The following is a 144,179-nucleotide window of genomic DNA, read 5'->3' as shown; positions in this document are numbered from 1 at the left end:
GCTTCCACTTCAGGGGGTATGGGTTCGATTCCTGGTCGGGGAACTAAGATCCCACATGCTGCACATGGCACGGCCAAAAAAATAAAAAGTATAATATAATTGGAAATAGGATTTCGGGAAATTGGTCTGGCTGTCACGGTATAGAAAATGGACAGGAGTGAATAGGGAGCTTACTGTTTAAAAACAGGTCCACACAAAAACAAAACAGCAACATAGATCAATCAGAAAGTATGCTATGAGAGGATGTAATGCTAAAAGGAATTTCCCAAAAGGAGTAACATTGCTGAACACCTACCATGTGGTAGTCTCTATCACTGAGTGTATTTCCAGTATTTCATCTAACCCTAACAATTGTTAACAAGTGTAATTAGGTATGGCAGCTCCCATTATACAGATGAAAAAAGTAGTTTGGTGAGATGATGTACCTTTCCCATTGTCATTCAGTTTCTGAGTAGTAAAATTGGGATTCAAATCCAGACCTGACTAATTCCAAGGCCATTGTTCTTTCCAAAATACCAAACTGTCATACTCTAAAAACTACAAAGTACTGTTGAAAGAAATTAAAGAATACCTAAACAAGTGGAAAGATATCCCATGTTCATTGATCAGAAAACTTAATATTGTTAAAAGGTCAATCCTACCCAAAGTGATCTATAGATTCAACATGTTTCCTATCAAAATCCCAGCTGGCTTTTTGGCAGAAATTGATAAGTTGATCTTTAAATTCATATAGAAATTCAAGGGACCTAGAATACACTCTTTTTTAAGTTCAACACTCACACTCCTCCCCTCCCCACTGGGGTCAAGGGAGTGACCCCCCACCCACTATATAGGCACATATCCAGGTCCAGACTGGATAACTGATTTTATAGTAATGCCCTTGGGCACAAGGGAATTTCAGATATTTGCTGGTTTTGACTGACACCTTCTCTGGTTGGATGGAGACATTCCCCACCCAAATCAAGACTGCCCTGGAGTTCTCTAAGGCCCTGCTCAAAGAAATAATCCTTCCGTTTGGGCTCCCTAAATCCATCCAGAGTCACAATGGGTCCACCTTTGTTTCCCAAATTACTAAAGGACTCTCTAGAGCCCTAGGGATTAAATGGGGTTTACGCTCTACTTGGAGACCACAGTCCTCAGGAAAAGTAAAACAAATCAAACTCTCAGAAGAAATTTAGCCAAACTATGTCAAGACACTCATCAACCCTGGATCGCCCTCCTCCCCATAGCACTTCTGAGAATGCGAATAGCCCTTAAAGGAAAGCTCAGGTTGAGTCCATGTGAGCTCGTGGGAGGCCCATTCCTGAAGGACCCAGCTCGAAGACCAACCTTAGGAATGTGGACCAACAGAAATATATCTTACAGAGAGGGGAAATAATCAAAGCTTTACACACCTACAGGGATCCGGAACTGCCTTCCCCTTCTGACATCACTTTACATCCTTCCTCCCCTGGGGATTGGGTTTATTTGAAAATCTGGAAGACTGGAAATCCACACGTCCAGTTAGACCCCAAGTGGACAGGCCACAACCTAGTAATCTTGACCACTCATTCTGCCTGAAAATTACAGGACTTAACTCCGTGGGCCACCATACCAGGGTGAAGGCGTGCCTGAGGAAGAAGTTACTGAGCCAGCCACTCCTTATACCTGTGAAGCTGTCATAGACCTTAAGTTACTTTTCAAAAGGACAAACTTACCAATAGATACGTGATGTGGTGGACAGGCTTAGTATTTGGCTTTGTCACTACTCTGGCCTCACCTGGCTTCTGCTGTTCTGCGAAAGCCCCTCCTTCTGGCAAGCATCTCTGTCCATGCTGGGTATGGGGGATATTAATACTGGAAGCACGATGAGTGGCCACTATTGTCTATTCTTTCTTGTCTTTTCTGCTCTCTTACAACCGTCCACATGGAATGGAAATTCAATGCAATAGTAAATTTCTCAAGCATTAGAGCCCGTGGACAAAATCTATCCCGGTGCTACATCTGTCACCCCCGCCCACAAAGTGGTACCTATGGATTAAACATATTACATTTTACCCCTAAGAGTGACAACCTCACTCTCACTTTGGCTAACAGGTCTGCTAAAGCTACCCCTCTTGAAGTTCACATCCCGTCCCTAACACAGCTCCCCTGCTTGGACCTCGCCCCTTGCATTAACATCTCTAATGAATACAAAGCACTCACTCTGAAGTGCTGTCTTGCTGCCACTGCCCCTGTCAACGACCCCTACGAAAGGGAGGAGGTTGTGATGCCGAAAGCTCAACCTCTCTGCCCCAGTGCCGAATCGAGAATCTCGGAGACAAGAGTTTTGGGTGAAGTAGAAAACGAGAGCTTTATTGCTTTGCCAGGCAAAGGGGGACACTGCAGCCTCCTGCCTTGAAAAACTATGTGTCCCTGGAATACAATATTGAAAAGGAAGGACATATTTAAAGGACTCACACTTTCCAATATCAAAACTTACCACAAAGCTACTGCAATCAAGACAGTCTGGCACTAGCAAAATGATAGACATATAAATCAAGGGAATACAACTGAGAGTCCAGAAATACACCTTTACATTCATGGTCAAATGATTTTCACCAAGAGTGCCAAGACAATTTAAAGTTGGACCCTTACCTAACACCATGTACAAAAATTAACTCAAAATGTATTATAGATCTAAATATAAGAGCTAAAACTACAAAGCTCTTAGAAGAAAATATAGGAGTAAATCTTTATGGCCTTGAGTTTAGGCAATGGTTTCTTAGGTATGACACCAACAGCACAAGTGACAAAAAAATAAATACATCTGACTTCATGAAAATTTAAAACTTCTGTGTTTTAAATAACACCATCTAGAAACTGAAAAGACAACCCACATAATAGGAGAAAACATGTGCAAATCATATATTTCAAAACGGCTTTCTATTCAGAACATATGCAATACAACTCAATAATAAAAGATAAATAACCCAATGTTTTGTGGTTTTTTTGGCTGCGCTACACACACTTGTGGGATCTCAGTTCCCAGGGATTGAACCCCAGGCCACAGGCACTGAAAGCCCGGAATCCTAATCAATAGGCCACCAGGAAACTTCCCAATCCAATCTTTTCAAATGGGCAAAAAATCGGAATAGACATTTTCCCAAACATTATTAATCATTAGGCAAATGTAAATCAAAAGCACAGTGAGGGCTTCCCTGGTGGCGCAGTGGTTAAAAATCCGCCTGCCAATGCAGGGGACACGGGTTCGAGCCCTGGTCCGGGAAGATCCCACATGCCGCGGAGCGACTAAGCCCGTGCGCCACAACTACTGAGCCTGCGCTCTAGAGCCTGCGAGCCACAACTACTGAAGCCCACGTGCCTAGAGCCCGTGCTCTGCGACAAGAGAAGCCACCGCAATGAGAAGCCCGCACACCACGAGAAAGCCCGCGCGCAGCAACGAAGACCAAATGCAGCTAAAAATAAATAAATAAAATAAAAAATTTTTAAAAAGCACAATGAGATACTGCTTTGCGCCTACCAGCTAGGATGGCTATAAACAAATAGATACTAACAACTGCTGGTGAGTATGGGCAGAACTGGGAACACTCCTACATTGCAGGTGGGAATATAAAATAGTGCAGTTGCTTTGGAAAACAGTCAGACAGTCCCTCAAAAGGTTAAACATAAAAGTTACCATAGGACCCAGCAATTCCAGCCTTAAGTTTATACCCAAGAGAAATCAAATCATATGTCCGTACAAAAGCTTATACACAAATGTTCACAGCAGCGTTATTCATAATAGCCAAAATGTGAAAACAACTCAAGTATACCAACCGATTAATGGATAAGTAACTTGTGGTGATCCCTAAAACAGAATATTATTTGGTCATGAAAAGGAGTGAAGTACTGATTCTTGCTATAACATCAATGAGTTTTGGAAACACTATACTATGTGAAAGAAAGCAGCCACAAAAGACCACATATTGGGCTCCCCGGTGGGACAGTGGTTAAGAATCCACCTGCCAATGCAGGGGACACAGGTTCAAACCCTGGTCTGGGAAGATCCCACATGCCACGGAGCAACTAAGCCCGTGCGCCGCAACTACTGAGCCTGTGCTCTAGGGCCTGCGAGCCACAACTACTGAGCCCGTGTGCCACAGCTACTGAAGGCTGTGCGCCTAGAGCCCATGCTCCGCAACAAGAGAAGCCACCGCAATGAGAAGCCCGCGCATCGCAACGAAGAGTAGTCCCCGCTCGCTGCAACTAGAGAAAGCCCATGGGCAGCAACCAAGACCCAACGCAGCCAAAGATAAATAAATAAATATATATATTTAAAATACTCATATTAGAATCGAGTAAATCAAGTGGTTGTGCTGACTTCTAATTTTTAACCAGTTTATAGATGACCAGTCAAGAAAATTAGAAAAATGTATCCAAATAGTTGGGGGGGCGGTGAAGGAGCCAACCTTCAAAGACAATCACTATTAATATTTTGGAGTGTTTTCTTCCAATAATTGTGCATCACAGTTGTTTCTTCACATAACACTGTATTATAAGCCTATCTCCACATCATCAGGCGGTTTGTTTGTTTGTTTTTGGACTCACCACGCAGCGGGTGGGATCTTAGTTCCCCGACCAGGGATTGAACCTGGCCCTCGGCAGTGACAGCGTGGAGTCCTAACCACTGGACCGCCAGGGAGTTCCCCAGAGAGTTTTTTGTAAACGTCATTTAATGCCCATGGAGGTGTCGTGATGTATTTAACCATTACCCTATCACTGACTGGCTCCTGTTTTCCCCTATCTTAATGGGGGGAAAAGGATTAATATCTTTATACAGAAAGCATTTTGGTATTTAGGATTATTTCCTTGGATAGATTCTGATTCCTAAGAAGTAGAGTTAATGAAACAAAGGACAGGACCATTTCATAGCATTTCCCCCCAAAGTTGTACCAGTTTATTTATACTGAGAAGTGATAAAGTTAATTTGTATATTGGGACCCACAGAATGGAGGCAGCCCCAGTGACCCTACACGTGTCACAAATCTAAACCTAAGTCAGCCTGCGCTTACCCCAAATGCCTCACTACCAAGGAAACCGAACAAACACCAATCACTGTGCTCCAAATCAGCTTCAGCCAGCTAATCTTACCCGAGAAAACAGGGCTTGTCAGCCTTACAAGGAAATTCCCAACCTCCAGGCCAGTCGTGCCCTGTTTCCGCTTGCCGTTTCTAAAGCTCTGTACAAATCTTGCCCAAAGTCCCTCCAGAAGAAGGCCCCACTGCTTGTGAAGCAGTGTCCTCCCCCAAGCAACGGGTTATTTTCCCTTGAATAAAGGATCTCAAACGTATAAGCAAATGGTCTTAGTTTGGTCATTTGACAGTGTGCTACAAAGTGTGATTTAAGACCTGGAATTTGCGTTACATCTTCACCTCTGAAGTATTTATTTACTGCTCATTGTCCCTATACTCCTGTTAGAATATAAGCTCCAAAAGGGCAGGAATCTTGGTTTACTGGTATACCTCAAGCATCTAAACAATGCCTGGCATACAGGAGACATTCAAATATTTGTTTCAAGAACAAATGAGATAGGAAGAAGTTTGTTTTTTAATCATGATTATGTAGTCCCAATGGCAAGATTTAATCGCAGGTTACAACAGAACTGTCAAGTGAATATGTCCCTATGCCCATCGCATTCTCTGGTATTATTTATCATGACACAATTTAAGCTTGAATCACTTATTGCATGTCTACTTCAGATATAAAAGTTGCATTCCTTAGTTCTTATGTGTAAGAGAAAGTGCTAATTACCAATCTGGTTTCAGGTTCTCTTGCTATCATGAAGAGCATATACTCGACTAGAAGACCACGTTTCTAATCTCCCTTGCAGACGGGTTGTGGTCAGATAATTATTAAGATATATACAGAAATTGTTGGAATTTCTTCTAGAAAAGATCTTTGAAATGGGAACAAATCACTGATGCGGTCCCTTGTTTTCCTTCTTCTGCTTCCTGCCTAGAATGCAGACATGATAGTTCCAACAGCCCTGCCGTATACAATGAGGTAAATTTAAGGATGGAATCGCAGGATGGAATCTCTGGGCTTCCCTGATGGCACAGTGGTTAAGAATCCGCGTGCCAAGGCAGGGGACACGGGTTCAAGCCCTGGTCGGGGAAGATCCCACATGCTGCGGACCAACTAAGCCCGTGCGCCACAACTACTGAGCCTGTGCTCTAGAGCCTGCAAGCCACAACTACTGAAGCCCGCGCGCCTAGAGCCCGTGCTCCACAACAAGAGAAGCCACCACGATGAGAAACCCATGCTCTGCAACGAAGAGTAGCCCCCGCTCTCCGCAACTAGAGAAAGCCCGCGCGCAACAAGGCAGACCCAATGCAGCCCAAAATAAATAATAAATAAATTTAAAAAAAAACAAAACACTTCCTCAGTTTTGCTGTTCAAGGTGATGCTGCTTTGGGAAAGATCCCCAGCGTTCTCCTTACTTGCTGTAAGTGATGATAAATGCTTCCTTCTCCCAACGTGCAGCTTGGTTGTGTCCACTGTCGCGACACCCACCGAGAGGAGAAACCAGTTTTGGGGTAACAGGACCATAGGTGGCAGTGCAATTATAAGAGTTTGGTAAGGCCGTGGGCAGTTCCCCAGCCAAATTCACCCCTCACTCCCTGTCTTGCAGGAATGCGCCTGTCTCAGTGTTCCCAGCGTGCTCAGCTGTGGGCTGGGCCCACTTTATAAGAAGCAAGGCCCCGGCTCCACAGCGGTGATGGGTGTCGGAGCAAAGTCACTGAGGGCATGGACCAATCATACCTTTGCAGTCCCAGTGAGAGGTCTGAGAGTCACATTCTCCTGTTCAGGATACCTGACGATCCTCTGAAAAGATGCCTGGAACAGTGTTACCTTCTGAGAAAAGGGATATAATAAGTGAAAAAACTCCAACAGAGTTTAACATACATTTTTGAATGAATGTCTTTAATAAATATAAAAATACGCTCAAAGCAATTGGGATTTTTCTGCCTTTCTAAATATGTTAAAGATGATATCACTTCAGTTAGAAGTGAAGAATCATTTATAGTGATAGGATTAGAGACCTCATTACTTTGTTTTGACTATTCATTGACTGATGTACTTCTGGTCTTTGACAGCGCTATGGACTGCAATGTGTCGCCTCACCCAGTTCCTATTTTGAATCCTAACCCCCCATGTGACTATATTTGGAGATAAGGTTTTCAAGAAGGTAACTAAGGTTAAATGAGGTCATAAGGGTAGGGCCCTAATCCAATAGGATAGGTGGCCTTATAAGAAGAGGAAGAGAGAGAGATTTCCCTTCCCCTCATGCTCATATATATGTATATCTATGTATGTGTGTATACATATATGTGTACACATGTGTATATAGCTTCACTTCAGACAGCTGAAGTTAGATGTTAACAAAGGAACTAGTGATGGGCTTCCCTGGTGGCGCAGTGGTTGAGAGTCCGCCTGCCGATGCAGGGGACATGGGTTCGTGCCCCAGTCTGGGAAGATCCCACATGCCACAGAGCGGCTGGGCCCGTGAGCCATGGCCGCTGAGCCTGCGCGCCCGGAGCCTGTGCTCCGCAACGGGAGAGGCCACGGCAGTGAGAGGCCCACGTACCGCAAAAAAAACCAAAAAAACAAACAAAAAAAAACAAAGGAACTAGTGAAACGGCTGGGCAAACAGCAGTGCTAAGCAGAAAGTCTCAACAGGAGAAAAACTACAACTTCTATGTTTCTTAGCTCCTTCTCCTCTATTTCTATTTTGAGGTTGCTCCAATCTTCAGAGAAAAAAGACTCACCTGGTTCTTTACGCCATTGTTCTTTCATCGGGCTCCCGCCTTCCAGCCTCGCTGACCACTGCCACTTGCTTTCCACCACCACGACCGACCCACAACCGTTCACATAAAGAGTGGCCTTCCCGTTGTCAGATCCAAAGGATCCACTCGCTGCCTTGACCTCCTGGGAGCATTCGTCACTGTTCTACCCTTGTAGAAACTTTCGGCTCCCTTACTTCGAAGATACCAGCCTCCCCCTGTTCTCCTTCTTTGATGAGGTTTCATGTCTTTTCCCCTTCCAGCCGTCCTTAAAGCTATGTGTTTCACAGGAATTTCATCCTTTAACACTTCGCTTCTCTCACTCAGAGACTTTTTGTGAGTGATCTCATTATCCATGGCTTCAACTAATGGACCCTCAAACATGTCTGGGCCTGACTCTGTTATGAGCGTCCAGTCCTTAGTTTTCTTTGCCCACAAAGTGACTCCACCTGGGTGTTCCACGGGCACGTCTCAATGATATGTTCCCATCTTAACTCTCAGGGAGTGTCCTCCCTAAGAGAGGCATCTCCACCTGTTTTCCTTATTTGGTACCATCATCCACTAGTCACCCAGGTCGTCCCTAGACGCTGTCCTCTCCTCCCTCACCCCCTGGATTTAATTTGTCCCTCAGCCCCGTAGTTTCTGTCTCCTTCACAGTTCTTAAACCCATCTCTTCTGCAGCACTGCCCCCAATTTATTTGTTTGGGAGGTAGTATTGAGGGAGCAACAGGAATGTGCATCAGGATCACCTGTGTGGCCTCTCCCGTTGCGGAGCACAGGCTCCGGACGCGCAGAGGCTCAGCGGCCATGGCTCACTGGCCCCGCCGCTCCGCAGTGTGTGGGATCTTCCCGGACCGGGGCACGAACCCGCGTCCCCTGCACCGGCAGGCGGATGGACCCTCAACCACTGCGCCACCAGGGAAGCCCTGGTTTTCTTTTTAAATAAGTGTGCCTGTCCTGCCCCTCCCCCAGAGATTCTGAACCAGCACGTCCTCTTCCTCACCACGCTATTCTTATTCTCCCCTGGTCTCCCATCCATCCTCCACACCACTGACAGATGATCTCTCCAAAAGGCAACCGTCAAAGTGCAACCTATCTGTCTTTTCAGAGGTTCCACAGAACCTTCAGGATAAAGTCCAAACTCCTCGGAAAACCTTTGACACTTTGGTTCTTGCCCACAGCTTCCACCTCATCTCCTGCCACTCCCTTACAGACACCCTGCACTCAAGCCTCATCGAAGTGTGCTACTTGCCGTTCCTGGAACATTCCTCCTTTCCTTCCCTTGCTGTCCTCAGTGGATCTCCTCCGTCAGCCCTTTCCACCTGGAAGTCATCTCGTTCAAAAACAAGACCTCTCCTGACTTCTCCAGGCAGTTAGATACTTCCTCTTCCGTGTTTCCACAGGACCTTGTTCATATAATGATTCTATATTTATTATTGGATGATTGTATTTGTGTTTATACAATGTCTCGCCCACTAAACTATGAGCACACTTTGTTCACTTCATTATTGTATGCCCTAATGTAGAGACCCACACATAATGTGTACTCAACAAATGCTCACTGAATGAACTTTTAAAGTGAATAAAATTTTAATTTACACTTTTCTGATTGATTAAGGTATACAGTATTTATTTTTCTTTTTCTTCTTTTTCGTTTTTTCTTTGGCCTCGCCAAGCGGCATGCTGGATCTTAGTTCCCTGACCAGGGACTGAACCCATGCCCCCTGCAATGGAAGCACAGAGTCTTAACCACTGGACTGCCAGGGAAGTCCCTGAGTCCCTTTTAATAATGACAGTTTATATTTGAAAGTACCTTTGATTTTTCAAAACACTTTTTTTTTTTTTAATAATCTCACCACATTTTTTTTTTTTTTGTGGCTGCGTTGGGTCTTTGTTCTGGTGTGCAGGCTTCTCACTGCGGTGGCTTCTCTTGTTGTGGAGCACAGGCTCTAGGCGCGCGGGCTTCATTAGTTGTGGCACATGGGCTCAGTAGTTGCGGCGCGCAGGCTCTAGGGCACAGGCTCACTAGTTGTGGCACACGGGCTTAGTTGCTCTGCAGCATGTGGGATCTTCCCCAACCAGGGATCGAACCTGTGTGCCCTACATTGTCGGGCCGATTCTTAACCACTGTGCCACCAGGCAAGTCCCTCAAAGCACTTTTCTTCCAACCCTTTATTATGAATATTTCCAAACACATGGGAAAGAAAAAGAATTGTAAGTGAACTCCCATAGACCCTAAACTCTAATTCAACATTTTGCTATATCTGCAAAACGCTTTTTTTTTTTTTTTTTTCTTTTTTGCGGTACGTGGGCTTCTCACTGTTGGGGGCCTCTCCAGCTGCGGAGGCTCCGGACGCGCAGGCTCAGCGGCCATGGCTCATGGGCCTAGCCGCTCCGCGGCATGTGGGATCTTCCCGGACCGGGGCACGAACCCGTGTCCCCTGCATCGGCAGGCGGACTCTCAACCACTGCACCACCAGGGAAGCCCCTGCAAAACGCTTTTTATTGGCTAGTTTTATCAGCACTTTTTATTTCACCTAGTGACTAAGGTATGATTCTGTCTGTCTTATAGACAAGGAAAGTGAGACTAAGAGATTTAGTGATTTGCCACGAAGCATATCTCCCAGGAGTTATGATCAACCTGTACCAGCTGATGGCAACCACACCTTCCGGGTGTCAGATATATAGCCCAGGCCTGAACATACATTGAATATCCTCGGTAATGAAAAGCTTCCAATTCCTCAAGACAGGAGAATCACCAGCACCATGGGAAATCCAGCAAGAAAACATTTCTAGGTCATAAATCATTCAGAGAGGAATCCAGTCTTGGGCCTCCCTCCACCTCACCCCACTTCCCTTCCTGGTTAGTCATCATTTCCTGCCCAAATCTAGCTGAGATATTTCTTCCATTCATTCTTTTCCAGTACTAGATGCAAGTCTAGAATAACTTTTTTACCAGCTGGCCTACTTCTCTCTCTTGCCTTTTCACATGCCCGAGATACATGACCTCAAGGAAACCACAGCCCTAAATCATATCCTTGCGTAGCTCACAAAACAGCTCACCGTTTCCTACCAAATTACGTCTAATATAACGTCTGCCTCCCGCAGTATAACCTATCCAAGCATGTCTTCTTACTCCTTAGCTTCCATCCTACAGAACTAAGAGTTGTTCTTGTAAATACACCCAGGGCTTTCTTTATTCCCCTTTTTCATGTGTAAATCACCATCACTCTCCCCCTGCTCCAAATTCTACAAGTGTAAAACCGAGACTTCCCAGTCTTTGCCCAACACAAATGCCAAGTCTTCTAATAAACCTTCTAGAAACCGCAGGCCTGTTATGACCTCTATCGCCAAACTTGCGAAAACTTGTGGCACTGATCTTAATCTACCTTGTAAAGCTTTAGGTCTGATTTCTCTTGCCACCTTCGGCCCCCTTTGCCTGAGGATAACATTCTTGAGGAAAGGGACGTTGTCTTCCTCAGCATCGCCCTCGCACACTGTGGGGGCTTTATCGCGCTTAATTTCGTTGAACGCAACATGTCCCGCCGACGGCGTCGGGGGCGGACACCCTTTGCCGGATTCACACGTCCACTCACACGCACACACGGATGCTGTCTTCCACTCGGACACCCACGTGTCTCCAGGGCCACAGCCCTGGAGCAGTCTTGGGTCTCCCAGCCTGTGGGCGTTTCCACTGCAGCCAGCGGAAGGGGAGGCTCATTCCTTTAAAACCGCCTCAAGGGATCCTTGTTACTTTGGACCTCCCACAGCCTCCCACCCTATAAATAACTTAAGATCCGCTTCCTCCCAAATCAGTATCACTCCGGTTCGAGGAGTCCCTACCTGGTAGCGCCGGGCTCCGGTCCTATGGATCCCCCCTCCCTGTCGCGCTTGGTAGCGCCCGCTTTGTCAGCGCTCTGCGCTCGCCGGTTACCCCCCAGCTCTCAGCGGCTGGCTGCAGCCAGCGCCTTGGCGTCGCAGCAGCAGCCGCAGCACCAGGCACTCAGTCTCGGGCTCGCCTGCCCAGCACCTTCCCCCGGGCCGCGGCGGGAAGAGAAGGAGCCCGGGAGCCTCCCCTCGGACGCCCCCGAGAGTCTGCTCGGCTCGCCCGCGTCGGCGAGGCCCGCGGGTGTGTCGGGCGCGCGAGGGGCCGCGGCGGCGGCGGCGGCGGCGGCGTCGGCGCCCGGCATGTATCAGAGCCCGCGGCGGCTCTGCTCCGCCCTGCTGCAGAGGGACGCGCCCGGCCTGCGCCGCCCGCCCGGCCCGCCGCCGCGCCGCCGCTCGCCGGCGCCCGCCGCCGCCCCCCGCCTCGCTTCCCCCCGGCTCCTGGCGGTGGCCTCGGCGGCCCGCGGCGTCGCGAGGTCTTGCTCCCGAACAGGTGAGTGCGCGGCGGTTCCGGGCGGAGAACGCGGCGGCGGCCAACGCGCGGCCGCCACCTGGAGACGGCGCGGAATGAATGGGAAGCCGGGGGCCGCCGGGCGGTGGGGTCGGACCGGGAAGCGGGTTCCCCTCTCCCTGAGCCGCTGTCTCCGCTCCCCTTTGCGGCTCTGTCCTCGCCTTCCCTTGCCTGGGGCTTGCACCGCGTCCGGTAAGAACCGGAACCCCGCGGGAGCTTCTAGTTTGATCCTTACCGTTCGATGCCGTGGTTTTTGTATTTCTCGCTCTTGACCTGTAAGTTTTCCCCTTCCGAGGCCGCAGATTATTTGTGTTTTGTTTCTAATCGCACTAATGATGGAACATTTTATGCAAACAAACAAACAAAAAATCTAAAGTTACACTTATCTGATCACGTGACTTGCATGTCTTTTAGGTTTCTGAATTTTGAAAAATGTCATGTGAACAGTGTGTTATAACACGCACTGACTCTTTGGACATACATTTGAAATCTTTCGGGAGCCTTCCCGTCTTAATATTTGCGTCATTCTGCGTCCTGTATACCTGGCTTAAGATCTTGCAAAGGTGATGCCGTCTTGGCCAAGAGCCAATTTTATACGTCACGTGCCCTGGATTTCCCCTTTTTGGCCACAGAGGTTTCTGCCTGAGGACCCATTACCGCGGCTACAATCTACATACAAAGTAGTCATACTTTTCAAAATGAGGAATAAAGCTTCTCTTTCGAAACTGGCAATCTTATCACACTAAAAAAGTGTATTTTGGTTGTGCTCAAGTTTATGGCTGTTTAAGACGTATGAGCATCTTAGATTGTAAATAACTACATTTTGCTCCAAAGGTCTGGATTAACGGTTTGGGGGTTTTTGGGGGGTTTTTTTTTGGCCCCGCTGCGTGGCTTGCGGGATTCCCAGACCAGGGATTGAACCCAGGGCCAGGGCAGTAAAAGCCCTGAGCCCTAACCACTGGACCGCCAAGGAATTCCCAAGTTTGGGATTTACTTAAGGGCAGATTGAGCAGTAAAAAGAATATGTTCAGTGTGGCTTTCTTTACTTAAAGTGATCACCCAAAATGTGACTAGGGCCTTAGCTGGCGGTCAAGTGGTTTAAGACTCGGCGCTTCCACCGCAGGGGACGCAGGTTCGATCCCTGGCGGGGGAACTAAGATCCCACATACCCTGCGGTGCGGCCAAAAATAAATGAATAAATAAAATAAAGTAAAATAAATTTAGGATGTTAAAGTGGTTACCGGAGACTCTAAATTCTTCAGTGTTCTTAAAAAGGGTGAATTTGGCAGTCACCGAGATCTTTCCAGTTCTATAGGAGTTTGGCACAATGAAATAACTGTTAGAATGGTTACCACCTAATATCTGATAGTGTTTTTTTATAAAGTATTTTTTAAATAAATAAATTTGTTTATTTATTTTTGGCTGCTTTGGGTCTTCGTTGCGGTGCGCGGGCTTCTCATTGCGGTGGCGGAGCACGGGCTCTAGGCGCGTGGGCTTCAGTAGTTGTGGCACGTGGGCTCAGTAGTTGTGGCGCACGGGCTTAGTTGCTCTGCGGCATGTGGGATCTTCCCGGACCAGGGCTCGAACCCGTGTCCCCTGCATTGGCGGGTGGATGCTTAACCACTGCTCCACCAGGGAAGGTCAGTGGTTTTTCTTGCTGGAAGTTTTCAGGAGGAACATTGTTAGGTTTGAGGTAGGAGAAGGGGTGAAAGAAAACCAATTGGGGTCTTCCTAGCCGTCTCTCCTATCTTAACCTTTCACCTTAAGTTTCCTCCAGGCCCCTCGGGGCAGTTAGTCAGTAGGCTCATCTTGGGAGTACAGATAGCTTGCGTAACACACATACAGAGAGCTGTGCTGTTGGCTGAGGAAGAAAGGCCAGAACATTTGGAATCTTAGGCTTTGGACCCAGAAAGGTGTTTAATGAACTTTCTGGAAGTCCCCCGAAGTTTTAGAAGGAAATTGAAGGATTTTATGGTAGTTAAACTATTGTAAACTATTATAGACAGTTACTACTACAAGATCTAGACAATTTTCCGGCTTCTGTGCAGTTTTCGCTTCAGCTGCTTGTTGGAAGACACTCATGGATGCATTCATCAGCTCATCGCTTGATCACTCATTCATTCAAAAACTTACAGTCTGTCTCACTCTGTAGGTGCTTTATTATAGGAGGTAAAGGAACGTGAGACTTAGCCTGCCTCTAAGGAGTTTAATGCCCAGTAAGAGAGGTGAGTTTTGCACAAAGACATGACTGTTTAATGAAATCAAACACCTTTTATTCTTAGCCTGTTACAGTTAAAGGTTTGCAAATGGCACAAGGATGCCAGAGAGTGCAAAGTCTCTTTTAGCCGTGGTGATCTTTTTCGGCTTCAAAACGTGGTTGGCATTTGAGCTGGGCCTTGAAGTGCAGTTTAGGATGGAAAGAGATTAGAACACTTTGCTTGGGAAAAGCCAGGAGCAAAGTGGAAGGCATGAGGCATGGATGTGTCAGGGTGAGAGAAGAGATACCTTGCAGAATGTTTCCCAAAGAGCCTCAGAACCAGCATTAGGTGCTTTTTAAATAAATGCAGATTCCTAGATCCTACTGTAGACTTACTAAACAGAATTGTTACCGGTGGGCCCCAGATTCCACATTACTTAACAAAATAGCAACAGTAATAACCAGATTATGCTTACAGGCCCCAAGGTTTAGACATCTGGCTAGAGAAACCTTCAGGGAACTGAAGCTACTCTTCCCTTCCGCACCTTTTTGCGGCGGGGAATGGGTAATAAAGCCCCACACTTGACCCCGTTTGATAATCAGTTCCTTCCTAACTTAACGCCCCTTGGCAATCAGAGGTCACTGGAAAGATGAGTGCAGCCTCTTGGCAGTCATCAAATGCTGGGTTATTAGAATTTAAAGGGGGACCTAGCAGTGTTTTGCTACCTTTTCTCATGGAAGGACAGCAGCCCCCATAAAGAAGTAGCAGTTGCCACGTTTACTGTGCCTGATGACTGTACTGGTCCGGTGTCATCTGGGTTTATAAATGCCTTCCTCCTCAGCTAATGAAGGGTTGGCTGAATTACTGTTCTCCATCACTGGAACATGTTGCTTTTTTTCTTGGTACAATTTTAAAAGCAAATACCGGCTCCTTGGAGGAGGCGGCTTTATTTAGTATGTCCCTTAATGGTGTGAGTAAGCTGCTTATGAGAGAGAAGAAGTGCAAAAGCTTGTAATTATCAAGCTTCTACAAAAATAAATTGCTTTCTTGGTAGGAGAACCAAGGTATTGTTTTCCTGTAGCATTTAATGGTAAGAGCTTAAATACAGTGAGTTATTGGGGGCTTTTGAATTAGTAATCGTGGCTCCAGACTCACACTCAACACACTTGTATGAACATTTGCAAATCATTTAACTTCGCTTGCTGGACTTTACCTAGGGGGAAAAATTAGTAAGATAAATTGGTATCAATTGATCCGCAGGTATTACTGAACATGGTACACTTAAAAGGCCAAATATTGTATTGCTTCTCATGACTAATTGCAGCAGAGATTGAGAAGAAAGACGTGAGTGTGGCTAGGTTTGTTGGATAAAAACTTTGCTTTGAATGCAAGAAAGGAGGGTGAGAGAAGACCATGTGCCAGAAGAAGGTGGCAGGTATGGGAACAGCGATGAACACCCTGGGAAAAGGGGTACTTGAGAATCATCTGGGCCTTTCACCTGTCTACTTGAATCAGTTTTTCCTGAGAATCCTGGCTGTGTTGTGTTTAACAAATGCCCCAGGTGATTCTCTGGAAAGCCTAGGGAGTCTTTTATAAGCTCCACTCCTAGAGGTACTTGTTCCTCCTGGAAAGTTTGGGAAACCCGGAGAGAATTCTGGACGAGTGTTAAAGAGTTGTGAGCTTGGGGCCTAAGACAATTCAGGAGACGCCTGAGCAAGAATGTATACCTGAGCAAAAGCGAGCTTCAAGGAAAGGAAAGAACTGGTGTATTTGTGAAAGTTCAGTGAGACAGAACTTGACACTGACATTGTAACGGGAGTGTACAACTTATAGGGTAGGTAGGTGGATAACTATATACTCTGTAGGTTCCTGTGATGGGATGTTTGCTAAAAGAGGTGAGGCAGGTATATTCAGGTCCTTGGAAGGAGGAGGGAGACTCAGCATATATGTTTATTGTTAGGAGTCACTCTAATTGGGATTCATAGGACCTTGATAACCACATGAATGGTCATCACACCTGATGGATACTTAGCAATTCAAGGTTGATGTGCATTTCTCTTTTGGGTGGTTCGTGCTGAATTTTATTTGGAAAATTTTCATGATCGTTTTTTTCTTTTTTTGAATTTTATTTATTTTTCTATACAGCAGGTTCTTCTTGGTTATACATATTAGTGTATACATGTCAATCCCAATCTCCCAGTTCATCCCACCACCACCAGCACCACCCCGCCACTTTCCCCCTTGATGTCCATATGTTTGTGCTCTACATCCGTGTCTCTATTTCTGCCCTGCACACCGGTTCATCTGGACCATTTTTCTAGGTTCCACATATATGCGTTAATATACGATATTTGTTTTCCTCTTTCTGACTTACTTCACTCTGTATGACAGTCTCTGGATCCATCCATGTCTCTACAAATGACCCAATTTCGTTTCTTTTTATGGCTGAGTAATGTTCCATTGTATATATGTACCACATCTTCTTTATCCATTTGTCTGTGGATAGGCATTTAGGTTGCTTCCATGACCTGGCTATTGTAAATAGCGCAGCAATGAACATTGGGGTGCATGTGTCGTGTTGAATTATGGTTTTCTGCAGGTATATGCCCAGTAGTGGGATTGCTGGCTCATATGGTAGCTCTATTTTTAGTTTTTTAAGGAACTTCCATACTGTTCTCCGTAGTGGCTGTATCAATTTGCATTCCCACCAACAGTGCAAGAGGGTTCCCTTTTCTACACCCTCTCCAGCATTTGTTGTTTGTAGATTTTCTGATGATGCCCAGTCTAACTGATGTGAGGTGATACCTCGTTGTAGTTTTGATTTGCATTTCTCTAATGATAAGTGATGTTGAGCAGCTTTTCATCATGATAGTTTTTTTAAATAATATTTTAAATTACACAAGTAACACATGCCCATTAATAAAAATATTTTCCCTCAGAGCTTAAATGTCTTTGTCAGTACTGGTTATCCCCAGAAGTTTAGGCTTGCTTGTCCTTGGTGTTCAAAAGTTCTGTCAGGATAAATGTCTCAGGTCAGGTGAGCCCATTCAGTCTAAGGACATCCCATGCTTTAGCACAGGAAGATTTTCTATTATTTCTTGGGTTATTTTATCATATTCATCACTGTATCATCCCCCCTTCTCATGTTATTGAAAAGTTCAACAATGTTGTCCATATGGATCCACCCTCTATGGCTCCTCTCATTTTTTCAAGTCTTTTATCTCTATTTCATGAGATTTTCTGAGCGTGTCTATTTTGCAGTCGTTTACAATTTCTGGGCATTTTCTAGTTCTCCACTCCTTCTTCTCACAGAAGCCTCGTCTTACATTGTGTCCTGTGTAGTTGTAAATATATGTAGCTATGTGTATTTTAGGATTTATAGACCAAATATCTGTTACAACTGTTCATCTCTGCTGCTGTAGTGTGGAAGCAGCCACAGACAATACATAACCCTTATTTATGGACATTGAAGTGTGAATTTCATATGATTTTCACATCATGAAATATTATTAGTTTTTTTTTTTAACCATTTAAAAATGTCAAAGATCACAGGTAGCACAAATACAGGGCACTGGCCAGATGTGGCTCACGGCCTGTGGTGTGTGGACCTCTGATCTAGAGGGAAAAATACCAGCAGAATAGTCCTCTTGGCTCCATACTCCATGTTTCCATTCGTAGCTGTAAACCTGGCCCGCTTCTCGAGTATCCCGGGAACGTCAGTGGTGGGCATCAGGTAGTAACACAGACCTGATGTCTTAGTGGAGAGCTGCTGTCCCACCAGGTTCTTTTCATTTCTGCCTTTTCAGTTTCACTTCAGAGCATTCTGCTAGAAAAGCCGGGCTTGTGGAAGTGTTTGGCCAGGCCACTAACAGTCGAGCACCAGTTTTAACAGGTTAACCTCAGCGTTCATCGTGGAGGGGTTTCTCTTTCCCTCAGCCGTATTTTCTAGATGAATCGGGCGTGACTGAAGGTACAGCTTAGCCTTGTCTGGAAGACACTTGGGCGTTCCTGTCTGTGACTGCTGCCCAGCAGAGGTCGTTGGGATTGTCACACTGTGTCTAGGATCTTGTATTTTTAGACACGCTAGGTTGAGAGCCGTGACCTTCACTTGATATCTCTAGTAACGCCGTGTGGGTCATTACACCGCTTTGTACACTTTGTGCTGTGCCAGCGTGCGCACCGTGACAGCGGTGACGTCCTCGTGACGTTCTCGCAGAGGAGGTGGAATTCGACCTCTTGACCCCGTGCGCACCCCTGGCGTGGCTCCATCCAGTTGTCCTGACTCTGGACCAGCGCTATCAGGGATGCTGCTGAGCAGCGGTCCAGGGTGCAGGCAGCCTTCCCCAGGCCCTGACCCTTTGCCAGTTGTGCAATCCTGAGAAAACCAGGTAATCGCTTAACCTCAGTCTCCGTGTTTATAAAAGTGGGCAGACACAATACCTACTTTGCTGGATTGTTGGAAAGAGTAATGAAAGTACATGCAAGGAGTATGGCACATGCTGGACTCTCAAATGTTAAAAGTAGCTTCTCTTTAAACCCAGAAAGTGCGCTTCACTAACAGTAACAAAATAGCTAACATTTAGCTCCCATTTCGAATGTGCTGGGTATGGCTAGTTTAATTCAGCGGCCAGTAACTCAGTGAAGAAAGTGAGCCACAGAGGTAAATACCTTGGTCAGGATCTGATTAGTAAAGGAGGAACCGGGATTTGAAATGCCGCACAGCCTAACCCGAGTCCACGTGTTTAAGACCATCTTGCCTCACTGAGAAAAGTGAAAGCTTTCGCCGTAAGGCTTTCCCATGCTTAGAACCCGGTCTCTAGGACCCAGGGAGTGTAATGTACTACAAGTCCACACTGCGTCACAGAACTTGAAGGCGGTTGTGTGCATTTACCAGGTGGACCTGCCGGGGACGTGTTGCACTGTTTTGAGTTTCGGGTGTTCTGGCTGATACGGGGACATAAACACAAAGAGAGGGCCCTGACTACAGTCTCACAAAATTCCAAAAATGTAGAGTGGCTCCGGACAAGTCACTTCTGAGCCTCATCTATAAAATAGCCAAGGGGTTCTTGAGAGGGTAACAGGTGTCTCAGCAAGTAAAAGTGCCTAGTGCACCATAAAGTGCTCTACCAACGTAAGGCGGTTCTTCTGCCGGTGTTTGACAGGGGTCCTTAATTAACACTTGGCTGTCACTTGCCATCCTTTCTTTTATCAACGTTCTTAAAGCGCTAGGCCGGGTACCGGGTACCAGGGGAAGTGGTAATCAAGGCAGATGTAGTCCCTATTCCTCATAGAACTAATGAGGGAAGGACAGGGATTGTAGTTCAAATGTCAAGGGTCATTTAAGTAAGAGAAGAAGGCCACGTGTAAGAAAAAGGGAGCCACTGAGGCTCGCTCCATGAAGCTCTGAGGTGGGGGGCTGTGAATCTTTGACTTCTTCAGTAAATACGAGCTATACCACATATCCAACACCCAGGCTGTTTTAGGTCGATGGTTATCTTGTGACTGTCTTGAAGGTGACCGCGTGTGTTCAGGAAGCTGCTCTAAGGAGGCCAGTGAAAGAAAGCTAGCTGCTGGGTTAGCCCGTCTAAACTTTCCGAGGTGGTTCAGCACGCGGCCAGTAGGTGGCAGCACAGGCTCGCTGTTCAGTGATGCCTTCCCGTGACGTCTGTGCTTTACACTTCTGGGTACTTTACGCTTGGAGGTTTCCGCGGGCCCAAGGCTGGTCAGCTCCAGCAGCTTCTCAGGCGTTGGACCCAGAGAATCCTGGCCTTGCTTCAGTTTTTGCTTTTTAACCAGTATTTTTGCCAAGCCATCGTTTCAGGAGACTGAGCTCAGGCTGGTTGTGAGAAATTATTAACAGACTGAATGGTTTGGGCAGACTCTAGAAGAAGCAGTTGCTGGGTAAGTAGAGAAATGTTACGTGGAGAGAGGTCTTTCTGCTGAGATTTCTGAGTGCTGTTAGGACTGCTTGGGGTGGTCAGCCCAGTCAGTTCAGGTCTCAACTGTTTGGGTTCTCATCCAGCCTTCTAGTTATTGATTGAAGGTGTTTTCATTAAACCCCTGATCATTTGCCTCTGATGGCTGGCACTCTTAGGAACTTACGTGGTGGTCTGCCTGTTGCTTTAGAGTTGCTTTAGTAATCAGTGGCTTAAAGAGTAAATGTATTCTGTATTTTAGTAATTAGCCCACTTTTGCTTTATTAGGAAAATAAAGGGATGACAAAGTGGGGGAAGTTGACATACCACTGCTGTATTTCTGGAACCTAAATAATCTGAATTCTCTGGCAGACCTTTAAAGGCTGTTACAAAGGTAAGAAGAGTTATTCCTATAGAGTGAAATAGCGACGTTATTTCTCCATCGCCATCACATCATCACGGATTGCAGGCATCCAGTTCTCGGTGTATATGAAAATATGCTTATAGGATTGGGAAACGGCAAGAGATGGGAGCGGTGCAGCTAAGTGAGAAATAGAGGCATGAGAGAGAAAGCTGTTATCACCTGCCTTTTGCCTGTATAAATTACATCATGTGCATTGCATTGAAGTGAGGGCTCATAACTTTCTCTAAGTAAAGTGGCTGGAAAAAAATGAATTTGGGGCAAAAACCGAATATAATCTGGGGTCAGATAAATAACACTCCAAACACATGTATGTAAAATTCGACCCAGAAGCTAGTATGAGTGCCAAATAAAAGTTCAGTAGAGGTTTTGTCAAGATTTCATGCCTTCCAGTATCTCAGCAACCACCTGGATGAATTGTATGGCTGCCTTGCCTCAGGAAAGTGGCTTTCCATGTTGCTGTTCTGAACCTGTGACAATCGTTTTCAAGCCCTGAATGGCAACCCCTATTAAGGTATAAAACCTCAGCATGGGCTTCCCTGGTGGCGCAGTGGTTGACAGTCCGCCTGCCGATGCAGGGGACACGGGTTCGTGCCCCGGTCCGGGAGGATCCCACATGCCGCGGAGCGGCTGGGCCCGTGAGCCATGGCCGCTGAGCCTGCGCGTCCGGAGCCTGTGCTCCGCAGCGGGAGGGGCCACAGCAGCGGGAGGCCCGCATACCGCAAAAAAAAAAAAAAACCTCAGCAGGAAGGCAAGCAATTTTGGAATTGGACTTGTATTTATGTGTGAAAAGATTTTTTAAACGGTCGATACTCTAAAAGAAAAAATGACTTTTTAAAAAACAGGTGAGAGAGTTGTTACTAAGTGAGCCCTCCTCGTAAAAGGGGCTTGATCAGAGCGGCTACCTCCAAGGAATGTGGTGAGAATTACCTAATTGGCGAGTGGTGCGTAGTTAAGCATCCAGCAGTCGTTAGCCGTCAGGGGCGTCGTCCTCAGGGTGGGGGAGGGGCAGAGGGTGGCGCGTGCTCTTCAGCGTTCCTTTGTTCTCAAATTTAAATAACTTGCCTTACCACCTAGCAGTTCCTGGGTGGCTCTGAGCCTTGCTACGACGGTGACGGTGTTATAAGTACAGAAATAGCATGTGAAGTCTCCATGGTGTCCCCTTTGAGTTATTAATTCCCTAGCACTTCCTTTGAATTGATGTCTCTATGTTACCAGAAAGTTTTAGGAAATAAAGCCTTGAAAAATAACTGAGTAAGCTCGTATGTTCTTAGGATGAAAGCCGAAAAGAATAACTGAAGACGGGAAGAAATGAATTGGGACTTCCCCAGATCCCTTCTCGTTTGATTCGGTACCCTGACTTTATGAGAAGAATATTTTTGAGTTATGGAAAATCTAGCTTAGAAATATAAGGACAGAGGTCAGGGAAGCTTGTCCGTGGTTTGGAGATAGTACTGGTCTCTGGAGTGCCGCGGAGACGGCCTAGCAGCAGTGACCTCTCCCACCTTTTGTGATCAGATGCTCTGTCAGTTTGAGAAAAATTCAGATACGTGCTCTGTGTGAATTACAGACATGTCTACTTTCTGTTATTTCATTTCACCTTTTTTAGTTCTCATTTTCTCCCCGGGGATTGCTTTGCTCGTATCCCCTGGAACGGGATGTCTACACTGAGGTGACGGTTGGTCTAGAAGAGACAGTCTCACCTTTTGTTCTCTGGACCCCTTCGCAATCTTAAAAAACACGGAGGGTCCCACAGAATTTTGTCTATGTGGGTTAATATATAACATAATTAATATGACCTAGGTTTATATATCATGTTAGAAAGTAAGACGAGAATTTTTAAATGTTTATCAAGTCATTTAATAGTAAAATCAGTGTTAACATAAGTAACACTTTTGAACTGTTTTCCAAGACAAAAAGAAAGTTAGTGAAAGAGTGGCACTGTTTGACATTTTTGGAAATCTCTTTAAAGTCTGGCTTAATAGGAGACAGCCGTATTCTCGTGTCTGCTTCTCCATTCAATATGTTGTAATATGGTTTGGTTAAAATATATGAAGAAAATTGAGTCTCTCGCAGATAATATAATTGGAAAAAAGTATTTTAATAGCCTTATAAGATAATCGTGGATAGTCTTTTTTTGTGGTAGTCTCTATGTTAATACGTAGTTATTTGTGACTTGGAATCTGATACCATATATATCAGTGAACTTTTGGTATTGGTTATTTGGAAAGTGTCGTTTCACTGGGTTATACAGATCTTCCAAGCGTTACACAGTATAGAAATAACTGTGGCTACTCTCGCCACCCATCTTGTCAGAAACTTTTTTTAAGTACTGGGGACTTGTCAGGCTCCTGATGGCAGATACGTTTTCCAGAAGTTTTCCTCGTGGGCAAAAACTCTGTCCGTTGTTTTCCTTCAAGTGACAGGCTGACTTCTCCTTACGTTTTTGTGGGTAAGTGTCTGCCTCGTGCCCATATGTGATGAACTATAGTTTGTCGGCTCTTCGAGGTGAAATGGTATCCCATGAAGACAGGGCCGAGTTCATTTTGCAGCTCAGACGCTCACCCGAGCGCTTCTCCTTAAGGCAGCGTATTTTGCGTGCAGCGTGTTTCCGTGGACGCTCCATTTTGTCACAGATTAAAGATAGGTCATCGAGGCTGCACATTTAACAGAGATACTTACTACTGCCTCACTAAGGGACATTTTAAAGTAAAACAGGCACTCTTAAACTAAAACCCTGAGTGATGGGGATGCGTACAGTGGCCACCAGTGGAGCCCGGGGCCGCTCAGTGCCGGGACGTGCCGACGGGGCGGCGGTTTCACCACGGCTGTGCGGAGAACAAGCACCAAGACAGAGAAAACGGCACGTGGGGGCTCGGCGTCGTGAACACCTTGGCCGTGCGTGGCTCCAAGCGTCTCAGACATCCCCAGTGGCCCATGAACCACGCCCGCAGCTGCTGCTGGAGCAGCGCCCCATCGGTGGGTCGGAAACCAAACGTAGTCGGGTCACGACCAGCATTTTTTAAAAAAAGAAATGGAATGCACCAGAAAATGGCCCAGATGTCATGCAGAAAAAAGCTGTTCTGTGAACCTCCTCTTAGATATCTATGTATGCCGTGTGTGCGCGCTGAGATGTGAGTGTAGAATGTGTCCGTTTCAATTTTTTTTTTTTTTTTTTTTTTTTTTTGGGTTACGCGGGCCTCTCAATGCTGTGGCCTCTCCCGCCGCGGAGCACAGGCTCCGGACGCGCAGGCCCAGCGGCCATGGCCCACGGGCCCAGCCGCCCCGCGGCACGCGGGATCCTCCCGGACCGGGGCACGAACCCGCGTCCCCTGCACCGGCAGGCGGACTCTCAACCACTGCGCCACCAGGGAAGCCCCGTTTCAATTTTTATACTTATTGGCTAGGTATAGCTTATGTTATACATGTAAATGTATAAATATTCATGTGTATTTATTATGTGTGTTTACGTAGCATCATGTAAAAATGACAGTTTTAACTGAAAGCGTTCATTGCTACAGAAGTACCTTATCTGCTGGGGCGTGACGAGGCATCAGGACCTCCTAGGGTCCCACAAAAAAATCAAACAAAATTCCTTAAGAAGTAATGTTATATCTTACCAAAATGTTTTAGATTTATGTTTCTATCCTCACAATAACCCCGGACATATAAAGATATAAAATAGACCTTTGTAGCATGGGAAAAAAGCAGGTGGATGGTTAGCATTAATTAAATAAATGATTAGCTCATGGCAGACAGCAAGTGGAAAAACACAGCCGTCCACATCGCTAATTATCTCTGTATCTACACATCTATATATGTATAGTAAGTGAAACATGAATTCAGGCTGATATCTCTGACTCCAGCTCAGTACCATGGGGTTCCTTTTCTCTTTTTTTTTTTAAATTTATTTATTTTTGGCTGCGTTCATAGCTGCACATGGGTTTTTCTCTAGTTGTGGCGAGCGGGGGTTACTCTTCGTTTCTTCGTTTTAGTGCGCGGGCCTCTCATTGCGGTGGCTTCCCTTGTTGCGGAGCATGGGCTCTAGGCGCGCGGGCTTCAGTAGTTGTGGCACGTGGGCTCAGTAGTTGTGGCACGTGGGCTCAGTAGTTGTGGCACACAGCCTTCGTTGCTCTGCATCGTGTGGGGTCTTCCACACGCTAAGGACCAGGGCTCGAACCTGTGTCCCCTGCATTGGCAGGCGGATTCTTAATCACTGTGCCACCAGGGAAGTCCCTGCATACATATTCCTGAATGAACTTAAGTTCACTTAGGTAAATACCTAGGGGCATGAATTCTACGTGTATTTTTAAAACTGCCAAACTGTCTTCCAGAGTGGCTATACGTGGGAAGCAGTACGTGGGAGTTTGTGAAGGCTTGCTACTTCTTATTTAAATGTTTGATAGACTCACCAGCGAAGCCATCAGGGCCTGGGCCTTGCTTTGGGGCAGGTTTTAACTTAATTTAGTACCTTGCCGCCCTAGTTGAATACTTCCATGGAGCTGAGGGGGAGGGGTGGCACCAGCCCTGGCAGGACCGGGCACAGGCTAGCACTGTCCTTAACTGAAGTTCAATAGCTTTCGTGAATAAAAGCTTCTCAGTTTGTTGTATGCCTTTGGTCTCCATCCAGAGCACTGAAATGGCTGGTTTTGAGACTCTCGTCCGGGTTGATAATCGTTTTGGGGGAGGACTTGTCGGCTTCCTCGTGTCGTCATGCCTGAACTCCCCTGCCTCGTGGGTTTCTCCCTCTGCTGTGTCACCCCCTTAGCAAACAAACATGATACAGCAGCTTCCCCAAATTCTCAAGCCTCCACCTCCAGCCACCATTCCACTTCTCTCCTTTTTGGGGGGGAGGGGGGCAAGATTTTCTCAAAATACATCTCTACTCTCTGTCCTGTTGTGCCAACACCTCCACCCAAAATCAAAAATCGCTGTCGTTAAATTCACCGACATTTCCCATGTCGCTGAATCCAGATCTGAGCTGTGCTGTCTTCATTTTCCTTGAACTATCAGTAGCCCTTGACACAGGACACAGCTCCCTCGTGGACGAAACTTTCTCTACTTTGCTCTCCCGATTGTCCTGCCCCTGGCCTGTGCCTTCTTTGCAGATTTTCACCACACCCTCCCCAGTCTGATCCAGAGCTGAGTCCTCGTCTGTGCCCGACGTCTCGCACGTGTTCATTTCCAGTTTGCACGTCTCTCCTGAGCATTAGTCATGTCTTACGGCAGATCCCACCCCATCTTCCTGACTTGTATTGGCAGCTTCACCCTTCTGGTTGCTCCGCCAGCCGCCTTGGAAACTTTTTTTTTTTTTTTTTTGCGATACCCGGGCCTCTCACTGCTGTGGCCTCTCCCGTTGCGGAGCACAGGCTCCGGACGCGCAGGCTCAGCGGCCATGGCTCACGGGCCCAGCCGCTCCGCGGTATGTGGGATCTTCCCGTACCGGGGCACGAACCCGTGTCTCCTGCATCGGCAGGCGGACTCTCAACCACTGCGCCACCAGGGAAGCCCCCTTCCTCGGGGCTTTTGCATTCACCATTCCCTCTGCCCAGAATGTTCTTGGATTTCTCTAAGACTGGTTTCCTTATGACAGATCTCTGTAACCTTTAGTGAGACTTCCTTGAGCGTCCTGCATAAATTAGCAACTTCCAGTCCCTAGCATTCCTTGTCTCCCTTTTCACCTTTTTATTTTGCTCCAAAGCACTTTTCAGCATATGACAAAATGTCTATCGCCTTGTTTGTCTCTCCCCCGTACAAAATAAGCCCCATAGCCAATAAGGAGAGAGATTTTAGTCTGTTCAGTGATGTATCCTGTGGACCAGAGTGGTGTCTGAGAGAGCAAGGCAGGGGCTTATGGTGGCCACCTACCAAGGAAGTGGTGGAGTCCGGAATGAGAGCTGAATATCTTGAGTCCTTTTTTGAAGTCCTTTTCTCATTACTCTTATCCATCCTGATGGGTTTAGCCCTTACTATACCCCAGCCCATTCCACACAGCATGCATTCACTTTTTCTCTTGTTAATTTACGTATATATTAATCTTTAACCAGACACTTCTTGAGAGAAAAGATCAGCTCATGTTTTTTAGGTATGGAGCGTTCATCCCAAAGTTCAGAGAACAAGAAATAAGAATGTAAAATCAGCATACTGCAGACACATGGTTCCTGAGGACTGCAGGGTTAGATTAGGTTGTGGAGATTAGTTTTGCCAGTGCCCACTGGCCGAGAGAGTAACCTGCAGGGCTGGGCAGAATGCGGAGTGCCCAGCAGGAGCGCAGAGCCTTGCTGTCTAGGAGGAGGGTGGAGCCATCTTCCAGGACCATGTATCTCTGTCCTGACACCTTGCTCTCTATGCGAGAAGCCGATTGGTTGATCAGCTTCCCAGGTACTTTGGTATCAGAAGGCATGTCCTAGGCTGGCTTCGTTATTAAACAGGGTATTCAGGCTTGCATCTGTCCATCAAGGGGACCCGTCTTAGGGTAAGATCTAAGGAGGAGAGACAGGACTATAGTAAATATGCCCTGAAATTGCCCTCTGCCCAGTCTCTTAGTTGAAATTTTGCCCGATTCTCTTTCTTGGGTAAATGAATCTAGTGAAACGAGCAAAGGGTCTATGTCAGTAAAATTTTTGAAAAGACAACCTTTAGTGCATTCCAGAGTACTTTTATTACACCCAACAGAAATTGTCCATTTGGGGACTCAAATTTGAGGGGAATAAAAGTCATTTTGAATAACATATGCAAGTTTTCTTAATAGAGGTGTGTGTGCCCTCTAGTAGAAATACTATTTTGAAATTGCTGCCTGTTCTAACCTAGATGCATTTTCCAAATAATCTTAAAGAAATTATGGTCACTTAACAAGCCTTGTCAGCAGCTCTGGAGAGTGGCACAGCTGAATGGTGGTAGAGCTGGGACTGGAACTGATGCTTTGATACCCACAATGCAGTACATCCTTCCTCTTTTTTGCTGCAAAGCTTTGTCCTTTGATGGTAAATTTAATTTTTGAAAACCACCAAAAGTCACAAATAAGGTGAATGACAAGATTTAATAATCCACTCTTGGTCCAAAATGAGCCAGCCGGCTTTAACAAGAGTGTTTTCCTTGAATGTTGTAGCTAATAGCCTATAAATACATTTCTAAGACCAAACCAAAAAAGGACAACAGGGAATGATGAAATTAGAATGTCCAATCTGCTTCATCTCACATCTACACAACAGTCTCAGAATAAGAATTCTAATGCTACCATTACTAATTATGATCACTGAAGACAATTTTTTTAAAGTTTTTTATTTTGATAAAGTCCAAATTATCAGTGTTTTGTGTTGTGGATTGTGTTTTTTGGAGTTTTTCTGTTTTGTTTTGTTTTGCCGCACCATGCACGGCTTACGGGAATCTTTAGTTCCCCGACCAGGGATCGAACCCATGCTCCCTGCAGTGGAAGGGCAGAGTCCTAACCACTGGACCGCCAGGGAATTCCCTAAAAACAGTTAAACAAATTTTAATTGAATATGCTTGCTTCTTTCTGGTCCCTGCTCCCCCCCCACCCGCATGCTTTTTTTGGGTGTACTAAACCTTCATTGGTTCATTATCAGATCACATAGCCATTGTATATTGTACTCTGTCTTTTAACCTCATTTAGACTTGATTTTCTAAGTAGCTATATGTTTAATATAGTACCACCAGTTCTTAAATCAGTGTCTCTGGTCATTTTGGTCTAAATCTTGTTCTCTAGTTCCAGGGGTGGCAAAGACCTTTCTGAAAAGGGCAGGATAGTAAACATTTAAGCTTTGAGGACCAAAAACAATCCTGTCACATATTTTGTGTGTGTGTGTGTGTAAGTAACATGTCTTTAAAACCATTCTTTGCTTAAGGACTGTACTAAAATACATCTGGCTGCAGTTTGCCATCCCCTACTCTAGTAGTTTCCGGAAGAAGTGCTCCTGGCATCAGTGTTCCAGTTTTGCTGGATATAAAATCCTTGGCTCGTGTACTGATGAGCCATATATATAAAGTTTGACGTATATTTGAAATACATAACTTCATTTTCTTCTGGTATAAAACACTGCAGTTGAAGTGCGGTGATGCTCTAATTGTCCTTGTAAGTTACTTGCTGCTTTTGCCTAGAGCCCAAGGGATTTTTTCTTTTTCTTTTTCTTTTTCTTTGCAGCCCAGTTGGTGTTGGTCATTCTGGGTTGATATTCTCAGGTATGTGTGCCCATGATACATGTTTTTTTAACCTCATAATTTTTTCCTCTTAAACCATTCACTTTATTTTTTTTCCAGCTTTATTGAGGTATAATTAACAAATCAAAACTGTACGTATTTAAGGTAAACCACACGATGTTTTGATGTTTGTAAACGTTGTGAAATAATTACCTCAGTCGAGCTAATTAACATATCTCACTCACATAGTTACCCTGTGTGTTTGAGGGCGTGGGGACCTGAGATCCCTTTAGATCTCCTCTCTTAGAGGATTTCAAGCATGGAATACACTATTGTTAACTGTAGTCACCATGCTGTACATTAAACCTCCAGAACTTAATTCATCCTGCATGATTGAAACTTTGTGCTCCTAAAAGTTTTCTCGATTTTTAGTTTTTAGTATCTGTTTCATTTCCTGATATGTTGCATCTTCGCTTAAAATTAGTACATAATGTTTGCCACTGCCTCTTAAACGATTTCTCTGCTCATTTCTTTCTGGTATGTTTTTTGTTACGAATTCCTTGTGTTGCCTCACTTGTGAGTTTTCTAATTTAGGCTCTTCTGTCATTGTCTTACCTTTTAGCTCATTTTGCAGCAGGACATAATTTTGATTGGCTTCCTCGCCGTCTGTTTCCAGCACACGTTTATTGTCTGAACAGACGCCAACCTGTTCCTTATTCACTTCACGTGAAGGTTTTTCTAAGTTTTTAGAAGGAAGTGTGGCTCGGGAGAGTCTTTCTGGCTTCACGTAACTCCTCAAACCTTCGACTCCTGTTGGACACTGCTACCCTCTTTTTCACATGCCTTTTCACGTGGTACTTGCTTTTTATCACAGCAACTACCCCAGAACTCAGCTTGGCAAGGATATGACGGCATTAGAAGGATGTAGAGCAGTCCTGTTGAAAGTGAGCTGCGTCAAGCTGGTCCTTTGCCTAGAGCCTGACAAATGTCACATACTGGAGCCCCTGTGCATTTGCTGTGACGCCCTGTGACAGTTTGGTCGACCGTTAGGGTGATGCTGATGATCTGGAAACCACACTTGAGAAAACAGTAGGACTTTTTTTTTTTTTTTTTTAATTTATTTTATTTTTTGGCTGTGTTGGGTCTTCCGTGATGCGCGCGGGCTGTCTCTAGTTGCAGCGAACGGGGGCTGCTCTTCATCGCGGTGCATGGGCTTCTCGTTGCGGTGGCTTCTCTTGCTGCAGAGCACGGACTCTAGGCGTGCGGGCTTCAGTAGTTGCAGCACGTGGGCTCAGTAGTTGTGGCTCACATGTTCAGCAGTTGTGGCACACGGGCTCTAGAGCACAGGCTCAGTAGTTGTGGTGCACAGGCTTAGTTGCTCCGCAGCATGTGGGATCTTCCCGGACCAGGGCTCGAACCCATGTCCCCTCCATTGGCAGGCGGATTGTTAACCACTGTGCCACCAGGGAAGCCCCCAGTAGGACTTTTTACTGCCTTTTACTTATTTGTTTATTTATTTATTTTTTATTCGTGTGTGTGTGTTAGTTTCTGCTGTATAACAAAGTGAATCAGCTATACATATACATATATCCCCATATCTCCTTCCTCTTGTGTCTCCCTCCCATCCTCCCTATCCCACCCCTCTAGGTGGTCACAGAGCACCGAGCTGATCTCCCTGTGCTATGCGGCTGCTCCCCACTGGCTATCTATTTTACATTTGGTAGTGTATATATGTCCATGCCACTCTCTCACTTTGTCCCAGCTTACCCTTCCCACTCCCCGCGTCCTCAAGTCCATTCCCTGCGTCTGCATCTTTATTCCTGTCCTGCCCCTAGATTCATCAGAATCTTTTTTTTTTTAATTCCATATATATGTGTTAGCATACGGTATTTATTTTTCTCTTTCTGACTTACTTCACTCTCTATGACAGACTCTAGGTCCATCCACCTCACTACAAATCACTCAATTTCGTTTCCTTTTATGGCTGAGTAATATTTTTACTGCCTTAAAAAAAAAAAAACCCAAAAAACTAGAAGTACAGAAGAAAGATTTTCAGAGTTGTACTGCCAGCCAAGAAGAAAATTCCTCTGGACCCATGTACTCAGATAGTCAAACAGATTTATTAAAAGGAATTTAATATATTCAGATCAAACAGTTTCGGGACAGGTGCGTGCGTGTGTTCACGCGTGTGCGTTTGAGAGAACAGGCTGGCTCGCAGTTGCACGTGCACAGAAATGTATGTTGGGAAAACTGGTGTGTTTCTTTGCCTCCGTCTAGCTTTCTTGTTGGGGAACTACTTTTGAGTTGATGAAAAGGAACAATAGAAAGCATGCTTGCATGCTTGTTAACCCTTGGTGGTGAACACTTGAGCCTGCTTTTGTGACCTGCTACAGCACGTTCCATCAACCGCTAGTTTCAGGTGCAATCAGCTTGCCAAATAACACGTTTTGTGAAGGAAACTTTGTGTCCTGCAAGAGGAGGCCAGGACTTGGACGGGGTAGGGAAATCCAGGTTCCTCCATACCAGGAACCGCGCACGGAATCGAGGAGGTGGTTCCAGGTAGAACGTGCCCCTAATTCACACTATAATGAAGAGGCAACAAGGCTGACCGTGAAAGGAGCAGGCAGCTACTTACAAGTGAGGTGCGGGCACAGCTCTCCGCACGCGGACTTGTTGAAGGTTGTGCTCTAGTCTCCTTAGTGAGTTAGTGTCCAGTTGGATAACAGTAGGAAGCCTCGGAAGTGCACTGACAGTGCCTCCTGCACCTCTCCTCACCCTTTCTCCTCCCAGGATCCCAGAAAATGTGGGCAACTCCCTCTGCTCCCAACCCCGTTTCTGACTTGTTAAAAGTCTGGCAATCGATAGTAGATTACAGACCATACTGCTCCGTGATGTTCGGAGTCCCACAGAGAGCCAGATCCCTGGTGTACAGTTAGCATGGACGAGAAGTGGGATATGGACTTAATCCGGCCGTTTCTCGCCACAGCAGCGGCATCTGTATAGGTGACATGGCTAGGGCAACAGCCTGCTCTAACCGAATCTGTTCTCCAGGATTAACTGGGCTTTCTGATATCTGGCTCTGTACACACTGGTCTTCACCTTCTCACTTAAAATGCACAGAGAAAGGAATATGGATTTTGTTTAGCCATGCTTTCATGAGACTGTGTCTGTAAATTATAAAGACAGATCCTAGGTTAGAATAAGCCATAAAGATCGAGGTATCTCAACAGCGGTATTTCAAGTACCCGCCCTAAGAGAAAGCTAGAACCCGGGAACTCCTTTAACCCACCCTGTAGAACGCGAACGTGGCAACATCGCCCTGAAGTGAGCTCGCGAGCCTGCGTCTTCCGTGCACAGTTAAGTGCCTTGTCTTCCGGCGAGGAGCCGGGCGAGTGACTGTGCTTTCCTTCCCCGCAGCGTGTCCCATGGGAAGCGGCACGAGCCGGCTCTATAGCGCTCTCACCAAGACCCTGGACGGCAGCTCCGCCTCCCAGCACCCAGAGTATCTGGTGGCCCCCGACCCGGAACACCTGGAGCCCATCGATCCTAAAGAGCTCCTTGAGGAGTGCAGGGCCGTCCTGCACACGCGGCCTCCCCGCTTCCAGCGGGGTTTCGTGGATCTGAGGGCCGATGGCCCCAGTAGTAGCCATACACCCATCCGGGTCATGCAGTGGAACATCCTTGCCCAAGGTACGTCTGCGCGCAGGGAGAGGGGCGGGGCGCAGGGAGAGGGGCGGGGCGCAGGGAGAGGGGCGGGGCGCTGGGGCCGCCTGGGGAGCTCCCACACGGGGAGGCTAGGAAGGGGTGTCGTCTGGCTTTCACTGCCCAGTCCGTCAGCTGAAGACGTACTCCTTCCGCTCCACGTGTGCAGACTTTCCGTGCTCGGGGAAAGTGTCTGCTTCGCGGCACGTACTTCCTGTCTCCTGTTAGCCCGTAAGCTTTCATCAGTTGTCTCCCGCTTTGAGTCCACAGCACTAAGATAGCACCTGGAAGGGGGAAACTGAGTCTACCGAACGGGTGACCCTGAACCTTCTGCAGGGAATGGGGGCTGTGTAGGGGTGGTGCTGAGTCGGGTTACTCCTGAGGCCAGGTTCTTATCCAGACGCCTCTTCATATAATTTGAGGCCAGAGATGTTGCTTCAGTTCTCTGTGCTTTAAGATACTACTTTGTACGGTAGAAAGAACTCCTTTCCTGGGTCTGCTCAGTTAAAAAACAGATGTGTCAGTCAACCTTATTGCCGATCATGTGGCAGTTGAAATTTTAAGAAGAAACCAGGGTCACCATTTTTTCTGGAAAAGAAGGGCATACTCCCTGACTTCCCACTCTTTGATTCATTTGTTTTTTCCAGGTGTAGGAAAAAGCTGCCCATTTTAAATGGGTGTCATTTATTCTTAAGTGGTGTCTATAAAGGCCTAGTATGGCTTATTATAAGTCAGTGTTGAAAGCACTCTAATAGAGTTAAATGTATTTACTTCATCTGGCATAGTTTAGATCTCTTGGACGCCAGAGAACACTGTCTAAAGCTAAAACTTAAGAAGATCTCATGTCCTAGAACATAGTGACAAGAAATCATTTTTCTTTTTTTTTTTTTTTTTTTTTTTTTTTTGCGGTACACGGGCCTCTCACTGCTGTGGCCTCTCCCGTTGCGGAGCACAGGCTCAGCGGCCACGGCTCACGGGCCCAGCCGCTCCGCGGCACGTGGGATCTTCCCGGACCGGGGCACGAACCCGTGTCCCCTGCATCGGCAGGCGGACTCCCAACCACTGCGCCACCAGGGAAGCCCAAGAAATAGTTTTAATACGAAAGGATCGGTTAGTTGCTTGCTTCATCTGCATGGCAAGAGGTCGGTGCAGTAAGAGAAGAGCCACCCAGGGCATCTGAAGCAGGGGAAGCGCTCTGAAGGTCTTGGGTAGCATCAAGCCTGAGGAGGCTCGCAGGTACTTAGTAGCGGTTCTTAGTCGCTGACCACTGACCGGCTTTTTTCTTTCAGCTCTTGGAGAAGGCAAAGACAACTTTGTACAGTGCCCTCTTGAAGCACTGAAGTGGGAAGAGAGGAAATGTCTCATCCTGGAAGAAATCCTAGCCTACCAGCCCGATATACTGTGCCTCCAAGAGGTGGACCACTACTTTGACACCTTCCACCCCCTCCTCAGTAGACTGGGCTATCAGGGCACGTTTTTCCCCAAGCCCTGGTCACCTTGTCTGGATGTGGAACACAACAACGGACCAGATGGCTGTGCCTTGTTTTTCCTCCAGAACCGATTCAAGCTAGTCAACAGTGCCAACATCAGGCTGACGGCCATGACGTTGAAAACCAACCAGGTGGCCATTGCCCAGACCCTAGAGTGCAAGGAGTCCAGCCGACAGTTCTGCATCGCCGTCACCCACCTGAAGGCTCGCACTGGCTGGGAGCGATTTCGATCGGCTCAAGGCTGTGACCTTCTCCAGAACCTGCAGAGCATCACCCAGGGAGCCAAGATTCCCCTCATCGTTTGTGGGGACTTCAACGCAGAGCCGACAGAGGAGGTCTACAGACACTTCGCCTCCTCCAGCCTCAACCTGAACAGCGCCTACAAGCTGCTGAGCGCGGACGGGCAGTCGGAACCTCCGTACACGACCTGGAAGATCCGGACCTCGGGCGAGTGCCGCCACACTCTGGATTACATCTGGTATTCCAAGCACGCGCTCAGCGTGAGGTCGGCCCTGGATCTGCTCACCGAGGAGCAGATTGGACCCAACCGCCTACCGTCCTTCAATTACCCCTCAGACCACCTGTCCCTAGTGTGCGACTTCAGCTTTAAGGAGGAACGTTGATGGACATTTATACATGCTTGTCTGTGTCTCCCAAGTCTTAACCAGGGACGTTTCAGGAAGCTGAAATAAGATGAGAGGTTGACTGAGGAAGGCTCCCCAGTTCCTCTCACTTCACTTTCCATGTCTCCAGCATGCCCTTGGGAAGGAACCCCATTTGCTCACAAACCTTTTCCATTAAAACCTACAGCGAAAAAGGTGTTTGCACTCCAGGTTTGGTTTGTATTGTTTTCTTTCCCTTAGCGTTAATTACATTTTGATCACTTAAGGGCATTATATTTGGCTTTGTTCCTAAGCTCTTTCAGTTTCAGGATCCTATGTTGAAATAGACTTGCTCGAGTCCCCTGTAATTAACAACATTTCCGGTTATTTATTTGTGGTTTTTAAAAAATATCAACAAGTCATGCATGGCAATATTTATTTTTTTTATATCTTCGTGTAAAATTAAGTAAATAAATTATAGCATTATGAACATTTAAAAACCATGCAAAACATAAGTTATAGAGTAATTTATAGTAATCTTCTTAAAACGTTAAAGATGTTCTTACTTGGGGTCTAATAAAATCGTAGTGTACAAAGGAACCGTTTAGGCTGGAGGGGTTTTTGCTTGCTATTTAAGTGGAAATATCTGTTCTCCTTGATACATTCTTCACAAATCCTTGCTGTGCCTCCTTGTCCCCCATTATTATGTTTCTTGAAGAAATTCCATTTCTGGTTTTCCATCGGAATGCTATCCGTGTACATTTGCGGTCACTCAGAAGTGTCATTATATGTATTGAATATGCTTTGCACAGTAGGTTGTTTCGGAGCTGATATGTGGCAGTGGCTAAGTCAGTGGGACCTTCTTTTCAGAGATGGGAAACTATTTCTAGCCTGTTAATGAGGCTGTCGTTGAGATTTACTAAGATAGCCAGGTGACTGGTTTAAAACAACTAGAAAGCAGAAGGTAGAGTTAGAAAGACAACCTGGAATTCTCTTCCCTCAGAAATAAAAGTGGTAAAGATAACAGGTGAAACCCCTTCCTAACAAAAATCCCCCCAAAATAGCCCATTGGTAATAAATGGATAGGTATTTTAACCCATGAGTTGTAAATATTTAAGATCAATAAATAAATGGTCTTTTAAAGCCAGTGTTTTCATATCTTGTCTTTTCAATGCAAAGAGAATCTGAGAATAGACTGGATCTTTTAATCCTCTTAATGCGGTGCCCACACCGTCCTTTCCACCCACACCTTCATTTTTAAACTGGACAAAGGTGGATCTGTAGTTGCACGTTGAAGGCATCCGTGCTACGCTTATGAGGTATCGCTCGGTGACAGGATTGGAGTCCCCAGAGTAGTTCCTCCAGACATTTCTGCATTGGAACCACTATGGAGACAAATGAGGTTTTCAGTATATTGTATACACGAAATCTTGGGGCTACCTGGAAGGAATGGCAGTTGGGAAGAACATCTGTACCAGTTGTCGTCTGGTTCAGGTCTTAGCATGACTAATTCCTGTGTTGTTGAGAAGCAGAATACTGATCCGTACAGCAGGCATTGAATATTGTTTACCTACCGCAAAACACACCAACCTGAAGAGAAATTGTCATACCCATATCATAAGCAAATCTGGGTGAGAATGAAAGCCAAAAGAGTGTTTGAATTTCCAATGTTGTCCACCGGTACACAAGCCAGCAGGCTGTGGTTTGCGGGTGGAACTGGGGGTGGGTGGGAATGCCACCAGAAGGGCTTCTGGAGTACCAGCAAGTCATCGTTCAGTGTTAGCAGGGCCGCAGGCCCAAGCACTTGCCAGTGTGCTTTTGTTGCTCGTATCTGTCTTCATTTAAAATGTAATCGCGTGGGGGCTTCCCTGGTGGCGCAGTGGTTGAGAGTCCGCCTGCCGATGCAGGGGACATGGGTTCGTGCACCGGTCCGGGAATATCCCACATGCCGCCAAGCGGCTGGGCCTGTGAGCCATGGCCACTGAGCCTGCACATCCGGAGCCTGTGCTCTGCAACGGGAGAGGCCACAACAGTGAGAGGCCCGCGTACCGCAAAAAAAAAAAAAAATGTAATCGCGTGAGCATTTTATGTAAACAGGTTTTTAGTAGTATATAAATCTTGACAGGTGGCACTTTATTTTTACTTCCCCTCTAGTCTTTCTTTGCAGGCAGCTCTGCCTTGTGGACCATCAGGGTAACCTGAAGGCATAACAGTAAATAATAAATCTCTGTTCTAGCTTTTTTTAAGTATGTTCCATTACTGAGTTTCTCTTATTCCATCCCTATGTACCTTTTGATCCAGCTTTTCCTTTTATATCACATAATATTTTGATGGTGGTTGTAATTAGGGTCTTAGAAATTGTGCAGACTCTTGATGACAGGGTGAGAGTGGATTTTTGTTTTTTCTTCATGCCATATTTCAGTAGAGACTCCATTCTACGAGGTAGTAGGAATGGCCGCCTCATTTACTTAAGTAAAGCATAATGGTGTATATCTGTATAACATTTGAGTTCCTTAGTTCTGAGGGCTTTACATATGATCTTAAAACTACTCTTAATTTAAAACGGGGCTTAAAAGGTCCAAATAATTTGACCAAATTCTCAGCTAATGGGTAGAGACAGGATTCACCCTCAGGTCTGTCATGACCCCAAAGGGCTCACTTCCTTCCCCCCACCATGTGCCCTTGGCCTTGAGTGAGTACACATGGGGAGAAAAGTAATATTCTGGGGGTGGAAGAGATTTGTTGAATGCAAAATGGTCAAACACATAAGTCATACTTTTATAGTACACACACAGTATAGAGTTAGAAGCAAGATACAGAGGCTGAATAGTGGCTGTAGAGCGGACTTCAGTTACTCTGATATAATAGTAAAGCAGTACTGCCAAAATTAGAACATCTGATACCGTTTGCATAGTTTGATGGTGGGTTTTCTTTAAAGGAAGCAGTAAGAGCTGTAGTAGTGTTTCAAACTAAAGGAGGAAATTGATGCAAATATTCTGTATTTCAATCATTCTTCTTTTTTTTTTTTTTTTTTTTTTTTTTTTTGCGGTACGCGGGCCTCTCACTGTTGTGGCCTCTCCCGTTGCGGAGCACAGGCTCTGGACGCGCAGGCTCGGCGGCCATGGCTCACGGGCCCAGCCGCTCCGTGGCATGTGGGATCTTCCCGGACCGGGGCACGAACCCGTGTCCCCTGCATCGGCAGGCGGACTCCCAACCACTGCGCCACCAGGGAAGCCCGAATCATTCTTTTAAAACATGCAAAATTTTATAATGATGGGAATGTTGCATCTAATTACACGATGTGTCTTAGGCTTGAGAGATTTCCAAGATTTAAATTCTAAAAAGGAAAACACATAATCATAATTGATTTCAATTTTAAAAAAGGAAAGGCATCCAAAAATATGAACGTGCTTGCATAAGGAGCTCTGATGAACTTTCTAAAATGACAGGTAGAAAAATACGGCACAGGCAGGCCTTTATCTAGAGTAGATGGATACCGGAATGGCAGCGGTCTGGAGCTGGGCTTATAAAAAAGCAAATCGTGTACAAGGGCATGGGCTGTTAAGTAAAAAGACTTAGCTGTGACCACTGTGGTTCTATCTCTAGGGCCTCAGTTTTCTCATCCAGGGAGTATAGCATCATACCTGCCCTGTCAACCTCATAGATTTTGTGAGGTGTTTGTAAAACGATATTGTAAATTGTAATATAATATGTATGTAAGTCGTTGAGTAAACAATGCTTAAGATTCAGAGCAAGAAGAGGAAGGGGCACTGTTCTGGATGTCCTAACAAGCCACTCTTCAGATCATTTCCAAGGGGAATAATCCTTCAATTTTAAAGGGCAGAACTAATAATGTTAATAGAAAATTAAGGGACTTCCCTGGTGGCACAGTGGTTAAGAGGCCGCCTGCCAACGCAGGTGACACGGGTTCGATCCCTGGTCCATGAAGATCCCACATGCGGCGGAGCGACGAAGCCCATGCGCCACAACTACTGAGCCTGTGCTCTAGAGCCCGCGAGCCACAACTACTGAGCCCGCACGCCTAGAGCCCGAGCTCCGCAACAAGAGAAGCCACCGCAATGAGAAGCCCGCGCACCACAACGAAGAGTAGCCCCCGCTCGCCGCGACTAGAGAAAGCCCGCGCGCAACAACAAAGACCGAATGCAGCCAAAAATAAATAAGAATTAAAAAAAAAAAATTAGTCCCCAAATAGGTGAGGGGCTGATAGAATGGCAGGATTTTTTCCCCCTAACTCTTGCTCCAGGAAGTTGTGAGGCTGTGGGTTGGTGATTCGGTTCTTTAATTTCAGGAGAGGATTTCAGCCCTACTTTGATTTGTGAAATAGAAATATCTGCCTGCCTTTGGGGCCCTAGCTCCCCAGATTTCCGTGGAAAGCTCACTTCTAAGAAAATATTTATTAGGCATGTAGACAGACCCATTCCTCTTGACAGAATGTTAGGGAAAGCTTTGCTTCTAAGCAGCTGGTAAACTGAGACATGAATCTCCGTATGTTGAATTCTTTTTTGCTTTGGCTGCCGGGACATTCAAAACCAAACTTTATAGCTGCATTTTAATTGCTGTGTAACATTCTGTAGCATGTATTCTATTTTCTTTTGCCATCCTGCCTTTTTTTCCCTTGCATCATTGTCTCGTACCTGCTTGTTTTTGTTAACTTTCATTTATTCTTACAATATGTAAACTATCTGAAATTCTTTTGAGTAGTATAAGTTAAATTGCCACACTGAACAGATTCAGGCTTCTAGACGTAGACCACTTGCATATGTATTGAAATGTGATTACAGAGTTCTGAATCATAGGGAGGAAACACCAGTCAGGAGATATGATGGGAAGCTGGACATAGGATACCGTGACATCTGCCTTACATTGGTAAACCTGAAGGGAACACCCAGCAAAATTCTGCAACATTTCACAATTTACTTTGTGAGAAAGTAAGATCATTGCACGGTGGGATAGACTTATTCAGACACTAACCTTGTGCTACCCCAAGCCCTGCCTTTTTTTGTTGTTTATTTTTGGCTGCGTTGGGTCTTCATTGCTCTGCGCGGGCTTTCTCTAGTTGCAGCAAGCAGGGGCTACTCTTCGTTGCAGTGCGCGGGCTTCTCATTGCGGTGGCTTCTCTTGTTGTGGAGCACGGGCTCTAGGTACACGGGCTTCAGAAGTTGTGGCACGTGGGCTCAGTAGTTGTGGCACACGGGCTTCGTTGCTTCGCGGCATGTGGGATCTTCCCGGACCATTGCTCGAACCCGTGGTACCCTGCGTTGGCAGGCGGATTCTTAACCACTGTGCCACCAGGGAAGCCCCCCTGCCTTTTTTTGGATGGGAGGGAAAGGAGGTTGAGGCCAGAGAAGAAGTTCTGAATCTAGGTCTGCCACTGACAAGCTGAACTGAAACTGACGAGTTAAGTTTTTCTGAACCCTAGTTTATTTATAATACAGGGAATAGACCAGGAAATCTCTTAAAACTGGTTTGCACTTCAAAACAATTTGAGTTACTGCTGCCACTGGTCAAAAATGTTTTTGAAACTTTGGGGAACAGCTTCCCTGTCCAATTTTATGAAGGTTTCAAGAAAAAAAAAAAAAAAGTGTGAACTTCAGAGCCACATTTCGTTTTGAAACAGATATGGCAGTACCTAGCTTAGTTCGTGTCAGTTTCTTAACCTCAAGTGACTTGGCTATTTCTAAAACTAAAATCTTCCTCGGCAGGAAACCTGTCTCTATTAAACATGTTTAAAATTTTTAGGTTCTGCTCCAAGAAGCAAATCAAAAATAGTTTTTGAACGATGGTAGCATTGGTGGCATTAATATATAGCTTCCCGAAATTTTAAGGGATAAGGCACATTATTAACACAGTGTACTGTTTCATAAGACTTTAAAAGATTCATCCTAATTAAAGAGATATTAAATATGAGAAAAAGGCTTTAGAATAAATGGAATATACAGTATGTAGGTTTTTCTTTTTCTTTTTTTTTTTTTTTTTTTTGCGGTACGCGGGCCTCTCACTGTCGTGGCCTCTCCCGTTGCGCAGCACAGGCTCCGGACACGCAGGCTCAGCGGCCATGGCTCACGGGCCCAGCCGCTCCGCAGCATGTGGGATCTTCCCAGACCGGGGCACGAACCCGCGTCCCCTGCATCGGCAGGTGGACTCTCAACCACTGCACCACCAGGGAAGCCCAGTATGTAGGTTTTTTAAAAGCCATGTGTAATAGTTAATAGGTATATCTCAAACTACCTTTTTTCTATTGAACATTTTAGAAAAGCTTTGATTAAGATAGATCTCTTAAGTGTAAAACTTTCCTTACTGCATCTGGATGGCAGTGGTTCCCAAACCTGGCTGCGTGGTGAAATCACACTGAGATATTTTTTAAAATACTGATGCCCAACTCCCATTCCCACAGATTGTAATTTTCTTTTTAACTATTTTTGGCTGCGTTGGGTCTTAGTTGCTGTGCGCGGGCTTTTCTCTAGTTACAGTGAGCGGGGGCTACTCTTCGTTGCGGTGCGCGGGCTTCTCATTGCGGTGGCTTCTCTTGTTGCGGAGCACGGGCTCTAGGCGCACAGGCTTCAGTAGTTATAGCACGCAGGCTCCGTAGTTGTGGCGCACGGGCTGTAGAGCGCAGGCTCAGTAGTTGTGGCGCACAGGCTTAGTTGCTCCGTGGCATGTGGGATCTTCCCGGACCAGGGCTCGAACCCGTGTCCGCGGCATTGGCAGGCGGATTCTTAACCACTGTGCCACCAGGGAAGCCCCCCACGTTGTAATTTAACTGGTATGGGATGTGACCTGCGCAACAGGATTTTAAAATCTTCCCAGGTGATCTGATGTGCAGCGAAGTTACCACAGTATTCCAGTGATTTCATGTCCTACAATCCAAATAATTTGCAGATTCTGTGAAACAGTTTAGTAGCCACCTTTTACGACAGTATCACGTCATTAAAATCTTTTAGACAAAATTTTCTAAGAGTTAAACATACAATGGGATGGGAGGAGACCATATTCTGGGAGAAGACAACTCTGCTCTTAGTTTACAGTCTATTTATAGTTTGGTTTTGACATGGAGTATTTTGCATTAAATACTCGTTTTGTTTGTACGTTCTCACTTGGGAAGTTGTAATGTATCATTTATAAGTCCTGAACCCACAGCATAACTGCTGAGGTGCAGTGTTAAAAAAGATAGTTATGGATGCGTAAAAAGTGAAGTAGATTCGTGTCCAGTCAGATACAGCATACCTCAGAGACACTGGGGGTTCCGCTCCAGACCACCAGAATGAGTATCGCAATAAAGCAAGACATGAGTTTTTGGTGTCCCGGTGCATATAAAAGTGACGATACTATAGTCTGCTAAGTGTGCGATAACGTCATGTCCCCAAAAAAAGCAGTGTATATACCTTAATTGAAAAATACTTTATTGCTAAAAAAAAATCTAGCCATCATCTGACCCTTCAGTAAGCCATAATCTTTTTTGGAGGGTTTGAAATACCGTGAGCGTTGCCAAAGACACAGGCACGAAGTGAGGAAATGCTGTTGGAATAAGGGCGCCGATAGACTTGCTCGACAGCAGTGTTGCCGCAGACCTTCCATTTGTATAAAACGAAGCATCTGCAGAGTGCAGCACAGTAGAAGGAAGTACGCCCATGAGTCTCCCTGCTGCACTTGTTTTTCAGAGGTTTCTGGTGTGATGCAGGAGGCCAGTCAGTGCACTTGCAAGCGGGGAAGCATATCTCATCCTCATAAGGACCGGCGGCACTGTGCACCGAGTCCGCACAGAATAGGTTACAACTGTGGAGGACAACGATGTAACCGAGGGACTAAAGGACAGATGAACCACAACCACAAAGGACCTGCACTGTGAACTTGCTGTGTTGGCTGTGGAACTAAAAGTAGGGTTCCTGTTGCCTCCCAAAAATGTGCTCTGTAATGCCCTCCCATAAGATAGACCAGGGGGCTGAAAGGATCACGGGATGCTTTGTAGGTAAAAGCCCGAATTTTGTTTTTGTTATCGTTAAACACGACTTGTTCGTGTACAGTGATCAGAGACACACTCCCTGAAGCATGCCAGGTGTCAGAGGCGAGTGGCTGGTAACGAACCAGGCGCCGTTGTCCCTTACATCCTGGTTTCACGGCCAACCCCTTACTGGAACTGCCCCTCTCTTGTCGCTGTATCGATGTTGGTGGCTTCTGATCTGCTTGGCCCTTCCTGGTACGCCTGATACTGTTGCCCACCGTGATCTTGACCTCAGCTGTCCCGTTAACCATCAATAGTCCCTGGTCTCCGTTGCTGGGTTACTCTTTCTCTCCCCTAGCCCGTGTTGTCTTTATATACTTGATGCTTTTCAATCTTTTACTCAGAATTCATTCAGAGTTAAGACCACTCCCCACCCTGAATGGTTTCCAAGACTATTTATTTCAGAAATATTTTGATGTCTGTCACCTCCAACTCAAATCTAGGTGAAGGAAGGAAAAGCGGTCCAGAGAGAAGCCATCAGTGGCATGGCCCAACGAGGTATGGGTGCCTAAAATATTTGGGAAAAAATACGTGTCAATAGGTCCGTGGCCCGGAGATGCCCCAAACGGGGGTGGCCAGAGAGTAAGGCTTGGGAACGTAGGCAGGTGCTAGGTCAAAGGACTTTATTAATAAAGAGTTTTATGCCGTTGAAGAATTTAAAGCAGTCGCAAGGAAGTGACGGAAGCACACATTTTAGAAAGCTCTCATCTGGTAGCACGGGAGACAGACTACAGAGAGGCTTGAGAAGACAAAGCAGTAAGGTAGGGAAGATGGGAAAGGAGGCTGTTTAGAAGGTACCATCAACAGGACTTGGTAAAAGACTGGATATAGGAAGCAAAGGGTCTAGAACGGCCTTCACGCGGTGTCATTTGTTAAGCTAAGAGGAATAGATTTTCAAGAGAGGAGAGTTCCATTGGACGCTCAGGAGGAAACAGCCGGCAGGTAATTAAACCCCTTTCAGTCTAGCCTAGAACAATAGATTTGGTAGTAAAAACCACGTGCGTGGATGAGGTTATCTAACAGTTATGTTGAAGCAAAGTCGTAATAGTAAATGTAACTACTCTACGAGGAAAAGAGCCCCATGGTAAGTACTGCCTTTAAATGGGAAAGCTGAAGGAAAACAAAGTGGACTAAGAAAGTAGAGTTGGTCAGGCAGGAAGTAAACCAGAAGGAGGGTGTCACGGGAAATCAAAGGGGAATTTTAAGACGTAGGCTGATCACATGAAAAAATGAAGCATCTGTTTGATGTGACTGTTGGGTTGCTGCAGACCCCAGTGGGAACCGTTTCTAAGCAGAACTGACTGCAAGCTTCTGAAGAATATGGGCTGTTGGAACAAGGCAACCAAGGAGGTGTGAAAGGGGAGAAGATGGTGAGTACAGGAAGGGGAGGCACACATGCCTCCTTCCCGAGACGGCTGTTTGTGAAGGATGGAGGCTGGAATACGTAGACGCTCTGGCAGCAAGGGGTCCAGAAACGGAGTTCACAGCTCATGACCTCAGTGTTCTCTCTGAAGAGGTATACTGGCCGTTTGGTAAGCAGGGTGGTGGCGAAAAGGCTGGGACTGCTGCTGGGAGGCGACCCAAGGAATAAATGGGCCGACTGCTGGTCACTGTTCAAAAGCCTGGCCAGACTGGAAAATGTAGCCGCATCAAGTCATTGTTACGTGGTTCTTCTCTGATACACTGGACACAAAAAGCAGATGTTAAGTTATAATGACTAACAGTTGGAAGGGTTACGATGAAATGCCATACCGCTGCTAAGTCCAGTCAATCAGAAGAAACAACTCTGATCGGTATATATGGTCAACATGTGTTTCTAAATCTAGACCTTCGGTGAACTTACGCTGAAAGAGACACACAAAAATTTTTCAGGTTGGAGTGGTGGAGGTAAGTAAGTAGCCTTGGCTTAACCTAATTAAAACCAATCAGTAGTACAGCACAGGCAGAAAGAACTGCTCATTTAAAATGTTTCATTAGTTATCCTCCATGTGATTTAGATTCGTAGCAAATACAATTATTTTGGATAATTATGGATTTATTACCAAAATCCATAAATGTCCAAGTGCCTAAAATGCTCGGCATTTGGGGAGGGGTGTAGGCATGGCACAAGTTACAGCCTTTGCCCTAGAAGAGGATTATGGGGGACGTAACTCAGTGAAACTTCAGTGCAATGAAGACAACAATACAGCTAAGCGCCAAGGCATATGATACAGACTTTGAAAGCTGACATATTTAGGAAATGTTTTTCAAGGAGGTAGAATTGGAGATTAACCCCCAGACGGGGTAAGAATCAAGTGAGTTCTTCCCTGAGCTTTTATTAAAAGGTAACCATCAAGTGTGTTTATGGAAAAGATAAAAGGTTACGAAGGGAGCTGTTATAAAAATCTCTGTCGACCTAAGTAGTGTCTGACCAAAAGCGCAATTAAAGGCCACAAAATATTAAGTGTCGGTTTATTTAAATTTCTAAAAGATGTAAAAATAGACAACTTTTCTTTGTAGTAGAAAGAGCATTAAAGTGTGGAGTCACAGGACCTAGTTTGGTGTGAAATTACGTTCCTCTGGTCCCTCCACTTCCTAATTTGTACAAGGGCTCGAGTATTATTTGTTCTTCCTCACCCTCAAAAGGTCTGAATGAGAAACAAATGGTCTGATTTGAAATATAAATTAAGTGTGGCCAACATTAAAATAATAAATTCATTATGTAAGTAGAACCTTATAATAATTACATGATTGATAGTAATTAGAAAGGAACTGGAAACATGCAGATTACTTGCTAAATATTAATGTAATGGAACAAAACAGAAGTAGAATTTCTTCACGCAGTAGTTGGGAAGGAGAAATAGGACTTCTGTTACTTCGTAAACTAAAACAGTATGTTTATAGTAGCTTTTGAATATTGTTATAAATATCACCAGAGACGAGATAAATTTCATTTCTATATTTCAGAAAACCTACTTGAATACACTTTGAAACAAGAGTACAACAAAATAGAATATACTTCAAATGTTGAATATACAAACTATTATAGTTCAAATCTGAACACTGGTACTTTCCCCTTAAACTTCAACTAAAAAAAAAAAAAAAGAAAGGAAGAAAGAAAACGCCAGGCGTTAGAGCTACCTGACAAAACTTCATGCTGAGCCTTAACTTCCAAGTGACAGTAGAACTGAAACGGATTATGTCTGCGCAGATGCCAGGGCGAAGTGAGTGACACAGGCACGTTTACAGCAAAAGGAAGGCCAGAGCCAACTGTTAATTTGTCCACAATTAAGAAACTGACAGACTTAAACTACCATATAAAATGTTACATGTATATTCTATAACAATACTGTGCTAGGTACAAGATTTTTTAAATTTTTCTTTTAATAAAAAAGCTTTACACAAACAAGCCATTAGCTTATTTCAATAAAGAAAACCGAAAATTAGTCTAAGGCCTTTGTTTTCAGCTTAAGCTATATGATTAAAAAAAAAAAAAAATCGCACTAGATCGTTTTTGCTCTCTTTCTGAAGCTTTTGGATCCATTCTTCAATTCACATTCTAAAATACCTATATTAGCAGTCTTCACATAGCACCAGTTAAGTGAGTTCTGTGTGAACACAGTAATAATTGCTGGTATGCATATAAAATGCATCAAAAATTGCTATATGTAACAATGAGATCACCCATCCCAGTCCCTCCCCACTGGAAACTATAGCCTCTTACAGAATGTTAGTGTTCCAAGTCTTAGTGTAACTTGATATTGTAGTGAGTTGCTTGGTCCCTTTCAATCCTTCTTCTCATTGACGGGTTCAGTTGTTTCCTACTGTAAGAGGCAGGTTTCTGTCAGCGTCTCAACATGTAGTTCACTTCCCACTGAAACATGGGATAGGTAATTTATTTCCAGTAAGTTTGATTGTTTTCTTATATGCATTAAAAATGTTTTAAAGTCTTCTGACTTCTCTTGATGACATCCTTGCAAATGCTTAATGTCAGGACTAGCACTAACATTCTAGCGCCCACGGGAGAGCTGCTCTTTTATTTCTCACACGTCACCAGTCCCTCCGTTTTCATAGTTACGGGAAGGGCAAGAGCTGAAGGCGCACTGACAACCACTACGTGGGTCACTGTCTTATTTCCATCTGCCGGTTTTTCTTCCTGTACCAGCTGCAAAGTTTTCACATCATGTTCCTGCTTTTTGGCCACTGCTTCCGATTTAATCTCTGGCCCTTTTATGACGGCGCTGATAACTCGGGGAGGAGTCTGGCCAGATGCCTGTTGAGGCGGCACTGCCAGCCTCATGACAGGCGCGCCGTGGGCTATTGAAACCGGGGTGAGCGCTCTCACCGCCAGTGGCGTTCCAACAATGTTAATGCTTCCTGATCCGGGCAGGTTTGATTTTGTCTGCAGCTGACACTGTGCGAGCTGTGTAGCTGGGATGGTAATAATTTTGGCAGGCTGCATGGTGATTTTGTCTGCATTTTCAGTGGAGGCTGGCATCACAGTAGGGATTGTCTGAATCACTACCTTCGGAGAGGCCGCTGTTGTTGGGCTACTGCTGGTTATCAGTGGTGCACCTGCGTTAACTGACTGAACGGCCACAGTTGAAATTTTCTGCCCCAACGATGTCATTACAACAGGCACTTGCATTGCCACACGAACTGTCCTAGTAGAGGTAAAAAATAAAGTTGATTATATTTCATGTTAAACTATAAAGTAGGTCTCTTGAGCAAAAAGATGAATGCAAATCCAAAACACGTAAAACTGGTGCTCCCAAATTTTACAAATGTCCCGAAAACCCCTTAAGTTTAGAGTACGAAATGCCATGAGACGAATATATTTTAAAAACTAAAGCCTAGGGCTTCCCTGGTGGCGCAGTGGTTGAGAATCCGCCTGCCAATGCAGGGGACACTGGTTCGAGCCCCGGTCCGGGAAGATCCCACATGCCGCGGAGCAACTAGGCCCGTGAGCCACAACTGCTGAGCCTGCGCGTCTGGAGCCTGTGCTCCGCAACAAGAGAGGCCGCGATGATGAGAGGCCCGCGCACCGCGATGAAGAGTGGCCCCCGCTCGCCGCAACTAGAGAAAGCCCTCGCACAGAAACGAAGACCCAACACAGCCAAAAATAAATAAACAAACAAACTAAAGCCTACGTTAAATTCCATCCGTAAGACCCTAAAACTCCATTCAGGCTAGAGGAGACATCTACTTCAACAACAACAAAATACATTTAAAAATGCCAAGCACTTTTCAGAGTCCTGACAACAGTGGGTTCTTAGAATGCAAATATTAAAAAAAGGAACATATCATTTCTGCCAAAGAGTTTTCTAAAAATTAAACCCGTTGCAACTAATGGTTTTCCTCACTTACCTTGGAGCTGCTGTTGCTGACACAGATGCGGTAGTAGTAGGAGACCTGGACGAAGCATCATGACCAGGGGGAGTGATGTTCACGACTCTGGCTACACCCTTCTCTGCTTTGGAGCAGTTTAGAGGAGACGAGTTTTTCCCACCACGCACAGAAGCTGCTGCTTTCAAGAGGCTTTCTGCAGACAGTGACACTCGCTCTAATGACGTTTCATCAGCAGCTGCTGCTAAATCCTCGTTACAGGCTTCACTTTTGTCATCGTCTATGACCACTATGTTCTTGGGCATATCCTTGAACTGATATACAAGCCTCTGTCCCTCAACCTTTGCGAGAATACCCCTTTGGTAATAGTATCTGTCAGGAAAAAGTACTAAGTAAATCAAGTATATTACATTTGTTCTCCCCACCTCCCTACCCCCCAGCAAAAACACCATGTAGAAGAGATGCTAACAGAAACATTCACTGATTCTGGTAAGAGATAAGGAGGAACTCACACTGCCTGGATTGTTCAAAAGGCTAAGAATCTGAAGTAGGAATGAAATTAGAACCTGGTGCCACCGGTCTTATATAACCTTGAGATCTGTAAAGTAGCTAAAAGCTCATTCTTAAAGGAAGTAATTTAACCTAAATACAGAATATACTACTGTACAGCTGGCCCTCCACATCCCTGGGTTCCTCATCCATGGATTTAACTAACCCATGGATCAAAACTACTCAGGGAAAAAAGAATTCCACAAAACAGCAAAACTTGGAATTTGCCATGTGACAGCAACTATTTACACAGCATTTACCCTGTGTTAGGTATTACATGTAATCTAGAGATGATTTCAAGTGTACAGGGGATGTAGGTGGGTTATAGGCAAGCACTATCCCCACTTCAAAAGGGATTTGAGCATCCATGGATTTTGGTATCTGCGGGGGGGGGGGGGGGGGGGGGGTCCTGGAACCAATCCCCTTCAGATACTGAGGGACGACTGTATTTTACAGACACTGGTAAAAATTTAGTTCTGATTTACATAGGTTATAAAAACAATCTGATGTTAAGTGGAAAAATTACCTAAGCCATGCTTAATAGAAGTGAATCTGTGGTATATATGAATACTGTCACTAAACTATGTTCATTTACAAAATACCCTTAATTAGAATAAGCCACGTGCATAACAAAGTTATGTGGGTTCCTCCAACTGACAAAACTTAGGAGAAAGTTTCATATCAAGATAAATCCATTATAATAAGTTTGCAGGAACTAAAGAGCAAATTCACAATTTGGAAACTGTATTTTGTTTGGGTTTAATTTTCTGAAAGGTGCACGTTTCCCACAAAAATGGATTTTCCAATGGTGCTGAAATTTTAGCCGTCTAGACCAAACTCCTGTCTCCCCAACCTGCCTCCAAATACAAGAAGCTCCTCTAGAAAATCCCCCCCAAATTACAAGCTGTAACAAATAAGGGATTTTAACAGCTTCTCTTTAAATAGTTAATAGACAATATTAAGAGATATGTAAGTTTTGTCTGAAAACTCTTTCTTTTGGGTTCTTACCTCAGAGCTCGTCCCATAGTTTCATAGTTCATGTCTGGCTTGTTCTTATGCTTTCCCCAAAGCTTAGAGACAGCCTTTGAGTCCACAAGCTTGAATATGCCTTTTTCTCTCTGAGTCCACTTAATATACCGGGGACAAGTATTTTTATCTTGAAGTAGATCTAAAAGAAACTCCCACAAATAGGTTGTGTTTCCTTTGAAAACAATCACAGACATTGATTAACGACTCATTAACATAATTCAAAGCAAATATTTACTTATGCTGAATAACAAGTCAATTAATTTACCACTGGTGCAGCACAAGTGTCAGTCTGTCATGAAATACTTGACTAGATCGGCAGTCATTTGTACAGTGTCAAACTGTGTTGTCTAGTAAATAACAGCAATGCAAGGAACAAACAACAGTTTGAAACAATGTAATAAGCTATGACACAAGGCCAGGCACAATTATATTTCAAATGAATCATAGAAAATAATGTCTGAGATTTCAGGAGTGAAAATAAAGTGGATTGTTAAGATATTATCAAGTCTTGGAAGATGGCTAAGATTTGCACAGAAGGAAAGGAAGGACTCTGGGTAGGTAAAATAAGAAACTTAGTCCCAAAGAGAAGAGAGCATCACTCTTTTCTTTTCTTGGAAGGCTGGGAAAGAGTAGTGGGCAGTGGTTATGAGAAGACCAGAAGACTAAAACCAGGCTGCTGTTTTCCTTTTATTCCCTTTGTAAGCCTCTAGGGGCAGAGGTTCTTAAATTGATGAAAGAAGAAGAGAGTCCCGAGAAGAGGATCAGAATACATATGCCACCAGGGAGCCACCAGGTCATCTCCAGGCTCCTACTCAATAACCCTTTACTAGCCTCAAATCCAGATCCAAGTTACGGGCTACATGAGAAGAACCTTGAGGGTGGGAGGCTTCCACATCAAGCCACTGCCACTAGTCAATCGAAACGCTGATGTTTTTCTCCTCTAGCATTTCATTTTCATCCTGTATTTCCCTGAAAATTCAGTCAATCCATTAACCCATAGTTGAGCCCCGTGTGCATCTCTTGACTTTAAAAAATTAACCTTCAACTTTACAATGTTATTTGTACCTCTTCAACTTTACTGTGTTACACTTGTACATCGGCATCCATACCTAAAAACTCTTAGTATTAAACCGTGCGTAACTTTCAACTGCGTCACTCTCAACTGAATCAAGATAATGTATCTGGGGCATTTTTATTTTATGACCTAAAGATTACAAGAAGGTATTCTGGAAGAAGTTTTTGTACAACAGACAATGCCTTGCACACAGTAGGGGTCTGAGTACTTCTGTGTCTACTGAATTAACCAGACTCATCAACATTCTTTAGGTTGTCTTTAAATGCTTCGCCCCAGTTCCCATCCCCAAGTTAAAATTAACAGTTCTATTTCTGGTTTTAAGGAAAACAATTCGAAAGGGAAGGCTTCTTTATCAGACAAGGTAGTTCACTAAGTCTATGCAGACATTATCGTCATCATTTTGCAGGAGAGGAAACACTGACTGGATTTTTAATCCAGGGATGACTGTAATCCCTTTAATCTTCACATTTCAATAGGCTGCCTCAAGTTTAATCATACAAAACTGAAATTTTAATGAAAGGTGATTTTGACTGGTAAAAATAGGTTATCACAAAATTTTTTTCCAGTTTTAAACATAAGGTCTTTGAAGACAAGAGACACCACTGATGATGGGAATAATTTTTTAAAAAGTAGTAACTGGGACCTCCCTGGTGGCGCAGTGGTTAAGAATCCGCCTGCCAACGCAAGGGACACAGGTTCGAACCCTGGTCTGGGAAGATCCCACACGCCGTGGAGCAGCTAAGCCCGTGCGCCACAACTACTGAGCCTGCACTCTAGAGCCTGCGAGCCACAACTACTGAGGCCCGCACACCTAGAGCCGGGGCTCCGCAACAAGAGAAGCCACCGCAATGAGAAGCCCACGCGCCGCAACTAGAGAAAGCCCGCGCACAGCGACGAAGACCCGATGCAGCCAAAAATAAATAAGTAAATAATTTTTTAAAGTAATAATTGTATATTTACAGTTCAACTCTGTAATACTACTATTATGTAAGTTTTAAAGTTTTCAATATAAATTAAAAGATAAAACCTAAGATACCAGAAATGTAAAACAACCAAAGACACAAAAGAAAATAAAAGTATCCTAAATCTGTCCCAAATTGAACAAACAGTTCCTAAATAAATAAGGGTTTACTGTAACTGGATTTTTCTTGTTTTTGTTTTGTCTAAATTTCTTGGTAGGCTTACTAGACTTAATTTTTTTTTTTTTACTGGGGATTTAATTTTTGCTTTAGTTATTTAAAATGAGATATATCAGACTACCCGTTGAGGATGGAATAAATTTGAATATACGAATCCAAAATGTATCCAACTATTGAAAACATTCATGGAAGTGATAAAATTTTGGTTATCAGATTATCAGAACACACCGAAAACCCTTACTAAGATCACTTGAAATCAGCTTACACAACAAATTGTGACAGCAGAGAATGCAGAAGGCTTAGGCTATTTTTGTGCTTAATGAGAATATACAAACTCTAAAGCAAACATGTTAAATTTTTGTTCTAAGATCCTTACTGACATGACTGAAATCTGCTGGTTGGAAAACTAAATTCACCTCGCATTGAATGAGTTAAGAAAAGCTAAATTCACCTTGCTTCTATCAGTTAAAGAGAGTATGGAGAAATGAAGTCTTAGTTTTGTAAACCTTCTTCAATTCTAAGTGACTCTCCATGAGGATGCCTGCCGTTACCCTCCAGAACCACAGCTCTTCTTCCTACAGCTGCGTATCAGATTGCAGGTAGGGCCTTTTCCAAGTTCAAACGCTTGCCCACCTCCACTCCCTGCAGTTTTATCTCGGTGGGGGAAGGACCAGGCACAGAGAGTTTGAAAGAGCCCCACGTGTGATGCTCATACAGCCCTGATTAAGAACGACTACCAAAGACAGTACTCTCACATGTGCAAGTGCTAGAAGTGATTTTCCTACAAGTGCACCTGACTGAAAACAACAGCATCTCACCTACAAAACAGACCTCCCCAAATTACCTTTTCCTTCTCTGGGTTTCTTCTTTATACCTAACTCAGGAGACCCATTGGAAATTGGCGACTGCTGGGTCTTTGGTTTACGGCCAACTGGAAATAAAAGATATTGAAACCACACGTTGAAAACAGGAAAAAGCAGCATGATAGCAGGCTTTTTGATAGCACATTATTCATGAAACTGGATACTAATCTATGGATTAATATATTCAGTGTATACAAAAGTTGCTTTTAAAAGAACATGAAAAGCACTTCTGCAATTTTAGATTACAGCAGTTAGTGGAGAGTAATGTCAATGTACATGGCAAGTCAGGCACTACTAACCCATTATTTACATGGTCAGAGCCTCAATTTGCTAACCTTTTCCAATAATGTAGCAATGGAAACAAATTCTAGTACAAACTTTTGTTTTCTGTTCTACAGAATTGTTAGAAAAAGCTTTACCTACCGATTGCAGAGGATCTGATAATCTGCGAAGCCCTTTGAGCTCAAATGAGGAAAAGTAAAAAATATTATTTTAAACACTCTCTACTGCTCTGAGCCAATCAATTCACCAGAATTTCAGCATAAATTTCCCCACCTCAACGTGCAGGTACATTATAAGGATAAAAAAATCTTCCAAGCGATTACTTCGTAGGTCTAGTAGATTCTGTCTGCGCCCTTCCTTTTGTCTCCCCTCACTTCTGCCGTAAGGCTCTCTCAGAGAGACTAGCATCCACAGTGAACAGAAAAGCAAGAGCTATACTTCTCTACAGTAAAGAAAGCTTAAGCCTGAAATGTGTTGTATTCAGCCCTCAGCCCTGACGGATGAATGCTGGCAGGTGAGGGGAAGCCTCAAGAGAGAGACTGGGAATGTTACATATACTATTACTGATTTGGAGATCTGTCCTAACATCTGGGATTTCTGATGTCTCTGCTCTTCATTAGCAAGGATTATCTAGAGCTAAATTAAAGTGCCTTAACTTATATGTCAAAAAGCATAGTTATTATATTCTAGGATTAGAATAGGATTTCATTAAGACGTATGCTTTGGCAAAAATTAAAACGAAGTTTACTGGTCTCCCTTGTTAAAACAGAGCTTGATTTCTCGATTTAAATAATACTTATACGTACGAATCAGTCAGTTAATAAGACTGACGTCCTCACCGTCTCCTAAATTCAATCACAAAAGCCCAACTTCCTTAAAGGAAAGGTTAGCCCCAAAAGGCTTATTTTCTTATAAAGCAGCATTTCCCAAATGGTATTACATGAGAAATAGGTTATTCATCAGTGGGAAAAACGGTTTACAGTCAAATTAACTTTTAGAACTGCATGCTGTCTTCTCCTGGAGATTTACAACGCACGTTAGTATATTAAAGGCTCTGGAAATAAAAAGAAGCCTCTACTATTAAAAAATACCTACCTAACTTTGTAAGTCCCAAAGGTACTTAACCACAAATGAATAATTAACGATGTTGCATGTAATTTTTAAATTGTCATTCATTAAGACCACCTATTTTCAAATACGTAATAAGATTAGTATTAAATTGGCCAATTATTTCCTGGTTTATACCGTACCACCACATAGGCAGATCAACCTGTTTATCTAGAGGTCTTGGTTCCCTAAATGATCTCAGCTTTTCATAGTCTCTTCCCTCTTCATTTAAATCTAAAATTTTCTTAAGTATTTTGTAATAGCTTCCACAAGATACAACCAGCCGAAGGCTATAGAGGGCAGTGGGTAAACAGGGCTATTTATATGTATTCCTTTTGTTTCTAAACATTTACAGCAGGAAGTAATTCTTCCTTCTAAACTCTCTCATTCATGCCTTTCTCAAATACATATCATCTATATTGTAAGAGGGAAGGTGCTCTGTCTTATTCTCCACTGGGTACCTCACGGCAAGTGAGGCACAGACCTGTGACCATCACAGCAATTTGAAACACTGCTGCCTAATAAAGATAATACCATTATTTCTGAAACAAGTTTTCCCTTATTGTTGCCTTTGATTTTTCTTTTCCCCCATTCTAAAATGTGAAGAAAGAGACAGGGAAGAAAGTGGAATTAGATGAGTACCCATTTATACAGAATTTCATTTCTTTCAAGTTTTACCTTTGATTCAAACAGAAAAAGAACCCACTCAGGATGCTGAAGATGGACTGGAGCCTTGTGTGTCACCCACTGGGACCAGATGAGCACAAGCTTCAGCAGGCGTCAAATAACAAGTGGAAACGCTCTTTACCCAGAGGTGAGCTGATTCCCCTCACAAGTCCCTACGTGCAACCTTGGTGTTTTAAGGCCGAAGACAAGGGGGAGAAAACTGGGCTTTTTACTTTAACGCCCACAAAAAGAGTAGGAAGGTAAGATTACGAAAAATAAAGTCAGGAATAATTTTGTTTTTTGTTTTTTTTTTTTAAGGTAACCAAGTACCTAAAAGGATCAGAAAGTAGAAAAATGGGCAGTGAATCTCTGACCTTCCTTCTGTGTATCAAGCACCTATTATAATCTCATTCTGCAGGCGACTACTTTTAGGGCTCAAACACTAACTCCTTCAAACAGTATGAACATGTTAAAAGACAAATTCTTTGAGAATATCTAATTAAGATAACATCAATCATAAATCTACAGCATACATTTCCTATGTCCTGTGATGGGGGGAGAAAGATGCCAGAAAAAATGTCACCCAATTTCCCAGAAATTTATAAATACACTCTACCTTTCTTCTTTTTCATTGGTTCATGGCTATCTGGTGACGTAGGAAGAGGAGAGGTATCCATTGGTTCAGATTCTTCAGTTGACACCTCCACTACAGTTTCTGTAATGACATCCGGCCTCATAGCAGCATGGATAAATTCTGGAGTTGATACACAAGGAGGGACAAACACTTCCACTATAAAAAAAAGTTGAAAAATTAAAATTTCCCACCCCCATTAATGCCTCTCAATACGGACAATTCAATATTTAGTAGGGTGAGGTTATTAAGAATTCATCAAAGCAGGATAAAAACTTGAAGTTAAGGCTTATTGGATATACAATATGGTCTAAAAAGTATGTAAGTAAATAAATGCAAAGAAAATCGACTTGAAGGAAACGTTAATCTTCTGGGTAAAGGGGGAGATCATAAGTAGTCAACCCCCGTGCTTCACACTTTTAGATACTTTCAAGTTCACTGTAGAAGACTTTGGATTATTTTGACAATTGGGAAAACATTTGAAAATAGAAGAGTATAATAGTGAGTTAATAATTACTTTCCTTCCACTCACTCATCATTATTCTCTAACTAGGAAGAACATGCGCCTGGTATAACATTAAAGTAATAAACGTACGTTTAGGGAAAAGTAAGCACAGTTCATTTCAAGATGCGAAAAGAAAACCTGCTCGTTACAGCCAAATGAATATCATCTTTCAATATTTACAATTTTATTTACTGGAACAGTCCCTGATATTTTGGGTCACTAAAATGGTCCATACAGATTTTCTATTACGTACAATAATGTTGCTCTGGCTTCCTTTCAATGTGCATGAATAACCAGGATATGACATTTCTATTTCAATTAATACATACTACCATGGACTAATATACTGACCAGTATGCCCTAATCTTCTTCTCATATCCCTGAATAATACACAGGATTCCTACTCTAACTAAAAAGTACGGTTGATCTTAACATATGTTGAAAATCCCTAAAAGAAGGGCCAATCTTAACTGTACTAAGTCAAATTAACCTTTGGGCATTAAAATTAGGACAAAAAGACTCTCAAAGGCAGTCTTTAAAAAGGGGGCCAAAAAAAACGAAAGACAAAAAAAGGAAAACGTGCAGCCTGAAGGGAGTGTGAGGAAACACTGGAAGCTACCTCCGCCCTCCCTCAGGGAGCGCTCCCTGGGGTCACTGCCCATCTATCACTGAAGGAAGGACTGAACGTGGTCATAGGTGGCGAATGCTCCCATCTGCCATTCTCTTAAGGTTTATAATTTACCCAGAGTTAAGGAAATAAGACATGATGGTATAAACAGCAACATAACAGCCATCTGTCTGTCTACAGTGGGCGTTTCTGTTTCATTTATTTTGAAAATTAAGTATTTAAGATTTGGGAACACTGACAAATAAAAATCAGTTACTGCTGTCACAGGTACTTATGTATGATAGACTTTGAGAACACCAACAATCCCCTTGGATTACCAAAGACGAAAACAAAAACTTTCTTTCTAGATACATAAAGTGACGTGATATGTTTAATATAAAAAAACAACAGTTCACATACCAGGACTTCTTGAATCTCTCAAGCAGGTAGGAGATTCCATATGAAGCAGGGCTTCAGCAGCTTCAATTGTCTTATCTGTACAGTGTGCATTACTGCTATGAACTGATGCTTCCACTGGGGGGAAAATTAAGTTCTACTCAATAAAAATGCACTGAACACGTACGTTATTAAATTAAACTCTCACGTTAATAACTCTAAATGAGTCACTAATACATATCAGCCCATATAAATTACTTACAGAAATAATTTTAAAACCAAAACAACCTAGTATCTATACTTTGTAAAATGAATGTTGATTATAAAGCAAGTACTGAGATTGATTAGAAATTTCTGAATCTTATCCAAAGGAAAACAAAGACCCTTGAAATCTGAACCCTGTATCAATTTTAGGCCAAAACTAACTTGCGGGGTAGGGGAGGGAGAATGGTTGTAGATTAACAGTCCTGTGAGGTCAATTGTAATTTTAATATACTGCTACTAAGTAAACACCTAGCAGAATCAGTCAGAAACTCGTATTTCTAAATTAGTTTAATCAATTAGTTCAATTCTCACAGACCCTCCTGGTGAGTGCACCAGAGAACTTGGGAATTTTCTTCACAGTAACTGCTTTCTTCTTCAAGATCTCTCTGGACCTTTGCTGGGTTTTACCCAAGAAATTTAGAAAGAAAGAAAGAAAAAAAAAAAAAAGAGAGAGAGAAAGAGAGAGCGCCTATGTTTCTTTTCCTCTCCATGAAGCCTTTTCTAGTTCTACCACCTCTTGTAACTCTCTTCTAACACTTACTTTGTGCTTTGCTGATTAAATTATTTGTGAAACAGTAAAGTGTACAGCAGTGGTTTGGTTTTCCAGGCTCGAAAGCTTGGGCTCTAGTCTCTGCCACTTACAATTTCTGTTACCTTAGGCCAGCAATTTAATTTCTTGTAAGGCTCAGTTTCCTCTTTCACCAAACAGGAATATTACTTACCTCATACAGTTGCGAGAATTAAATGCAGTGATTCCCTTAAAAAACACGTACGATATCTCACATATAGATAAGAACTCAATAAATGGTGATAATTTCTTATCACCATTTAATAAGCTCCGTGAGATCAGGGAGGGCTGTCTTAATTCATCTTTACATCTGTTATGGTTCCTAACACAGACCTTTCATATAGGAGGCATGCAAGTGTTTCTTTTATGTTTTGAAGTTAAGGACAACCCACAGACCTTACAGGAAAAATAGCAATTCAAGCACAAACTCATTATCCTAATGATATAATTCATTTCACATCCTGACTTGAAATATTCTGCTTGGTAAGAGGTTCTGAAACATGAATATGTTAACGGTGTCTAATTTGATAAATTTTTCTCAAGATGTCCTCTAAAGGGCTGAAAGAAAATATTTATACAGATTTCATAAAAGCATATTATAAATTCACAAGTTCTACAACACTAAAGATATGAATCTTTTAAAATTGTTTCCAGTAAACTTTTAATTGAAAACAACTTTTCCACTTAGTCTCAAAAGTCACCGAGTGCTAAGGCCTCGGCCTCACACACCAGCCATCTGGAGAGCATTCACAGAAAATCCAGTGACTGCTTCACCACCTGCTGCACGTCATCCACACTCTCGACCAAGGTACCCGGTCTCTCCAGTTGCTCTTTCCATTTATGGAAATCTGCTCAAAGCTAAACAGTTCCAGAGAGGCAGCCAAACCTCTAAGTAAATCTATCTTTAGGTGACCCTGCTTACTCTTATCTGCAGCTTCGCTGAAGCACAGGATTCAATCAGTCCTTCTAGCTCAACTTTAAGAAATTTACTATTAGTAAGTATAAAATATATTACCATTCTCAAGTATTTTTTCAAAGTACCTCCCCCTGCAGTACTCACGTGCACTAAAGAACCTTGGGAAGCAGATTCTCAGGTTTTTAAAAGTTTATTCTAGGAACTTCATTCTCTTTAAAGTCTGCTTGTGTTGCAATTTAGCTGTTGTCTTAGGTGCTATTAATAAACCATCCTGGGTAAACTAATTCCTTATGTAATTGTATTAAGACACACCCTAAAAACTCTACCATACTAAAGAGCTTTGAGTATGTGATAATAATACAGCAATAGAATTTTACCAGATATTTTAATGCTTTAAGTTATAAACAAAATGAAATTTGCCAACAGCTATATATTATGCCGCCCTGAGCTCTTACGCAGTTTGAGGTATGTTTTCAAAACCAGGACTTCACGTTAGTTATGTCAGTGAAAATTTTCTTGCTATGATTTTCCGACCTCAACCTCCCCTTTCTCCCTAAGTTCAAAATGCTGTTTCCCTGAAATATTTTACATCCAGAGAAAAACAAAGAGAATCCACACAAACTTCAGCAGAGAATCACTCCTTTACACTTTAAATCCAGGACGAGACTATATTAAAAATGCATCAACTCCCTACGAACTATCAGTCAGATCTAGTGTTCTACGTACAGTCAACAAAGGATTGTTATAAACCTGAGACACAAGTGTGAACAGAGCTCTGGCCTCATGAAGCTTATACGAATAGTTCAGAGTATCAAAAACATAAATGGACGTGAAATATTTCAGAACAAAATAAAGATGCAAAATAATTTGTGACAGTTTCCAAGAATACTTAACCCAATTTGTTAAAAGTGAGCTCTGTCTCTTTATAAGTATAAACTTGTCTTTTGCTGACATAAGTCAACAAGCAGTTTTTGGTAACATAAATTTAAGAAATACTTTTCCTATTCAAGTTTCCATAATTTTTAGAAACTTTTCAATATCATTTTATTCAGATCAATAATTCAAATACAATTTAAACTAAAATTCTGCACAATCCCCAAGGATAAATATGAATATAACATTGTTGTGCCATCAAAGTAAGCAAACCTGCAAGTGAGGGCTGAAAATGCCCTACTTATCTCTTACTTAAAACTTGATTTTCTGGTGTCTTTCTAGGCCTGCTTGTGAAACTTATGGGAGTTGAAAAAAATAAGCAACTCATTTAAAAAACAGAAACAATGCAGCTAAAAGTAATCTGGCAGGTATCATCTTCTCGTTGCCCCCAGTCGGTGGCACTGGTCTGGTCAATATTCCTTGAAGAAATAAATATACCAAATAAATTTCCAAACTGTTTTAATTTTAATCAGTGTCAAAAATTAAATTTGCTTATGCCCTCCTTTACCGTTGGTTAAGAGTCTTATTGTTCCATTTCCAGCGTTCTAATCAACTGGTGTTTGTATGGAGACTATTCCAGACTCACTCGACAGCTGTTACTAAATACCAAACTTGGTAATCAAGTCTGACAAGAGACATACCTCTCAGCTTTGCAGACGAGAATGCTGGCAATGGATCTAGTTCATAACAACGTTCTTAAAAGTCAAAAATAAAAATCAACAGCCATTTAATTTGAGAGCAATAGGAAAATATTAGAAAACACTTCATTAGGTGATAGTGGTATTCCCCTACAAGCAAGACCATAAACTAATATTTACAAGGGCATCATGCAGCTACCACACCTGACTCACCACAGCTTATTCTCTAACGCCCCAGGACTCTAACAGTTAACAGGTGAGTGAAGAACACAAACAAACAGAAAGGTAAAAGGTCTGGGGCACTCCATCTGTATCCGTTCCCCCTTGACTTTTCTAATCTATACAGCTGCATTATAAGGTTAAAAGGGGAAAGAGAATAAAATCATTTTCTACAGTAGCGCTGTCTGATAAAAATATAACGAGAGCCACGTGTAATTTTTAAAGGTCCAGCAGCCACGTTAAGAAAATAAGCAGCAGGGGAAATTAATACCTTTCATTTAACCCAGTATATCCAAAACACTGGCATTTCAACACGTAAAAGAGGTTTACATGTAAAGAAGTTTTTCACTGCTTCCGTTTTTATGTTTAAATTAGATTAAAAATTTGGTTAATCAGCCACCTTTCAAATACTCAATCGCCACATGAGGCTGGCAATAGTGGCTATGGTACTGAAAAGTATAGACTAAATAAAACTGTAACTCAGCCATTCTCAAACTTTTCTGGTCAAAGGACCCTTTTACACTCATATTACTGAGGACCACAAAGAGATCTTGCTTATGTAAGTCCTATGTTTAGATACTTATCCTATTTGAAATTAAAGCTAAGAAAACTTTAAGTAATATGTTTACGAAAAATAATTTTCTAAAACAAAGAACAATTTAGAGAGTAGCTTTATTTTACATTTTTGCAAATCTTTTTAATACATGGTAGAAAACAGCTGGATTCTCATACTTGCTTTTTCATCCGATCTGTCCTATTCAAGCCATGTAAGCCTCTAGAAAACTTCTGTGAACACTTGTGAAAGTGAAAAGGCAAATAATGTCTTAGCGTTACCATGAAAACAATCTGACTTCACGGACCCCCTGAAAGAGTCTGGGGAACTCCCAGAATCCCCCATACCAGAGATTTTAGTATTAAAGAACTGCAGCTGTAATTTATTATCAAATGTAATCAACAACACCCAAATTCCATCCTCATGTCTCTGTAAGTTTTAGCTTCTAAACATAAAATCAGTGTGTAGATGAACAATTATGATTCCATTTCCATAAGTACAACAGTACTTTGTCGACTTACATATGAAGGATTTTTTTTTAAACTCTTCATAAATCAAAAACTCTCCTGCCTGCCTCTCTACCAATTAAATTTGTCCCTAAAGGAAACTGATGTTGGATTACCCTGAACAACTCTTTACACACTGATGTTACTCTTTCACTCAATTTCTGTATGCATTTTAGTACTAATGCTGCAATGAATTCTAAAGAGTAATTTCTTAAACACATTTTCAAATAAAGTTTTAAAAAATTTATGCCATTCTTCCAATTTTATTTCAACACGTGCTTCATCTTTTCATAGCCGGATAAATCTTTTTTTCAAATTGATGTTCTTTTCAAGATTGATACTAGATATTCCAGTTTATAGTAAATTAGAAGATTTTCTAGTTCAAATTTCATGATGAATTTTGACAACTAGACAGATTTGTTCTGTCCGTAAAAATACTTAAGGCTGCATTTCCAGAAGAATTTCCCCCTTCCATTCAATAACCGTGTTAAAGTAGAACAATACTTCTTTCCTAAGAGTTACGCGATTTCTCAATTCTCAAATTCTCCACTTTCTCAATTTTCAATTTCTCAAAAAAAGGAAGAAAAAAAGTCAAGGAATGTACACTTGAGAATAAGAAGGCAGAATATTTTAAACTGACAATCTTCCAGAAAAGTCAGGCCACATGTACACAACGCTTTCGCACAAGTATTAATAAAGTAACATTCATATTTTCCTAGAGACTAGAAATGAGCTTAATTTACTAAATAAACTATATCATAGTCTTATTCAACGTACAGACATGGCCTCAAGCTCCAATTTGGTCCAAAGATTGGCAAAAGAAATTAACCCCTCCCCATTACATAACGACCTTACAGACAAATTCACTCATAGAGTGTAATGTAAAGAAATCCAAGCAAAAAGAGGACCTTCGCTTTCCATTAAATATTTCTGAGCCACCTACAGTTTCAGAGTTTTAAAAGTTATTAGGGATCACCTAGTCAATGCTGTTCTCTTACAGAAAACGAAGCCTTAAAGAGCTAGTTTAGTGACAGCTAGATGAAGATCCTTATCTCCTGACTTCAGGGTCAAGGCTCTTTCAAGGCTCTTTCTCAGTCGGAAACCACGTTGCCAGTAAAAGTTTTATAAAGTATATCAAGTCTTTACCACAAAAAATATTTTGTATGTGAAAATGACCTTATGTATTTCATTCTTTATTCAAATGCCTCTGACAGCATACATGTTGATAAACTAAAGCGAAAGCTGATGGCTAAAGTTGACAGTTATGTCTCCGAAGGGAGGAAAATAAAAGCAAAACTATACCCTCTAGCATCTTAACGTCTAACAGTAATGGTAATTCTAAGCGCTTTATACTTACTTAGAAGCAAGTTATGCTAACAATATTCAATTTAAAGCTTATCTCCTCTAGAAGTTTTCCTTAATAGCATTCTACACTTACCAGGAACCCACAGAGCAATCCCTGTAGTTATATTAACATTTATATATTATACAGATTTTCATCTGTCTCCTCAATTAGACTAAATCTTCGTGAGCGAGAATTACGTCTAACACTTGATGACTTCCCTCAAGGGAATGAAAAGATACCATTAAGTCCATATACAAATACAAACCTTACAAACATTACCCTCCCAACATCATTGGCAATTGGCAGCAATAAAAATTTAGATCCATGATTCTGCATTTTCTGGGCCACCTTTCCTCCTCCACTTTTAACTCACTGAATAAACCTTGGATAAACCGGCAAACCTGTCTCAAATTTCCTTCTCAAATAGGGTTTATAAAGGAACTTCAGATTACACGAATATGACTTGAGAAAGTAATTTGAAAACAATTATATGTAATATGTATTCTTCACAGAACATTATAATCACAAAGGAAATTTCAACTGTAAGGTTTCTATGTACTAAGGAAATGCAGTAGAACTGGAAAACAACATTTAACTTAAAAAAAAAAAAACCTGATCAAAAGAAGATAAAACTTTTGTATTTTTGAACTGTAGCCTGTCTATATATGTTAAACTGTGTATATGTATCCACTCCAAGCAAAATATCTACAGGTAACGTTCAGTTGTGACGATAACTGCAAAAGCTTATGACAAAAATACCTTCTCTTGGCAAAATTAAGCCCTCTTACCTTTACCTTTACAAAATTCTAACTGCGTGGAGTATTCTAAGGTTCTCACAACCACTGGGAACATTTCCGGAAAGGTCCATGTTCAGCACTACTGACCCAAACAATCCATAAAGTGTTGTTAGTACCAATAATATAAAGCCAAAAATTCCATCTCTTAATTCATACAGTATTAACGGACTGAACGTACACAAAGAGACCAAGTTCTCATGGCGCTCTGCCTCCTTTTCCCTAATATTTAAGTTCTTGCTCTAATCAGAAAATAACTGTCAAATGCATTTTAATCACTACTCAGTGAACTGTGATTTTTTTCTTTGGGACCGTGTAGCGTTCTATTTTACAGATTAAGTTCTGTTAAGGGTACATGTAAGTTTATGATTTCTCCCAAACGAACTGAATCACAGGAGTTTCACCAACCAAACGACTAACTCCCCAACCTAAAAACAGTGTATGGAAAACAGCCGGCAAGATCCTTTACAGCAATCCTCGTCGGTGACTCTTCCCCATCTTCCAATTCCCATCGATGGCGATATGAAAGAGAAGCCAGGGAAAGGAACACTGACGCTCACTGCAGTAGGTAAACCGTACTCAAGCTCCGCTACGCCGACTCAGGGCCCTCGCTGCGCTGTCTGCTATTAAGTAAAGCCGCTTTCTCTATGTAACTTAAGTCCGTGCCCTTCCGCTGCAGCAGTGGCGCCGCACATCCCCCACCGCCGCGGCCACTTCCGTGTTTACACTCCTCTTCCCTCCAATTCCATGCGTACATTGTCAGCTTCACTCCCGCCCAATCTTCATTGGCCCGCCGCGGGCCAGGAGTCCCGCCCCCAGAAACCAACGCTCTTATTCGGAACATCGCAGCGAGCGGATTGGAACCCGAGGCCTGTCAATCCCAGCCGTTCTGTCCTCTCCGAGGCGCTTCCGCTGTGGTGGGAGGCTTGGGGGGGGAGGGGGAAAGGGGGCAATTCCGTGAGGAGACTTCCCTGGGGCCAAGACTCCCTCCCGCCCGCCCCGCTCCTCCACCTTCACCCGCTGTTTACAAAAATAAACGTTCTTCTCTGACGCCCCAACGCTCCAGCGCAGGGGCACAAAACATACTCCGTGTCTTTCCCATCCTCCCCCCTGAAAAACCCACCCACGAGGCAAGGGGCATAAGCCTACTTCTCCACAGCCGCCCACTGAACCAGGAAAGGGAGGCGGGCCCCCGAGAGAAACACCCCCGCCAGGCCACTCCACGTTATTAAGGGACCCTCTCGAGAACCGTTACTCCCGAGCCCGCACAAGGTGGGGATGTGAGGAGGTGGGTCAGAGCAGTTTTTTGGCGGGTATCGGTCTACCGGACGTGGCCCGGCGCTGCCTCGTCCGCGCGGAAGTCCAGGACTTGCGGACCAAGTCTGAAAGGAGAACGGGGCGGGGGTGGCGAGCGTCCACCGGAGAAGCCCGCCGCCCCCGACCGCGGGCAGCAGCGGCCTCTGCGGCCAGACAGCGTGGCAGGCGCAGCCGGGAGACAACAGCCTCACTCACTTCCTGGTTCCTCGGCAACTGGGGTGAAGCGCACAACTCGCCCGCCCCCGAGTCCCCAACTTAACTGCGGCTCGGCTGCCCGGCACCCGCTGCCAGCGCTCCGCCCGGCAGCCGCCGCCGCTGCTCCACAAACCCACCGTGAAGCGACAGCGCCGGATTTGAGGCAGGTTACTCTCCAAGGTGATCACTTCCTGATTCGTCGCCTCCATTACTTCATTCACAACCCCCCTTTCCCCCGGCCGCCCCGGTGACCGAAGGGGACACCGGACCCCCTGCACTGACCGCCACAGGGGAGCCACCCCACCCCCTGTGCACCCCTTCTCCTGCTGCACCGATGCACGGGAGGAAAGTTCCCCTGTCCTTACCAGCCCGGATGAGCAGATCCAGCTGGTTCGTGGGTCCCTCATGCAGAGACGTCGCCATGTTTATCCCGGGGCTGGAGCTGCTGCTTCACATTGACTTACACCGTGAGCAGCGGCGGCTGGGGAGGAGGCGGAACCCGCGGCCGGAGACACACGCCGTGCGGCCGACACACACTCACGCACTCGCACACACTCCGACGCCCGGATCCTTGCGCGTCCTCCGACAGGAAGCCGAGGCCGGCCCGCCTCCCGCCGCCGGGCTGAGAAACCCCACCACCTAACGGCAGGGGCAGGGGCGGCGGCGGCGGCGGCGGCGGCGGCCGCCTCGGCTGGCAACGCGATCCTTCCGCCCCGCGCCCAGACAGGAAGTCCCGGACGCCCGCCCCAGAGAGCGGCCGTGGCCCGCGGCGCGCAGGACACCTGAGGCAGGGAGTCGTCCCGGGGGCCGCGGCTGGGACGAGGCCCCTCGGCAGGAAGACGCACGTTTCACGCTCTGCGGAAGAGAAGTCGGCAGTCGTCCCCACGCTAGAAGAGAGCCATTAATCAAATTTTCTTTCTGGAAGAGCTCTAATGCCCAGTCCCGCAGCCGGGACGGAAAGGTGGCTAATTAATTAACTTGTTGGGCCGTGTCAAAGTGTAGGCTGCGTGTAAGCCGTTCACTTGAAAGCGCTGCGCTGTAAAACAGGCATACCAACCCCAAAAGTCATACCTACAAAATGTTACCAAGGCTTTATGGGACAAAGTAAGGGGCTTCCAACCACTCTCAGGGACCGACTTCGCCCTCTTCCCTCTACAGAGGTATGGAAAAGCACACCAGACAGGTGTTTATTAGCAAACAGAACATGCCAACCTCTGAGAGATTAGATTATCCTCCCCCAGTTGGCTAGCCATGAAATGTATGTACCCTCCTACGTTTCTATTTGGTTCGCTCGGAAACGAACGTATTCACTTATATCATCTACTTTTAAAGATCTTTTTGATAAAACTAGCCTTATTACAAATAACGTACATATTAAATACAGTAGACGCGGGAGCTAGATTGCCGTTGAGTGACTATAGACTTACTGACAACACAGGAAACCAAGCCTATGAAATGACCCAGATGAAGCTTCATTGAAACAAACACAAAAAATGCTTCCCTGGGTTCAAAATTTCATAATATAAAAAAAACTGAAACAAAAGGTTGCCTATAGTTGTTTCTCCACACAACGTTAAACAGTGCCTCCTACAGAGTAAGTGTTCAAAAAGTTATTTGCTGAATAAACACAAAAAAGACTTGGTCGTTACAAATTTTAAATAACAAGGTGTAATTTTTATGACTTAAATTGAATGAACTGTGATGATAACTAGAGAAAAAAATGTATTCCAGGGGTAATATTAATACCATGTCGTTTTACAAATGTTTCCCCAACATGGGCAACTTCAGAGTTGATTCCACAGCCCATGACTTTGCTTTTTTCATTTCTTCTAAATACTCATTTATTCTTTTGGGCCTTTCCCCGAGCCCTACCACCATGATCCCCACCTTCCCAAAAAAGAACCCGTATGCCATTTCCAAAGTACAGCCCCCCTGAAACCAAACAGGGATCTCTTCCTTGTGTTAGGTAAACTTGCCACCTACTAGACAAAAGAAACTGTATGACTGGTAGCTTTTATTTTTTATTTCTAGTCAATTTAAAATAAGGATCATCCACTGACCGGCAGCAGCATAACCTGAGACAGTTTCCAGGTGAGAGGATGGTGAGGCACGCTAAGGGGCTAATTGCTAGCTTTAGGCAGAACACTGAAATTGATAGCAAATCCGAATTTCCACTCTTATCAGTCATAGATATTCGTGTATTTAGAAAGGAAGAGAGTAATGTAAGCCAACGGTGTGTTTCTTCTGGAGGCGAGCGCTTGACCTGGCTCAAAAAGAAACACTCTTCTCACTGTGGGAGTCAGTTTGAAGCCTGACACATAACTTTTACCTCACTCTGCTTCTTGAGGGTTAGCTTTTAAAGAAAGATAGCGGTGTGTGTCTGTGTATTTCACTCTCGGTACATCTTAATTATATGGACTCATGTCAGCCTTATATTTTAAGTTCCAAGTGAACAGAAGCTGTATCTATTCCTGCATAATACTTCACAGTTAGTATATACACATATATAGTATTTATGCATATGTGTGTATATATATATATATATATTTATAGAAATTAATGCAGAAAGGCTGGGAAATATTCCTATATATTTAAAGCTCTTATAAAAACACAATTCCCTGGGGTTTAATGCAATTCTGTCTTGCTACTATAACTAGGCTTTCAAAAGCCACCAATGCTTTTTAGAGACCAGTAATACTATACTAGGACTAGCAAGCAAGGTGAGGCTGCTGCTGGAAATATAAACTGGTACAAACTTTCAAGAAAGCAATGAGCATTATAGATCAAGAGTCTTAAAGAGGTAAGTATCAATATATACTGATCTAGGAATTTCATTTCCGGGGCCTAGCCTGAGGAAATAATCAAAAAATGCAATGGATTGTTTTAATAAAAACATGTTTGAAGAATTTTTAACATGGTAAAATATTAAAAATATAAATGTGGCAGGATTAAAATATACAGTATGTCCCCTACATACAAATGAGTTCCGTCCCGAAAGCGTGTTTGTAAGTCCAATTTGTTTCTAAGTCCAACAAAGTTAGCCTAGGTACCCAACTAACACAATCAGAGGGCAAGCTGCAATTTCACTCACGTCTGACACTGATGCAACGCATGTTCGCATTTTTGAAAGTTCGCAACTTGAAGGTTCGTATATAGGGGACTTACTGTATATAGAGCATTTCTTCCACTCAAGCCATGTAGTATATGTGAATATATGTGTACATAACATGTATATGTGTGTGTATATATATATACACACACACACCCCTCGGCATTTCTCAAGTCTTCAAGGTTAAGCAGAATTTTCTCAAGTACTAATGAGCAGAATTTTAAAAACTGAATAAGACTAGGTAGGTTAGCCTGCTGGATACCTTAGAGCATATTCTGCTAATAACATTACAGAAAGGCAGACTCTACATCAAAGTTATTGCTGTGATCTAGTAGGTAAATAACAGCTAACTCTTATTGAAATAAAAGCCACCAAGATAAGTGCTTTACCTTCATTTTTTTCCACTTATTCCTCTCTACATTCCTGTAATAGATATTACTATTGTGCTCACTTTATAGATGAGGAATCTTGACAAAGGTCATAGTGTTCAGGAGAAGCAGAGCCAGGATTTGAACCCACAAACTCTAACTCTAAAGCCCTTCCTCTCAAACACTCCCCAAGCACCAAAGTAACAAGGCCTGTGTATCTGCTATGATGCATTTAGTACCTACTGATATTCTTTTCTGAAGAAAAATTCTTTTATATTCCTCCCTTCAAGAGGTGGAATCTAATTCCCCTCTCTCCCTTTGAGTGTAGGCTGAACTTAATGACTCACTTCTAACAAAGAGAATAGAGCTGAAGTGATGGTGTGTGACTTCAGAAACTGTCTGCTTGATCTCTTGCTTTGGGTCACTCAGAGGAAGCCAACTGCCCATTAGGCAAGGGACAGCGGCATCCTGCCAACAGTCATGTGACCGAACTCTCTAGGACACAAACCCTCCAGCCCTAATCAAGCCTTCAGATGATTCCAGCTTCGTGAAAGATCCTGAGTTACGAGCCATGCAAGTAAGCCGATCCCGAATCCTTAATCTCAAAAACTATGTAATACTGATATAATGTTTATTGTCTTAAACTGCTAAATCTGGGATGATCTGTTAATCAGCAAAAGATAATTAATATAGAAGAAAGGAGCAGTTTAAACTCCCAACTTGTCACATTTCACAGCTTAGATAAAGAAAGAAGGGTAGAGTTTAAAAATGACCTCTTTCAACTACAAAGTCCTGAGCAGTTTTTTCCATGTCTTTCTTCATAGTCTGAGCAACAATTCTTTCATCCTCCAGCCTCTCCGTTTTAAAAATAAGTCTTCAGAATATAATCATTATCATTAAAGTCTAATATAACCAAAAATAATTAGATACCCTTGGCTATTTGAAGGATTTTATGGTCCTGTAGTAACCAAGATGGAAAAAAATTTTGAGAGATATGTAAATGTCCAATTGTTTGCAACACCATATAGGTTTTAAATGTTTTGACTTATAGCTTACTCTGGTTATTTCCTTTGTATTTTTCCTTTATCTAGTAAACAGAATCATAAAAGGTTATGGTTGAAGAGATACCTACAGACAACATCACCTAGAGGTTTTCACAAAATTAAGGAAGGACCTGAACATCATCATCTCTTTTCCTGACTACCATGAATTAAATATATTAAACTTTAAAACCAAATATATAACTGTGTGCTCTATCAGATACAAGTACCAAGGTCAACAGGCTTCAAAGTTTAAAAAAAATTACAGGTAGGAATCAAAGGGAGCAGACGTTCTACCCATTTAATGTTATTTTCCTATAATTTGGGAGAAGGATGCCAATTTCCTATTTTAGTAATGACAGCTCTTTAACCACCAATGGTAGAGTTATTTGAGAATCACCGATTTAATCCAATGCCCTAATTTTACACATCAGGAAACTGAGGAGTTAAATAATTTAACCAAAGTCACATGGTATATATCCCACTCTTTCAAGGTTAAAAATTCTACAAAACAATCTTCTATAAAACTTAGAAGTTACAAAATGGATGAAAACTTAAATCCATTTTACTATTATTATATTTATATAAATTATAAAGTGGTTGATGTTTTGCTTTTTAATGTCAGAGCTAGAGCAATGGTCAAGAGTCTTTCTGAGAAATTAAGAAAAAAATGGAAAAAAAACTTTGAGCAGTGAATGGTAGGAGAACAATAAGAGGGGGTCAAACAGTCTGATGCAGCTGAACTAACAGTGAAACTCAAAGCTGGGGTATGGTGTGTTGGGCATGTTTAGAAGAAAAAAAAAGGTAGGAAAACTAAGGTCTAAGAAAAAATATGTCTATCAAGGACAACAAGCTGGAATCAAGAGATTCAGGACCATTAAGTAAAGCTTGGTTCATCAATACTGGAAGACAGACGACAGATACAGGAGTGCAAGTCTACAGCTTTACAAAGAGAAAAGATGGACTGTTTCATATGTTTTATACTACTATATGTTTAACTCACTCTTTTCAGTTTTTTATACTACTGATTCATTTTATTTAATAGTTAGGTTTTATAAAATGTTATTAAAGTGAAGATGTTTGAATCCATGGTCACATATTCATTCATTTATTCCAGAAATAATTACCCAGGACTTACTTTGAGCAAGTTTCTGTTGTAGGCACCTATTACTACACCTGGTGGCACTGAATTACGTAAAAGGAAAAAAATTAAGCCTTCTCAATTCAGACAGAACCCACACCAAGTGTGAAATTCTCAGCATGATATACAAAATTGCTTATACATGAAATTAGAGTAGTAGTGGGTACGTGCTACATTTTGGACCACCACCCAGCAGAGTTAAATATTTACATGTATAAAAGCCTTCATAAGGCATGGATCTTTAACAGGGGGTTCACAAAGGCAAAATTTTGTTACCAAATGTGCATTTTTTTCTGAGGAAGAGGATCATGACCATTCTCAGATTCTCAAAGAGGTCTATGACCCCCAAAGTCATTTCATCATAAATTATCTGGCCATATGCATTTGTCAACCATAAAAGCCCGATGATGACTGGGCTTCCCTGGTGGCTCAGTGGTTGAGAGTCCGCCTGCCGATGCGGGAGATGCGGGTTCGTGCCCCGGTCCGGGAGGATCCCACATGCCACGGAGCGGCTGGGCCCGTGAGCCATGGCCGCTGAGCCTGCGCGTCCGGAGCCTGTGCTCCGCAACGGGAGAGCCCACAACAGTGAGAGGCCCGCGTACCGCAAAAAAAAAAGAAAAAGAAAACAACCCTATGATGAGTAAGGATCCAGCATGTACCAATTTTGAAACTGATAGTTTGGCTTAGGTTCACATGTTTTCCGCATTTTACTTAACTTATCCCTGGGTCAAATTCTCCTTGAGCTTGATGATTCTTCACTTTACGGTTTACACTGAACAAAAGCAGCCACTCCTAGAAGACTATCTGTTGACTGAGTCTTGCAGCTAGTCTTTTCTAAGTGGATGTCAGATTCAAAAAGCATTTATTAAGTACTGTATGTGTATGACACCATACAAAGTGAATTAAAATGGTTAATGATCTATTTTAAATAACATTTATAACAAGTGGTTTCAAGGGCTTGGGTTCTTTATTATCATTAGGGAATGTACAGTATCTTGAATATTCTGGAAATTTTTTTCAATTCCTGTGAAACTTTACAAGGGCTAATGCATGATTCTTATTTAGCATGTTTATGAAAAGATTTACAATGGAGTTCTTAACTAAAACACATTGCAACAGTAAGTCAAATTCTATTTTGATTGATTCTAAAAGGAATATTCAAATTAACTAATTTCTTCCCCTCTTACAGTATAGCTTCTGCACCTATCCACTGAAAAGTTCTTCAAAAGTCAACATCAGCTTTTTTTTTTTTTTTTTTTTTTTTGCGGTACGCAGGCCTCTCACTGTTGTGGCCTCTCCCGTTGCGGAGCACAGGCTCCGGACGCGCAGGCTCAGCGGCCATGGCTCACGGGCCCAGCCGCTCCGTGGCCTGTGGGATCTTCCCGGACTGGGGCACAAACCCGTGTCCCCTGCATCGGCAGGCGGACTCTCAACCACTGCGCCACCAGGGAAGCCCAACATCAGCTTCTAATTGCCAAGCCCAGCGATCTCTTCCTAGTTTTCGCCTGACTCTACCTCTCCAAACAAATGAAATTATTGGCCACCCCTTATTAAACTCCTTCCCTTCATATGATTTTCATGACAATAAACTGTCTGGCTTTGTTTTGTTCCTATTTGTTTTTTTCCATTGACTTCGCCTACTTCGGCACAACCCTCAAATGTGACTGTTCTTCCAAAGCATGAGCCTTGGCCACTTTCTCTCTTCATTCTCCACTGTCTCAAGAATGGTAGTTAGTATCCATTCACCACCAGGGCTTTCAATATGACTTCCGAACTGACTCAAAAATCAGCATCTCTAGGCTTGACTTATTATTTTTTTTTAGTGCTACATTCTAATTTCCAGTTGTACGGTAAACGTCTTTATTTGGATAACCCACTGGTACCTAAAGGTCCGTTATCTACAAATCTCCTTTCCTCTATCAATAACATCACCTTCATCCCAAGCTAGAAATCTTGAGTCATCTGTGTTCCTTGTTTAGGAAGTGATCTCTTGTACAATTTTTGAGGAGGATTTTAAACGTATGTAAAATTACCAAAATATATATATATATATATAACAAACAGTCATGACCCCTGCATCCAGAACAAACAACTGTTATCATTTTGTCATCTATACTTGAAGGTGCTGTTCTTCCCTAAGAAATAACACATTACATGTGGAGATAATAACATCGTTGAGAACTACCAACAGTCCTCATTCACCATTCTATCTCTCCAAAGAAACCACTATCATGAGCTTTGTGTATATTCTTCCACTCTATGTTTTACACTTTTATGTTTTCACATCTGTGTACATTTATGCGTGTGTGTGTGTGTGCATGTATCCCAGAATGACATACAGTAGTACTTTGCATGCTTTGGGTACGTAAATGACATTATACTACATATGCCATTCTAAAATTTATTTTTTTCATTCAAGATTCATATTCTACCCATGTTGGTATAAGTAAATATAGCTTTGCTTTTTACATACTTCAAATTATCCCAGTGCACACATAAACCCCATTTTGTTCAAAAACTTATCTACTGATAGGCAAATAAAGTTGTTTCCATTTTTCATTTTTATAAACAATGCTGAAAAAAATCCTTATCTATTTTTTCTTAAGCATGTATGCCAGAGTCTCTCCACAGTATACACCTACAGAGAGAATTTTTAGGTCATAGAATAAGTGCATTTTAAATTTATATGTTACTCTTTCCAAAGTAGCTATGTAGGTCTAAAACCCCACTAGTGATGTGTTAGTGCTCCCATTTTTCTTATGTTCTTGTCAATACAAGATATAATCAAACTTTAAAAATGTCTGCCATCTGTTGGACGGCAGGAAATTTTTCACTGTTGTATTAATTTGCACGTACTTAGTATGTACTGAGGATAAACATTTTTTTCATATACTTATTGGCCATTAACATTTCCCCTATGAATTTCCCATTCATATCCTTTGTCATTTTTCTATGACACTTTTTTTGTCTTACTTATGTGTAGAATGTTAACATACACTAGACAGTAATTCAGATATGTGTTCCAACTATCTTTTGTCAGCCTGCTGTTTGACTTCTACTTTGGTTGGTCTACGGTATCCTCTATCCTACAAAAATTTTAAGTTTTGATCCAGCCAAATTAATATGTGCTTTCCCTTACAGTGTATGTTAAATAGCCCATGGAATAAAAAGGAAATCATAAAGGAATTGAGAAATATTTAGAAATGAATTACAATAAAAATACAACATGTCAAACTATATGTGACACAGCTAAAACCATACTCAATGCCAGGAAATGAAAAGGTTTAAAAATATATAAGCTAAACATTCAGTTGATAAAGATGGAAAAATCAACAGAACAAACCCAAAGAAAAAAGAAGGAAAGAAATAATAAAGAGCAGGAAAAATGAAATAGAGAGCAATAATTTTTAAAACTAGAAAAGATTCACAAAACCAAAAGTTGATTTTGGAAAGATTAATAAAATAGATAGACCTCTGCAAGGATAACCAAGAAAAGAAGGTACAAATAAGATACAGAACAAAAGGGGAGAAATAACCACAGATACAATACATATAAAAATAATAAATCAGTATTATGAACAATTATACACCAATAAAGTTGAAATCTGGATGGACTGTATAAAGAAGCTGTATAAACTATAAAAAGAAAAACTGAATAGAATAGTAAGTAGCAAAGAAATAAAAATGTAGCCCAAAACCTCCTCTCTACAAAAAAAAAAAAAAAAAATTACAGGCTTAAATGTACTTTTAGGAAAATTCTAGCAAATTTTTAAATTAATTCTTATCTTACAGAAATTGTTATAGAAAATAGGAGAAAAAAAAGTGAAAGCAGCCTAGATTATTTTATGAGCCTAGTGTAATCTTGATTCCAAGATTAGATAAGGAAAATACAAGAAATTATAGTTCCATATTACTTATGAAAGGTCCTTAACTTAAAGCAAAACAGAGCAAAATGATGAGTAACATGTATCCTCAAACGCAAGGAGCATTCAATGCCTGAGAATTGATCACATTAATATATACCAGAAGAAAAATCATGACGTATCAAAGAAATGCTGAAAAAGCATCTGACAGGATTCCATGTATAACTAACACAAAAACAAAACCAAAGGACTACAAGGAAATTCCTTAACCTGGTACATGTTATATACTAAAACCTACAACAAACATTAAACTTCAAGTTGAAACTTCAGATACAGTCCCTTCAAGATTAGGAAAAAAACAGGACTGCCAATGGGCATGTAAACTGGTGCAGCCACTGTGGAAAATAGTATGGAGGTTCCTCAAAAAGCTAAAAATAGAACTACCGTATGATCCAGCAATCCCACTCTTGGGTATATATTCAAAGAAAACAAAAACATTAATTAAAATGATATATACTCCCCAATGTTCACAGCAGCATTATTTACAACACCCAAGAAACAGAAGCAGCCAAAGTGTCCATTAACAGATGAATGGATAAAGAAGATGTGGTGTGTGTTTATGCACAAAACAAAACCACACACACACACACACACACACAATGGAATACTACTCAGCCATAAAAAAAAGAATGAAATTTTGCCATTTGCAACAACATGGATGGACTTGGAGGGTATTATACTTGGTGGAATAAGTCAGACAGAGAAAGAAAAATACTGTATAATATTACTTATATGAAGAATCTAAAAAAATTAAACTAGTGAATATAACAAAAAAGAAACAGACTCACAGATACAGAAAACATACCAGTGGGGAGTGGGAAGGGGGAGGGACAAGACAGGAGTAGGGGATTAACAGGTACAAACTACTATGTATAAGATAAATAAGCTACAAGGATATATTATAAAGCATAGGAAATATAGCCAATCATTTATAATGACTATAAATAAGAGTATAACCTTTAATAATTGTGAATCACGGGACTTCCCTGGTGGCACAGTAGTTAAGAATGCACCTGCCAATGCAAGGGACACGGGTTCGATCCCTGGTCTGGGAAGATCCCACACGCCACAGAGCAACTAAGCCCGTGTGCCACAACTACTGAGCCTGCAAGCCACAACTACTGAGCCCACGTGCCGCAACTATGGAGCCTGCATGCTGCAACTACTGAGCCCGTGTGCTGCAACTACTGAGCCCGTGTGCTGCAACTACTGAAGCCTACATGACTAGAGCCCATGCTCCACAACAAGAGAAGCCACCGTAATGAGAAACCCATGCACCACAACGAAGAGTAGCCCCCCCCTCACCGCAACTAAAGCCCGAGCACAGCAACGAAGACCCAATGCAGCCAAAAAAAAAAAAAAAATTGTGAATCACTATGTGGTATACCTGAAACATATAATATTATAAATCAACTATACCTCATTAAAAAATTTTTCTAATTAAAAAAAAAATTTAAGAGAAAATCCACCACCAAAAAAAAAATAACCAGGAATGCCAATTAATATAACTATTCTTAAACATACTGGAGTTCTTGACGAACATCATAAGGAATAAAAAAGAAAGAAGATAACTGGAGGCTGGAGAGAAGGAGGGCTGAGTTGCCTCAGCTCAGGCCATCCTAGACCGGCGAGCTCCCAGCTGATCCACAGGCCACCACAAACAGGAGAGCAAAACGTGGTGGATGTAAATCAGGGAGAATTATGCAGCAGTCAGAAACAACAGATTACATACATACAAAGCAACATGCATGGATATTAAGAACAGTATTTACTAAAAAAAAGTAGGAAACAGAGCAAGAAACACAGTACCATTTCTATAAACTTTAAATTTACACAACAAAATATACACACTTAATACACTTTAAAAAATACCTATTAATCAAATTAAATTTGATGCTTATGAGGGAGACTGGATTTTTATATAAATAAAAAGGATAAAGAGGAATAAATCAATTGAAAAAAAAAAAAGAGGGTATGAAACAGGGCTCTAGCTTTACTTTTCTCTTTATAAAAAACTAGCTATCCTAATATAATCTACCGAATAGTCCTTCCTTTCTATAAATCCGTGTCTATTATATACTAGGCATAAATACATGCTTACTCCTTCCGGGCTCTCTAGTCTATCCTACTCAACTATTCGTCTGTGGGCCAATAACACATTTAAAAATACTGTAGTTTTAGAATCATTCTTTATGAATAGGAGGGCAAGTACCACACACTTTGTTCTTTTGCAGAATTATCTAGATTATTTTTGGACCTCTACCTAAGAGTTTGTCAGATTCCACCAAAGACAAGTCCTCTTGGAATTTTGACGAGAACTGTATTGAATTTATAGATTAATAGGGGAAGAATTAACAGCTTTACCATGTCCAGTTTTCCATGTGTTTGCAGGTTAAAGAATAAAGTCAGTGAAATGGTTTTGGTCTCTTTAGGTTTTCTATTTCCTCTTAAGGAAGCTGTGTATCTCTTCACTTATTTATGTCCCTCCATAAAGCAAAATTCTTATTTTTATAGGTATTGCATATTATTGTTAGATTTACTCCCAGATACCTAATTAAGTTTTAAAAACTATTATGAATGGGATCTTTTTCATTTCATTTTCTGATTGCTAGTCTTGTATACAGCAACACTGATGAACCTTCTAAGTAGTTTTAAAGTCTATACACTCTTTTAAATTTTGTGTGTAAACCTCGCAAATAACAGTGTTTCTGTTGTTTCTTCCCTTCTGATCTTTGTCTTTTATTTATTTTTCTTGCCTTATTTGCATTTGCTAGGCCTGCCAGTATAACGCTAGTTAATAAACATGGTAAAAGGAATAGTTTCCCCATTAATTATGAAATTTGCTATAGATTTTTAATATATATCCCTTATCAAGTCCCAATCCAGACTGAGTCATTTTTTTTGGCGGGGGGAGGGGGGCTGCCTTGGGTCTTCGTTGCTGTGCACGGGCTTTCTCTAGTTGTGGCGATCAGGGGCTACTCTTTGTCGCGCTACGCGGGCTGCTCATTGCAGCGGCTTCTCTTGTTGCGGAGCACGGGCTCTAGGCGCACGGGCTTCAGTAGTCGTGGCACATGGGCTCAGTAGTTGTGGCTCACGGGCTCTAGAGTGCAGGCTCAGTAGTCATGGCGCACGGGCTTAGCTGCTACGCGGCATGTGGGATCTTCCCGGACCAGGGCTCGAACTCGTGTCCCCTGCACCGGCAGGCGGATTCTTAACCACTGAGCCACCAAGGAAGCCCAGATTAAGAGTCTTTATCTTCAGAAGATGATGAATTTTAGCAAATGTCTTTGCATCTACTGAGATGATAATATGGGCTTTCTCCTTTAATCTATTCATATATGGTAAATTACATTAATAAATTTTCTAATATTTAGCCTTCCTTGCCTTTCTAAGTATGTATTTAGTCATTACGTATTTTTTAATGAGTGGTGGGTTTGATTTGTTTTTTAACGCTTTCCCATCCATGAAATAACTTACTTTTTTTTTTTTTTAATATATTTATTTTTTGGCTGCATTGGGTCTTCGTTGCTGTGCGCAGGTTCCGTCTAGTTGGCGGCGAGTGGGGCTACTCTTCGTTGTGGTGCGCGGACTTCTCATTGCGGTGACTTCTCTTGTTGCGGAGCACGGGCTCCAGGCGTGCGGGCCTCACTAGCTGCGGCACGTGGGCTCAGTAATTCTGGCTCAGGCTCTAGAGCACATGCTCAGTAGTTGTGGCACCACACAGCCTTAGCTGCTCCGTGGCATGTGGGATCTTCCCGGACCAGGGCTCAAATCCGTGTCCCCTGCATTGCCAGGCGGATTCTTAACCACTGCGCCACCAGGGAATTTGCTATTCTTAATTTAGAACATTTGTAGCTATGATCATACATAAATTCAGCAAGAAATTTTCTTTTTCTATACTAAGTCAGTGTTAAGGTTAAGGTTATACTAGCTTCATAAAATGAGTTGAAAAGCTTTCCCTCTTTTACTGTTTTCCATGACAGTTTGTACATGATAGGGATTATGCATCCCTTGAAATTTTAGAAACAGAACTGGGTCTGATAGATTTTATTTGAATGAGGGGATGCATATGGAAAATTAAAGACCTTAAATGGTTATTGATTTGCCTAGGTTTTCTATTTCCTTTTGAGTCAGCTGTAATTTATATATATATATATATATATATATATATATATATATATATATATTTTTTTTAGCTGCTCACTTTGTAAGTTTTCAAATTTTCTGGCAATGGGTTGTTTATAGTATCTTCTTATGGTTTTTAAACTCTCTATTCTGTTGGTCATATTTTTGTTTTTAATAGTACTCGTTTTTCCTTATCTGTCTTTATAAAGGTTCATCCTTTTTTATTAATTTTATGGTATTAATAATCTATTCTGTTCTATTTTCTACTTAATTAATATAGACTAAGTATTTCTTCTACTCAATTTGGATTTATTCTGTTGGTCCTTTATTAACATCTAGAGTTGAGCTGATACTAATTTTACCAACCTTTCTTATTTTCCAATTAACCCACTTAGAGCTATTAAATTTCTCAGTGAGGGGCTTCCCCGGTGGCGCAGTGGTTGAGAGTCTGCCTGCCGATGCAGAGGACACGGGTTCGTGCCCCGGTCCGGGAAAAGCCCACATGTCGTGGAGCGGCTGGGCCTGTGAGCCATGGCCGCTGAGCCTGCGCGTCTGGAGCCTGTGCTCCGCAAAGGGAGAGGCCACAACAGTGAGAGGGCCCGTGTACCGCAAAAGAAAAACACACAAAAAAATTTCTCAGTGAGTTCTGCTTAAGTCACATCTAAAAGTTTTGCATGCAATGCTCTGTTATTTTTAGCTACAAATGTTTTATAAATCTCATTTCCTCTTTCATCCATTAATTAGTGAGGGTTTTTTTTGTTGTTTTGGGGTGTTTTTTTTTGCGGTACACGGGCCTCTCACTGTTGTGGCCTCTCCCGTTGCCGGAGCACAGGCTCCGGACTCGCAGGCTCAGAGGCCATGGCTTGCGGGCCCAGCCGCTCCGCGGCATGTGAGATCTTCCCGGACTGGGGCACGAACCCACGTCCCCTGCATCGGCAGGCAGACTCTCAACCACTGTGCCACCAGCGAAGCCCTAATTAGTGAGTTTTTATTATTTTATTTTATTTTTATTTTGGCCACACTGCAGGGTTTGCGGGATCTTAGTTCCCTGACCAGGGATTGAACCCCGGCCCACAGCCCACAGCAGTGAAATCACCGAGTCCTAACCACTGGACCACCAGGGAATTTCCAATTGGTGAGTTTTTAGTTGCCAATATTATAAGTGTTTTGGTTGTCTTTTCATTGTTGATTTCTAATTTTATTGCATTATGATGAAATAGTATATTTTGAATGACACTGATTTTCCAGACACTGTTGAGATTCTTCTATGACATAGTACACAGTTAAAAGCTGGCCTGTATATAACTGGAAAAAGAAAATGGACAGAGTTGTATTTTATTCAATTAACTACAGTGTTCTATAGATCTCCAGCTTATAAAATTTGTTAATCCAGTCGTTCAATTCTTTGATGTCATTTTAAATTTTGTGTCTGCCTGATTTTTCAATTTTGTCAGAGTGTTTTTTGGGTTTTTTTGGAGGCAAGGAATACAACTTTATTCAGAAAGCCAGCAGACCATGGAGATGGCAGACTAGTGTTTCCCAACAGAGGTGTTTTGGAAGTCCCAGTTTTGCAGACATGTCCACTTCGCCTTGCAATTCTGAAAGCTTTTAATTAATTAATTAATTTATTTATTTACTTTGCCGCACCATGTGGCTTACGGTATCTTAGTGGATCTTCCTGCAGTGGAAGCGCAGAGTCCTAACCACTGGACAGCCAGGGAATTCCTGAAAGTTTTTACTTTAAATGCTATTTGAAGGCTATGTTGTTAGATGCATATAAGTTTATGATGATTATATTTTCTGGACTGCTGCTTTTAGCAGTTTGAAGAGCCTCTCTTTGTCCCAGTTAAAGATCTGCACCCTGAATTCTATTTTATTACAGCAGATTTATCTGGTATTTCTCTGATAAATATATTTTTCCATTCTTTTAATTTTGTTTTGTGTATCTGTTAAAAACAGCACAGACTCGTGTTAAGATCACAATTGGTTATTTTAATATAATTGATGTTTTGGACTATTTCTACAGTCTTGATTTTTTCAATAAATGTTTTATTTATTTATTTATTTATGGCTGCGTTGGGTCTTCACTGATGCACGTGGTCTTTCCCTAGTCGCCGCAAGCGGGGGCTAGTCTTCGTTGTGGTGCGCAGGCTTCTCATTGCGGTGGCTTCTCCTGTTGCAGAACACAGGCTCTAGGTGCGTGGGCTTCAGTAGTTGTGGCTCGCGGGCTCAGTAGTTGTGGCTCGCGGGCTCTAGAGCACAGGCTCAGTAGTTGTGGCGCACGGGCTTAGTTGCTCCGCGGCATGTGGGATCTTCCCGGACCAGGGCTCGAACCCGCATCCCCTGCATTGGCAGGCAGATTCTTAACCACCGAGCCACCAGGGAAGTCCCTACTGTCTTGATTTATGATTTGTATTTCCATAGTTTTTTTCTGCTCTTTGTTGCCTTTCTGTCAGATTGGTTGAAAGTTTAGTTTACTCCCTAACCTACCCCCCAACTTAGGTATTTCGGAAGCCAGACCTTCCATTATTTTAGTATGCTCTAGTTGCTTAAAATAAATGTCCTTCTTTTCACTTCTCATCTTCTCCAGATCATGTTTCACACAGTTCCTAACTATTTAATCCAAAGGCCACCAAAATCTGGTTCCACTCTATCTTTCTAGGCTCACTTTTCTCAACCATATGCCTCTACCGAGCCTTATCTCCAGTTAAACTACATTACTTGTCAGTTTCTAAATAAAGTACAGAATTTCTGAAATTCTGTTCCGGTTCACGCTGTTTTCTGATTCACTCACTCATTCAACAGATACGTTATTCAAAACCTACTTGGTGGGCTTCCCTGGTGGCGCAGTGGTTGAGAGTCCGCCTGCCGATGCAGGGGACACGGGTTCGTGCCCCGGTCCGGGAAGATCCCACATGCCGCGGAGCGGCTGGGCCCGTGAGCCATGGCCGCTGAGCCTGCGCGTCCGGAGCCTGTCCTCCGCAACGGGAGAGGCCACAACAGTGAGAGGCCCGCGTAACGCATAAAAAAAAAAAAAAAAAAAAAAAAAAAAAACAAACCTACTTGGTGCCTGGCTTTGAGCAATACCAGTAAACACAACGCATATGGTCTCTGGACTTATGAAGCACTGAGTGGAAAGACTAAACAATAAACACAAATGGAATAAAGTAAAGCTTCATGCATACATGAATTCTGATCAGTTTTAACTGGGAATTGGCTCCCATCGCCCACAGCGGTCACCGGACCACACAGCTACCAGCAGGTGGCGCCAAACCACCGAAGTCTGCCCTCAGACTGACGTGGACACCTTATTCTGAACCCTGGAACCCGCTCCACACACGCGCTTCCTCCCCCACAAAGACTGACTCGGGTCGTTTTATTAAACTCCCGAGAATGCCATTTTTATGTGATTTGAACTTTTTAGAACTACTTTCTACTTCATCATGGGAGTTTACTGTATCACAAGTTGTAGGTGCTAACCAAAACAGAAGAGGGAATGCGAGTCTCTGATGAAAATAACACGACAGCCCTAGTTGATCCAAAAGATGACCAGGAACGAACAGCTGAAAAATGAAAAGCAGTATGTTCCAGAGAGAAAACGGCACACAAGAGCACCCTGGGAAGGTAACGCCTGGAGTAATGGAAAGGCGAAAAGACAACAGTGCGTGTGTGTGTCTGGGGTGAGGGTACTGTGTAATTCATCAGAGTATAATGCTTAAGAGGTTGGGCTCTGGAGCCCTAGCTGACTTGAAGTCCTTGCTCCACCACTTAAATAGATGTCTAGCCTTAGAAAGGCTACTCAGCCCAGGATTGCTGAAAGTATTGAATCTATCATTGTATAAAGCTCTAAGAACTATTCCTGGCAATAAAGAAATATTAACGATAGGGTTCTGTTTTTTGTTGCTATTATTGTTGTTACTGTCTCTAGATGGATGAGAGGAGAGCCCAAATTACTCAGTGTCTTGAAGGCCATGCTAGAAATCCTGACTAGTATACTGTGCACAGTTAGAACCAACAGAAGGTTGTGTGGAAGGGGATACCATGATTCAGTTTATAAATACTGGGTTGGTCAAAAAGTTCGGTTTTTTCCGTTAAGATGGCTCTAGTAGCGCTTAATTGTCTTTAACTTCATTCAAAACAATTCTGTCAGACTGTATTGCGACAGTTCTCATATCAGCACGCATTTTTTTAAAAAAAAATTATCAAAATTGGTGAATTTTTGTGTAGCGATTTTAATACTGAAGATGGAAGGGAAAAAAGCAACATTTTCGGCATATTATGCTTTATTATTTCAAGAAAGGTAAAAACGCAACTGAAACTCAAAAAAACAAGATTTGTGCAGTGTATGGAGAAGGTGCCGTGACTGATGGAACGTGTCGAAAGTGGTCTGTGAAGTTTCGTGCTGGAGATTCTCGCTGGACGATGCTCCATGGTCGGGCAGACCAGCTGAAGTTGACAGCGATCAAATCGAAACAATGAGAACAATCAACACTATACCACGCGGGAGATGGCTGACATACTCAAAGTATCCAAATCAAGCGCTGAAAATCATCTGCACCAGCTTGGTTATGTTCATCGCTTTGATGTTTGGGTGCCACGTAAGTTAAGCGGAAAAAACCTTCTTGACCATCTTGCCGCATGCGATAACGTTCCGTTTTTAAAACAAATTGTGATGGGCGATGAAAAGTGGATCCTGTGCAATAATGTGGAACGGAAGAGATCGTGGGGCAAGCGAGATGAATCACCACCAACCACACCAAAGGCCGGTCTTCACCCAAAGAAGGTGATGTTGTGTATATTGGTGGGATTGGAAGGGAGTCCTCTACTATGAGCTCCTTCCGCAAAACCAAACGATTCATTCCAACAAGTACTGCTCCCAATGACACCAACTGAAAGCAGCACGCGACGAAAAGCGTCCGGAATTAGTCAACAGAAAACCCACAATCTTCCATCAGGATAACGCAAGGCCGCATGTTTCTTTGATGACCAGGCAAAAACTGTTACAGCTTGGCTGGGAAGTCCTGATGCATCCGCCATAGTCACTAGACATTGCACCTACGGATTTCCATTTATTTCGGTCTTCAGAAAATTCTCCTAATGGAAAACATTTTGGTTCCCTGGAAGACTGTAAAAGGCACCTGGAACAGTTCTTTGCTCAAAAAGATAAAAGGTTTTGGGAAGATGGAACTATGCAGTTGCCTGAAAAATGGCAGAAGGCAGTGGAGGTGAACACATGTGTTCAATAAAGTTCTTGGTGAAAACGAAAAATGTCTTTTTACTTAAAAACCAAAGGACATTTTTGGCCAACCCAATATATCTTTTAAATCACCTGGCCTACAATGTGAAGAACGGTTTGCTTGGGGTTCCGGGGGTGGTGGGCAGGCATGAACACAAGACCTATTAGAAGGCCAAAGGCCAAAGCAGTAGCTCATATAAAAAATAACTACAGGTTGGACTAGGCTAGTAGCAATAAAGTTGGAAAGAAATTGGTAGACTTACGATACATTTGAAGGTAAAACTGACATGATTTGGTAAGGGACAAAAGGGTGGAAATGACGACTTCTCACAATACCCGCGCCCCCCAACCTTGAATAAAGTCTTCCTTACTGGACTTTAATGACTGTCATTGAATTTTTTTTCTTTAACACTTCCCAAATGAAAGTTTATCTTTCCAGGCTCAGCTAAAATATGAACTTTCCATTACAGGAACTAACAGATCTCTCTTCCGCACTCTTCACAACAGTCTTTAGGCTATGAAGAGTTGTTTTCTTATATATTTTCCCCAATAGAGACAAGCTCCTTTACAGTCAAGGCTACATCTGATTTCTTGTTCTAGCCCACACAAAAAAAGCGCGACACGCACCAAGGGCAGCCTCAGATAACCTCGCAAATGGCCTCAAAGCCAGGGCAACTCCTCAAGCTCTTTTCTTTCCTTGGAAGGAAATTCAGTCTGCTTTCTTCTCCTTTCAACTATTCTATCTCTGGAGATTCTGTTTCCCCTCAGATTAACTGTAGAATTAACTAGTCTTTCATTAGCCTCCCCATTTCTTGCAGCTGCCAAAAACCAGTATATAGGGATTCTTTTTGTTAAAGTGCTTGCTACTAATTCTATTGAAAAACTCCTGACTCCCTTTGTGAGTTGGTAAACTGAATGCACTGGCTTCTGCCCCTTACTTTTATTCCCATGGATGAGGTTCACCAAAAGTACTTCCTGTTTTGTGTGTGGAGGCCTCTCTTCCCAGAACATAGCCTGCAGATGAAGCCTAGACATAATAATCGGTGTCTTCTTACCTCAAATAGATAACTGGCACTTCTGAGGGCCTCCTAAGCAGGCCTGTAATGTAGCAATGGAATTAAAAACAAATGTGATTCTGCCAGCCTTGTTTTTTTCCAAACCAAACGGCTATAGTTTACTGTTGTAAATCCAAATAGTAACAGATGCTACCTGTTTGAGTTCTTTCTCCTCTTGAACCAAATCCTTGATTCCCTCTTCAAAAGAATTTTTTCATTGTAAGTTATTATTCTAAATCTTTATTTTATGAGGATTAAGTTGCAGAGGGGAAAAAAGGTGATTATATATATATATATATATACATATATATATATATATATATAAACAGGATTCAGATTCTCCTAAAAGTCTTGTCAAACACCATGCGCACCAAGAAGTCCCATTTTGCTAACCAGTTTAGAGACATAACTCCTTTTTTTTTGATGTAAGACTTTCTAGGGTCATCTTTTGCAAGCTCATCTAGCGATAAGAAAATCTCTAAGTTCTAGTTAACAAATAATTCATATTGTTCAAATATATTCTTAAGTAAGTCCTGGAGGATAACTACTTATTATCATGGCTCAGTCTTATAGAAAACATATGAAAGCATTTCTCATAAAATTTAAAGATTTAATTGTTCATTCCTTTTAAGTAATATATGTATTTTGGCTGATCTACAAAGTAAAAAGAAATCAAACGTCCAGTTATGACCAAATGCTGAACGTAAACTTGGAGAATATGGGATATCTATTATAAAAACTGGTACTCTACACCTTAATAATGTCTAATGGAAAGAGAGGAAACTGGCTACATTCCTTCTTCCCTTGATATATACTCAATGGAAAAAAAAAATTACAGAAATGGAGAAAAATTTTTAAATAAAAATTAGTCCTACCTCATCTCCTAATCCACTCCCAAATTGTAACTAACCACTGCAAACACAGTTAGTTCTCAGCACTGTCCCCTTATTTTTGGTGAATGGGAAAGTCACTCATGTTTTTGATGGTACTGTACACACATTAAAAAAAAAAAAAAAAGGTGAGATTTAGCAATGCTTAATTCCATTTGACTTGCTTCTCTGTCCCTAAACCCCTCTGCCTTAGCAGTCAACTATGCCCTTATGATAAAATTTAAATATGACCCATTACAATAGCAATAATGCAATCTGGAACTTATAAACTAACTACTACACCTGGCAATTCTTTGTCTTTCCTCACCTTTCCCCAACCCTATCTACTTCATACTATTATTTCCTCAAATGCTTGTTTTTCTCAACTTGGTAACCTTCTTTGAGGCCAGCCACCATGTTTTATTCAACTATGAATCACTTACTCCCTAGGAGTACTGTGCATAGAATAGGTACTTTGTACATGATAAATATTAAGTTTACCATTATCTCAACTGTACTTAAAGACTGACATATGCAGGAGGAGAAGGGAGAATTTATCTGCTGCTTCAACTGCTTGAAAAGAAATGATTCACAAATTTATTATTTTAACTTAATTGCTAATATTAACTCTAAACAACAATCTCAGGAGTTGTTAATTTATGTATTCTGATTTGTGACAAAGCAATTTTACACTATGGTGAATTTACATGTTTTCTTCACTAGAGTCTAAGTATTGCATGAATGCACACATTGCCCCTCTTGTCCACTGCTCTAGTCCCATGCTCTAAATAGTGCCTGGAATATAGCAGATGCTCAATGAATGTTTACTGGTGAACTAATTAACAGCAGCAATGCATTACATCACCTCATATAAGCCTCTTCACCCGCAAGAGCAATCTTTGTGATGGGTATACTATACACAGTAAGAAACCACAGGATTAACTGAGTTCTCACGATGGCAGAAGCTCTCTTTTGGTGCTATCATTCCCAACAGCCGAGGTAATGGTTCTGAAAGTATGATCCCTGGGCCAGCAGTATTGACATCAGCATCACCTGGGAACTTGTTAAAAATGCAAATTCTCCGGACTCCCCTGGTGGCCCAGTGGTTAAGAATCCGCCTGCCAGTGCAGAAGACACGGGTTCGAGCCCTGGTCCGGGAAGATCCCACATGCCGCGGAGCACCTAAGCCCGTGCACCACAACTACTAAGACCGTGTGCCACAACTACTGAAGCCCGCGCGCCTAGAGCCTGTGCTCCACAACAAGAGAAGCCACCGCAACGAGAAGCCCGCGCACCGCAACGAAGAGTAGCCCCCGCTCGCTTCGAGAAAGCCCGTGTGCGGCAACAAAGACCCAACGCAGCCAAAAATAAATAAATTTATATTTTAAAAAATGCAAATTCTTGGGTTTCCCTGGTGGCGCAGTCGTTGAGAGTCCGCCTGCCGATGCAGGGGACGCGGGTTCGTGCCCCGGTCCGGGAAGATCCCACATGCCGCGGAGCGGGCTGGGCCCGTGAGCCATGGCCGCTGAGCCTGCGCGTCTGGAGCCTGCGCTCCGCAACGGGAGAGGCCACAATAGTGAGAGGCCCGAGTACCGCAAAAAAAAAAAAGCAAATTCTTGAATTCCAGCTCACTAAGTCACAAATCCTGGAGGTGGGGCTAGCGATCTGTGTTTTAACAAGCACTCCAGATGATTCTGACGTACGCTCAAGTCTGAGAGCCACTGGCCACAGAAATTTTTCTCATGGAAATAGAAGGGATCTCAAGCCAACAAAAAGGTCATAAAATACTAGATGAGGCTTTAAAGAAATGTACTTAATGTTCAAACATTAGAATGTTTTTAGAAGAAGTTAAATTAAGTCAGTCCATTAAGTGACATGAAAAACTACCAGTATATAGTTGAGAGGTTTTTTTTCCTTATCAGAGATCATAAAACTGTATTCAGATCCCTACTATGAGTTATTAAGGAAAGAAAGCAGAAATAAGGCAGAATATGGAGGACAGGTAAAATAAGACATGGATGAGATCTGGGAAAACTGTTTTTTAGATTCCAACTGAAATTTAGCACTTTAATTTTATACAAAAGTACGAACCACAGCAGTTTTCACAGTATCTGTGACTCACGACCGACAGAAATCATAAAATATTTTCGTATCATATTATAGTTGTTACATACATCTCAAAATATACTTTACGGTCACTACTTTGAAATTACAGCAGTAAATCAGATCTGCCACTAGATCTCATTATTTAATGCATTATTAAAGAAACATGTATTAATATGTCACAATTAAAGATAGTCTGAAAGCTACATTTCAATATATTTGGTTCCTTGGCAATCCTAGGTATTTCATATATTTAAAAACATTGTTCTGAGAGAAGGTCCACAGGCTTCACCATATGGCCAAAGAGGCCCACAATATAAAAAGATTTAAAAAACACACAAAAGTTAACAGTTAATAGCCGTGTTAAAAGTGTTCCTGACCTCCTCTAAGTTATGGGCCCCTTCACAAATCTGAGAAAACGTATAGACCCTTTTCCAAGTTTACAAAGGGGCATGGGGGACGCATCTGGGACAATGATTCCTTCTCCTGAAACAGCATTATACCAAAGCACCCACCTTTTGATCCCAAAAAGAAACGCCAGTTGTGCAAATACCTTAATCTCTGTAACTTTTAGCTTAGTGTGGGCAATGAGCACATCTATAGCCCACATCTGCAGAGGCAGACAGACAATTTAGTGGAAAGTGAGTAAGAATAGTCAACTAGCTTAAAATTAGGGAACTGTGAATGAGGAGCTAAGGAGTTCAGTCTTTACTTTAGGTAATGCTTTGACTGTCTTCCTTTACTTTTCATTTTACAGTACTCAGTATTTTGGAAACAACAAAATTTGTATAAAAAAAATACTTTGTTTAAAACTCTTAAAAGGCTTCCCACTGCCCTTTAGATAAGGCCCAAAAAACAGGTACAAAGCTTTCAGAGTCCTCACCAGTTAAGATTTTACCTCTTTCGCCTCATTTTCATCCCCTTTCCTTCTCATAATCCATATTCTAGCCATGTTGAATTCCTTTCTGCAAACCAACTAGGCCATGCTCTCCTTCCTCCAGACTTTCAGACATGCTATTCTCTGCTTGGCTAATTGCTTCAGACCCTTCGAACCTGTTTAAATGTCACTTCCTCAGGGAGGCATTCTCTGACCTCCTAGCCATTCCCCTACTGTATACTCTCTAAACCTTTCATTAATCTTTTCACAACGCTAACTCGTCACATTTCATTGTAACAACGTGTTTAACTGTTCATCTTCTCCACAAAGCTGAAAGCCTGGTGAGGGCAAAGCCAGGGTTCACCACAAGATATTCAGCTGAGCCTGACATGCTGGTCCTCAGTAAGAGCTGGCTGAGGACTGAATGTATGGATTTGCCTAGAGACATGTTTTAAAGCATTCCTGTTTATGTATCTATGAAGTCTGAGCTATCTCGACTTGGCAACACTTATAACCTTGTGTGTTACTCATTTAAAATTCCATATAATCTGTATTCAGCCCTGTCCTCAGTCTGAATTAACAAAACTGTATTACTTAGACACATTGTTTGTTATATATAAAATTGGAAGTTAATTAGTATTTAAAAAAACAAGTCTGAGTGCAAAGGAATGAATGCTACTAGTTTCCCAAATTAAACAAATATCCTCTAATGATCGACTGTCTAGATATACTTAACTTTCCTTTTATATAAAATAGATGTCTCCTGAGAAGTATACAAATACCATTTAAAGTCATTCCTTTTCATTTGTTTTATTAATTGACAGGGCGGTTCTTGGCTTTTGGTCACTCTCCTTCACATAATCAATAATCTGTAAAACATATATTCAAGGTGCACTAAAACTCAGTGGCTACTTTAAAGAGCCCTTGAAGGATCCTGTTTTAAAATGATAGTTTAGAAAGCAGAAGAAGCTTCATTTCATTTTCTTTCTAGATCACAATTAAAAACTGACAATTATGATAAAACTCTACTTTTTTTTTTTTTTTTTTTTTTTTTTTGGCCATGCTGCTTGTGGGATCTTAGTTCCCTGACCAGGGCGCAAGAAAGCACCGAGTCCTAACCACTGGACCACCAGGTAATTCCCAAGCTCTACCTACCGACTAAGTAAAAGCATCTTATTAAAACACTTTTTCATCTCCTATACGCTCCGTAATTTAATACCTTATATGGCTACTTTGTATACTGTTAAACAGTACAGTTAGATGGTTTTTTAAATGCTCTCTCTTAAATGACAGTAAAGAACTTAGAGATCATACTCAGCACATGTAGGGACTTCCACAACTGCAACTCACCTCCATTTTTCATGAACCTGATATTTTAATATCCAATTCCCAGGTAATGGGAATTTCAGGATGATTCAGAATTACACGATAACATATTTCATTAATTCTAAGACGTACATTTTTTCAAATTTTGACATCTCTGAAATCAGGATGTATTTTACAGTCGACGATATCCTACAATTTGTAGTTGCCAGCACGTTTTTCTTTTAGTGGTCTAAAAGTAACGTTTCTTACAACTGATGGCATCTTAAATGAAATACTGTTAATAAAATATTAAAAACTTCTCTCTAATAAGGCTTTCTAACTAATCTAAATAATAGTATAATCATAATTCACACAATTCTAGAATCAAAACTAAATAAACTTAAGATTCACATTTTACCTTTTTAGAAAACTAGTGACCAGGCTAAATTCAAGAAAATAGATAATTGAAAGAAAACACTTCTTAAAAAATTATTTTAGGAAAAAGTATAGATTAGAGGCAGAAATAACACAAATGAAAAAAAGAAAGACTTGAAGATGTTCAGTCAGTGGTAACTTCGAAGGAAGTGAAGGCGGGAGACAGACTTAAAGTTCTGTCTAGAAGAAACAGATATTAGGGACACGGCAGGAGATTAACTTAGACGGCAGATTCCTTAGAGGGAAAAATACTATTATAATCTTTCTCCCTCCACAAGGAGGGATCCCTGTCACCCTTTAAACAAAAAATACGGAAACATAGCTGAAATCATTGTAGTTAAATGTAAAATTGCAAACATTCTTAATAAATTAAAGACCAACCTACCAGCATTGTCTTCCTTCTGGCTCAATCTGTTTCACCTTCAGGTAATCCTAGGGTAGGGGCTCCTTTTCAGATCCCCAGTTTTTCATGTCGATCTTCTACCTCCCTGTGGCAACAATATTTTCTAATTAAAAGAGTCCTTTTGTGCCACAGGGAGGATTTCTGATGGTATAACACATACAAAAGTTATCACAGCTCAGCATGAGGTCAACCTAGTCTTGAGAGTCTTCAAGAAAGAAATCTGGGGCTTCCCTGGTGGCGCAGTGGTTGAGAGTCCGCCTGCCGATGCAGGGGATGAGGGTTCGCGCCCCGGTGTGGGAAGATCCCACATGCCGTGGAGCGGCTGGGCCCGTGAGCTATGGCTGCTGAGCCTGCGCATCCGGAGCCTGTGCTCCACAACGGGAGAGGCCACAACAGTGAGAGGCCCGCGTACCGCAAAAAAAAAAAAAAAAAAAAAAAGAAAGAAATCTGGTTCCTTATCTTATTTTTCAATAGAAATCTGGTTTTATTTTTTAAAACTGCATTTCCAAAACCTGAACTTTCATTTATTTAAAAAAAAGCACTACTTTCTTGTTGAAGTATATAAAAACTCTTATCATTCATCTATCTTTTCAACTAACCTCTAAACACAATTTTGTTGATCACAAAAAAAAAAAAAGTTTTCTAAGTTCTCTTGATAATTACTTTAACTAATAAGACCAACCTTTTATGTTTTGATACTTGGTTAAAAACCAAAGTCCTGTTCCCAATGAGCAGAAGAGAGAAGGAGGAAGCTACCAGATCCCTCTGAGCCAATGTCTGTTAGTAAAAGTTAATAAATAAGTCTACGTGTATTACATAACATGATGTGAATTATGCTTAAAACGTACATTAAGAAAGACCAGCGGGAAGTTTAGAAAAGTGGTAGTTACTGTGCCCTCACTGGTAAGATTATGGGTGATTTTCACTGTTTATTCTTTGTAATACTTTCCAGTTTTTCCAATGAACAGGTATTGCTTTTATTATTTAAAAAAAAATCAAATTTAGGTGTAAGCAAGAATGACTAAAAGTTACTGTGATTTTAAGATGAAGTTAATCTCAGCATGACGACATTATGGCCTTGATATATTTTGGATGACCATATTTACGTTTTTTGGATGACTACCTTTTAATATTTTAAATAACCCTACGGTATTCAATATTTAGCATATAAACAAAAAAGAAAACATATTTAAGATTTTACATAGATGGTTCTTCATTATACTGCAATTCTAAGTCAAAACTCAATTTGCTTCAGTCTGTATTTCTCAACAGCTATGTGTTAAAACTCTGTATTATACGCTCTATTCAACAAAATAAAAACATGGGCTCTCTACTCAGGGGCTTGTATGGCTCGCTTTGAAAACAAAAGGACTATACACACAAGAACAGTGTAAGAAAGTCAGTGATCATGTGTCTAAATCCAGATGGTCTCACAGAAGATCAGGAAAGGGAGGGTTTCACATAGGCCACAATTGCTGTGGACAGCTTCACGTGGTTGGGCCCGAAGGAATGGATAATACTTAAAGACATTCTTGATAGGAAACTCTATTTGAGCAAAAGCTCAGAAGCATAAATAGCACAGCCATGAGAAGGGCAGAAAGGAAGACTGCTAGAATACAGTGTTTCTGTAGATAAGAAGGCCAGATTTAAAAGGCTCTACTTCTGGATGATTCCGTGAGTCAATGAATTTGGTAGAGGAGTGGACTTGGAAATCTGATAGACAAAGAGCTTCAGGAGAATGATAAATGCAGATCCCAGAGCACAGTAAGTTAAGGAAGGAATGAGGAGGAAAAAGAACAGACTTAAGGTATAAAACATTTGTCGTTTTGAAAAGTCAAAGTGAACGGAAAGAGAAAACAACAACAGAGAAGTATTAAACAAATGTTGTTTTAACGTATAAAAGACCTTCTCCACATCTGAAGGCACAAGGAAAGGTCTTAATGAAGTTAAGGAACACTTACAGAGCACTTACATCACAAGCGCTGTGCTTTATGGGTTTATTTTATATAATCCTCACCACACTGAATTCCTATTTTACGACAGGGAGATAGACTCTGAAACAGTTAAATACTGCCACGTAAGTGATAAAGTGGAAACCTGAAACCAGGACTAACTACCCCAATCAATATTCTTCCCTTTCCTAAGTAAAGAGCCGCTTAAAAGGCGCAAAAGAAGAAAAAAACAATTTAAGCGCAGAATTAGCCACCCAGGATTTTTTTATTAGATTTGACTACTCTCCGGCTCTTCTTGTCTTCAAAATGTAAACATTCCCTAAAGTTAATTTCTTAATTCTGTGTCCTTTGTTCTCTATCACAGAGTGACAAATACAGAATTTAAAAATCCTCCCCTTGGGGAAATCTCTCAAGTTCCTTCCCCCTTGGAGTTTTCATTTATTTCCATGGCTTCAGTGAGGATGATCCCAAATTGGTCTCTGCTTGACGTTTGTGTACTAAGCTTCAGTTGTACTAGATAACCTTTCATTTGCCCCTACGGACCTATAGTCCACCCTTCGCTCTCTCCCAGGAGGCTGACTTGCCTGGCTCCCTCTCTGTGGCACTGCCCTCAAGTCAGCTATGTCCTTTGACCAAAGGTCCCAGATTCTCTCAAGGTAACCCTCTCTCCAGGGCTCTCCTTCTGGGTTCCAGTAACCCTTCCCTCTGTTTGGCCCTTGGGCCAAAGGACAGAAACAGCTCTGCTACTGCTAGCTCTGGAGTACCACCCCCATCACTTATGGTTACCCTACACTTGCCGACACATTTGTAACTAGCCATTTATTAAAACATCCCTTAAATTATCCTAATTTGAATATGCCCTCTCTTTTGTGATGGGGCACTGAACATACATTTGTACATCTTCAAATACCTAATTATCTCCCCTTAGATGCTCTGCTTCAAATTAAAATCAACATGCTTATTACCAAACTTATCTGCTTCCCCAGTCTTGCCTTCCTCAAAACCCTTTATGATACTTGCACCATTATTAGGGTCAAAAAACTGAGTAATACCTTACCTATCTATGTTTCTCCCCCTAATCTATCATGCCTAGTCTTATTAGATCTTACATAGTAGAAGTGCTTATATAAGCCCCTTCTGTTCCTATTGCTTCTACCTTGTTTTAATACTTCTCAAGCCATCCCCGAGTCATACATACTACAAGAGCCAGTCTTTCTGCCTCATCTTTTCCCTACAATTCATTCTCTATCTACTGAGATACTGATCACTTAGTACTTTCTACTCAAAACCTTCCAAATCTTTCTCTCTTATATGGCTAATTACTAACTCTTAGGTTCAAATCACAATCTAGTCACAGTTCTTAACGGAACCTCCTATTAATATCTTATTTACTCAGTATCTTCTAAACGTATCTCAAATTTCTACACCCCACCCATTCGTTAACTATATTTCCCTCAGTCTACGATCCTTTCGCCTACCTGCTATCTGCCCAAAAGATCCTACCATTTGTCCTCCTCCTTTCTCTAAAACACTCCCTAATGCTGTAAGTTGAACTTTCCTCTTCTGAAAATTTCTTTGAATTTGTAAATAGTGCTCAACTGATTCTACACTGCTTTATATTTTGATTATAATATATATATTTTATCTCCACAAAATATAAATTACTACCACCTTGAGGGAAAAAGACATGTTGAACACAGTGCCCCAGCACATAACAAATACAAAGTATTTATTGATATATTCTCATAAATTAAAGTGGAAGGTGATGAGGATAAATATAGTTTAAGTTAAGGTGCAAGATGAAGAAGCAGATTCTCAACAGCTCAATCTTTGCAGCCAAGTCTTAAAAGATTTCCAGCAAAACTTACCTATTATTGATTGCATTGGTATAAACTTGTTACTTTTTACATGGTAATCTGTAATAACTCATTAAAAATTATATATATATATATAAAATATAAATATTATATATATATATATATTTAAGGAGTGAACATAAAAACTGAATTTCCACATCTTAGTAGGGAATCCAAGAGACTCCAGAGGCCTCCAGACACTGCTGGACTCTGCAGCCACTGGCAGAGGTACTTCGGCCTGCCGGAGTCGAGACCACCCTTCATGCACACGTCATTACTACTCCTCAAAGGCTCTTGATGATTACTAAACTTCAGTTATTATCGAAAAGCAAGTCACAGGTTTAGATGAATATGTCTATTTTTAAAGTTTTAAAATATACTTGGTTTTTCCCATATAATTTAAGAGAGGATTACTATTACACACAAGCCCTGTGAAGGAAACGTAGATGTTCAGTCTATAAAAAAGTGAAGCAAGATAGCCTATAATTACTACTAACAAAACGAGAAATCATTTTATACACAAAATAATGAAGACAGCTAAATGTACATCATTATATGACTTTAGTACTCCTGCCTGCATACTGCAGGAGTATGCATACTACATGCATACTACTCCTCCATGCATACTGTTTCTGGTCTGGATATATATGCATGGGTATACAGGAATACAGGGAAAAAAACTTCAATGAGAACACGCAGAGGACTGATATAACAGATCAATAAATATAATTACGAACGCTTTTTAGACTAATATAATCTAAATCATAATGTAGGAGCATTCCAGGTAGTATCTCCTAGACGTACAAAAGGAAATCTTATTCTCTACAGATCTTACTTCCACCAACTCACCAAACAGAAGCTGCCGCAGCCATCTTACAAATATCCCTTTCCCTCACTTCCCAGTCACCGTCCTCTCCAAAACCTACATATACCTGGGATTTAACTTAAAACTTTATTGTCACCACAAGAAACAAACCCAATCCTAATCCGCTACCTAAAAGGAAATATGCGTTACGTTAAGTCACAACAACCTTTCTTCATCTACACAGGTTCTAGATATCAGGAGAACGAAAATTTACTTGTATTTCAACTCATTTAAAAGTGCATTTTAGTCTTTAAGTAGAAACAAGATTAAGCTCAGATTAACTGATTCTGAACTAAACTACACATATTAACAAGCTTACTAAGTTACTATGAGCCATGCTGTTTTTAAATAAATTAGTATATTGTAGTCTCCAAGTTCTGCAGGCCTTATGATGAATAAGTGTGAGTGTTATTAAACTGTTCTGATTACGGATATACGGGCAAGTAGTTTTCAGTCTGAATTTGGCGTTGCCTTTAAAAGAGCTGTATCTGAATTCTGCATTTGACAGTGTTCTTCTATAAGGAGAGCCAAGAATAGCTACACTATACTCGTCTTATTTTTAGAAGTAATATGGATTTTAGAGGTAAAGTGGGTTTTAAAAAATTCGTGAGCCAGAATGGAATTAAAAAGAAAATGTAAGATGAACTTCTCAGGTTACTTTTAGACTATTTTAGAATAAGGTAAGTTATTTACCAAAATTTCCTTTTAGTGTTGAAGAAAAATAAACCTAAAAAACATTATCAAGTATTCAAAAACTACTTTTAAAATACCACAAAATTAATTGTTCTTTTATCCAGACTTTGTACATCCTCTTTTTTCAATATTATAGTCACTCATATCTTTGCCCTGCAAATGATACCATCACCCTCAGAGAGTTCAAGAAGACGAAGAAAATAAAATCCCTTAAATGGATTATATTCGCTTCCTATTTGGAATTGTTTTTACCAGATTAATTTAAATGAATGAACTGCTGACCATCAAGTGTACAACGAATAAGATTTGGTCAACATGCTCTGGTATTTTAATGTGAATTTAAATTTCTACTGATGCAAACGTGGCACGGTAGTTTTCAGTTTTCAAAGTTTCCAATTTGCTACCAAAATCAGTCTTCCCTTTTTTTTTTTTGATCAAAACATTTTCCAGAAATTTCAATCAGTTCTACTTTCTTCATTCAACTTAAGCTATCATACTTTTTTCTTGTCCCATTAGTTTTCTATTTAGTTATGCTCCTATAATAAAATCAGTTACAATATCTACTTCAAGATATCATCCTGCATAATACTTTTGTGAGTTCTTCTTATTCTTTTCCTCAAGAAGAAAATTCATCTCTACCACTAACCTTCTAGCTTCGGACTGGAAAGCTGTCCAAACTCTCAAAAGAAAACATACGTTATCTTCCTGCCACCTGCACTGGAAATCAAGTACCACTCCAGACTACAGTCACAAAGACTTTATGAAGTGTTTAGCCACCTGTTTCGATAAAATGACTTGATTACCACCGCACGTGGGGTTTGCTGGCACTGTTGTCATCACTGCTCCAAAGAGCAAGGTAGGGCTTCCCTGGTGGCGCAGTGATTGAGAGTCTGCCTGCTGATGCAGGGGACACGGGTTCGTGCCCCGGTCCGGGAAGATCCCACATGCCGCAGAGCGGCTAGGCCCGTGAGCCATGGCCACTGAGCCTGTGCTCCGCAATGGAAGAGGCCACAACAGTGAGAGGCCCATGTACCACAAAAAAAAAAAAAAAAAAAGAGCAAAGAGCAAGGTAACTTCCAACCCCTCAGCTCAACCAAAAAAAAAAAAAAAAAAAAAGAACTAGGGAGTGCTACTGGGCCTCAACAAGCAGAAAGACATCAAATACACAAAATTTTTAATCATGAGACTTTGCTACATTTCAAGAAATTTATCTAAAGTATTAAGAATTTTTATTAGGATTGTAAACCAAATATAAGGATTCTTTTTCTCTATTAACTGATACAGATAAATTTAATGTTTATTATTATAAAATTGTCACTATAATCCTTCTGGTAAAAAACTCTTTTTTCTTTATGGTCAATGGCAAAAATGAAAAGGTTTCTCCAAGAATTATACATACTAATGCCCAATTAAACAAACAGTTATCTCACCACAGACATATTGAAATACCAAAATTTCTAAGAAGACAAAAAGGGAAGAGGAATCTGACTGATAGACTACTACAAAGATGCTTCTGACCTAGGAAAAAAGAAATCATACTGCTCCGATATTGGTTAAAAGAAACTCTAATCTACTATGGAATGAGAATACCGTATTTATTTTTTGAATTAAAAAAAATCTAGTATACTAGTCTACTGACGTCTACAAATAAATAACAACTAGTCAATATTTCCACTCCCAGAAACAAAAAATGACAAAAATAGTTTTATTATTATGGGTCTGTAATTTTGTCCTTAGGGTCCGTGATATGAGACTCTGTTGGACTTCAAAGAATTATAATGTAGAACTTCATATATATAAATTCCCTTAAACAAGAGGTATTTCACTTGTTTCCAAGCTATACTAAATAGCATTAAAAAGAGGTTTTTCGGTATATTATTCAATTGGCAATAGTAATGTTGACACTTACAAAATGAGAAAGTTATAAATAATGAACATTTAATGAGATGTCTACCTGTTTCCACATTCTCGGTCTCAACTTCTTGTTCTTCTGCCACATCTTGCATCATATAAGTCTCATCATCATAAACCAGAACCTGGGCTGCATAGCCCTGCTCTAATCTGGCACTTGGAACTGGCTCCACAATCACTGCTGGATATTCAGAAACCTTTCCACTTTCCTACAAGAGCAAATTTAAAAAACAATCAACCTCTTTATTCACAAATTCTGGATTCACTTATAAATCTTTGAGTTCATATAGTCTCAAGGAGTTCAAACGAGTGTCCCGTATTATAAATATGAATGTAAAAACCAAAGCGAGAGATGAGAAGGGCTAATTTTAATAATCTTTTCACGTCTCAAGAGGTGAGACATATATTAAACATTTTAAATAATCAGGGCTTTAGGATTAAGATGGCAAATTAGAAACATGCATATAATTTCACTCTCTCATGAAAGCCCACTAAAATGCTATAAAAGACTTTTTCAGACATAAACTCGTAAGAAGGGATAAGAGCAACAAAATCTTGAAAGACTGAGAGTGGACGGATGAATATTATTAAGTGGTTTAGCAGACCCAGGAAAGCCAAATCATAGCCTGGCAGCAAAAAATAAATGAGACACAACACACTTTACACTGGAGAATCCACAGAAGGCAATACCAATTCCTTCTCGAAACAGAGGAGCAGGAGGTGACGGACAAAGAAGAGGGGGGTTAAAGCAAGGAAGATTCCAGGAAAGTTGTCTGAAAAGCACTTTTATTCCTAGACCTGCTCCCTCCTCCATGATGCTAGACAACGGGCCCTTCCCCACCTCAGCAGAAGACTGGAGAGTTACTTTCTGGAGAGAGAAAAACAAGAGCATCTTTGAGGTATAAAGGCACATTCGCTAGTATCAGTGCGGTACCAAAAACAGAGTTCCCAATCAGCTTTTTCGTCCTCCACCTTTAACCATGAGCAGACAGCCAAGTATTACTGTCACCCAAGGAAACATCAAGGAAACGCCTCTAACACAAAACATATCATTTACATACATATACATTTATATATTCATATTTTTCACAGAGGTAAGAGAAGCTATATCCATAAAACAGGAACAGAATACAATTTAATAAAGAACATTAAAAAAATAAAGAGTTCTTAGAAATTAAAAACACAGTAGCTGAAATGAAAAAAGAGGCATGGAGAATAAAATTGAGGCAAGTCTTCCAGGAACCAGAGTAAAAAAGATATAGGAGAGAAGCGGGGGGCTTCCCTGGCAGTCCAGTGGTTAAGAATCTGCCTTCCAATGCCAGGGACACAGGCTCAATCCCTGGTCGGGGAACTAAGATCCCACGTGCCGCGGGGCGACTAAGCCCGCGCTGCAACTACTGAGCCCACGCCCCACAAGGAGAGAGCCCACACTCAGCAACTACTGAGCCCGTGTGCCACAACTAGAGAGAAGCCCACACGGCACAATGAAGAGCCTGTGCACCACAGTGAAAGATCCCACGTGCCTCAACTAAGACCGGACGCAGCCAAAAATAAATACATTAAAAAACAAAAAAAAGACTGCTCTTCAAATGCAGGGGCTGTCGGTTCAATTCCTGGTCAGGGAACTAGGATCCCACGTGCCTCGGGGCAAAAAAACCCAAAAAGTCACAGGGAGAGAAACAGGAACACTGTTAGAGGACCAGTCCAGGAGGACCGATATCTGAATAACAGGAGTTCCAGAGACGGGGGCGGGGGAGGTTGGAAGGAAATGAAAGAATTGCAGAAATTTTCCTAGAGCTGAAGGATGTGAGCTGCCCATCTGAAAGGGTCTACCAAGTGTTCAGTATAAACAAATAAAGAATGAGACCTACACTGAGGGACACCATTGTGAAATATCACAATCAGGGAACAAAAAGATTCCATAAGATTCCTGAAAGAGAATACAGGTCACATACAAAGAATCAGGACTCAGACTGCAGTCTTCTCAAGTCATATTGGAAGGAAGATGACAATGGAGACATTTCTTCAAAATTATGAAGGAAAATTATTTCCAACCAAGAATTCTTCACCCAAACCATCTTATGAAAGTAACATAAAGATATTTTCTCAGACATAAAAGACCTCAAAATGTTTACCTTCCATGCATCTTTTCTCAAGAAGCAACTGGAGAGAGTATTCCACCACAAAAGTAAATGTTTAGTAAAGACGATAACTTAGGGTACAGAACATAGAAGATCCAATATGGGAGAGAGACGATGGTAATCTTTCGGAGGACTGGATTGTGAAGAGAAGTTCCAGGATGCCAGCTGTGCACTGGATTTAAAGGGCAACTAGTTCAATTGTAGTGACGTGACTCCTGAAACTGTCATCACCAAGACAACCACTGACATTGTTCCTAAGGACAGGATGCCCAGATAGGCCTACTCCAGATTTTTATTTATATCTGGCTTGTCTTGATGTACCTACTCACTCCACCCTGCCTTACTTCCTGGATCAGCTGAGACCACTCATTTTCACCTCCCAGATGAGGTAAAGATTCTGCTTTAATCAATTGCTAAGTGTTGGAAGACCACAAAGGGCTCAGAATCCAAAAATAAAGAACAGCACTCTTCCCATGTGACCGTATACTTGCTGAACAAGCCTGCAATACCCAGCCCATACTAGAGCAATGACAGGTAACTGACCAAGATGGCGTCCTATGTTTCCAAAATTAACTCATTACACTGCTTAATGATTACCTGAGTAGAAACTCTTCAAGCTCAGTGAACCTGACACTTGACTAGTCAGCTTGTTTCCTGGAAGCTTTCATCTAACTACGGTAATGCTGCCCCTTCCTAAGTCAGTGAGCTTAGTACACTATTCATTTTTTCAAAGTAAACGATACATCCACAGAGAATAAAACTGTAAAGAAAAGTAAAAGAATGTAAACACATTAAGTCAGGATAATGGCACCTCTGGGAACACGGATGGGGATAGGAGGTGGGGCACACTTAGTATTTTAAATACTAATAATTACTAGTATTACTAATACTAAAATACTAATAATCTAAAATACTAATAATTTCTACTTTTTAACCTGAGCCATAGGTAATATGTCCTCTTTTTGTTATCCTTAAGTTGAAACATACATATTTTATACACTCTTGTTTTGTATAACACATTGCACAAAATTTTTAAATAAACCACAAAACATAGATACAGTGACTTTTAAAAAAGCCAGTACACACTGAATATTAACCTTGAATTTCCTACTCTGTATCAGACAAAGGATGAGTCCAACTTGCTAACATTAGAAAAAAACTCTTTTTCACAAATGGGGTACACTGACAGTTGAATCTTCATTCATGCTCCTTGATCAGCTTTATAATCACAGCCCACAGTCAGTACCACCCAGCTAAACAACAGCTATTAAAGAGAAGCATGGGATAGGTAAAAACTGACGAGGTCTCCACTCATCAGAAACTCAGGAGGCAACATCGTGAGCAGCATTTAAACTAGTATTGACCCAAGCAATGAATATTTACATATAGTGCAAGGGACTTATAACTTCTTTCATTCTTCTAAAATCTAATAGTATTTTTAACAGTAACATTAATCTCAGATTATCTTCTACTGTGAACTCCCCCACCCATACCCAACCAGTAGGGAATAAATTTTCTAAACTGTGAAATACTTGAGGACTAGAATTCTGTACAGGCCAATCCCTCTATCTATACTCTCTTCCCCACCAACTAGGATTGAGGACCCATTCCTTCGTTGGGTTTTGTCTTGTTTCAATATTTCTATGGTTCCTTGCCTTTAACCATAAAAAAAGCAAAAATCTTTATTAAAAATGTTCAACTCTTCTCTCTTTTAAATGAACTCCAGATCTTTGCTTCTTATTCCTGTACACACCTCTGAAAAAAATAGTCTAACTCCTTGACTCCTTATCTACATATACCTTGTATTCTAGATTCTACCACCTCATTGATACTACTCTCTCAAAATGTCAGTAAGGACCAAACTCTACTTCAGTTTTCATCCTCCTTTACCTTTTTCTGCAGACTCTTATACACTGACCAGCTCCTCATTTTTTTAAAATTAATTAATTTATTCATTTATTTTATTTTTGGCTGCATTGGGTCTTCATTGCTGCGCGCGGGCTTTTTCTAGTCGCGGCGGGCGGGGGCTACTCTTCGTTGCGGTGCGTGGGCTTCTCATTGCAGTGGCTTCTCTTGTTGCGGAGCACGGGCTCTAGGTGTGTGGGCTTCAGTAGTTGTAGCATGCAGGCTCTGTAGTTGTGGCTCACGGGCTCTAGAGCGCAGGCTCAGTAGTTGTGGCGCACGGGCTTAGTTGCTCCGCGGCATGTGGGATCTTCCTGGACCAGGGCTCGAACCCATGTCCCCTGCATTGGCAGGCGGATTCTTAACCACTGCACCACCAGGGAAGGTCCAACCAGCACCGCATTTTTAAAATTCTTTCTTTCATCGTTTTTGTTCTCTTTCTACCACGCTGCTTTTAAGCATCTCCTCTTGACTCTTCTTCCATTCCCAGTGACTCAAATGTAGCCACATTACCAAGGTTCTGTCCTCAGCACCTCCTTTCTCTTTACTCTGTATTACCTTCCCAGGCAACTCCACCCGTTCTTACAGTTTCAAATAGCACGTCTGTACTAACAATTACTAAATATCTATCTTCTACCCTGGCCCATCTCCTGAACTCCAGAACCAAATTTTAAATTACCAACTTAACATCATTATAGGAATGTTCAGCCAATACTTCAAACTTAACATGTCTAAATGGAACAAATTATCAACATCTCTCCCTGTTCCCCCACCCTGTGTTCTTCTCTAAACCTCAGTTTCTTCATATTTAAAAAAAGAGGTTACAATAATAGCTCATACCTCACGAAGTCCCTTGAAAATTAAATGCCACAAAGTACTCAGCACAGTGTCTAGCACAAAGTAAGTACTCAACTAGTGATATCCATCATTACACTGTAACCATAGTAATAGTATTTAAACCTACTACTTGCTCTCAGCTTTGGAGGGCATCTTCTCACATTACAATCAGAATTTTTTGTATTACTTCTCTACACAAAAAGTTTTCATGAATACCCTTTTGTCTTAAAGGAAAGTTGAACATACTAAACAACGGTTTTTAACATTCTGTGAAATATAACCTTCAACCTACCTGTTAAGTGTTGATCTGTGTCTCCTAAAAGATGCTGAAATCCTAACCCCCAAATACTGATTCACTGATTCAAAGCAGTGAATCTGAGATGATCTGAAAATAGGGTCTTTGCAGATGATCCAGTTAAGATGGGATCATAGGATGAGCCCTAATCCAACATGACTGCGTCTTTATAACAAGGGGAAATTCGGACACAGAGAGATACACACAGAGGGGAGACAATGTCACAGGGAGAACATCATATACAAACCAAGGAACACCTGGAGCTACCAAAAGCTAGGAGAGAGGCATGGAAGAGTCTCTCTCACAGCCCTCAAAAAGAACCAACTCTGCCAAACCTTGTTTTCAAACTTCTAGCCTCCAGAACTGCGAGACAGCAAATATCTACTGTCCCCAAAAGTGAAAGTGTCCATGATGTTTGCTGAAATTACCTCCCATTATCTGTCCAACTCCTTTTCACCCACTCAGCACACAGTTCCAGGGAGTCTTCTACAATCCCCTAATCTGAATCAATTTTTCCATACCAAGTACTTCCATGACAAGTCGTTTACCTATTATTACCACTCTGCATTACCCTATATTATAATTACCTGTTTACAGATCCAACTCCTTGACAAGATAATAAGATGATGGAGAGCAAGAGTCCACTTTTATATCAAATCCATTTTTGTATCAAGTCAACTTCTGTATCCTCCTCAACAATACATACCTCATATAAACTAAACTGGCATTTAAGTATTTGTAGCTTGGTTCAAAGAAAGATAAAGCTCAATAAATTTTAATATTAACAGTTACTCATAAATTCAACATCTGCTAATCTATGATGGCGAGTAACTTCATGAGCTTTTTTCTGCCAAATGATAGGGGCCAGTGGCCACTGCACAGAGATATGCAGGTAGTTACTGCTTTGCACTGTAGGCCGGAGTTAGCTATTTTTACTGGGGAAGAAGGGTGGAAAAGAAACGAATCGGGGCGGGGGGGGGTCTTTGTTTTACAATAATATACTAAAAACTTACATCCACCAGGTTATTTTATTTAGGGTCACCACACTTGCTCAAGTCACCAAAATATGCAATGATTAAAATGCGTGAACGCTGCTTCAGCAGGTGTTGGCACAGCTTCCATAGCTCTCCATAAGCTAAGACTGTCAGAATTAGCAAATACAGACACAAGACACCCTTTTAAATGTGAATTTTGGATAAACAAATAATACGTCAAGAATGCCCCATGCAATATTTGGAACATACTTAAAGTAAAAAGTTAGGGCTTCCCCGGTGGCGCAGTGGTTGAGAGTCTGCCTGCCGATGCAGGGGACGCGGGTTCGTGCCCCGGTCCGGGAAGATCCCACATGCCGCGGAGCGGCTGGGCCCGTGAGCCATGGCCGCTGAGCCTGCACGTCTGGAGCCTGTGCTCCGCAACGGGAGAGGCCGCAACAGTGAGAGGCCCTCGTACCGCAAAAATAAAAATAACAGTAACAAAAAAGAGAATAAATGAAAAAATAGTAATTAAAAATAACCAAAAAAAAAAAAAAAAAACCTTAAAGTCTATATGGGTAATTTAAAAAGAAATACCATTTGCATAATATAAAACTCACAGGATAGTCTATCTCAACTAGTAAGTCATTTATTTTCAATCAACTTCACCTATTTTTAATCAAAAATACTTAGGTATTTTTATGTAAATAAACTGCAGCCATTTTAAGTATACAGTTCTATGGATTTCCATAAATGTAGGATTTATGGAAATCCCTGTATGGACTTCCCTGTAACTACCAACACAATCAAGAAACAGAATACTTCTATCACCCGAGAAGGCTCCCTTGCATCCCCCGTACCAGTCAAACTCTCACAACTACCACTACCCACCACCTACTCCCCCACGCAACCACCCGCCCACGTGGGCAACCGCCAATCTTTCTATCCCTATAAATTTTCCTTTTCTATAATTTCATATGTACGGAATCAACGGTTTGGGCTCTTTTGTATCTGAGTTCTTTAAATTAGCATAATGCTAAGATTTATACATGTCATTGCATACATCAGTAGATCATTTCTTTTTGTCGCTGAGAATCCCACTGTATTGACAGACCTCTCTTCGTATGGCTGTAATGGTCCTATTAATGCCTTGCTATCCCCCTCCCTTCCTTTCCATTCCATATCTACTTACAAATCAAACTACCAGATCATGTGGTAATAGTATATTTAGTTTTAAAATGACTGTCGAATTATTTTCCAAAGCAGGTATATTGTTTTACATCCCCACTAGCAATGTATGAGAGTTCCAGCTGCTCTACATCCTCTCCAAACATGCTATCGCTCCGGAATTTTCACCGCTCTATGATAAGCATGTAGTAGTATCTCCTTGTGTTTTCACTTTGTGTTTCCCTGATGGCTAATGATACTGGGCATTTTAAAGCGTGCTTGCGGCTTCCCTGATGGTCCAGTGGTTAAGAATCCGCCTTCCAATGCAGGGGATGTGGGTTCGATCCCTGGTCAGGGAACTAAGAGCCCACATGCTGCTGGGCAACTAAGCCCACACGCCGCCACTACAGAGCCCACGCGCTCCGGAGACCGCGAGCGGCAACTAAGACCCAACGTAACCAAAGATAAAATAAATAAATATTTTAAAAATAAAATAAAGTGTGCTTATTGGCCATTCATAGAATTATCTGTTCAAATCTTTCCCCCAGTTTAATGTATTATCCCCAACTTATTATTATATAAGTCCTTTTATAAGTCCTTATATAAAAGGACTTATATTCCCTAAACACTTGGCAGAGCAAGAAAGCCATTTAGCTCTGTAATTTTCTTTGCAGGAAAGATCTTGACTAGAAATTCAACTTATTTAAAAGATAGAGGGCTAGGACTTCCCTGGTAGTCCAGTGGTTAAGACTCCATGCTCCCAATGCAGGAGGCACAGGTTTGATCGCTGGTCAGGGAACTAAGATCCTGCATGCTGCACTGGCATGGCCACCAAAAACAAAACAAAACAAAACAAAAAAAGAAAACAAAAAAGGATAGAGGGCTATTCAGGCTTGCTTTTCCTTTTGGAATGACTTTTGAGGAATTGCACCATATCATCTAAGTTGGCAACTTACTGGCATAAAGTTGTTCATAATATTTAGTATATATAGTAATGTATCTTTCATTCCTAGTATTAGTAAATTTTGCCTTCTGTTTTTTTTCTTGTGCAGTCTACTTAGAGATTTATTAATTTTATTGATCTTTTCAAAGGATGAGCTTCTGGTTTAATTTCTCTATTGTTTGCCCACTTTCTACTTCATTGATTTATTTTTCTCTTCTTTCTACTTACTTTGGGTTTGATTTTATCTTCATATTCTAGCTTGCTGAGGTGAAACCTTAAGATTGATTTTCCTTTTCTAATATAAATATTTGAAGCTACAAATTTCCCTCTAAGCACTGCTTTAGCTGCGTTCCTCAAATTTGATATATTGCGTTTTCATTTTCATTCAGTTTGAATATTTTCTAATTTCTCTTGTGATTTATTCTTTAATCCACGGGTTATATAAAAGTGGGCTGTTTAATACGCAAATATTCACAAATTTTGCAAGCAGGGACTTCCCTGGTGGTCCAGTGGTTAAGACTCTGCGCTTCCACTACAAGGGGCCAAGGTTTGATCGCTGGTCAGGGAACTGAGATCCCGCATGCTGAGTGGTATGGCCAAAAAAAAAAAACAAACACTGCAAGCATATTCTTGCTAATTTCTAATATAATCCTGCTTTGGTCACACAACTTTCTCTATATGATTTCAATCCTTTAAAAGTTTGTTAAATTACTGAGACGTGTAGCCCAGCATACGATCTTGGCTTACTGTCCATGTGCACTTGAAATGAATACATGCCATTAGGCACAGTGTTCCATAAATGTCCATTAGGTGAAGTTAGTTGATAATGTTATTCAAGTTTTTGATATCCTCATTGATCTTCTATCAATTACTGAAAAAGGAATGCTGCAAACTCTAATACTGTGGATTTATCTATTTCTTCTTTCAGTTCTGTCAGTTTATGCTTTATGTATTTTGAAGCTCTAATCTTGAGTGCATACACATTTAGGGTTAAGTCTTCTTGAGAAGATGGTCCTTCTATAATTTATGAAATGTCTACCTTTATCCCTGGTAACAGTCTTGTCCTAAAACCACTTCAAAATTTTTTATGATTAATATTTGCATGGTATTATCTATATCTATACTTTCACTTTTAAACTGTGGTTATACTTAAAATGAATTTCTTGTATGAAACATAAATAGGTTTGGCTTTTTTTTTTTTAAACCCAATCTGCATTTTAAACAATATCTGCTTTTTTTTTTTAATATCTGCCTTTTAATTGGACTGTTTGGAATATTTATATTTAATATTATCACTAAAACAGGGTTTAAATCTACCTAACTGCTCTTTGTTATTTGTTTCATATATTACTTGTTCCTTTCACTCTGTCTTCTTTTGAATTGAGTATTTTTTAGTAACCATTTTAATTTATAGATATTAATGGCTTACTATCTATACTTCTTTGCTTTATCTTTTAGTGGTACTCTAGAACTTAAAATATGTTTCTTAACGTACCACAGTTTATATTAAAATAATGTTACTTTATGTTTTGCTTTCTGTTTTTTTTTTTGCGGTATGCGGGCCTCTCACTGCTGGGGCCTCTCACTGCTGTGGCCTCTCCTGTTGCGGAGCACAGGCTCCGGATGCGCAGGCTCAGCGGCCACGGCTCACAGGCCTAGCCGCTCCGCTGGCATGTGGGATCTTCCCGGACCGGGGCACGAACCTGTGTCCCCTGCATCGGCAGGCGGACTCCCAACCACTGCGCCACCAGGGAAGCCCGCTTTATGTTTAATGTAAAAAGTTTACAGCAGTGTTCTGTCATGTCCTGCCTCCCATCCTTTGTTCTACTGCTGTCATACATTTACTTCTTTTACTTCTTCACATTGTAAACCCCACAATTCACTGTTATTATTTTTGTCTTAATTATCTTTTCAAAAAATTTAAAACTGATTTTAAAAAGTATTTTATTTTCACCCATACATTAACCATTTCTCCAGCACTTTTCAATGCTTTATGTATACATAAGTTTTAATTTGTTATCATTTACCTTCTGCCTAAAGAACTTCTTTGAGCATTTCTCACAACACACGTCTGCTGGTGATACATTCAGCTTTGGGTCTGAGAAAAGCTTCACTTTGAAGGATATTTTCACTGGATGTATAATTGTAGGTTGACAAGTTTTATTTCTTCAGCAATTTAAGGAAGTCATTACCTTCTGACTTGCATAGTTTTAATAAAGACGTCTGTAGTCATTATCTTTGTTCTTCTGTATGTAATGAGTTTTTTCCTCTGGAAGCTTTTTTCTTCCCCTCCCCCCATATTTCTCACTGCCTCTTTGATCAGGTCTTTATTCAAAATTAGCTGTCCAAAATGATTTGACCGTTACAGATTAAACAAATTTAAGTTTATGCAGCAGCCTTCTTTTCTTCTGTGGTGAGTTCCTTTTCTGCAGGCTTCTTTTCAACTGCTGGTTTCTTGGTCACTGCAGCCTTTTTTCCCACCAAAGGCTTCTTCTGCTTCTTAATGCCAACAGCCTCCTTTCCTTTCTTCCCCACCACAGGCATCTTTCCTGGAAGCCCCTTCTCATCTGATCTGGCTTCTAGGGCTGCTGCTGCCCCATCCATCCGGATTTTGTGGTTCTTGGCCTGGCGAAGAACGGCGTTCCGGCGCATGGTCTTTGCATACGGGTTGAGCTTCAGTGATTCTCAGGTTTTTCAGTGGACTCTTCTTCGGGACTCTGTGATGAATCTTCTCATGTGGTGCTCGGAGGGCTCTTTGGATCTCTGGGCTTTTCAAGATTCTGCTAAGGTCTGTACTGAGCATCTTGTGCATGGGGAGGTTGTAGCTACTTTTTTTTTTTTTTTTTTTTTTGCGGTACGCGGGCCTCTCACTGTTGTGGCTTCTCCCGTCGCGGAGCACAGGCTCCGGACGCGCAGGCTCAGCGGCCATGGCTCACGGGCCCAGCCGCTCCGCGGCATGTGGGATCTTCCCAGACCGGGGCACGAACCCGTGTCCCCTGCATCGGCAGGCGGACTGTCAACCACTGCGCCACCAGGGAAGCCCTGTAGCTACTCTTGAGGGGAGCAGCTTTACGCCAAGTGCCATACAGCTCATCTAACTTGCAGAAAGCACTTTCTGTCCAAATGCAGGAACGTAGCACGTGCCCACCAGGAGCAAGTTTCAAAAGGTTCGGTTTGCTCACATTAGGCAGAGTAATTCCAGGGATGTTTCTGAAGGCCTTGACGATGCGCTCATTACAGACGACGCAGGGTCTCCTGCACTGGATACGGTGACGGTTTCTCATTTAGCTTTTGCCAGCTCTCATTCTCCGAGAGGCGTAGACCTTTCTGATATCATTCCAAGCCTTAAGCTTCTTCAGAAGCAAAACAGCCTGCTTGGTCTTCTTGAAGCCTTCAACTTTGTCTTCAACCACCAAAGGAAATTCAGGAACTTCCTCAACACGATGACCTTCAGACACAACCAGCGCTGGTAACGCTGAGGCAGCCAGTGCAGAGCAGATGGCGTATCGCTTCTGCATTATGTTCACTCTGCGGTGCCAACGTCGCCAGGTCTCGGCGGGCGCAAACACGTGGTCCCCGCGACACATATTTTCAAAAGCACCCTGGCCAGAGTGGTGAGTCCCGCCACTTCGAACTCTGGGAATTCGAGCCACAGCTCTGCCAGTATCCCAAGATTCAGCACTGGTTCGATGACCTGCTAATTCACTGACAGCACTGGGCTGTGCTGTTTTTGCACAAGTTGGTGCAAAGTTCACAATATCTGGTCAAATCAGAGCTTGAACACAGCAGGCAAAGTGACATTTGTGCCACATGGCTCCCCGTTTTCGGAGTACATGGATATCAGTGGGTGAGCACACACCACGGCGGGGAGGGGAGGAGGCCACGCTCCTCTCAACCCAGAGGCTCCCAAAGGAAAAGCTCTCCAGAAGCTTTTAAGATTTTCTTTCTGAAATTGGCTCTCAGCAGTTTCATTATGATGTACCTAATAACGTACCAGTGTATTTGATACAGATGTACCAGTCTATTTGCTCTCTGCTTTATCCTGTTTAGGGTTTAAGTTTCTCAGATCTATGGGTTTATATTTTTCATCAAACCTGGAAATTTTTATAGCCATCATTTCTTCACATGTTTTTTCTGTTCTCTCATTCTGGTACTCCAATTACATTATGTTAGACAACTTGATATTGTCCCACAGGTAACCAAGTCATTGTTCTTTTTTTTTTCTCTTTTTTCAGTTTTTCTCTTTGCGCTTCATAAAGTAGTTTCTATTGCCCTCTTCAAATTCACTGGTCTTTTCTTACACAGTACCAAAGTTATTTTTAATCTTATACAGTGAATTTTTCTTTTCATATAGTATATATTTCATTTCTAGGGGTTTCATTTGGTTCTTCTATGTCATTTACACCTCTCCTCTGAGATTCATGTTTTCTTTACATTTCTTGAGCGTATTTATAATAGCTGTTTTGAAATCTTATCTGCTAATTTCATCATATCTACCATTTGTATTTGTTTTCATTGACAGTTTTTTCTCCAAGTTATATTATTCCTGCTTCCTTGCATTCAACATGATTGGGTATATTTCATATGTCAAATTTACATTGTTGGGTATACTTCACATTGTTCTATTTTAATAACGTTTACTCTGACAGATAGCTACATTACTTACAGATCAACTTTCAAGGCCTGTTTTTTTTTTTTTTTTTTTTTTGGTCCGGTATGTGGGCCTCTCACTGTTGTGGCCTCTCCCATTGCGGAGAACAGGCTCTGTACACACAGGTTCAGCGGCCATGGCTCACGGGCCCAGCCGCTCCGCGGCATGTGGGATCTTCCCGGACCGGGGCATGAACCCATGTCCCCTGCATCGGCAGGCGGACTCTCAACCACTGCGCCACCAGGGAAGCCCTCAAGGCCTGTTTTTAACCCTTTTTAGGGCAAGTCTGGACTCCCCTTTATTCTAGGGCTAGTTCAGCTCTACTGTAAGGCATGACTCTTCCAGAGTCTCCAATGAATGCCCCGGGCAGTTAACAAGGACCCTCCACTCCAGCTGACTGGAACTCTAGGATCTCCCGGCCCTGAGTGAATTCTGCAGGTTTTTTCAGTAAATTACTGAGTTTACACCATTCTGACCATTCTTTGCCTGGCTTCACAGAGTTTCATACTACAGCTGGGGGCTCATTCAGCTCAAGACTAGGGGAACCCAAGGCTGAGTTCCGACGTTCTTCCTCTGGGCAGCTTCTTCCTTTCAGATACTCTGCCCCTCAAATTAGTTGCATTACCCTCTCCAAACTCCAAATTTTGTTTCCTCAGCTCAGCGACACCGTCACACCCTGCTTGGATTCCTCCTTCCCACGCTGTGGTCCAGAAAGTGGCTCCAGGCAGTAAGTCAGCACACCCACTTCTCTCTTCTCAGGAGGCACAGCCTGGCACTGCCTGTCGTCCGACTGTCTCAGTCCATTCGTGCCACGATAACAAAAGGCCGGACTAGGTGGCTGAGCAACAGCAGAAATTTATCGCTCACGGTCTGGAAGCTGGGAGTCCGAGATCAGGGCAGCAGCGTGACCAGGTGGGGGCCTTCTTCCAGGCCGTAGACTTCTTGGTGTACCCTCACGTGACAGAAGGGGCAAAAGATCCCTCTGGAGCCTTTTATAAAAGCTCTAACCCCATCCATAAGGGTTCCCCCCCCCCATGACCTAATCACCCCCCTAAAGCCCTACTTCCGAATACCTTCCTAATCATCATCATCTTTGGAAGTCTGGATTCAACCTAGGAATTTCGTGGGGGTCACAAACATTCAGACCGTAGCCGCATGTCTCAGAACCGTGCTTTCATATGTTTTGTTCACTTTCCTAGTTGTTTATGGTGGGAGTATAAATCTGGTCTCAGTTATTCCATCACCGTGTGAAGCGGAAGAACTCCCAATCTTGTTTGTCTGGAAGCAGACGCCCTCTAAAACTTGCACTCATTGTGTTTTTTAAAATATACTTAAATCCTTTTTTATTTTTTCTGCATTAATTCCCCATTTCTACGAGACCTACCTGCTATATATTTCCTTTGCAAAAACTGCTCTGGCTCCTCCTTTATGTTTGCTCTTCCATATAATCTTTAGGTCCATATGACCAACTTCCCCCAAACTTGCCCTAGCATCTGATAGAGATGGAATTAAATATATAGATTAATTGGAGGAAACTGACATCCTGCCTAATACTGACCCTTCTCGCTTCTCTTACCCTAATACGAAGTATATCTCTCTGTTTACTGAAGTCTACTTAAGTATCATTAATTAGTTTTCTTCAAACAAGTCCCATGTATCTTTTACATTTATTCTTCAACATTTTACATTTGTTTATTTTCTGAAAGAGATCTTATTTTCCATGATCTCTTCTAATTACACTCCTTACAAAAGAAAGCTAGATATTTTTATGTTAATTTTGTACCCACCAAACTACTAGGCACTCTTATTAGCTCTAGTGTGTTTTCGTGGATTCCCTTTGGTTTTCCCAGGTGGCAAATCATATTATCTGCAAATAATAATTTGGTCTCCTTTATAATATTTATGTATTTTTTCATTATCTGGTCTGATTACAGGAAAATGTTAAATAATAGTAATGGTAGTGCACATACTGACTTTCTCTCCAACTTTAGAGAAAATACTCCAGTACTTCACCATTAAATAGGATTCTAGCTCTTGATTTTAAGTTTCTTTAATAATGTTAAGGAAATATACATCTATATTATTAAGAGTCTTTATCAGGATGAATACTAAATTTCATAAAAGCCTATTTCATCAAGTATTTTATCCTAACATATCATATGGCATATTAGTAGGTGTATATATTATATTAATGGTTTTCTTAAAATTGAATTCTCCCTATGTATCTAAATCCTATTTGGTAATTGGATTTTTTAATATATGACTGCATTTTATAAATTTATTATGATTTTATTTATGATTTTTGTATCTATACTCATTAGTAAGATTATAGTTTACTTTCTTTTGGTATCTTTGTCAGAAATAGAATTATCCTAATTTAATAAAATGTATTACTTTTATAAACAGTAATAAAGTTATAAAAAATACAGCCTAAAAATCACTAACAACTCTCCAAATGCCCACCACTTCTCTTTTAATTAAAAAAAAATTTTTTTTAATGGAGTATAGTTGACTTAGAATGTGTTGCCCATCACTTTTTAAACATTTATTTTTTCTTCAGATTCTGGAGCTATCGTAATAAAATCCTGACAGGTCATTTTTCCACCCCAAGCTACACTTTAGAGTATACATAGTTTAGATATATATTATACATACATTCCTGAATAGCTGCTTGTAAGACAAAATTCTATCTTTCAAATACCACTATCCCCAAAACTCACTTTGTAAAATCAGGAGACGTTTTAGATACTAGTGGCTTTTCTTTCTTGTAGGAATTCTCTTCCCCAAGTGTTTCTACAGCCCAATCCCTTATGCTATTTAGGTCTAAACTAAAGTGCCACCTCTTCAGAGAAGGCTTCCTTGTCCACCTAATTAAAATACCGCTACCAACTTTCCATCTCTCTCTAGCCCTGATTTATTCTTTTTTTTTTTCACCATTTTTTTTTTTTTTTTTTTTTTTTTTTTTTTTTTTTTTTTTTTTTGCGTTACGCGGGCCTCTCAATGTTGTGGCCTCTCCCGTTGCGGAGCACAGGCTCCGGACGCGCAGGCTCAGCGGCCATGGCTCACGGGCCCAGCCGCTCCGCGGCATGTGGGATCTTCCCGGACCGGGGCACGAACCCGTGTCCCCTGCATCGGCAGGCGGACTCTCAACCACTGCGCCACCAGGGAAGCCCCTGATTTATTCTTCATAACCACTGTGAAATACTTTATCCCCAGTGCCCAGAAAAGTAACTGACATTCAGTAAGTGGTCAACTAATGTTTGTTGAAGGAACAAATGAATGAAAGTAAGTGGGCACCCACTTACTTGGGTATAATTTGAAGAAAAAGTCCCCAAGAATAGTTTCCTCCTTTCTGGTGCCACACTTCCTAAAATGCCTATGACAACCTTATAAGGCTACTGCATAAATCATTAATCAATAATGCCCTGGTAAAATTATTTCACTTATCAGATTCTTTCTTCCATAATAATCAGTTCTTCAAGCCTTGAACACCTGGGGTTCCATGTAAATGAAGAAAAGTATAGAGTCTTCCAGAAACAAGCTCGTACTCTTTTTCTCATAATAGCAGTACCCAGTCAGCATATGGTAAATATAGTCTGCCTACTGTTCTTGGCAGCTCCCCCCATAGAATTAAATACCAACGGAGTAAAACTATGGGGCAAAGAGAAAGTACTTGAAGAAGCAATAATTAGTCTGGGTGATATAGGAGGGGACAGAAATCCCGAGCCCCTCATTTCTTTGGAGAATCATACCTGGAAGTAATCATACAGAAAGTGAATCTTTAAGAAAGAAGTAGAAATTGATTATGAGAATAAAACATGTTCTTTAGCTGTGGCTAAAGACTTTGAACCAGTTTTCGATTCAAATACAACAGGAACATTTCAGTTACCCGGTCCACTGAAAACAAACCCACTGAACTTGCCCACAGCTATCTTGGAAGACTGCACAGACACCAACCAAGCAAGCTAGAAGAAAAATCCAGATTCCAGAACACACAGCCTGACATCCTAACTTGTTTCTCAGTCATGGTACTAAGTACCAGTAAGAGCAGTATCTTTCACAGAATACAGAAAAAAAACAGATTTTTAAAAATACAGTAAACTCTCCATTTTCTCATCTTATCTCTGACCAAATATTTGTCCATTATTGTGACAGCATTATTCCATTTTAATTTAGGTACTTCCCAATAGTCAGTCTTTATTTATTTATTTTTTTTTTTTTTGCAGTACGCGGGCCTCTCACTGTTGCGGCCTCTCCCGTTGCGGAGCACAGGCTCCGGACGCGGGGGCTCAGCGGCCATGGCTCACGGGCCCAGCCGCTCCGTGGCATGTGGGATCCTCCCGGACCGGGGCACGAACCCGCGTCCCCTGCATCGGCAGGTGGACTCTCAACCACTGCGCCACCAGGGAAGCCCTAGTCAGTCTTTATTGAATGGTGGGAACAGAAGCCAGGCCCTGGAAGTCCATATATTTCTGGTACTGTTACTTTTCTACTCCCATCTCTTATTCTTTAATGTTATCAATAACAAAAAAAATAACCAAATATGCGAAAGCTGCAAAATTCTTCAAGTATAAAATTTCAAATACTGAACTTCCTTTCTGATTTACCAATTATCTAAATTCTTAAGTATAAATAACATGATTAAAATATGATGGATTCTCACTAGATGTAATTACTAATTACTGAATTAGATGTAATAACCCAAAGACAAAGGTAACAGCTAAAGGAGACACAAAAGTCTAAATTAAGATGAATGTAACTTAGGTGTTTAGGTATAGTACATGCCTATACACTCTCAAATCCAAAACAATGGATTCTGTTAGGAATTTAAATCTCTCAACTAGTACTACAGTGTTCTTTCTTTCAATTTTTTCCTCCCAGTTCATTCCAATATATGCAATGTTCCAACAACTCAGGCCCAGCAGTCCCTTCCTCAACCTTCTATTGCCTAATTACGTGAGGACACATGACATACATACACAGTCTCATGCATTGTATATTTCTCCTCTCAAATACCTGTTCCCCATTAAATTCAAAATCAGTTCATGCATTGATTTCTATGAACAAAACAGAAATGTAATACATTGGATGCCTAACCTCTTGATTTTCTACTCCACTGCTGGAAAGCTCCAAAACAGAACCTCCACTGTCAACTACTGCTGATGTCATTGTTTATTCCCTGAGGAAGCTTCAAACGCAATCAGTCGACGTAATTAAAGGTTCATGGATGATTGCCAGTGTTACAGGTTTGCACTATCATGTTTTAAAAGTCCACAGAGAAGGAGTGGAGTAGATATCCAGAAATCCAGTCTTCTGAAGATGAATAACCAGAGAGCCTAAAAAGAGGAAGAATTGAAAAATTATTAAAAAGATACAAAATGGATATAAAGCACAACCTATTTTGCATCCAATGTTTAACATTTTTGTAAACTAAGAGAAGATAGGCTTATACAGCCCTGTGTCAAAAGAGGGCAGTAATGAACATGCTGCTCAGAGCTGTCAAGTTCGTGAACAATCTGAAGTAAGTTCTTACCAAGCTACTGCACACTGGTGACCTGATGACATCTACATTCTAAGAGATAAAATGTTATAACTTTCTCCCCTTATGAAGATGTACTATTATTCCTGAAATATTCTGGTAAAAATTCCTGAAATTAAAAAAAAATTTATGCACTGAAAACACAAAACATGCTGGACCAACTTCCAAAATTATTCATCTATTTAACAAATTAAAAGATTTATTGGCTTGTAAATATTTTTTTTTGACCGTGCCGCACCCCGCGCAGCATGTAAGATCTTAGCTCCCCGACGAGGGATCGAATCCGTGCCCCCCCCACCCCGCCCCGCCCCGCCGTTCAAAAGCACGGAGTCTGAACCACTGGACCACCAGGGAAGTCCCTGGTTTGTAAATGTTGCATTCGTCTTTGGCTGATTTGGCTTGTTTATGTGAATAATTAATTAGAATTATCTTTTTTCTGCTATGGTAGCAATCTCATTTTGTGTTCACATTTTGAATACTCATACAAGGTCTATAAAATAGATTAATTTGAGTAACTTATACTTTCAAACAAAGTAGTTTGAAAATAAGGTCGTGAAATGACTTGGAATGACTTTAATATACTTTATCATTCTTTCCTCAATAATTTTTTTGCTATTGGTTCAAAATGCAGTATAGCAAAGGGTTTCAAGAAAACGTAATTAAAGCTTTTTCCCTACTAGAGATGAACACCAGTATGCACATCACCTAGATTTATGCATTAGATTATTCTAATAATTCTAAAAAGTTACACTTTATTTGATTTTGTGTATGTTAAATATTTCATAGAGAAATTACAGAGATTTCTGACAGGATTTTTTTCCCACAAAAATTTAAGAATGCAAAAAAATTAAGCATATTTAAAGAGAAAAGAATAACCGTTTCTAATTAACCATTCCATTAATATGTGGCCTATATTAAATTTGAACACTGGCACCATACAGATATGGAAATAAAATATTAAAGAATTTCCATAAACTTATACAATAAAAAGAAATACCTGGAAAAAAAAGCAGAAATTTCACCTCACTACTTAAGACCCATTCAGTACTATTAGTCTCCTTTTTGATCTTATCAACAGAAAATGGGATAGAAAGTATTTGTATCTTAAGAGTAAAAATTAAGAAAAATCCACAATCCCATCACACTAAAGCTTACGGTTATCACACAAGGTAACAACTATGTTCAATTTCTGTTTTCTAATCATATAGATAGTAATAGCAGAAATAACTTTTACTTACAATTTGAATGTTAAGTAGTCTAAGCATCCTTCACTATTTTCACAACTTGGCAAGAGTTAAAATATAAACCAGCAGCTCTCTGGAACTACTAGTGGGGGGAAAAAGACAGTATTAATATAATTCTATTAAAAAATATTTTGCCCAAAATAGGTGTGATTCTGACAGCAGGTACTTATTACAACAAACCATCCCCAAAGCCTGATGGTACACATTTTATAATGAACATAATAAAGAAATTACTCCTGGGTTATTGAGGAATCAAGAGTTTTTACCAAACTTAAAATTTTAAGTCACCACTAGATACCAAGTATTGAGTAACGACAGATTCCAACATACATAGCTTACACCCCACATCATGGGCTATATTTCAATCAACCAACAGGATTTGAACACATGGCTGCAGGTATAACCCCAGATCCCCAGAAGTATAAAATCAAGTTTAAGAAGACTAACCCAATCAACTATACTTCAATAAAAAACAAATACGTGAGTTAATTAATTTTAAAGACCTAAAAAATTTTAAAGTTTAGAAAAAAATGACTAACCCAGAAAACTACTATTGAACGACACTAATGATATATTATTGCTGATAACTTTCCTGCTATTCACTTTCTTGCTGTCTCACCCTCCAAACTTTGCACCCATACAAATCTAACACCCCGAGCCTCCTCAAGTAGCCCTCCTCCTTTCTGAAGCTCATCTGTGCACTGGATCTTAGGCCTTGTTCCACCAATTATTCCCTCTTTTTCCTTAACCTTCTCTTTCTGAACATTGGGTTCTTTCCCTCAACATCTAAACATTTATAAGACTCTCTCAACTTTTTTTTTTTTTTTTTTTAATTTCTTGGCCGTGCTGCGTGCAGCATGAGGGATCCTAATTCCCGGACCAGGGATGGAACCCGTGCCCCCTGCAGTGGAAACTGGAGTCTTAACCACCAGACCACCAGGGAAGCCCCAAGACTCTCTCATCTTAAACATGACTCCTCCATGACCCTGCATACCCCTCCAGCTACCACTCTAGTTCCTTCCTTTCTCAGATAAGGTTCTACCTAAAAAACCTTTTATACCCTGTCTCCACTTACGGATTTCTCAGGTACTCCTTCTATGGAAGTTTGGCAGCCATCACCACCAACTGAAATTTTTACTAAATTCTGGTTATCAAATCCAATGGATACATTTCTGTCTTCATAGGACTTAATGTCTCTGAAGCATTTGACACTGTTGATCATTCCCTCCTTGAAACTCTATCTTGAATTTATCTTCTCCCTCTCTAGCTATTCCTTTTCAATTGCCTCTTGCAGGCCCACCCCTAGTTTTCAAGGAGCTTGAAGAGGACAAATGTAAGCCCATATACCACATGCCTAAGTATTTTAAAGTTATAGACCAAACTAACAAGCTAGTAAATTTTATTTTACTCTCCTGTCTTGACATATACACTTTCATAACAACCTACAAGGCTAAGTTCTGATTTGGCATTCTCAGACTTAACATCTATGGCGGCAGGGGGGGGGGCGGGGGGGGGGGGGATGGGAGGCCCGTGCTCCCCCATCTCCCTGCAGCCTGCCCCTTTTTCTCATGCCACCTTTGGCTCCCCTCCAGGCTACAAGGAGCCTCACATACACACATGTGGACATCCCAGACAACACGTCTAAGCTCTGGCCACATGCCTGCAAACAGCTGCCACCTGGCCATCCCTTAGGCCGAGGGGAAGCCCATACATGTGGTATAGTTAACAGAGGAGAGAATCAGGGAAGAGACCTGTGAAGAGTTACATGGGCAGGGAATTCTGGGATTCAAATACTCTTAGCTTGATCTAGAAATGGGTACCAGATGGACTGGCCCCTCAAAATCCTCAACCTATCCTATCAGCAGGGGTTAGCTGCAGGAAGGCCAGATGAGGGAACCCAGAGCAGGGTTCCCGCTTGGATGACTAAGGACAGTGCAACTCTCTGGTCAATCCTGGTAGGTGTTTCCAGGATCCCATCCGCAGTCCTCTTCTGATTCTTCACTCTGTCTAAACCATTTCACGCACTGCCACGGCTTCACTCAAATCTCTTTTCCAGTCTAAACCATTGTATGGGCTCCAGTTTGTCTGCTAGATATTTTCTCGCCTGTACTTCCTTGTGAAATTAAATAGGGTGTAAATAAATAGCAAGCATCTATTCCAGGATATTCCAAGGACTCCATTAATTAATTCAGTCACTCAGCAAACACTAATTGAGCACCTTTTATATACGAGTAGTTTTCGGTCGCTAGAGGTACAGTGGTGAAAAAAGCAGAAGTCCTTGTTCTTATGTATCTTGAATCCCAGTGGGGAGAGATGAAAATAGCAAAATATGTTTAGCACCCATGTAGACGGTGATAAAGGCCAAGGAGGCAAATGAACCAAAAGGAGAAAATATTCGGCAAGGAAGAGGGCTGCAATTTCAAACTGGGTAATCAGAGAAGAATTCACTGAAAAAGTGACATATGAGTGAAAACTCGGAAGTAGGAAGGAGCTGTGCCAGTGACGGGGGCCATGGGGAGAGCTCCCTCGTGAAAGGAAAGAGAACATTCAAGATCTTCAAGAGGGAATAAGCCTGAAAGTTCAAAGATCAGCAAGGAGGCCAATACGGCTGGAGTGAAGTGAGCAAGAGGAAGGAAGAACAGATGCGATGACCAAGGGGTACAGAAAGGGGTCACGTAAGCCCTCGATGACGACTCTGACCTTGACCCCGGGAGAGGGAGGGCTTTGTGCAGAGAGATGACCTGATTATTCTAACGTTCATTCAGCTGCTGGGTTGAGAACAGACAAGGGGACAAGGCCAGAAGCAGGGAATCAATTTGGAAGCTCCTAGAATAACTAGGTGAGAAATGACACTGGCTAGGACTGAGTGGTGGGTTCTGGAGAGAGCGAACAGTGGTCAACTTTTAGAAATTTTTGTAGGTAAAATGGACGAAGTTTGATAGCAAACTGGACGCGGGGTGTGAATGAAAGAGAAGAGTCAAGAATGAATCCAGAGGAATCAGTCAGCGTGCCTGGACTAGCCATGAAATGGGATGAATGACGGTGTGAAACAAGTCCAACATGTCCCAAACTCAACTGCTTCTCTGCTACCTCCCCCAAGGTATGAGCTCGCCTGCTGTGCTGAATTAGCCCCATAAGCTGCCCTGCCACCTACACAAGTTGCCTAAAGCAGCAGAGGCTGCAGTCGTCTGTGGCTCCTTCCCCATCAACACCATCATCCCCTCTCACTCGTGACTCCTGCTCAGTAATCTCATATCCTCTGCCTTAGTTGAGGCCCTTATTCTCATTTTTCTATAGTTGTAAGAGCCTCAGATTTTGCCTCCTGGCCTTTAATCTTCCCTCCCTTCCAGTCCATCTAACTGCACTGTCAGGGTGATCCAAGATGGGATAGTATCAGGCCCCTCTCAAAATTCTTCAGCAGTTCATCATCACCTGCGAGATGAAATTTCAACCTCTTTGCAAGCATACTGATTTAGTAGAAACGAGCAAGGGGTCTAGGTCTCTTTTTCAGAAGTTATAAAATGTTCATTCTGATATGCTCCGGTATGGAAGTCACAAATCTAATCCATGCTCACTGGCCCAGCCTCATTTTCCTTTACTCCCTCCATCTTGGTTGTTTGCACCACAGCTGTCTACAGTTCTCTACATTCTTCTCTCTCTTGTCTTGACACCCTTCCCCTGTTTGCCCATTTGGCCAATTCCTAGCTGTCTTACAGGTCTCAGCTCTAAAGCAACCTCATCACTGAAGGGCTCAATGTCATTTTCGGTTAATTCTCTTCCCCCAATCCACGTTATATACTTCCCTCACAAAAACATCGGGGAAATAACAGCTTCCAGGTGGCCCCTCCCATCAACCACAGCAAGCCCAACACCTACGCCTTTCTTTAGTGCTCCCTAAAATCCTGCTTCACTTTACCTTCTTAATATTCTTACCTTCTTACCACTTTCTCAAAGCACCAAGTTTTAAACATCTGTGTATCCAGGTTTTAAAAATCTGTGGTTGATACCACCTAAACCACTGCCTTCCATATAGCAGATAAACAGTAAAGATGTGATGAATACGAGGATAAACAAACACGTTCCAATCAGACAAATGTCTTCACTGTTCACGACACAGACCAATGCTCATTCCCATCCCTATCCCTTTGCTGGCTCCCTTCTCTCATCAGGAATGCCCTCTTCTTTGATTATTCAGATTCTACCTGCCCCTCATGGACAACTTTTCCCGTATAATAACATCACCTCTTTCCTCCCTTTCACTATACCAGTTCTTTCAATAATATTTATTAAGCACTTAACTGTATACCAAATACAGCACTATGCCAAGAACACAAAAACAAAGTTAGGACTCAGCCTGCAAACAGCTTAGAGTCTAGTAAGGAGAGGCACTCGAAGCAATTACCATAATGTAAACGCCATAAAGGAAACTACAAAGTACAGTGGAAACATTAAAAAAGGGAACACCCAGTCGGCCCTGGGGGGGGGGGGGGGGGGCAGGTGGGGGGGGGAGGGGATGGGAAGATTCTAGAAAAGACTTCAGAAAGGAGCCACCACTTGGTCTGGGGTTAGAAGAAGGGGTGGAAACTGGCATAACAATAAGAAAAACAATTCTGAATCATGAATACTAAGTGAACGGTCAGGACTGAAAAAAACTGTGAGAAATGATAGCAAACCTAAGTATCAGTCAGAAGTAAATACAGCTTAGACTATAACTTAGTTGCTTAGAATACAGATCACACTCTCATCAAAAACAGTTCACATGTACGATTTTATTTACATAAAGTACAAAAACAAGGAAAACTCAATCTATGATACTAGAAATATGACACTATATTACAAAAGGCTACTATCACTAATACATAAGGAATGCTTAAAATAGAGAATAAAGGACCAAGAAAGAAAACAAGAGAAAAATATGAAACACTGTGGTATAAAAAATATGAAAATGTGAAAAACACAAACACACAATTCACAAAACCAGATACAAAAATAGCCCTTAAACATAAGAAAAGATGTTCAAATTCACTCATAGAGAAAGGTAAGTTTTTAAAAATTGAAATACCATTTCTCTCATCTATCAGATTGGTGAAAATTAACATGTATATATCACATTATATTCTGTTGGTAAAACTGTGTACATTTATACACTGCTGGTGGGAAGCAAGGTGACACAACACTTTGGGAGGAGAATTTGGCAATATCTAACAAAACTACATATGTACTTACTTTTTAAAACAGCTTGATTGAGATATAATTCACATATCACACAGTTCACCAACTTAAAGCATATAGCTTAAAGGTTTTTAGTATATGAATGAAGTGCCATCATCACCACAATCTAGTTTTAGCACATTCTCAGCACGCCACCCCCAAAAAGAACCCTCACGTGCATCAGCAGTCACTCCCCACCCTCCCCCACCCTCACGTCCTTGGCGATGCTAATCTACTTCCTACCTCTAGAGATTTGCTTGTTCTGGCCATTTCATATAAACGGAATTTTAAATATGTGGCCTTTTGTGACTGGTGTCTTTCACTCAGTACGTTTTCAGTGTTCATCTATGTGCAACATGTATTAGTATTTCAATTCTTTTATTGCTGAATAATATTCCATTGCATAGATACATCACATTTTATTTATCCATTCATCAGTTGGTGCAAAGTTGTTTCCACTTTTTGCCTATTATAAAATCATACTGCTGGGGCTTCCCTGGTGGTGCAGCGGTTGAGAGTCCACCTGCCGATGCAGGGGACGCGGGTTCGTGCCCCGGTCCGGGAGGATCCCACATGCCGCGGAGCGGCTGGGCCCGTGAGCCATGGCCGTTGGGCCTGCGCGTCCAGAGCCTGTGCTCCGCAACGGGAGAGGCCACAACAGTGAGAGGCCCGCGTACTGCAAAAAAAAAAAAAAAAAAAAAAAAAAAAGAAAGGAAAAAGCAGCCAAGACTCGATGGCAAAATATTTAAAACTTTTCCCCAATACTGGGAACAGAACAAATATACCTACAATTGCCACTTCAATTCAAAGCCACACTGGCAATCCTGACCAGCAGAGTTTGATAAGGAAAAATTAAAAGGCATAAGAAATGGAAAGGAAGAGGGACTTCCCTGGCAGCGCAGTGCTTAAGAATCTGCCTGCCAATGCAGGGGACAGGGGTTCGATCTCTGGTCCGGGAAGATTCCCACATGCCACAGAGCAACTAAGCCCGTGCACCACAACTACTGAGCCTGTGCTCTAGAGCCCACGAGCCACAACTACTGAGCCCACACTCTGCAACTACTGAAGCCCACGCTCTCTAGGGCTCACATGCCACAACTACTGAGCCCACGTGCTGCAACTACTGAAGCCCACGCGCCTGGAGCCTGTGCTCCACAACAAGAGAAGCCACCGCAGTGAGAAGCCCGCACACCACAACGAAGAGCAGCCCCTGCTCACCGCAACTAGAGAAAGCCCGCGCACAGCAACGAAGACGCAACGCAGCCAAAAATTAAGTAAAATTTAAAAAGAAAAAAGAAATGTAAAGGAAGAAATGAAGCTACCATTGTTTGTAGATGATAAGACTCTCTACATAGAAAGCCCAAAAGAACCTTCAGATATTAGAAGAAGAGGGTTTGCAAGATGTGTGGATACAGATGAATGCAGTTAAGTCCTCTCTACATACGAAACTTCAAGCTGTGAACTTTCAAAGATGAGAAAGTGTGTTCACATGTCCAATCACATAAGTTAGTTCACGTGTCTGGCGTACACTGTCACATGCGTGCATCCTCTACAAGTGGTTGTGCTTTTGTGTACTTTACTGTACAGAGTACAGCAGTACGGTATCTTTATTTCAAGCCCAGGACCCAAATGTAGAACGGTACGCAAAGGTTGCAGCAGCCGTTCAGAATGCAATCCAGCGCTACCATGTCATCTATGACGAGATAAAAAGAGCTACCACCCAGACATCACTGGATCATTTTTTCAAGAGGGTAGATAGAACTGAATCTAGCAAGGAACCAGAACCTGGGCCATCAGCGCCAGGCGTGAGTGGAATTGCAGCTCGCCCTCCGTCTCCTATTGTGGACGATCCTGATTCAGCTCTACCATCTCCCACCTCCTCTCCCTCCTCCAGTCAGGAACTCTCCCGGCCTGTTCACTCCACGCCAGCCCCTGGATGCCAGCTGTTGTACTGGACGACTGTACTTTTCAGGGGACTGTACTGTAAGATTAAAAATGTTTTATTTTTTGTGTTTGTTTTTTATGTATTATTTATATGAAAAGTATTATAAACCTATTACAGGACAGTACTATACAGCCGATTGCGTTAGCTGAGTTCCTAGGCTAACTTTGCTGGACTAACAGACAAACTGGACTTAAGAATGCGCGCTCAGAACGGAACTCGTTCATATGTAGGGGACTTACCATATATAAAAATCAACTGTTTCTCTATGTACCCGCAACAGACAGAAAATGTAATTTTTAAAAAGGGTATCGTTTACCATAACCACAAAAATATAAGACTCCTAAGACTTGGGAATTCCCCGGCAGTTAGGGAACTGCAGTGGTGAGGACTCAGCGCTTTCACTGCCGTGGCCTGGGTTCAATCCCTGGTCAGGGAAAAAAAATCCCGCAAGCCACGTGAAGACACCTAAGACTCAATCTAACAAAGACCTCTACGGAGAAAATAAATAAACGTATTGAAAGAAATTAAAGAAATCTTGGGAATTCCCTGGCAGTCTTGGATAGGAAAGCTCAGTATCTTACACATGTCAACGCTCAACAAATTCATCTAAGAAATTCAATATATGTCCAGTCAAAAATCCCACGACGGTTTTACAAAAACCTTGACAAAGGTAGTTAAGAAGAAAAAAGGGGCGGGGGGGATGTACAAGAACAAAGGGCAAAAGTGAGCCAAAACCCTCTGGAGAAGAACTGCCCTACCTAGTCTAGTCTATGGTAATTAGACAATAAGTAATGGTGTAGACATAACCAAATATACCAATGGAACAGAATACAGAGGCCAGAAAAAGACCCATGCATATTGGAAACTTAATGTAGGAAGAGGCAGTGTTTACATCCATGGGGAAGAAAGACTATTAAATGATGCCGAGACAAGTGATTATCCATACAAGACAAAAATTACATCACCATCTCTCACCAGTCACAAAATAAATTACAGGTGTACTAAAGACCCAAATATACAAATTTTTTTCAAAATTAGAAGGAAATATAGAATATCTTCATGAACTCATAGTTAAGGAAAAATTACTTAATACATGGAAAGCAAAAAACCAAAAGAATGACTAAACTTGACTACACCAATTTTTAAAAAAAAATTCCTAACAATGCAAGCCAAAAACAAAACCAAAAGACAAGACACTAGGAAAAGTAATTCCCCTCCCTCCAAAACAGGAGGAAAAAAGAACTCCTACTAATTAATAAGAAATACACACAACCAAACTCTATTAAAGATTTTAAAATAAATTATATTAAGGCATGCATGGCTAAATGTGATATAAATTCTTGTCAAGGTTCTAGTTCTCGGGAGCTCCCATAGGAAACTAAGATCCCTCCTGCAAACTGAGAGGCGCAGCCAAAAAAAAAAAAAAAAAGCTCTAGTTCTCATGCTGAACGATGCACTCATGTGTGTTTATCATATTATTAAAAATAAACAAACAACAGCCATTACTGGGCAAATTATTTGTGTCATGAATCAAGGATTATGATTCATCTAATTTTGTACAACTGGGGTCCAAGGAGAGGTTGAAAACTGATTTTATTAGTTTCCCATCTAAAGTGTGAAATCCATTCACATGCATTGGTTCTTTTTAAATATGTTGTGTAAATTGAATAGTATTTACTAATCCTTTGACAAACTTATTTACAATTTTCCAACAGGTTGTGTTCAGTTTTTGACTTAATTGCTTCTTAATGCAATTCTTAATTTGTAAGAAAGCTGTGTCAGCATAGGGGGTCACAGTTACCTTACCTGCTATTGCAGCAAATATATCTAAACAACCTAATGGATCAGAAAGAGGAACGGCAATTCCATTTGCAGGACATTTCAAGAAAAAGTAAAACTATAGGAACAGAAAACAGATCAGTGGGAAGGCGTTATCTCAAAGGGCACAAGGAACTCTTGGGGGGTGATAGCAATGTTCTATATCTTGACTGTGGTGGTTAACTGCATAATGATATGAATTTCTCAAAATCATGGAAATGTAAGGATGAATTTTATTACATGTAAACTAAACTTCAATAAATTTGACTTTAAAAGAAGGAGAGGACAATGCTGCAAATTAGAATTTAACCTATTAAAGAGATTCTTATTCAATATTAACGTTATCACCATGCTAAGAAGAACTGTAGCTTGTAATCTAAACTTATGTACAGCTTGGCTCACAACTAGTACCTGCCTATGGAATCAGAAAATTCTCCCCCTAAAAAGCCTTATTATTCTTAGCCACTTTATTGGTAAAATTAAAGCTTTTAAATTCGGAACTCAATTCCTGAAATACTTCCGATTCATATTTTCATTGTTCTATTTTTTTAATTATCTACCAAGTCTGACAGGAATTCTGTATGTAGTTTATAATGCTAATATAATAATAGTCTCAACTATGGATTCTTCTATTTCTATGTTATTGAATCAAGCATTTTTATGCATTGTCCTTTCACCCTTACAATAACCCTGTGAAATAGGTATAATTATTCCCCCTATCACACGAGTACTATTTTAACAGTATGCTTTATATTTAAGAGCTAGTACGACTAACAGTTAAGAGCCTACTGACCACTGTATCCCCAGAATACAGTAGGTACTCAATAAATACTTGTTGAATGTTGGCTTTACCTATGACTACATAATCTTGGGCAGTTATTTATCTCTTTAAACTTCAATATCCTCATCCATAATAAGATAGTAAAACAACTCTAGGAAGTCGGTGTGTTTAGTTCTTTTAATCCTTTACATAAAGTGCCTGGCACACTATGAGTATTGAATGAATGTAACTTTATTATTACTATGTATTTTATAGCATCAATCAGAGCTGTATCATATTGCCAAGGCTTCCTATTAAGAATAAAGCAGTAACAGATGATTATACCTAAAACCTAACTGCTCCTCATGCAAAACTGAGATGTTCATCCTTCTGACTTGTTACAACAAAAATTAGTACATTTTAAAGGGATAAAAAGTAAACTGATGAATCTTTTAAAGAAAGAAGAATCCCCCTCTGAAAATGGAACTAAGTCTGAGCAGCATACAGTTGACAAATATTTGGGCCCACAGGTCAGGGCTGGAAATTATTTGGGCAGCAAGTGGTCATGTCATGGGACTTACTTTAGGGCAAGGTGATTGATCTAGATATTTTAAACTGCATGCTAGAAATTTACAGTATAAGAGAAATTACATGAAATTACTGGAAGAGATCTTAGAGCTCATTTTATAGAAGAAATAGATTGAGGGCTTCCCTGGTGGCGCAGTGGTTGAGAGTCCGCCTGCCGATGTGGAGGACGCGGGTTCGTGCCCCAGCCCGGGAAGATCCCACATGCTGCGCAGCGGCTGGGCCCATAAGCCATGGCCTCTGAGCCTGCGCGTCCGGAGCCTGTGCTCCGCAACGGGAGAGGCCACAGCAGTGAGAAGCCCGCGTACCGTTAAAAAAAAAAAAAGAAATAGATTGAAGAGGCTAATTGGAAAATTAAGCAAAATATCGATAACTTGCCAACCATAAAACAATTCTGCATTTCAAGAGTCCCATACCATGGATAATAATATCTTAAAATCCTTATTTACTCACGGCCCTGAGTTCTGACACACAAAGTCACAGAATAACACATAGATAAGAAATGAACTTAGATAATCTGTGATTTCATCTAAGTTCTGTTTAAGGTATTTTGATGCTTTTCTTGCCAGGCATGTTTTGGTTGTTTTCTTCATCATCCAAAGAACTACCATCCAATGGCCAGGTTCCTGGGCGTAACCTAACAAATGCTGGTTTGTTCAATTTATTTTGTGATGGTGAAAATCTAAGAGGGAATTATCATCTTAAAATACTCTGAATAATCAAACATTAGAGCTATTTAAAGAACTGATGAGCAAAGAGATGGCAAGACAAAATCAACCTGACTGCACTACCCACAACTACCACTGGAGCTAAAAATGATACTGCTGCCTAGCTATCTGTACTCCTTGAATATTTTGATCCTCCTAAACTCTGTTACCATTTCACACAGGCTCAAATTGTAGGGCAGTAATAATAAAGGCCATAATAAGTATATGGAGGAAGAGATCACATTAAGCACATCTTAGAATCCAACCTATCTTGAGGATGAAGATAAGCAACGAAGGTCTGATTTTTTTTTTTTTTTTTTTTTGGCCACACTGCACAGCATGCATCAAACCCGCGCCCCCTGTAGCGGAAGCAGAGCCTTAACTACTGGACCACCAGGGAAGTCCCCAAAGGTCTCATTATTAATCAGTAACCCTAAACTTATATGAATATTCATTTCTAGACTTATACTATGAACTATTTGTAAGAAATACTAAATGGTGGAAATAAATGTTTAGCCTGTATATTCTATGAATAAGCACACTTCCAAATCAAGTAAGAACCAGACAGGAGAATATGTACTAGGAGGTTTGGTTAGGGAAAAATAGCAATCAAAGCCACCAGCTTATCCCCTGACCACTGCACAGACGTTTAAGAAGTCTCAAATATGGTCACAATAGCCTCTTGTACATCCAAAGAGAGACACATAAAAGACTTAAAAGACTTGTTTCAACTGGCTTAAGGTAGTCAAGCAACTGCTTTACAGGAAGCTGAAGCTAGAGGTGATCAGGGTATATGGCAGATTCCCAGTCATCGGGAAGCCTAAAATCTACTTAGGTTCTATTCAGCAAAGCAAACTGGGGAAAGTTTTCTTTTTGAAGGAGAGATAAATTGCCAATCCAGCAACTGCCATCCTCAACACCCTAGTGCACGGCTTCCCTGGTGGCACAGTGGTTAAGAATCCGCCTGCCAATGCAGGGGACACGGGTTCAATCCCCGCTCCGGGAAGATGCCACATGCTGTGGAGCAACTAAGCCCATGTGCCACAAGTACTGGGCCTGCGCTCTAGAGCCCGTGAGCTACAACTACTGAGCCCGCGTGCCTAGAGCCCATGCTCTGCAACAAGAGAAGCCACCGCAATGAGAAGCCCGCACACCGCAACGAAGAGTAGCCCCCGCTCTCCGCAACTAGAGAAAGCCCGCGCGCAGCAACGAAGACCCAACGCAGACATAAATAAATAAATAAATTTATTTTTTAAAAAAAGACCCTAGGGCTTCCCTGGTGGCGCAGTGGTTGAGAGTCCGCCTGCCGATGCAGGGGACACGGGTTCGTGCCCCGGTACGGGAAGATCCCACGTGCCGCGGAGTGGCTGGGCCCGTGAGCCATGGCCGCTGGGCCTGCGCGTCCGGAGCCTGTGCTCCGCAACGGGCGAGGCCGCAGCGGTGAGGGGCCTGTGTACCGCAAAAAAAAAAAAAAAAAAAAAAAAAAAAAAGACCCTAGTGCAGATAATTCTAAAACCTTCGCCAACTTCTTCACTACCGTGACTTAAAAGGAAGCAAAGAACTGCTCTTCACGACAACCCTTTTAAATATTCTGGTTTCACAGGATATGAATTCATTAATGTGAATTTATCCTAGAGGTAACTCGATAACTAGCTTAGCTTAGAGTATATTTTCTTCTTCTTCCAAACAATGATGGGATAACAGTAGTTAACATTTATAGAGCACTTACTCTATGCCAACATTATTCTAAACTCACTACATCTATTAACCTATTTAATCTACACAATCCTACAAAACAGGTATAATTCCCCATTTTACATTTGGGGAAACTGAGGCACCAGGCGATTTTTTTTTTTTTTTTTTTTTTTTTTAAGTAACTTACTCAAGGTCAAACAAACAAATGAGAAGGTCAGAATTTCAACCTAAGCCGTCTGGCTCCAGACTCTGTGCTCTTAAAGGTTTTCTGCCTCGTGATTATACAAGTGTTTTTAACATTGAAACTGTGAATGAATCACATAGAACCTCTCCCACCCCACCCCTGGGAGATTTTTCTACCTACTTCCTTTATTGACTCATAACATGAGCTGATTAGAAGGCTTAAAATATGCTAAATGGGAATTACATCTACCTTATCTACATAAGCATACATATTTTTTTTCCCTTTCCAAAAAAAGGGGGTGGCGGGAGGAGGGAATTAATTATTTAACTCACAAATTCTCTCATATAAGTTCTGTAGGCCTTAGGGAGAAAGTGACAGTATCAGAAATTCTTTCTCCTTTGGCCTCTTTAGGGTTGAGCTTTTTTTTTTTTTAACATCTTTATTGGAGTATAATTGCTTTATAAGGGTGTTTTAGTTTCTGCTTTATAACAAAGTGAATCAGCTATACATATACATATATCCCCATATCTCCTCCCTCTTGTGTCTCCCTCCCACCCTCCCTATCCCACCCCTCTAGGTGGTCACAAAGCACCGAGCTGATCTCCCTGTGCTATGTGGCTGCTTCCCACTAGCTAGCTATTTTACATTTAGTAGCGTATATATGTCCATGCCACTCTCTCACTTCGTCCCAGTTTACCTTCCCCCTCCCCATGTCCTCAAGTCCATTCTCTATGTCTGCATCTTTATTCCTGTCCTGCCCCTAGGTCCTTCAGAACCATTTTTTTTTGATTCCATATATATGTGTTAGCATATGGTATTTGTTTTTCTCTTTCTGACTTACTTCAGAGCTTATTTTTTATTTGTTTTTTAGAAAGAAATGTTGGCCTGTAATTCTATATTAGCAAGAAACAAAGATTCTCAGGTATAGAGTTTATATGCTAATTAAGACTTACCCATATTTACCTGGAACCAAAATATAAACTTTCTCATAGTGTTAAATAAAAAGGTCCCTGCAGAAGCAACTAGGGGAAAATGTGCACCCAGTCTCTCACTCTGAGGCCTAAACTATAACTATTTCCAAGATTATCTCCCTTTACCTAATTAAGCTAAGGTTTATACCTTCCCCACAGGCTCTGGATCATGGGTGCTTACAGGGCCTGTAGAATGTATAATGAATAATAGATCTATGAACAAACGCATGCTTATTTTTATTTGAAGGACTAACTATCATCTTCTCCATTGTACCTGCGGCTCTAATCACTGGGCAAGAATCTCTGCCACTGCTATAACTGTACTACAAATTCAAAGTTTTACAGATAATGGGTTTTTGTCTTATTTTTAGATAGTTAAATTTCAAGGAAGAAGTTACTTTCCCTTCTATTCTTTATAAAGTTAAAATCATTCATAGAAAACCCTAGAAATTTTTATTCACACTCAGAAGCTGTTAAACAATAAAATTATAGGACTTCTCTGGTGGCGCAGTGCTTAAGAATCCGTCTGCCAATGCAGGGGACACGGGTTCGATCCCTGGTCCGAGAAGATCCCACATGCCACAGATCAACCAAGCCCATGCGCCGCAACTACTGAGCCTGTGCTCCAGAGCCCACACGCTGCAACTACTGAGCCTGAGTGCTGCAACTACTAAAGCCTGCACGCCTAGAGCCCATGCTCCGCAACATAAGAAGCTACCACAATGAGAAGCCTTCGCGCTGCAAGAAAGAGTAGCCCCCGCTCGCCGCAACTAGAGAAAGCCCACACGCAGCAAAGAAGACCCAACGCAGCCAAAAGTAAAAATAAAAAAAAGAATAAAATTATATACTGGGCTGTAAATTAACTCTTGCGTCAAGAATGAAGGTCGCTGCAATATTTTTCCACTGTTTTCCCACCACACTTAGAAAAAAATCTAAACTCTTTAACATGGTCTTTATAAAGATCAACCCAGGGGTAGCCCACCCCACCTCTCTGACCTCATTCAGCCCTCATTTCTCTTTCACTGGCTTGCTGAGCTCCAGCCACACTGGCCCTATTCCTACAACACACCAAGCTTATTCTGCACCTCCTGTTCTCTAGGCTACAAGGGTCTTCCAGATCATCCACAGACTGAATGCTCCTCACACATCACGCAGATCTCACTTCAAATACCACCTCTTCAGAGAGACATTTCCTTCATGGCTCTCCTCCCCCAGATTATATCCCATTTCCAGGTAGCTGCCCCATCATTCTCTATTTGAGATCGCATTACCCTATTTTATTTGTTCACTGTATTCATCATTCTCTAAAATTATCTTGTTTATATGTTTAATGCATGTCCCCTCTAACAGAATATAAGGTTCCATGAGAACAAGGACTGCATTTATCTTATTTACTACAATCTCTCAAGGACCTAAAATGAATAATACTATACTACTAAATGCACAGGCTCATATGAAGATTTTGATATCTTATAACCATTCTAACTCATTATATTGCTCTCTTAGGCTTCTTCCATTTTTTCCTACCAATTAGCACCCACCATGAGAGAATTAAGCAGCAAGAAATATGGACAAACAAGTAGACTTTATACTGTATGATCAGTTCAGGGAATGAACTAAGGTTTCAGAATTAATGGCATGTCTTTCAAATTGTACACTGATCCTACTTTCCAATAAACACTAATAATTATAAGTAAATTGTTAATTATGTTTGAAAAGAAACTATCAGATGAAATTTAGCATTTATGAGTAGTATACTTTCATGCATATCATGAAATACAGATGAAAATATTGAATATAATTTAGAAGTAAAGCAAACTCCATTTTAGGATTTAACACATAGTTTAGATATCATTTTCTATCTAAAATTTAATTTTATCTCCAAATACAGAAACCACGTTTAAAGAATTAAAGGAAAGTATGACAACTGTAACTCATATAACTCTTATCAATAAAGATACAGATATTATTTTAAAAAAGAATAAAATGGAAATCCTGGAGTTGGAAAGTATAACAATTCTAGAGCTGAAAAGTATTAAGAACCAAAATTTTAAATTCACTAGCAGAGTTCAGAAAGCAGACTGGAGATGACAGAAGAAAGAGCCAATGCGCTTGAAGATATATCAATAGAAATTACCAATTCTGAAAAACAGAAAAGAATTTTTGAAAAAAACCTTTCAATGAACAGAGCCTCAGAGACTCAGGAATACCATCAAGCATGCCAACTTACATGTAATGAGAGTCCCAGAAGAAAAGGAAAGAGAGAAAAGGATAGAAAAAATACTTGAAGAAACTACAGTTAGAACTTACCAAATGTTTAAAATATGGTTATCTCTACATTTAAGTTTACCGAATCCAAAGTAGGATTAACACATAGAGATCCACACCTAGACATACCACAGTAAAATTGTTGACTAGGGGCTTCCCTGGTGGCGCAGTGGTTGAGAGTCCGCCTGCCGATGCAGGGGACACAGGTTTGTGCCCCGGTCCAGGAAGATCCCACATGCCGCAGAGCGGCTAGGCCCGTGAGCCATGGCCACTGAGCCTGCGTGTCCGGAGCCTGTGCTCCGCAACGGGAGAGACCACAGCAGTGAGAGGCCTGCATACAGCAAAAATAAAAAAAAAAAAATTGTTGACTAAAGACAGGAAATCTTGAATGCACAAAAAGAACATAACTCATCAGAAACAATGAAGGCCAGAAAGCAGGAGACGACATATTCAAAATGCTAAAAGTAAACAAATGTAACAAAGAATTCTATATCCAGCAAAACTATTCTTCAAAAATAAAGGCAAAATAAAAACAATCCCAAGAAACAAAGACTGAGATAATTCATTAATAAGACTTTCCTTACAAGAAATCCAAAAGGAAGTCCACCAGACTGAAAGGAATAACCAGCCCATAACTCAAATACATAAAAAGAAATGAAGATCACATAAACGGTAAATACATGGTAAATATTTTTTTTAAAAAAACCTTTTAAAATACTTGTTCTTCCCTTAACTATCTTTAAGACATACAGTTGCATTAAAATATTATAAACTGTATTCTTGGGCTTCTAGAACATAAAAATTTAATATGCGTGACAATACTAACAGACAGGAGGGGGGAGAAAATGGAGCAAATTTTCTATATTTTACTACAATTAAATTAGTCAATTCTGAAGCAAACTGTGATAAATTAAGACACACACTGTAATCCCTAAAGCAACCTAAGAAAATAACTAAAAAATCCAGTTAAGAAACTAACAAAGGAATTAAAATGATACCCTGGAAAATATCTAGTAACTCCAGAACAGGGAGTAGAAGACAATCAAAAAAATAAAAAAAGAAATGAGACGTATGGAAAGTAACTAGCAAAACTGCATAAATCTGAATATCAACTATTACATTAAACGTGAACAGATTAAACCTTCCAATCAAAAGGCAGAAGTGGTCAAACTATTTTTTTAAATAGGCATTTTAACTATATACTGTAAGATACACTTTAGATTCAAAAACAAGTAAGTTGAAAGTAAAAAGACAGAAAAAGATACAGAATGCAAACAGTAAGCACAAGAGAGCTGGAGTAGCTACACTAACACCAGACAAAATACTACTATAAGGTATATGTATGTGTATTATTATATATGTATATCATACCTAACACCAGTGCCCCAAAAATATGAAGCAAAAATTGACAGAACGGGCCTTCCCTGGTGGTGTAGTGGTTGAGAATCCGGCTGCCAATGCAGGGGACACGGGTTCGAGCCCTTGTCCGGGAAGATCCCACATGCCGCAGAGCAACTAAGCCCGTGCACTACAACTACTGAGCCTGCGCTCTAGAGCCCGTGAGCCACAACTACTGAGCCCACGTGCTGCAACTACTGAAGCCCGCACGCCTAGAGCCCGTGCTCCGCCATAAGAGAAGCCACCACAATGAGAAGCCCACACACCACAAGGAAGAGTAGCCCCCACTCACCACAACTAGAGAAACCCTGCACGCAGCAATGAAGACCCAATGCAGCCAAAGATAAATAAATAAATAACTTTATAAAAAAAAATTAGAACTGAAAGGAAAAATAGACACTTCAATAATAATAGAGATTTTAGAATCTCACTCTCAGTAATTAATAGAATAGCTAGACAGAAAATAAGCACAAAGAACCAACTTGACCTGACACCTATGAAACATTCCACCCAACAAAACCTTTCTAGCACACATTGAACATTCTTTTTTTTTCTTTTCATTTAATTAATTTATTTATTTATTTTGGCTGCATCGGGTGTTAGTTGCAGCATGAGGGATCTCTCGTTGCCGCGCACAGGCTTCTCTAGCTGTGGTGCGCGGGCTTCTCTCTAGTGCGGCATGTGGGTTTTTTCCTCTAGTTGTGGTGCATGGGCTCCAGGGCGCATCGGCTCCATAGTTTGCGGCACACAGCCTCTCTTGTTGAGGCACAGGGGCTTAGTTGCCCTGCGGGCTTAGTTGCCCCACGGCATGTGGGATCTTAGTTCCACGACCAGGGATTGAACCCGTATCCCCTGCATTGGAAGGCGGATTCTTTACCACTGGACTACCAGGGAAGTCCAGAACATTCTTCATAATAGATTACATACTAGGCCATAAGAACGTCTCAATAAATTTAAAATGAGAAAAATACAAAGTATATTCTCTTACTACAGGGGAATTAAATTAGAAATCAGCAACAATGAAATTTAGGGAATCCCCAAATAATTGGAAATTAAACAATACATTTCTAAATAACCCACGGGTCAAAGAAGAAATCACAGAGGAAATTAGGAAATATGACTGAAAATTTTAAAAAGCAGAACATATAAAAACATATGGCAGCTAACAACGTTTGGAAGGAAATGTAGGCCTATATCAGAAAAGAAGAAAGATCTCAAATCAATAACCTAAGCCTCTACCTTAAGAAACCAGAAAGAGAAAAGCAAACGAAATCTCAAGCAAGAAGGAGGGAGGAAATTATAAAGATTAAAATGGAAATCAGTGAAGTAGAAAACAGAAAAACAACTGAGAAGAAAACAATTAAACCAAAACTTTTTACTTTGAAAAGAGCAACAAAACTGACAAACCTTTAGCTAAAATGACCAAGTAAAAAAGAGAGAAGACACATGCTGCCAAAATTAGGAATGAAAAAGCAAAAAACACTACCTATGCTTGCAAAATTAAAAGCATATATAGGAATATTATGAAGTGTATGCCAAAAATATTAAATAGCTGAGATGAAATAGACAAATCCCTAGAGACACAATTACGAAAACTAATAATTTAAAACTTAGCAACAAATCTGAATAGATCTATAACAAGTAAAGAAACTGAATTAGTAGTTTAAAAATTTCCCAAAAAGAAAAATCTAGGCCCAGATGCCTTACTGGCGACTTCTATCAAATATCTTCAAGGAGGCAGCAACACCAGTCCTTCACAAACTCTTACAGAGAATAGAAGAGGGGACACTTCCGAATTTATTCTCGGATTAATATGTATTACTATATTACAAAATCCAAAGACATCACAAGAGAACTACAGACCAGTATCCTCCATAAATACAGACACAAAAATATTCAATTAAACATTAGCAAACTAAATCCAGCAACATATAAGAAGAATTATATACCATGACCAAGTGGGATTTATCCCAGGAATATAAGGCTCGTCTAGTTGCTAAAAATCAATTAATATTATACACTATATTAGTGGAATAAAGGACAGAAACCACATGATCATCTCAGACATTAAAGCGACCGACCATTCTGGTTTGTCTGGGACTGAAGCGTTTCCCAAGGTGCAGGTCTTCCAGCACTAAAACCAGGACAGTCGTGAGCAAACCGCAACAGCTGGTCTTGCTAAGAGTTGCAAAAAAGCATCTGATAAAATCCAATACCCATTCATGATAAAAACTCTGAACAAAACAGAATTAAAAAGGAAACTTCTACCATGTATAGAAATCTGCTATACAACACTCTGTTTATAGTTAGCAACACTGTAGGTTATTCTTAAAAAGTTAAGAAAGATCTCAAATCAATAACCTAAGCTTCTACCTTAAGAAACCAGAAAGAGAAAAGCAAACAAAATCTCAAGCAAGAAGGAGGGAGGAAATTATAAAGATTAAAATGGAAATCAGTGAAGTAGAAAACAGAAAAACAACTGAGAAAAAAACAATTAAACCAAAACTTTTATAGTTAGCAACTGTTTATAGTTAGCAACACTGTAGTGCATTCTTAAAAAGTTAAGAGGGTAGATCTCATGTTAAGTTTTCTTACCACAATAACATTTTTTTTTATTTTTTAAGTAAAAGATTTATACACTGAAAAGTTTAAAACATCACTTCGAAAAATTAAAGATCAATAAATTTTTTAAAAATTTCATGTTCATGTATTAGAAGACTCAATATTGTAAGATGGTAATTCATCCCAAACTGATCTACAGATTCAATGCATTCCCCATCAAAATTCCAAAACTTTTTTCGCAGATACTGACAAGTCGATTTTAAAATTTTTATATATAACCCACAATAGCCACAATTTTCAAAAGTAAGAACAAAATTTAAGAGCTTACACTACCTGGTTTCATAAATTACCATAATGCACAGTAATCAAGACAGGGTGGTACTAGCCAAAGGACAGACATACAGATAACAAAACAGAACTGAAAGTCCAGAATTAAATATTTACAATTACAATCAATGGAGAAATGACAGTTCTTTTCAACAAACGGTGCTAACACAACCCATATATAACAGGTGAATTTAGATCCTTATTTCACACCATACACAAAAATTAACTCAAAATAGATCACAAATCTACATATAATAGCAAAATCTATAAAACATCTAGAAGAAAACAAAGGAGAAAATCCTCAAGATCTTGGATGAGGGAGAGTTCTTAAACAACAAAAGCATGATCCATAAAAGAAAAATTGGGAAATTAAGCTCCATCAAAATTAAAACTTTTGTGCTTCAAAAGACTCCAGTAAAAATGAAGAAAAGAAAAAAGCCACAAACTGGGAGAAAATATTTGTAAATCATGTATCTAAGAAAGGACTTACATCCAGAATGTATAAAAAATTCTTATAACTCAATTATAGTAAGACAACTGGCAAAAGATTTGAATAGCTATTTCACCCAAAAGGATATATGAATGAATATCATATGAAAAATCGCTTAACACCTTACATCTTTAGGAAAAATGCAAATTAAAATCACAATGACTTAAACACTTCACACCCAGTACAATGGCTAAAATAAAACAGACAGACAATAACAAGTGTTGACAAAGGTGTGAAAAAACTAACTCTCACACATCGCTGTCAGGAATATAAAATGTAAGGCCACTTTCAAAAACAGTGTGGCAGCTTCTTAAAAAGTTAAACAGATGACCCAGCAATTCTATTCCTAGGCATCTACCCAAGAGAATGAAACCATATGTCCACATAAAGACTCACACTCAAACTTTCAAGCTTCATTATTTGCAACAGTCAAAAAACTGGAAACAATCCAAATGCCCATCAACTGGTCAACAGATAAACAAAATATGGTATAACCACACATTAAAATACTATTCAGTAATAAAAAGGAACAAAATACTGACACATGCTACTATATGGATGACTCTCCAAAACACTATGCTAAGTGAAAGAAGCCAGACGCAAAAGACTACATACTGTATGTTTCCATTTATACGAAAGATAAAGGCAAATCTACAGAAACGAAACACAAATCAGTGGTTGCCTGGGGCCAGGCGTGAGAATAAGGGTTAACAGCAAACAGGCTAGAGAGAATCTTCAGAAGTGATAACACGTTCTAAAATTGGCTTGTGGTGATAATTTAAGAACTCAATATATTTATTAAAAATCATTGAGTTTTCACTCAGGATTAATTTTTTGGTATTAAATGATAACTCAAAAAGCTAATTTTTTTAAAAAATGTATATATATATCCAAGAGAAATGAAAACATATCCACACAAAAACTTGTACACAAGTGTGCGTAGCAGCATTACTTGTAATAGCTAAAAAGTAGAAACTCAAATGTCCATCAACTAATTAATGGATACATAATATGCGGTATATCCATACAATGGAATATTACTCAGCAGTAAAAAGAAATGAAATAATGACACGTTACAATGTGGATGAACTCTGAAAACATTATGTTAAATCAAAGAATGCGGGGCTTCCCTGGTGGCGCAGTGGTTGGGAGTCCGCCTGCCGATGCGGGGGACGCGGGTTCGTGCCCCGGTCTGGGAGGATCCCGCGTGCCGCGGAGCGGCTGGGCCCGTGGGCCATGGCCGCTGAGCCTGCGCGTCCGGAGCCTGTCCTCCGCAACGGGAGAGGCCACAGCAGTGAGAGGCCCGCGTAACGCATAAAAAAAAAAAAAAAAAAAAAAAAATCAAAGAATGCAATTATGAAAGATCACACACTGTATGATTCCATTTACAGAAAATGTCCAGAGTAAGCAAATCTATAGAGACAAAAAGTAGTTAGCAGCTGCCTAGGGCTGGGGGTTCTGGGGGGAAATTGAGACTGACAGCTAATGGGTATGAGGTTCCTTTTTGGGGGGTGAGGAAAATGTTTTAAGATTGATGATGGTGATAGTTTCACAACTCTGTGAATACATTAAAAACCACTGAACTGTACACTTTAAATTGGTGAATCGAATGGTAGGTGAATTATATCTCAATAAAGCTGTTATCAACAACAACAGCAATAAACCTCGGTGTACGATCTGTGAGCAGGTGAAGCCATCAGTGCTGGTAAGGCCCTACCACAGCTGCAGTTACCCACCTATCTACTTAGGACAGAAGAATCTCAAAGTTACAAATTCTTTCCAACCTACTGTGATTATTTTGTAAATGAGTTTGTGTGTCTGAAATTAAAAGCAATGATTCATCAAAGCAATTAGTTCAGTCACTAAGCTTAAAAAACAGATTGATATTAAATTTTCAAATTTCAAATGCCCAAGATATATCAGTTTTCTACTTCGTGTGTTTACTAGGAGATACCTCAATAATATTCATATGAGCTCACTGTGTAAACTGTATTACATCATATTTAAACTTTATTCCTAAATCCCTTTAAATGTAATTCAATAGTTTCCAGTCTTATATAAAGTCATTCTACCTTTGGAAGAAAGGAAGAAACTCTGAAGCTCAAATATCCAAACCTATCTTAGTAAAGCATACATTCTTCTGTGCATTCTGTCACTATTCTGTGATTATGGCACTAGACAAAGTACATCATTTACCTCTCGATACAGACCCACAGATAAAAAGAAAAAGCAAATCTGATTACCAAACACCAGATTACTGTTCTATCGTCACCGGATTAAAATTTAAACCACACGGCTGAAATAAATGTTCATGAAGACAAAAAAGGGGGTGAAATTCAGTTTCACAATAAAGTGTTCCCCTCTTACTCCTTTAATGAAGTACTAAGAACGTAAAGAAAGGCTATTCTGCACCGTAGCCAGCTCCTAGAAAAAAGAGTGCCCGGGACGCTGGCATATGGGAAACACTAGGAACTATGCAACCTGGATTACTCCTGGGGTACTGGAATATTTTCCTTTATTGACATGGAATAAAAATGCCCAAGCAGAGCAAGAGGGGACTCGGCTGCCCTGCTCGCAAAGCTCGCAAAGCTGCTCGGGCAGTCAGTACCAGCCCTGGCCGAGCCCTTACCGTCCTCCTCCCGCGTCCTCCCCCCACCCCCCACCCCGCCAGCATCCAGGAGCAAGGTCCCTGAGGGCCAGCTTCGCGAAGAGAGGATCCAGAAGGCGGTCACTGGACGCGCGTGTTACAGAGCCCGTTTTTGTTTTGTTTAAAAAGCAGATTCCTATCAGAGCCCAGCCTCCCCACTCCCGGGGGGATAGGGGGAAGTGGCAGCAGGGGGCCGGCGTGCAGAGCGAGAATAAAAGAATGACCGAGTACAACCTGCCGTGCCAGCTAACACCGGAGGGCAGGAAAGGTAAGAGGCGGCGATGAGGCCCGAAGGGGAAGGAAACTGGTCTCCAGTCCTCCACGCCACCCCACGCGGCCGGAGCCTCCCAGGTCCCGCCCCGGGCTCGCCGCCCTGCCCCGGCGCCGGCCGCAGCCTCCCGCCCTCCCCGACCCTCCCAGGACGCGCTTCCTCCGGAGCCGGACCCCCGCCCTGGCCTCCTCGCGGGATAAGGCGGGTCAGTTCAGTCCGCTTCTCGGCAGAGGTGACTCGCGCGGCGGTGTAAACACTGCGAGACCAGCTGCGCGCGGCCCATCCCCCCCGCCGGGGTCCGTAACCTCTTTGCGCAGCCCTGCCCGGCGCCCCGCGCTCTCCGCGGGCGGGCGCGCCGCCCGCCTTCCCCTTTCTCCAAGTCCCGCTCCCCGACCGCTGCCCGGGGGCACTCAGCCTCCTTCCCCAGCTCCCGGCCGGTGTCACCGCCACAGCCTCTGGAAAACCCTCCGCAAACCCCGGAGCCAACAACACAGGCGCGGGGCGGGGGCGCGGAGGGAGGCGGTGGCACTCGGGACGGCGAGCCTTTCTCGCCGCACCCTCCGCGCTCCCTCGCACCAGCCTCGGCGGCCCGCGCGCTCTTACCTGTTCTCCGCGTCGCCCGGGAAGACCGCCGCGTCGCCTTCCCTCCCGGCAGGGCCGCGGACTAGCCGCCACCGCCGCCGCCGTTGGCCGGGCGTCCGGAGGGAGCCGGGGCCTCCCCGGCTGCCCGAGCCGCTCCACTGGGAGAGGAGGAGACAAAACAGCAGCGCGCCGCCCCGCGCAGAGCCCCCAGCCCGCGCCGCCCCGCCGACCCCCCCCCAACCGCCGAGGCGACGGCGGCGACACTGAGCCCGGCGCGGGGAGCAATGGTGGCCCCCGCCCTCGCCCCGCTCCCGGCCCCCTCCCTCCCTCCACCCCCCGCCTCGGCTCCGCCCCCTCGGCCTCCAGCCGCCGCCAACAGGACAGTCGAGTCCGCCTCCCCCACCCCGCCCGCTCAGAGCGCTCCTCCCCTCCCCACGCGGCGAGGGGGGGCGGCACCGCCAGTCACCAACGCGCCTGTCAAACCCGGGCCGGCTATTTATATCCCGCGGGGCCCCGCCGCCCTCGGCCCCCACCAGCCCGCCCACCAGGCCTCGATGGCTCTCTCGAACCTCGCCCGCCCTGTAGCCCCCAACTTCTCCCAAGCACGCCTTCTCAGGTAAAGACTCTCGCCACTTGTCCCGCTCCCTGCTCGGGGCTCCCCCATCCTGCTCCCGACTCCGGCCCCGGCCCGGGACTGGCGCGGGGGCTCCCAAGCGCGGGCAGGCGTGTAGGGGCGCGCGTGCACCTGCAGCGGCCGCCGGCCCGGAGCGCACGCACACACCCTCGCCACTCTCTGAGGTCCCACGCGGGCGCCGGCTGTCACCCCATCCCCAGCTCCGGACTCCCGCCCTTCTCCTCAAGGGATTGCTCTGCACTCAGGTAGCCTGACAGTCAGTGGGGGCCGGAGGTCGTTGAAACTCCTAGCCCGGGTCCCTCCCGTCTGGACTCCAAAGCCTGGGCTAAGTAGAAGGTGGGGCCGCGGGCGGGCCGGAGCGCGCCCCCGGCCCCGCCCCGGCCCGTGACGCTCGTGGAGCCCCGCCCCGGCCGCCTAGCGCCCCTCCGCGCCGCCGGCTCCTCCTCCTCCTCCTCCTCCTCCTCCTCCTCCTCCTCCTCCTCCTCCTCCTCCTCCTCCCCTCCTCCCTCCTCCTCCTCCTCCCTCCTCCTCCTCCTCCCTCCTCCTCCTCCTCCCTCCTCCTCCTCCTCCCTCCTCCTCCTCCTCCCTCCTCCTCCTCCTCCCTCCTCCTCCTCCTGCTCGCTTGCAAGCGCCCGGCCTTAGTACCCCCGCGGACCCCGCCCCATTCCCAGAAATTACCACCCGCCCAACGGCCGGGCCGCGCGGCGGTTGGTGCCCGCGTTAACTGACGGGCGGGCGGCGGGGCTCAGCGCGCAGCTGCGGAGCGCGGCGGGCGGTCCCTTGGCTCAGCCCCGAGAGCTGCGGGCGCCCGCCCCGGGCCATTGTCGCTGCTCGCTCGGTCGGCGACGGACGGAGAAGTACCCCAAGTCCGAGGATCGTCGGCGCGAGAATGAGGGAGTGGGTGAGCGCGGGAGGACTTTGGTGCCTGCGAATTCGAAAATGAAAACCCAGCTGTAGCCGCATGCTTCTGGTTTCCCCACTTTCACACAAAGGGGAACCTCTGAGCAGGGCACTCACGCGCCTTCAAGTGCACAAAAGCC

At 41.9% G+C, this 144,179-nt stretch overlaps 2 protein-coding genes and 1 pseudogene across 22 annotated transcripts; 1 reads left to right on the top strand and 2 right to left on the bottom strand.

The window, feature by feature from the left end:
* Window positions 1–11,645: 11,645 nt before the first annotated feature.
* On the top strand, window positions 11,646–35,833 carry NOCT (nocturnin). Its single transcript, XM_032631745.1, has 3 exons — window positions 11,646–12,183; window positions 32,310–32,582; window positions 33,884–35,833. Exons 1-3 carry the CDS (start codon window positions 11,673–11,675, stop codon window positions 34,705–34,707), a joined length of 1,608 nt encoding a protein of 535 aa, XP_032487636.1. The 5' UTR covers window positions 11,646–11,672; the 3' UTR covers window positions 34,708–35,833.
* An 8,366-nt stretch (window positions 35,834–44,199) lies between these two features.
* ELF2 (E74 like ETS transcription factor 2) lies at window positions 44,200–142,791 on the bottom strand. 21 transcript variants are annotated; one of them, XR_004349882.1, is made up of 12 exons: window positions 142,527–142,767; window positions 118,079–118,166; window positions 116,399–116,637; window positions 98,438–98,603; window positions 56,905–57,018; window positions 55,358–55,531; window positions 53,110–53,148; window positions 52,668–52,754; window positions 49,589–49,781; window positions 48,053–48,403; window positions 46,410–47,349; window positions 44,200–44,389 (listed from the first exon to the last, which is right to left on the bottom strand). XR_004349882.1 is itself a non-coding variant. In XM_032631724.1 (11 exons), exons 3-11 carry the CDS (start codon window positions 116,468–116,470, stop codon window positions 46,722–46,724), a joined length of 1,824 nt encoding a protein of 607 aa, XP_032487615.1. In that variant the 5' UTR covers window positions 116,471–116,637; window positions 118,079–118,166; window positions 142,527–142,767; the 3' UTR covers window positions 45,630–46,721. The 21 variants fall into 21 exon arrangements, 20 of the variants coding, with proteins under 20 accessions (XP_032487615.1, XP_032487617.1, XP_032487616.1 ...); XM_032631724.1 differs by lacking the exon at window positions 44,200–44,389 and having other exon boundaries at window positions 45,630–47,349; XM_032631726.1 differs by lacking the exon at window positions 44,200–44,389 and having other exon boundaries at window positions 45,630–47,349; window positions 55,358–55,495; window positions 142,527–142,681.
* Window positions 108,388–112,392, bottom strand: LOC116754115 (annotated as a pseudogene).
* Window positions 142,792–144,179: the final 1,388 nt, after the last annotated feature.

Source organism: Phocoena sinus, chromosome 5 (genome assembly GCF_008692025.1).
Source record: "Phocoena sinus isolate mPhoSin1 chromosome 5, mPhoSin1.pri, whole genome shotgun sequence".
In the NCBI taxonomy this organism is placed as follows: domain Eukaryota; kingdom Metazoa; phylum Chordata; class Mammalia; order Artiodactyla; family Phocoenidae; genus Phocoena; species Phocoena sinus.
The sequence above is the reverse complement of the archived record's forward strand: the minus strand, read 5'-3'. Positions and strand labels throughout refer to the sequence as shown.

Bases quoted from the DNA above. Each gene is read 5' to 3' on its own strand.
- NOCT (XM_032631745.1), top strand. From the start codon at position 11,673: ATGGATCCCCCCTCCCTGTCGCGCTTGGTAGCGCCCGCTTTGTCAGCG. The intron at 12,184-32,309 runs GTGAGTGCGCGG...CCTTCCCCGCAG, and splicing joins GAGGTCTTGCTCCCGAACAG to CGTGTCCCATGGGAAGCGGC. The intron at 32,583-33,883 runs GTACGTCTGCGC...TTTTTCTTTCAG, and splicing joins GTGGAACATCCTTGCCCAAG to CTCTTGGAGAAGGCAAAGAC.
- ELF2 (XM_032631724.1), bottom strand. From the start codon at position 116,470: ATGACATCAGCAGTAGTTGACAGTGGAGGTTCTGTTTTGGAGCTTTCC. The intron at 98,604-116,398 runs GTTAGGCATCCA...TTGCTCTTGTAG, and splicing joins GTGGAGTAGAAAATCAAGAG to GAAAGTGGAAAGGTTTCTGA. The intron at 48,404-49,588 runs GTAAGAACCCAA...TTTTCCTGACAG, and splicing joins ACTATGGGACGAGCTCTGAG to ATACTATTACCAAAGGGGTA.